Below are 144,179 nucleotides of genomic sequence, written 5' to 3'. Positions count from 1 at the left end.
TCAGACTGCTAACTGTGTAGAGAACTGTAAAGTTAGACCATTAAACTGTTTTTCGTCATCTGTGTCCTAAAATATAAAAACTATGTTACTACTGACATTAATGCTGTTTCTTTCGCTCACTGTGTCAGCGGCAGCTGCTGTAGAGTGAATAACGAACGGACAGCTACTTGACAGAGACAGCAAACTAGCTCGATGACATGTCCAAACACAAGTATAACACCGAATATATTAAATATATTGAACTAATGACTAAAGAGAAATCTGGACCCCGTAGCTGGACCAGTTGGGAACCACTGAGCTAATGTACCCGGCCCACCAGCAGTCACTGCTCACTGCTTTGGTTTTGTGCTAACGTTAGCTGCCGTTAGCTGCTGAACGAGAGGCTATAGCCACACAGAGGCTACTGTGCCCTGCTTTAGGGTGTGTGCACCGTGCAACTATCGACTGTTTGTGCCGCTGACTTGGCTGCTAAAGAGGGTCTGTCACAGCGCAGCAGCTCATGCTTTGGCTCAGAGGTCATGTATGTTACTGTGCTCCTGGGTTAGCTGCTACGGAGAGTGCAGGGCACCTCGTTTTCTGGCTAGGTGGTTTTTTATCCACCGCTCTCTCTCATCATCACCTCATAATTCACAGCAAAACTGAAGTGGCTCCAAACACCAGACCTGTAGGTTATTAGAGGATCTTCTCTCGGTAATGACGTTACTAACCGTCTTGCAATGAGCTAGCTTAGCGTAGCTGCCTCCCAGTGTGTCTTACTGGAGTAGACTGTTTTGGTTTGGGGGTGGGAGCATGGATATATTATGAGAACTGGGCACGGCATTGGCTGCGCGGCCCCCTCCATTCATATGAAAGCTGTTCAGTGGCACATGAAGCCAAAATGGTTCCAGCAATAGAGACTTAACAGCAGTTGAGCCGAACATCTAACTTCCGGTTTAGCCCTCCGCTAACTTGATTGGGGATAAAATGATTTCAACTCGCAGCTCCTTTAGGCTTTTGAATTGTTATCGGAGTGAATGGATCAAATCCTGATATTATAACTAGTCAAGTTGTGGGTGTTGTGGCGCTCAGAAGATGGATCCACTTATATACGTACGTCTATTTCCCACTGTAAGTCAATGGGAAAATGTATTATTGGGCCACAGGGCATCACGTAATGGACCTCAGAAACTGCAGTACCACTGTTTGGCCACTACGAAAATTGGCTTCAAAGCCTGGTGCACTTCGTCAAGGCCTCGGTGGGAGAGACTGACAGCATGTTGCCTGTTCCGGCGTGCCTCGTGGAGCGCAATGGTGCTGAGGACATATTAAAAACAGTTTAAGCTGTATATTTTATTTTCTAAATGTAATAGGATAGTTTACATCAGCATGATACGTGGCCGGTCACCATTATAGTTTACCAGGATTTGGTGGCTTCAGGGAAATGCGGCGGGACAAGAACAAAAGTTAAGGCGGTGAAAGTCCTAACAGGGCGGATGGGAGTGGTGTTGGATGGGTCCAACAAACACTGACTTTCACCCAGGAGAGCGGTGTTTGCTTCCTGTAAGATTATAAAGCCAAACCCTGTTTTTTTTCTGAAACCCAACCACGTGCACTAGCGGTTGAAGGAAAAAAAGCATCAAGTTGCAGTGATGTATCAACGTAGTGCGCTTATTTTGAAAACAGACAATGCATGTAACAGGAAGAACTTGACACGGCGTCCCAGAACGTCGTCAACCAACACACCCAGGGTACCTTGTACGTCGAATCTGGATGTGGAAGCTCCATGACCAAACGTTGATGTGTGACGAGGTCGGAGTGAGAAAGTGTTGTCCAACATATCGTTCAGTTTGTAATACGCGCCGAACCAAAAGCCTCGTACCCAAAGGTTCAACATGAATTTGTGTATTATTACACTCCTAATTTTTTCCTCTTAAAATTCAGAGTTAAATATAGCAAAGGCTTACAGGAAGCATATCACCCTCTCTATACCCCCCTCCTCCTTTTCACCACTTCAACATGCAACACACACTAACCCCCATTTGCTGGTAGAGTGCGAGCTTTGTGAGACTGGAGACTCTTTAATTTGCTCTCAAGACTGACCTCAATCATTAACCTCACATATTCCCATCAACAAGGGTCTTATCATAACCATGCCTCTTCCGCCAGTTAATTATTCATTTACTTCCTCTAATCATTTAAGTTCAATACTTCTGATTAAAGTCAAACTCGGCTCCTCCCTCAGGGAGAGAAGTAAAAGAGTTAAGTGTACCAAAGAGTTCCTCGATGCCTTATCAAACTGAGTGGTGCCATTTTGGAGCCGTGTGGCAGTGGAAGCCCATTCATAATTGAAGCCGAGACAGGCTTAATCTCGAGCCAGTGCCTCCCTGTGCAGCGCGCTCCCACCACCAACACAACTGGAGCTAGCAGCTCCTCTGTTGCTATGCAACTACAGCAAAGAAAGAGGGGGGAGAAAAGTGTGCATTCTCTAGATCTTTAGAGGGCATCATACCACTCAGTTACCGAGAGTGAGACTCAAAGGTAGCGATGACACGCTTCAGATAACGCAGCTTTATGGTCACATCTCACAGTTTGAGAAACAGCTGCTGCACAAGTGTCCAATCATCTTCCTCACAACTTTGTAAAGAAAAAGGTTATTAGTGGATTCAAACATGTTTTCATCAGTGTCACACAGGCCTTTAATTTCCCCTCAGTGAAATCCATCTCATGAAGTCAGTTGTGACATTGAGTCCTGGAGGAGGCATGCTGAAGTGGATTGATACACGGAGAGCTGCGTGTTCCCCGGTCTATATCATCCATATCCACAGAATGACCAGTGAGGCAAGTTTCCATGGAGACAGAAGTGGAGGTAACGTTCTCCTGTCAGCTCTCATTTACTGCAAAGCTTTATTGTTTTTGGAAATGTTCCCCCGCTCGTCAGGACAGGTGTATTTGTGATTAAACATACACAGCCTACGGACATGGTTCATCCAAAAATTCACTTACGTCTCCACCTTTATTGAATTATGTGTAAAATAGTTGCATGCTGTACAAAGTGATTGGATTGTGTGTGTGTGTTTGTGTGTGTCATGGAGCCAGGAAAACGAGAGCTTGTTTTCTGGAGTTCTGCTGTGTGGTGTGATCACACTCTTGTGGCGGTTAGATGTTACTACATTACATGTGTTAAAACAAAGGCACCAGATATTCCCACAGAGAACAATGTTACATTACAGAAATGTAGTTTCAACAGTAACAAACTTAATGGCATTTTAAAAAACTATAAAATTTAAAGATATTCTTTGAAGAAAGCATGTTTTGTATGTCAGATTATAATCTGCAAAGCTGTCATAAATAAAGTAAAATAAAAAGTACAACAACCCTTACAGAAGTTTTCAATTTTGATCATTGACAGTAGGCATGGGCCAAAAAGTTTTAACACTTGAAAAATGTAGCTCAAATGTTTCCACAACAAGTTAGTCAGCACAGAATTATTGATTAATGTGCGTTAGCAGAGAGAAAATTGGGTAAAATAAATAAATAAATAATTTTCTGTGGCACAGTTGTGAAAAGAATGGGGGCAATGTTTGAATTACGTAGACGAATGTATAAATTATTGTTACAAATATTTTTATTGTGAATCATCATTTTCAAAGACAAATCATGGCACTTAAAATAAAATAAATTGAAATAAAATAAAATAAAAGGAAAAACTAAAATTATTGTGATATTATTTTATTTTATTTTATTTTATATACTTTATTAATCCCCGAGGGGAAATTCTATTTTTTCGCTATGTTGTCAGTTATACACAGGATTAATAGTAACAATAATAATAATAATTATTATTATTAATAATAATAATAATATTTTTTTTATTATCTCTAGTATTGCTTACTTGCTTGTTTTCCATTTTTGAAAAGATATTTTTAAGATATTTATGTCTGTTTGTAAATAATAATAAGTATGCACTGTAAGTATAATAATAATAGCAATAATAATAATAATAATAATTATTATTATTATCATTATCATTTTTATTAGTAGTAGCTGTAGTATTGGTGGTGCTATTTTTTTTAATGCACAAATGTATTTTGTACTTTATTAATTTTTCTCCTGTTGCCTTTTTAAAATCTCTAGTATTGCTTGCTTGGAAATTAATATTCATTGCCCTTTTTTTTTTTTTTTTAGAAAATATATGTCTCTTTGTAAACTCAATAAAAAAAAAAATAAATACAAATGATAATAATGATAAGACAAAAGAGTATATTGTACCTTTTATGGAATTATTATTTTTCTTTCCTGGTCCTTTGCTTGTTTGGAAGCCAATACTTTTACTTTTTTTAAGATGTTTTTTTAAAATATACATGTCCGTTTGTAAACTGGTGGTCAGCATACACAGCTGTTTTTAATTTCAGTGCTAGGTGGGGTCCCTTTAAAATCCCTTAGAAGTTTTTTTCATACAAATTATGCATATTTTAGACCACAGTCCTTTATATTCAATCAAGCCTGATCTTAACTTCCTTTGTTATTCATTTGTGCATATGATAAAATAAAACAAAAGAAGAGTTGTGTTACAGCGCCCCCTTCTGCTCTCTGTCCTCATATTATGCAGCTCTCAGTCAGTTTGACCACCATCACTGAGCGTTACAGACTAATGAAGATGACATCCAGGTTTCCCTTTGGGTTTTTTATTTGTTTAACTGTTATGCAAATTAATAATCTCCTACTCCACATCAATATTATATTATTTACCTTTTGTGTGAGGAGCATGGTTCATGGAGTGTTGTGATTAATTCCTTATATGGGTCATAAAATTTACAGTTGGCCTAATTCAGTAAACAAGATCACTGAGCTCTATAATGCGACCTGAGCACATTTATTTACAGCCTTACCACATTCACACTACATTTCCCAGCAGCAGCAGCAGCAGCTGTACTGCTTGGTCATCATACGCCGCGCGAAATCTCGCGCGATGTGCGGTTTGACCCTGCCCTATGTCTCGCGCACTCGCAGCTCCATCGCTCAGTATATAAAGCAGGACAACGACGGAAGGAGGACGGCTGGGGACTCGCAGCCCGGGATTGTAAATAAGACCGCTAAAACTGTGTTTTATTTACAAAAGTAATGCCGGCTGTTTTAAAATATCGTTCCCAGTTGTTTTAAGTCGTTTTTCGTAATTTTTGGCTCTTATTTCTCGCCTATTGCCGTGTGGTTTTTACACTACGCGTATAATGGCGAGCTCGGCTAACTCGAACCCAGTGGTAAGGATCAATCTCTAAGGATTGTCAGCGGGGGAAAATGGGGGTAAAGATAATGGAAAGAGGCTGGCTTTTAATTTTATTTCAGTGAACTGAATCTGCTTTAACAAACACTACACTGTGGTATGAAATAAAATGAAGACTTGGTGGAGTCAATCGGCCATTTTAACCAGTTTTCGAAACTAGACTGTTCTCTCAGATAAAGCCAACTCGTAGGAGCAATGGCTAACGTTAGAGGGGCTGTGGAAATAGGTGAAAATGGCGTTAAAGTGTAGGGTCAGTGATGGGGGTTTTAAAGCTGGAAGTTATGGGCTGTTTGTCAGGTTGAAGCTCACATGAGTTGGCTCGTGATAGCGTCAGACGTGTAAAAATGGCTTGTAGCAAAGGAGGTTTGTGTTTGTGCTGTTGCTTTAGTCGAGTCAAATAACTGCTTGTGTCGATAAGAAAAACTGGTGAATATGAGCTAAATTGTTATTTTTGCATTATTTATAAGGTGTAAATGTTCGCAAAGCACCTCGCCACCATCCACTGCGTATATATAGAGCTTATTTTGTACAAATTAAAAGTCCTTAGCCGAAAACCGTCAACGTTGCTCAGCCTAACGCCTCATCATTGTCCACCATTCCACGACCAGAAGGCAGGTTAGCCCCAAACCGCCACCTTTACCCATCTCATAACAGCTCTGTCCCCCAGGCCACACTAGTTTAGTCAAAGCTGAGCACTCAAGACGAAATTACACCGAAAATATCCTCCACATTCCGCCACACATCGCTCAAGAGTACGGGGCGGTCGAGCGCGCAGTTTGCCGCTCCGTAAAATGGCTTCCACGTCTCCCCTCGCTCCGGTTCTGACCCTCCTCCTTTCTGCTGCCTGGTTTTATACAGCCATATTGGCTCTCTAATATAGACTGCCCGGGATGGGAAGGTGCTACTCGACGCTACGTCACCGGCTCTACATATAAACACCACACTGTGCTTTAAATAGTGGAGGAGCAGACAGGCCGAGGGGGAGGGAAGGCGAGACCGAGGTCCGTGCTGCGGACACTGGGGACAATGTGGTGCAGTGAGCGCAGTGCGGTGGCCTGTCGGGCTCCATTGTGTCGCTTGTTTCCGGTGCTGAAATGCGGCCGTTGTAGAGCTTTAAACGGGTTAGCTGTTGGTGTGTGCGCCGTGTATGCCACGGTATCCCGGGGGACACAACTGTTATACCGTGTTGGTTTCTCCCAGTGCTTCATATGGATTAGCCTAACAAGCACACTGTGACGTGCTCCCATTTAAGATAAATCCCGGGATTATGTCGCTTGGAACAGTTTCAGAGTTGAGCCATGTATTTATAACTGATATACACTAAATATTACCACTTTATACCAAGTTATGTATTTGGCAAGGCAATAAATAATTTATATCAGTGGTCTGTTAGACATGTAATGTTTTGCTGCTGCTGTAGCAGCTGTGAAGCATTATTGGATATGAATACCACACACCATATGGTTTATGTAAAAGTAATCCCCAAGTGGTAAACATTTATTATAACATATGTTTTCATTTTGTTTGTTCTTCCTTAGCAAACACTAATGAAAATGTCTCTTTTGCCTCCTCGCAGCCTAAACTATACAAGTCTGTGATTGAGGATGTGATCAGCGAGGTGCGAGAGCTGTTCCTGGACGAGGGAGTGGATGAGCAAGTGCTCCTCGAGCTGAAAACGGTAACTGTCCCCCAGCAGCATTGTTTCCTGTGTACAACCACAATAGGGGAAATGTCACTGGTGCAGAAGGATAGCGAGGTGTGCTTCCTCCTCCAGATGTAGCTGATTTGGAGCTTTTATTATGACTTACAAAATGTCAGCTTCTCGTTTGAGAATTTCCCCTCTACAGTATTGAAGTGAATATCTGAGAATGTGTGGGTGGAGTTGTGGATTGAAAAATAGTCTGTGTTTTATTGTGGATGCATTTGATCCACCAACCAGCACTTACTGAAGTCAGAAATCTTAATTTTTTAAACGGTTCACCTCTCGTTCCCACAGTCTTCCCTCACTAAAATAGCGCAGCTAATTAATGGAGGCTGGTAGTGGTGATGAGGTGACAAACTCCAAAATGTAAAGTTTTAATATAAATAAAGTTTATCTTCCTATTGATGCTGAATTGACAGGAATACTGTCGACATATGACTCCTTTTATTGTGTGTTTCTAGAGTTTTGTGTTTTTGAAGACAAGTAAAGAATCGTTAATATGTCAAAATTTTAAGGGGAGTTTGGTGTAACATTTTCCACCAGGAGCAGATTGGGAACTAATTATGTAAGGAATCTAATTGCAGTCTTGCAAATAGTGACCCTGCAAAATCTTAGGGTGCTTTCACACCTTACCTGTTTGGTTCGGGTCAGTCAAACTCAAGTTCAAGACCTCTAAGTGCAGTTCGTTTGGGCAGGTGTGAACCCACCAAAACAGCCGGACTGAGACCTTCTTGAAGAGGTGGTCTCGGTCCGGTTACAAACGAACTGTGGTGCGGTTCATTTGTGTTCCGACCTGGATTTAAACCAACTGCAGTCACATGACACATTGTTTGGGTTAAACATGAGCATGTTACAGTCCTGGAGGATTATTAATGTGCACCTCCTCCTGTACTGCCTTAATATGCACATTCAGCACATCCAATGCATCAAAACATTGTTTTCTAATTGGAGCCGCGCCTCGTTTTCAAACTGTATGGTTTGACTAAAATGAACAATGACAGCAATATAGTCCACGATGAGCAGCGCTAAAATCAACCTGTGTAGTTGTCCCTCCATTGTGACATTAGAAAGTGTCACATTTATCTACTCTTCTTCAATGTTTGCTTTACTTCCTGGATTTTTCTGACCAATCAAGAGCAGCTTTCTCCCACAAGGCATTTGATCTGGTCTGCTTGTAATTGCTGCTGTGAGAACACAAACCAACTCTAGGCAATTACACAACTTTGGAACAACATTAGTCCCTGATTCAGACCAAAGCAAGACAACTCTAGGTCTGAAAGCAGCCTTAGTGTGTGACTAAACTAAAGTTTTGCAAGAGTTGTCTAGTGTGTGTGGGCAGTAATGAAAGTGGCACATCACAAAAATATCACTCTTCTGTCTCCCTGATATTTCAGCTATGGGAAAACAAACTTTTGCAGTCCAAGGCAGTGGAGGGCTTCCACACTGAAGAGCAGGCAGCCCTGCAGGCCGCTCAGCAGCAGCAGCAGCAGCAGCAGCAGCAGGTACAGCAGCAGGTACAGCAGGTCCAACAAGTCCAGCAGGTGACTCAGCCAGCGCAGGCCCAGCAGGTCATCCTGCCCCCTCAGCAGCAGCAAGGTAGGTCAGCACTGTGGTGGTAAACAACAACAAGCAAAAAGAACACAAGAATTGTCTAAATCATGTACAGCTTTCCTACTGAAATTAAGGAGTTTTATTAATTTGCGTTCTTCTCAAATGGAAATATCCACTGAGCCATCAGCAAAAAATGACGATGTTGGTTACAGCGCTGATGCCCTCCCCTCCCTCGACTCCCACAGGCTGTTTGCTAACAGTGTAAGCACAGAGAATGAGGAAAGTTTGAAAGCCCAAACACAACAAACTGACATCAAAGAGCTTGTGGCAATGAAGGCTGACTGTTACGTCACCTCACGTCGTCTGTGTCTTGGCCAAAAAGTTGCACTTGAACGCGCTGCAAACGGCAAACTAGCATGTACACTCGGCACCTACGCGAGATGAAATAACTCCATAGCAGCAGGTGGCAGTAGTCTGTATTTGTCATTCAAAAAGGGCAACCAGAAGACGGTTATGACGGATTCAAGACGCTTGTCAGCCATTTAGTACATTAATACATCAGGTTATGTGGGAAAAGGGAGATAGTATTTCAAGTCAGTGTTCATACTTTTATTTTTCTGTTACATCATTTTCTTTTTAGGGTATTATCTTGGTACATATTATGACATAAACACGTCTCTCTCCGCAGCTCCCCAGCAGCAAGTCATTGTTCAGGATTCCAAGATTCTACAGCACATGAGTGCAACGGGGATGGTGAGTAGATAATGTGCATTTAATTATAGTTTCCTGCTTAATAGAGAACAGTAATGCAATGCAACAATCACTGATCTCCACTGTATACAGATTTACAGAGACTAGTTTACTTACCGAAGCACTCTCTCAGTGTAATATACTTTTATTGAGAGAAAGGGAGGATTTTTTTCCAAGCACATATTTCATAGCCAGCCAAGAAGAAGAAGAGGATCTTAATGTGTCTCTGCAGGCTGATTCCTCACAGCAGGTGCACTGGTGTAGTAGCAGACAGATGGAGGGGCAGGAGGATGTGAAAAGCAAGAGAGTAGAGGAGAGGAAGGACCTTTAGAGAGTTGTCTAGTAGCCTGGATTACAGTGGAGATAAAGCTGGGGATAATACATCCTCTTACATGCTCCTGTTGTGTCTCTCACACACTTTTTTCCCTTCATCAGTTTTAATTTCGCACAGTCGAGTGTCCACACTTCCCTCCCTTCTGTACTTCTTCTCTCAGCAACACTTCTGTTCAGCAAGCCATCTGTTGATGTCAAGGTTTGCATCTCTGCTGTATTAGTAAACTGTTTTTGTCTTAATTCTCAAACACAGTATTTAAGCTTCACTTGCACATTTCTAACCTTTCACCGTCAAACCTGGCAGGTGAAATGAATGAATGCAAATATGGAAAGGCTGCTTTTATCACAGCAGCCAAGGGAATATAAATATTAGCTCTTTGATTGGGAAGATGTTGTGCTCTATTTCAAAAATATTAAAGTCTCTCCAGAGGAATGTACTTAACACTAAAGTGTGTGTACGTGGTGTGTGTTTTAAAAGGCGCCTATAGAGCATTTACATCTTCACAACCTTAAAACTTTTTTAAAAGTCTTTTTTCCCCCCATGTTCTTGAACCCTAAACTCCTGCTGTTGGGTGCGTTCAGACAGAAGTTTTACTTGTTGTTTGTGTGTGTGAATGTGAGTGTGTACCTGACTGTTGTGTTTCAGTCACATGTGTGTGTGTTCTCCTTTCCTCCTCTAGAGTGCAGCAGCTACCGCAGCAACCCTTGCTTTGCCCACAGGGGTCGCCCCATACCAACAGCTCATCACCAGCCAAGGTGAAACACACACACACACACACACACATGTTTATTTGTGCATCAGTTTGTACAGATTAGTTGATAAATGCATCCACTCTCACAGCACTCACGTCACCTCTGTTTCCGTCCTCTCAGGTCAGATCCTGCAGGTGGTTCGTGCACCCAATGGGGCTCAGTACATCATCCAGCAGCCTCAGCAGCAGATCCTCCTGCAGCAGCAGATGCAGCCTGGTGGTGTGCAGGCACCGGTCATACAACAGGTATGCCCTGTTAGACAGGTAGGTGGAGAAGTTATGAGAACTGATTTTTGGTAATAAGTTGATGACAAAATTCTGAAAACATGGTGGTATTTGTTTTTTTGTAATAATGAACTTTATTCATAAAGGACTTTTCAACACTGTTACAAAGTGCTTTACGTGGTTGATCTCGTATTTTAAACAATGCAGGATTATGTTCAAGTAGATTGGATTTATTGTTTTGTTACCATAATACTTAATTAGGAATAAGAATCATGCATTTTCACTGGTATTAGTATCGACTACCAAATGTTTGGTATCGTGACATGCCTACAGGTACAAATATCTAATTTTGGTAAACAGAGGCAAGGCCTTTAGAATGTGCAACATGGCTGCATGTATCTTGTTTATCTGTGTTCTTCTAACAATCAGCATCTTATAGTGTAAAATAATTGACCTTCTGTGTCCAGTCAATCCATGACTAGTAAGCTGTGGGTCCTCTGGCGTTGAAGCAGTGGAAGAACCAGCCTCTGGAAACAAAAACTTGAAATTCAGGAAAAGAAATGCCATGAAAAAATTAATTCTGGAAAATCTGGACACTTCTGAACGTCATCTTTTCCCCCTTAAGTACCCATGAGCTTTATACCAGTGACTTCTTGAAATGAACCAGCAAAAGTAAAATAAAGTTAAAATCTATCACCATATGATGATCCAGACTCCTTTCCTGGGTCCAGACTTTGAGTTGACTGATTCTGGTTTGGCATCATGACATGAAACAGCAGTTCCAAGGTTAAAACAATTTAACGAATAACCAGTCGGCGCTATTTGCAGGACTAATGCAGTTGTCCAGCGTTGTCAAGAGGTGTGCTGGAGCTTATGAGGAGTAATAACAATCATGGTGGGAGCTATGGAGACGATACTGCCATCGGGGCTGTTCTAAATCGACATGTGTTCTCAACAGTGCCCGACATCGTAGATTTTTTCCCATTGCTCCGCTCCACTCTTTAAACTCGGCAAATCAGTTGTGTTGGCATGACAACGCATCAGTTTGGACTTACATTGTCGTTCGGTTCAGGTAGCTACATTGGTCACTAGTGACTGGTTAGAGTAAATCATATTCCCCTTCCTCACAGAAATCTGTTAGCGGACACAGTGTCAGACCGAAGACTGAAACGGGAATTTAACAAGTTGAAAATTCTGTCTGATATCAGGCAACCAGACTCCTTCTTTTCAGCAGAACTTACAGATATAAAAGTCAGTCGAGATTTTAAAGGAATAACTTTTGTGAAATTCCCTTCGAAGCCTCCAAAGACAATATGCTAATATTTATCCTCGACCTTGTGAGAGAATGTGAATTCTTCCTGTGTGCTGTCTGTGCAGGTCCTGGCTCCTCTGCAGGGAGGCCTGCCCCAGCAAACAGGAGTTATCATCCAGCCGCAGCAGATCGTCTTAGCTTCAGGAAACAAAGTCCAAGGCAATACACAGGTCAGCACTTCCTCAACTCCTTCATTACCCATTTAATTGCTCTTGTCTCAAAGTTTGCTCTGCTCTTAGGAGTTTGCTCCAATGCAAAGTTTCCACCACGTCTCTGCCTTCTTTGTTCTATCATAATATTGATTGGTATCAGTGTATTTTGGGCTGAAGTTCGCTGGGGGTGTTAATATGATCCCTAGAATACACAAAGAGAGACAGGAAGCTTGATTTACAGTTGTTTTTCCCCGTATCTATACGATATATTTATTCTGTTCTTTTAACTCTAAGCAGCTAATGAAACTAATGAGCCGACAATCACTGTTCCTCTTCTGTTTCTCCTTTCTTCCCGTTAGGTGATGCAGGCAGCAATGGCGCAGCAGCCTGGTCAGGCAGCAACAGCTCAGGTCCAGCAGGTTCAGCAGGCCCAGGGTGCAGCTGCGCCCCAGGCCCCACCACAGGCCCAGCAGCAAGCCCAGGCCCAACCCCAGCCTCAGGCACAGCAGCCTCCCATGATACTGCAGGCAGACGGCGCCGGAGACACCTCCTCAGAAGAGGACGAGGATGAGGAGGAGGAGTACGATGAGGATGATGAGGAGGAGAAGGACAAAGATGGGGGCGAGGATGGGCAGGTTGAAGAGGTGGGCACCAGAGGAAACTGAAGTAGTATGTAGTTAAATGGCAGCTGCACTGCAGCATAAGATGTTGTCAGGCTCAGCAGACACAATTCAAATCGCTTTTAGTGGATCAGTGTTTGAACAACAAAGTTAAACCAACAAAAACCAATATAATCTATCATATTTCTCCTGTTATTAAAAAAATAAACTATGTCTTACTATATAATATCATCTTTTCCCCAGATAACAAATATGGATCATTTACTTCTGTGTTTATGCTTTAATATAATCAATGGGACGTTCAGCTCACCACAGTCAGCCACTCTGAGAGTTTTAATGTAAAGAGAGAAGATAAGGTAAGATTGGGTAACTTTCTGATTTTGTTTCCTCGTCAGGAGCCACTGAACAGTGGGGATGATGTCAGTGATGAGGAGGACCAGGAGCTGTTTGATACAGAGAATGTAGTGGTGTGCCAGTACGACAAGGTAAGAAGTGAATACGGCACAACTTCACTCAATCAACCTGCATGTTGAAATATTTATTTTCCGTTTGGCGAGTATATCTCAGTAGACTATCCACCACGCTAGCGGGTAAATGTTTGTACTAAAATTGTCATATAATAAAGAAATGAGAGTCTCTGAAGCATTTTAGTGTCATTCAGGGGCGCACTGCTGTGCTGCTCTTAAGCTGCTTCTCTGCTGTCTGTGTGAGACACTCAGACACACATGTGCCTGTCACAACACTGCCGCAAAACTCACCGTCTTGGGTGCTTCTAGTTTTACGGCACTGTTTACCCAAGGGAACATCAGCTGATTGCCAAACTAGCTAGCGTTGCACCCATACTGATGAAGGTAATGAAATAAGTCCTCGCAGTTTGAACCAAGGCTGCAAACTCTTGATTGCCTCTCACAGTCACTGGCAGCACATTAGCTTTACTAATTCCATTCCTGCCTTTCACAATAAAAGCTCTGGTCACACACACTGCATCAGTGCTTACCAGGGTCAGCTTATTCACATGTTGAGGTAATTTTTTTTTTCAATATATGTAAATCGTTTTGATTTAAATTGCGCTCTGCCCTCTTCATTTGTATTTTGGAGCCAGAAGTGACCATATTTGGATGAGAGGGTGGCGCTAACCCTAAGACTAGCTGCTAGCTTGGTTAGCATTGTGCATATCCAGCTATGGTTAACTGTGAGAATGCTAATGCTAATTTTCGCCAGGTTTAAAACCATTAAAACAAAATGTACCTACCATAAAAACTGAATATCAGACTCCTCCATATTTGATTATAACCAAGGAGACAGTACAAACAAAAGCCACAGCATAACAGTTTCACTACACACAGAGATTTAGCTAAAACATTGCTGCGATGTCTGTTCAGTAAAACAGTTCTGTCAGATACAGTTTCACTGCAAAGGCTTCTGTTGACTGAAGGATGGGCAAGTGCCAAATTTCTCTTAAATAGTTTGTTTCACAGCAGTTTCCATATCCTGTTAAAGTGTGTAAGAACCTTTACTTTGAACATTAACGCTGTATCGGACTTGAGTGCAGTGTTGGATCACAAGTATCCTACAGCCCAAAGTATATCACAAAACTATTAAATGCTAACCGGGCCTTATTAAGATGTATCGGTCAACACTGGTTAATATGTGTGTGTGTGTCCCGCTGAGTCCTCTGTGTGCATGGGTTAAAGACATTAGAGACTTTGTCCACTTGTCCATCTGTCCTTGACGCCCACAACATTAATTTCCGTCTCTTTGCTCCCCAGATTCACAGAAGTAAGAACAAATGGAAATTCCACCTGAAGGACGGGATCATGAATCTGAACGGGAGAGACTATGTCTTCTCCAAAGCCATTGGGGATGCCGAATGGTGAAGTAGAAAAGAAAAAAAAAAAAAAACAGACAAAGCAACAGGAGCAGGAACTCTGTAACTCCTTCTATCCAGTTAACAGACACTTCAATATCCTTCCATATCCTGTGACTGGATTCATTTCAGGAAACTTCTGCCGAGTCTTTGAGAACTCTGACGAACCCAAAGGACTGTGAGGTACCGTACAACCAGGGTGTCGTCAGAAACACTCGACTAGCCTTGCAGGATGAGAAACCCACAGGGGGAAGGGAACGCCTGCGAACAGAGCGCTCTTTATCTTTTTTTGCTTCTTCCAGGCTTCTCTACGTTTTTCCTGAGAGAATTCACACACATTGGAAAGTAAGCATTTCACATCGTACAGGTGTAGTGGACCAGGGTGACCTGACCCGCCACAGGAGAGGTCAGAGGTCACTCATTATAACCCCGTAGATGAGAAACACGTTCATGATGCACTGTAGTCGGTTGACTGGATTGACTCGTGTCCACATTTAAGTCCAAACTTAGTGCCACCAGTCGGGATTGCTGCCTTTAGATCGGCCAGAATCAACTTTTGGCTTCTAATTTTTGTTCTTGGATCGTAATTCTGTCTCAATTCATGTTTATGAAAATGGTGCTCCAGAGTGTTTTATGTAGTTATCAACCTGTTATTGTTTTAAGCTTCTTTTTTTAAAAGAAAAAAAAAATGTGTTTGATGAAGGGTTCAGACAAAGAAGGCAAAATTACATTAATCCTAAAATAACTAATAGTCGTTTAAAGGCATTATTTTAATCTTCTATCAAGTGCTCAATCCAAAAAGTAGTTATTATTTTCCTCATCAGCTTCTCTGGAGCTTTCATTCCATGTTTATCCAAAAATACTTTACAAAAAAAAGGCAAGAACAGATCCAACACTGAATTCAAGAATTGTACAAAATGTCGAAAGTTTGTCCTGTTGGTGTAAATTCTTCGCTCTTATTTTAGTTCCCTGCAGCCGTCTGAAAATTTGCACTGTCAGTTTATCAATGTGTTGTGAATCAGTCAGTCGAGTTAATCAATAGCCACAGCGTGCTCTCTTCTGTCTACTGTGTGTGTGTGTGTGTGTGTGTGTGAGAAACAAAGTGTGAGACAGTGACTGACTGTACAGGCATGTGCTGAGTGTGTTCACTCTGTGTGTGTGTGTGTGTGTGTGTGTGTGTGTGTGCGTGTGTAGGTTGATTGATGTGTGTTGTCACTGCTTTTCTCTGGAAATGTGTTTATTTTTCTTGCACACCCCATAATCTCAAACTGTCACAGTTCAAATGGTAATTTTTTTTTTTTTTTTTTGGTGGGGACAGGGCGGTGTCCTTTATTTTATTTTATTTTTTTTATTTATTCCTGAAAGTTCACAAAATGTTCTATTTTTTGAAAAGGTTGGAAAGCCGCACCAAACTGTGCTCTTATAATCTAATAAGTGTTCCTTTATTTTTTTTTTCTTTGTCCGTTGGACTAAGCTACATAATGCTGTGCTCCAAATCATTTCGTCCACCATATGTTCTCCTGTGCTTTCATTTTAATCATGACTTTTAAATGAGAATATTTTCTATCGAAGTGAGTTTAACTCGGGGGGCCGTGTGTTTCTCTGCAGTTTGTTTTTAGTGCCCCTGTTGCAGCAATTTGAAATAAAGTACGTGTTTTTTGAGTGTTGTGTCAATTTGGTTGATGGTTGGTTCTAAAGGGTATGCTTTTAATGAAACCCCATTAACACCAAGGAAGCACTGATAAGGTGATTAATGTAGAACCAAGAAGTGAAGAATTAAAGTTTGTTCTTTTTAATGATCTAATGGGCATAAAAACCATTTTTTATTTCAATTTTTTTCCCCTACGGCCTAAAAACAGTTGCCCGCTTCCAAAATGATTAATGTTCACTGGTAACAAAGTCACTTTTTAATAGACACTGTTAATGGCCTGTCACCATCCTCAGATAACAAATATAATAAATGTGCCAACAGAAAGTTTTCCAACACATTTGGAGTGGAACACTGAAGAAAAATAAAGAAATCCCAGACTTTCAGGAATGCATTCAGTAGCTGTCCATGGTTATTAGTCATAATTTAACTGAAAAAATTCAGCCCATAGTTGCTTAATTTTATGTTCTTATCGTTGGATGTTGCGTGTGCCTTTTGAACATTATTTCAGTTTTCCGATATTAACAAAAGATAGATGAGCTTATGAAAAGGGTGTCTATTAAAAATGTATTCTCTGCTTTCTGGTTGTTTTGTCGTGTGTGTTCTAACTGCTGTTCAGATGATTAAGGAAATGTATTGTTAATATTATTCATTTAATTTTTTAAAAATTAAATCAAGTTTGGAACAAAACTCAGAAGGTTGTGCTTTGAGTGCAGTATCTTTCGCAAAGGAAAAGAAAATGTAAAAAAAAAATCCTAGCCTTAATTTTAAATGGGAGAATAACTGTTTCACTGTCAGTCCCTTTTTACAAGTTGTATAGTATTGAAGCACTGGCTATATTACCATGAAACACTGGTTTCATTATTCTTTTGTCAGATTTACCCACACAGCCCTAACAGATGAACTCCACCCCTTCATTAACATAACCCATCTGATATGCTATGTTTGCCGGAATTGCTTTTAAAGTGGATGTTCTCTATCAGTGTTAGTATAAAATTGGTTATTGTTTCTATAATCTTTTCACACAATGAACTGCTAATGTTAAAGTCTGGTCATGTTTGGAATTTTGCTGCCAAACCTGAAGAGGCAGGAACTGAACGTTTCAACCCTTTATCTGCTACTTTTAGCTTCAACTATCTGCCCATTACGTTAAGTTAACTGTAGCAATTTGTCCATTACTTTAAGCTCACCATTGTAACATTTTTTTTTATTTTTTAACAATTGCTTTAGCAATTTTAACCACTTGCTTTTAGCTCACTGTTTCAGCAGTTTATCCGTTACTTTTAACTACTGAGCTCAGATGGCATTTGTGAGGTTGTGTTTACAATACGGGAAGTCATGTACACAAACTCTTGAACTCTGAGCTCTCCGAAAATTTCTATTTACGAGGTCCTGAACACCACAACCAGGCTGTTCTCATGAACATGGTAAGCAGTCACCATTTTAGTCCATTACCTTTAGCTACCAGTTATAACAATTTGTCCATTACTTTAAGCTAACCATTATAACAGTTAGTCCATTGAGTTTAGCTAACTTTTTTAACAATTTGTCAATTACTGTACGTTTAGCCAACTATTGTAACAACTCGTCCATTATTTCAACCTAATTATTGTAACAATTACTTGTCCATTACATTTAGCTAACTGTAGCAGCCACATGTCCATAACATTTAGCCAACTGTTGTGACAGTTTGTCCATTAATTTTAGTTAAGTGTTGTAACAATTTGTCCATTACTTTAAGGTAACCATTGTAACAATTTGTCTATTACATGTAGCTAACTTTTGTAACAACTTGTCCATTACATTTAGCCAACTATTGTAACAGTTTGTCCGTTGAGTTTGGCCAACTATTGTAACAGTTTGTCCATTACATGTAGCTAACTTTTGTAACAATTTGTCCATTACATTTAGCCAACTATTGTAACAGTTTGTCCGTTGAGTTTGGCCAACTATTGTAACAGTTTGTCCATTACATGTAGCTAACTTTTGTAACAATTTGTCCATTACATTTAGCCAACTATTGTAACAATTTGTCCGTTGAGTTTAGCCAACTATTGTAACAACTTGTCCATTAAGTTTAGCTAACTGTTGCAGCAACTTGTCCACTACTTTTAGCTAGCTATTGGAACAACTTATCTGTTACTTTAGCATATTTAATCATTTTGCTTTTATCTGAGTGTCTAAATGATTTATCCATTGCTTGTAGCTTTTTATTTAAAACCATTTATCTGTCACCTTAGTTAACTGTTCACTTTTCTGTTTGTTTGCTATCTACATGTTTAAATGCAACATGCTATAGATCCAGTATGGGTATATATTCTTAAATAAAATATTAAATATTTGCTTTCAATTAGTTGAGATACTGTGAGATGTCCACATATCCAGGTAGCTGTAGAGTAGAGGGAGCCCTGGTTGGAAATCACTTCCTTACTTCATCTGATGCTACATGGATGTGTGAGTCCCAGAATCTGCCTCGGCCTGTTTTTAGTTCCACTTTTCTAACGGTGTAATCCAGTGTCTGGACGGCTGTCAGGATACGCATAGCATGGGCGTTCTCCCTGCCTTTCCTCTAATTCCTAACCAAACTGATACAATCCCTGTGTATTTCCTTGTGGGTAATTATGAGATAAAGGTGTGGTGCTGTCTGGGATTAAAGTTGAATCAGAAACTACTTGGAGATTTTTGCCCTTGATTGTAAATGGATTTGAGGCAAGCTGTCACTTCTACAGTATATCACGCCTCACAAAGACTTATTCAGTCCCAAACAGACCTAGTGGAGGAAGAATGTATCCCTGGCTGCTTATGATGAAGTGGGCCCTCTTGCTACTCCTGGGCACTCAGACGAAAGAGTCTGTGCTGCTGGCGAATGAGGCTTATAATGAGGCCCTGGAGATGTCTAGCTTAGACTCTGAGGCTTTCTCTGCTTACCACCTAACTGACGGTGACTGCCAATCAGCTGCATGGCAAAATAGAGTTTGTAGGCTTCAGTGGAATGCAGTAGCCAGGCCTGCTGGCTGTGGCATGTTGAGTTTACTGTGGTCTGTGAGGCACTTTGGGACAAAGAGCCTCTATCCATTTCTAATGGAGATTCCTCCTTTCCTGGTTTTCCTCCATTGTTGAATTCCATGTAGCTACTTGAGTTTCAGGATCCTGCATGCTGGCTCACTGTCACACTGTCATGACTTAATGGGACACAAATAGAACAGAGCCATTGTTAGTGTTATTAGTAACAACTGTGCTTTTCCTACCACGCTAGGTCAAAATGAGCATTTGAAGAGTTTCTTTCGCCAACTGTCTCATGAGGTAAATTTTAATCTTTGGGCCTGGGAAGGATGTCAATTCATTTCAAGTAAAGGCCAAAAAGCCCCAGTAAAGTTGCATTCTCATTAAAGTCTTGTGACTTTTATCAAATCAGGACTAAAGGTGGCAGTACGCTCCAACTGAAGTGCTTTAACGGTCAAACAGCATCTGAATCCTTCCCAGCACCTTTCCAACAACGGACAAGCAAGCCAATTTCACAGAGCGACTGAGCAGGTGAGTTACCTCTGTCACTTTTTGGATGTGCAAATGGCTGCATCTTTATTAACGCCTTTGTGGAAAGATGAAAGTGTTCGCAGAAATCCCTGCATTTCAACCATGACTGTATCTTGTCCTTGTCTTTCAAGTTAAATCATTCAGAACAACTGAGCACACTTTTTTTTTTTAAAAAAAAGATCAGACGGCAAGTCTTACGAATTAGTTTGTTCTGAGTAAATCCACCCTCAAAATCGTCACAAACAAGACTTGAGTCTGAGTCAAGTCCAGTCCGTGATATCTGAGTTCCCTCTGCTGATAAAAAGATGACGTGTGGGAAGCTGGATGGGACCGGTCAGTTCAGATATTGTGTTGCAAAGTATGCATGAATTAATATTTTATTTCTGTGCCTGGTAAGTAAATCTGCACAGTTTGTGCACCTCAGTTTCTTAAGGCCTTAGAGCACCTTTTGGCATCTATTAGGAGATCTTGAAGAAATTAAGTTGTAGCAAGAACAGTCATTTGTAAGGATCAGTACACAATAAATTAGCCCCATTAACCAACATCTGTAGTATGCTTAAGTAATTGAAATGGTTTATTTTTGACAAAGATCTTTAGCCAGGTGTTCCTCCTGTGCACATTTAATGAACAGTATGGTGTTCTGATTTAGTCATTTTGGTTGCATGCCATGCACTCCACCTGGGCAATGCAAATGAGTTTGTGGTGACCCAGAGAGAGAGATTCTTATTGTCCTGCAGGGATGAAGCTCCTCTGCACGACAGCTGGATTCCTTGCAATATCAAGCAACAATTGTGGAATCACACGATCACATGACAGTCCATCTTGTCAGGCTTCAAGTAATCTATGTCTTTGTACTGATTAGCATCCTGTGAGGAGCCACTGGCAGCTAGAGGCAGAGGCATGGTTTAGGTGTATGTGCCAACCACAGACTGTCTACAGATCGACAGCCCTTCTCCACTTCTTCCCACTGTACAAAAATGAAACCAAAATATCCTGGATATAGTCACTGCCATTTGACACTAGTGACGTCATTTGGAGCCCGAGTAGCGATCTCTGTATCGAGCTCCCACTAGGAGTACACAAATTGGTACACACAGCTGTCAGTCATGACTTCAAACCCCCTTTTTATTGCATCAAATAACTCATTAAAACCAAACTTATCAGAAAAACAAACACTCTCACATTAAGCAGCGTGATAAGAATGAGCTAAACTGACAGAAAACATCTTTGGGTTTGGCTCATGTCCCATCTGTCCCTGTCTGTTTCTTTGTGATTGTTTTGCCCCGTTTGTAGTTATTTTGTGTCTCTTCGCAGCTCATTTGAATCTTTTTGTGGTCATTTTGAGTCTTTTTCTGGTTGGTACTTGTTGATTTGAGTGACATTTTGCAAGTGTAGGGCCAGTTGCACCAACTGGTCTTTACTACGCCTGGTCGTAACTCCTAAGATGGTCTTTGTTAAGACCAGTCTTAAGGAGTGGACTTACGCCGGTTGCACCAACAGGGCTTACGCCTGGTCTTAGCTACGCTGGTTTTAGCTGTGCGCATCCATGTGAATGCCCCCGGAATGCCCCTCGTGGCCTGCCTAGAGGAGCGCAGTGACGTTAAATGATGCGCCGCTGAATCACCCCGTGTGCTTGACAGATGACAGTTGACAGCCCCTCTCATCCGTGTTGACAGTTTACTTACAGTTTAAGATTTGACGAAAACATGAAGGATCAACAAAAAACTTTACTGACACTGAAATTAGAAAATTAATCAAGCTATACAGCGAGCACAGAGACGTATCACAAATAAGAACAAACTGTCGGTATGGGCAGAGGTAACGGGCCACATCAATATGTGTTCAGACTCTGGCTGCCTTCATACAGAGGCTGACATGAGGAAGAAGTGGAAAGATCTCCTCAGCAAGGCAAAAAATACATCTCGTCCAAAAAAAATCATCCAACTGGTGGGGGTCCTCCCCGAAAACCTCAATTTACAGTGACATCATTGTTGACTCATTTGGGGAGGATTCCTCTGCCTGGTGGGAAGGCTGGTGGTAGTGCTGCGTTGCAGCCCAACACAAACTGTAAATCCGGTGACAGCTCTTCAATAAGTTCAAACAGATCTCTCCTACCGAACTGAAACCTCTCAATCAGCTCCTCGTCATTATATAGGCTATGTCCAATTGCTTCTGTCCCTAATTACCCTCTCCCGTCTAAATGCCTGCTCGTATACAGACAGTGGATGAGATGTGCCATAATCAAGTTGCGCTCTCTGCGCTCTAGAGCGCATGAGAGCAGCTTGATAATAACCTAACGCCTGCTCTTGACTAGGTGTAAGATTTACGCCCGGTCTTAGTGAGAAGAAGGCTTAAGCCCTGTTGGTGCAACCGGCGTAACTATTAGGTCGGACTTAGAACACCAAGTTACGACTGACTTAGCTTAAGACCAGGCTTAAGACCAGTTGGTGCAACCGGCCCCAGGACACTTTGGGCCCCTGGGCCTGTACCTGGTAGGCCCGCTCAGTAATCCCTCCATGGATCGACTGTATGTCACGGTGAAATGTTTGGTGACAGTAGAAAATATAAAACTCCTGTTCTAAATTTTATGGTTGATTGTAGAGACAATGTCAGAACAACAGGCGGACAAACGTTTTCACTGACTTCAACTCTGTGGTTCACTCTAGTAGTCATTCAAGAGTTTTCTGTGAGAGAGAGAAACTTGACTCTTCAAGAGGAGCGTCCATGCCTACTGGCCCATGGAATAACGTAAGGAATGACGTCATAAATGCAGGGATTTTATGTTCCCAGGAACAAGAGCTGGACGGATACTTGAGGACTCTGACCTCTTCCGAGCGGCCGAGGCTGTTCTAAATCTCCTGATAGAAACCTCAGTTTCTCTGTCCAGTCCATCTTATGAGTCTTTTCCCACTGTGTTTGAGTTTAGCAACATAATCTGGTGTTAGCGAGGTGCATCGTCGGGTCCTGCCCTGCTTATTTGAGGAACGGCTCGGCGATGGGTTTATTTGAAATACCGGCAGAGGAATGATCAGGCAGGCCTGAGAACCAGCTACGGGAAGAATGTCAAAATAAATCCGGTCCAAGTTTCGATGAGTTCGTTCGGCTCTTTCTGTCTGTTGGTTTCTCTGATATTTTGTGTGATGATCCTGATGGCTTTGAGAAAACACTTGACATTATCGTGAATCCTAAGTGTAGGTGTAGTTTTAGAGGGCAGGTATGTGACCACCCCCAGTCTCTTCATGTTCACCCATGCAAATGTGCAGTGATTTTGATTTTTATCAGACTTGACATGCGCACACTCCGCACAGTGACGGCTAACATTAACTGGCAGTGGAAGGGAGGAGGCCCCTCACAAACGCAGCCAGGCACATCATGCTCCAGCTCTGTGCGCTTAGCATTTGAAGGGTCCACACTGGATTGTTGTTAATGGGTGATTGGAGGAGATGGACACAAAGCTGTGGAAAACATTCAGCTGAAAATGATGTCCTGTTAGTCTGTTAGGAATTTACAGAGTGAGTCAAGTCTGGAACACAGCGAGCAGATGCCACTCTTAATATTTTCAACTTTGAAACTAGAAATCCTTCCAGGTTTGAGGTTTCAGCCATTTCAAACTCAAACTGATGCTTTGAGAACGCGTAAGAGTGATATAGAGTTGGTAATGTTGTGCTGTATATTTTCCATACTGAAACAAACTGTCCAGCAGTCTGATCAAATATCTTCACTTAGCAAGCGAAATTAAAAAAAAAGGTCTGAAATGATCCCTCTTTCCTGGAAGTCCTCCCTGTTCATCTCTATATTTCCTTGAAAAAATGTCACCCAGCAGATGAAATGCTAACCAGATGTTAAGCTGCCATTGGCAGAGAGTGTCCTTTAACTCATAATGGCTCAATATCGCACCAGTTAACAGCGGTGCAGTGCGCACGTGTCTCAGCTGTATTTGCTTTAAGCTCTCCCAGCGAAGGCAGAGCTATCTCTGCTGATTGTATAAGTCACTCATTTCCGTAAGAGGATGGAAAAATATCACGATCATGCTAGAACAACAACCATGACATTCCAGAGGAGAGACAGGGCTCTAACAGTATATATTTGTGATTATCATACCTGTGTGTAATTTGTAGAAAATTGCTAATAATCAAAATATGTCTCGTGTTTACTTTTGTAATTGGATCACACGCTCTCAGGAGACAAGGACAGACCTCTGCAAACTGTTTTGCTGGATCAGTGTGAAAAAAGTGAAAGAATATTTAGTTACATTAAAGAACTCACAAAAACACAAATATTTTATGAATTTAAGAAAGTGATACATCAATTAGGTGCAGGTATAAGACATAAAAGTACATTTTCTGAGTCCATTTGCACTGTAAAAACTCTGCTCTCCAACATCACAATCAAATAGTATACTATACCTGTCCATATTTACTTTTCAGTTTCAGGTTAACAGACAAAAAATGCCAACAATGTGTCCGGTTTTCATCCATAAATCATCAAACAATACTGTGTATTTACATTACATACAGAGGTATTGATAAGACAATAACAAATGCAGTGTTTTTACATTTTCATAAAGTAGATAAAGTTTCCACAGTGAACGGCACTGAGCCAGCAGGCTGTCCTTTAACTAAAAAACTAAGTATGAATAGAGCGCTTCAGAAAGGTCGTTTTATCACAGGAAAATTTAAAAAGAAAATCTGTTATTCTCTCTATTCTGTATTAATGCCAGACTGTGCAGAGATCATTTGAATTAAACTCTAACCTAAATTTAACATATGTAGATTTTTTTCATAGTTACGTATCTGTGTTTGAGTTTTTAATCTTTACTATTTTCCCTTAGAAAAATCTCTGTTCTTTTCTCTGTCCCTCCAAATACAAAGGACTATAAGTGAGATGAAGTCGGGCTCATATTTCAGTGACACTTGATATTCTCCAACAACTGGAACCATAAAATCATCACAGCCGAAATTGTGAAAACAGCTGAACTTGGCCTGAAAACTGAAGCAGATACAGAATCCTGGAGCTTTCTGTTAAATATCCAAACAGATCTGTCCACAAACACTTCAAGGCCTCTCCTCTCCCACCTGAACCTGTCTTGCTTTACTACCTCGAGCTGGTGTTTGGCTCACGTGTTCAGGCTCTGGCTCTCCTCAGGGTTTGTCTTCTGGCAGACTGCCTGAGGGTAGGTATGTCCGGAGCACTTCTTCAGGTGGATGGGCACCTCGTCCTGACCTCTGCTTCCACCTTTTCTAAACTTGTCCTTGTCTCTACGGACCTGAGATGTCCCGCTGCTGCCCTTTGACGAGACTGTCTGGCCTCTGAACAGCTGTGCTCGCTGCTGACAAAGGCCCACCTTACTGAGGAGGATAAATATGTCCCCCCTGAAGGCCTTAGTGAAGATAGCGTAGAGGAACGGGTTGGCACAGGAATTGAGTGGGTAGAAGAGAACCAATAAAATCTTGGAGTTGGAGACGGTGATGAGAGGCTGGTCCAACACGGCTGACATGGCGTAGAAGGAGATCGGCGCCATACACAGGAAGTCAGTAAAAATGAGGACAGCCATGCGCTTGGCAATGTTGGTATCCTTGGATCCAGAGCGGTAATGAGGGTTGTGCACTGCGCAGTAGATCTTGAAGTAGCAAGCACAGATAACAAGAAAGGCCAAGATGTTGAGCACCAGCACTGACAAGATGTAGACCTGAGCCACTGTGGACGTGGTGTCCATTGGAAGGCAGATGCTGACCTTCTGGTAACTGCTCACCCCAACCAGTGGGAGCAGAGCGAGGAGAAGGCAGAAGATCCAGCCACCGAGCATCACGGCTGCGGCATGGTGCAGACGAAGTTTACGATCCAGCCGCATAGCAAAAGTGATGGCGTACCACCTCTCCAGAGTGATCACCGTCAAGGTGTAGACAGACAGCTCACTCGCAAAGACTGTAAAAAACCCTGCCAGTCCACAGCCAGGGCCTGTCTGCCAGTCTATGGCGTGGTTGAAGTACTCAGCTCGTGTGTGGAGGTCTACAGAAGCAATGAGCAGCAGATAAATCCCCATGCACAGATCTGCAAAGGCCAGGTGACACATTAGGAAGCGGGAGACGGAGAGCTTGTAGTGGCTGGTGAGCAGCACCAGGAGCACCACCACGTTTCCCAGAACAGCCAGCAGACTCACAAACCACACAGACACTCGCAGGAAGCCAAAACCCATTATGTCCTCACAGGGATTGAACTCATCGGGCACTGGTGCACACGCCACCTCCTCTCCCTCCTCACACACCACATAATCGTATCGGCTCTCAAAGTCTTGGCTGGTGTCCTCCTGGGGGTTCTTGAGGGTCTCTCCGAAACCCACATCCTCATCTGGCTGGCCCCAGAAGTAGGCATGGTAGTGGAGGCTGCCATGAAAGTCACCTCTCCTCCAGTCTTGATGGGACTCTCTGTGGCTTCCATCATTTGGCTCCTGGTCTGGGATTGTTTCCATCACGCTGTCGCCTTGGAGGGAAGGCATACCGAGGGGCCCCACAGAGCGCTTGTGATGCTGGTCAGAGAAAGTCAGGTTACAGATGATGTACTCCCAGAAACTGAAAAACAACACACATGAATACAGAATGAGTCCATAAAGTAATACTGTAGTGCTATACTAGAAATTAAAAATACACAGACCTGGCTCACTCACACCAAGTGTCAAATCACATCATTTAAACCGTATATCCAGTTGAAGGAAAGTGATTCCTGTTTTTGGAGTCATTATTAGTCTGGCTCAACCTTCTTCCTACAATAACAGCAATGAGTGACGCTAATTATGGCAGCACTGTAAGAAGTTATAGGTAAACACGTCAGAGAGTTGATTCAATCCCTGCCAAGATCCACACCGTGCAAGTGCAGCTGCCCTGCTCACGAAAAACACAAGAGCATTCTATTGGACGCTGTTTGTCTTTCAAACACTACGGACACACTTCCCGTGATGCCTCCACTTGGCTTTTCCGACTCTCATAAGTACATACAACATGAGAAACTGACAGAAAGCTTACACTCGTTTCTTTTTGAGGTTTTTGAAGCCGCAGCAGTGACTGGGGTAGGTGAGGTTGGCGATGGTGAGGTGCTTGAAGGTCTTGATGGGCGGCAGTTTCTTGAGGGCCCAGGCATCGCGTGCCTTCAGCTCCCGTAGAGAATCCATACCTGTGGTCGGCAGGGAGGTGATCCTGGTTTGGGACACGTCTCTTAAAAGCAGAAAGGGAATGAAAGAATTTAAGAAGACACACTGGCTGCATGTTTGGTGGTGAAAGTAAATTGGAGGATGATGAAAGTAAATTGGAGGGGGTGCCCGAATTACCTCCAATACATTGGACCAATGTCCCATCACCATTTGGGACTCTTAAGGTATTTTCGTGATTTCACAAATAAATGCTATCTACCAGAAATGATAAAATGTTTGTCCAGGTCTAAAATCAATATTCAAATCCAATAAAAAGCGCAGTATTCACACACCAACAAAGCATATTAACATCTGAAGAAGGCTACTGCCAACTCCTATTAAAGCTGAAAACACCGGAGCTACTGTGGCACGCCAAATACCACCCCTAGCCCACACTGGACGTGTTGTACTGCAGCTCGTCAATAAACAACCATGCAAAGTTACTAATACTTTTATTGAAAGATCTGTACTTCCTCCAATTTTGCATTAGCTCAAAATCATCATCAATCAATCAACAATATCTCTTTGACCATTGTCTTTATGTTGACGGGATTGTGGGTTTAGCTTGGGATATTTCTCGACCTCAACAAGTCTTTCCTCATCCATTCTTCATCATGCATGAGACACAGCAACAGCTACAGAGTTCTCTTTATACATCCATGTTGAGGAGAGGAGTCGAGCTGCCATGGGAGCAGAGAAAAGAGCTGCTACAGGAGCTGGTATGTACAAGCAGAGAGCAAGCAAAGGGGGGAAATGCAATTAATTCCAAGGGTGGCAAAGCTGGAAATAGGACAGTGGTGTGAAGTGCCACAGGGTGGCACAACCAGGAGCGCGAATGTACATCTAGCCGCCACCGGTGGGGGGTTGTACATTGAAAATGATCAGTGATCAGTGATCAGATGAAGTCTGCACCAGAGGTGGGTGGCTAGGCCAAGAGGTGGCTGTGGGTCAGGAAGGTAGTACATCCACTAATCGGACGATCAGAGGTTCAATCCCCTGCTCCTCTAACACCCATGTCAAAGAATCGTTGGACAAGATACTGAACCCCAAGTTGCTCCCCATAGCTGTGCCATCAGTGTGTGAATGTTTAACTGGGTAGCAGGTGGCACCTTGTATGGTAGGGTGGACAGAAGTCAAATGTTAGATACCTTTACCTTTAAACGTTTGTGTGATCGACTGATGTACGGAGTGCTGAGGTTGACATTCCTGATAACATGCAGTTTTCTGCATACCTCCCCACCTTTTAAGAATGCTCTTACTGGAACAAATAATACTGTATACTATACTTTCTTTTGGCTAACTAAGAGAGCCAGCCAGTACCTTTCAAGGCTCTGGAACAAACTTGCTATCAGCGAATCTACAGAGGAACCAGACATGATGAGAGATCTCATAGATGGATTAAACAACACCCTCCATCTGTTTCCTAGAGTGAGCTCCTCACTCCTTCATCATCTTTAAACCATTACATGTGGTATTTCTCTCACTCAGCTGTCATGCAAAAGACAGCTCAACCTCATCGGGACAAAGACATGCAGGGGATTGACTCTCACCAACATCTCGTGCGATTGCACTATCAGGACATTCCTCTGCTCAGCACCGGACACAACCCCCTTTGAAGGGCCAAGCAGAGGGCAAGTTCTCTTTTGCTTTCTCTAGTTTCCTAACCCATTAAACCTCCAGCTCATCATATCTGCTCATTAATTTGATTAAATAGAAGAAACTCGAGCCAAACCATTTCATATTTGCTAAGAGCTCAGTTGTTCTTTTTTAGTCCCATTTGTTCTCCCCACTTCTCTGCCCTCTGCTCCTTTTTCCTCTCATGGGGCACATTGTGTAAGGCTGTAAAAAATATCTGAACAGACTCTGAGTGTCAGTCTGACTTTGTCATTCCCAGATGTTTAGCTCATGACCTCATGGAGGTGACCTCACTCAGGACATGTTCCTCAGTGGAACAGAGAAGGAAGACCTGCACACGAACCCCGTTTACCTCACCGGACACTTAATGTCTATAGATCAGACCCATGGCAGCAACCAGATAGCCGTGGTAAAAGGTTTTGGCGATTAAACACCTTTAACACTGAGACTCAGCTTTTAAAACCATGAGAGTGGCAAAAACGATGACAGTATCAGAGAAACAACGGAAGTCTCTCCCTCCCACACTCGCACACAATGTGTCTCAGGTTTCCTGGTCAAAGACGCAGCTGTGGAGCAATGATGTCTACTCTTTGATGATATGCTATCCTTTTCACAGACATGTCTCATCCTGTCTGCACATTATGAACCAGGAAACTGTTAAAATCTAACTTGACATGGTGTGAATAATTAAATTACCAAACTAAGTCTATTATTTATTGATATATACGCTTTCTAAATGGTTTTTCGTGTATGAATTTAAAATATATAATTAAAACAGTCATTCTCTTTCTTGCTGAGAATTAGATGATCAATATCACTTTCATGTCTGTAGGATAGACATGACGCTGTAGCAAGGAGATGGTTAGCGTATAGCACTTTTCCATACACGCGCTGGCTTGGCTTGACTCCGTTTGATTCGGCACGCTGGCCCAGTGCAGCAGGACTGGCATCTCCATACAACATCAGATTCATCTTTAACTGACAATAGTTTTCTGCCCAGCCCACTGGTGCTATTGTGGTCAACAATATTTTTCTCTCAGCACTGCACGAACATAAACCGGGTGCCTGTCTACTCTCAGGAGACTGAGAGTGTCTTACCTCTTGTTGCACCAGCCTGCACAGTCTTCTCGCTCCAAACAGCAGGGACAGCTTGTGTTTTATCATAGACCATGCACTTGCCATTATTTTTGTCTTTGGTCTTTTTGAGGCACGGTGACACTGATGAAGTATTTGCTGTTTAGCTGTGGAGGCTGTTTTATACATGTTGATTAAACTTCACTGAATGTTGACGCTGAGTAACAATGACGAAGCCCATTTGATGTGACTGCAGCCTGCTTGAAGGCAGTTTGTACACTTTAGCCCGACTCTGGGAATGGTCCGTTTCTTAGATTGGCAATGGAAAAGCCCCATTAGCTCATCATAATCACTTCAGTGTGAGACCATGTAACAGGAGCCACTGTAGCCAAAGGGTTAATAACGCTATCACAGTAAAACGTATAGTCTAGCAGGAGAAATAGGTTCCTGTGCCCCCACATGGCTTTTTTTTGTAACCTGGTTTTGGTGTCTAGTTAAGAACTTTTCTTCTTGCCAAGGTCAACTTATGGCCCATTGGCGGCCATCTTGAATTGATGTCCAAGCTAATGGTGAAAAACATAGACTTTTATAACACATCTTAGGCCCAAACTGACTCAGTAATGCGAGATCTACCTATTTATGACTATATTTTCACAATATTAACCACATTTTCTTGTGTGTTTGCGTCTAAGAGACATCTAGAGAAAGTTGGTCCAGTATTGAGCATAAGGTCTGCTGCCGTAAAACAGGCCACAGTGTAACTACTCGGCGCATTCGGCTACATCTATGTACATTAACTAAAAGTGTTTGTTTTTGTCACTGACAGGCTCAGATTGTTTTCAGAGTCTGATAACATTATAGAAATGATCCCTACAGAGATAGACGTTTTCGTCAAAGAGTAAGATCCTTTTTGTTTAACCAGAAACAGCCCTGAAATTGCTATTGTTAAACCCACCAGACTCCATTTAAATAAATAGTAATTTAAGTGTGTATAAAGCCAGCTTTTTTTGTTTGTTTGTTTTTACACCTAATGGGGTGAATCAGAAGTTTAATTGAACCAAACCTGAGCTGGTGATTGTTGGAACAGTGGAAAGATGAAGCAAGATGGCTTTTATGTCGTTTCTGTTGACTTTGAATGAAGTGTGTTTTATGTTGATAAACTTACTGTTTATTTAAATGGAGTCTGGTGTATTGGGCAATGGCGATTTTGGGGCTGTTTCTGGTTAAACAAAAAGAAACTTAATCATCAACAAAAAGGTCTATCTCTGTAGGGATCCTTTCCATAGTGTTGTAAGAGACCTACATTAACAGTCTGAGCCTGTCAGTGTCAAAAACAAACACATTTAGTGGATGTAAACAGACAATGTGAACAGAGTGGTAACACAGCAGCATGTTTGGTGGCGGCCGGCTGCAGCACTTTTTCTCAATACTGGGCCAATTTTAAAAACTGTTTTTCCCATCAGTCACTTAGACACAAAAGCATGGGAAATAGGGTCCAGGTTAAACAAATAAAGAAGCTAACATTACCTATCCTTACCTACTGGTCATACCAGACCAAGTAAGGCTGTTGCAGTAAAAATTATATTAAACTAAGCAGCAACTTTTAATTTGTTAAGAATATATGTTTTTTCTTCTTTCAAAAGTTACACAGTCTTGCTTAAAAGTAGGCTGCAGGTTGCTACAACTACAACTAAACACAAGTGCAAAAGACGAGGCCTTGTCCAAGTCTGTATAGAAAGGTTAAATCAAAGAACTACATCTCTTACTGTATGTGAGGTAAGAATTGAGTGTAATTGATGATGAGTTGATAAGAGTACTCACAGAAGCATGGGGCCGCTGACGGTGCCCGCGAAAGCCCTTTCATCCACCTTGGTGAGATACTTGTTCCTGTGCAGGTCTCTGAACAGGAAAGCACAAATTTAAGTTTAAGAGGAGAAAAGTTATCCTTCACGTTTCAATCAGACTGACAGAGGCGAGGCATGGCATAATATTTCCCCGAGCCTCATCACATTTGCACATTTCTCTGTTTATTTTCTCTCAATTCAGAAGTGAAACATGACAGGAAAAGCTCTCACTCACACTGTTGATTCAAATTAGACAGTATAAGACGTGATGGCGTTCTCCTTAAACACACTGCACCCTCGCTACACGTCTCCCCGAATCCCTTAAATCTAATAAGGATAATAGACCTGTGAGGGGTGTGTTTGTCTTGGTCGGGCTGTGCTGGGATCAGTTCTCCCCTCAGAGCAGATCAGCCGCCAACACAAACACCCACGAGCAAAGACTCACTAGTCGCGGACCACTGGCTTAATTAGGCTCTTAGAAGGACCTGGATGTGTGTAGGTGTAGTAAAAGAGGAGTGGGGCATTATATTAATATCATTAATACCTCATATCCTGAATATTCAGGACTCTGGATCAGCAGGTGACAAGAAGAAGAAGAAAGAAAACATGTTGCGGCAAAAGAGAAAAAGGAAGTGATGCTTACCTGTTCTGAAATAATTTATCCAACCGATGTTATTGAATATGTAAGTGTGAAATTGATTTCATCAAGTCAGACACAGATCCAGAGTCCAGCGTCACTCAGTGTATGGGAGAGGGGACTCTTAATGCAGACTTCCTGATACCCACTTTTGGAAACATATTTTCCCATGAGAACTCCAGCATGCTAATCAAGAGCTGGGATCAGGCCCTTTATGAGTACATATGAGACGGCCTGCAGAGACCCAGCTGTGATCCTGCTGCTTTTGTAGTGCAATTTGGGGTTAGGAAATACTCATGCCAGATGTCAGAATATGGTTTAATCCAGCCAAAATACTGAGCAACAACATTTTTGAGCAACGTAAGACCTTTAAATGGACTGATTCTGGTATTCTGGTATAGACCCTTTAACTGTTAGTAAACAGTATGATGTTTGTGGTGGGTGAGGCTTAGCTGGAGGCAAAACTATTCACCACAGACATTAGCTAGCACTAGCTAGCTAGTTCTGTTGGCTTGTTTCAGACAATGGAGGAAGATGATGCGAGTTGAGCGTTCAGAAATACACCTGAGTGTCGGAGGGCACTCTGAAACAAACTGGACCGTTCATAAATTCGTAGCGCTGTCTGAAAGTACCGTTGGGTTATCTGGACACTCTGTCTGTGGAGACGGAGCAAGAGAGCGTCGAGCGGAGTGAATGTGTGATTAACTTAACCGTTGGTTCATTCATAACGCATTGGGTTGGTTCATATATAACGCTCCGTTTTTTCCACCAACAGGGCTCTCATTTTAGTGTAGAGCGTCAGACTGAATTTACCAACGCACCATGTCAGGTCACTCACTCTCCGGGACCACCAGTGTTACTTGAATAAGTAAACACTGACCAACGGGACCAGACTGGCCGACCCGTATGCTCTCACTCGGTGGATGGATGATGTCACAGGAAGCCAATCTTACAAAGGAGGACGACAATTGTTTGTTTTGCTATGGAAGCTAACGTTAGCTAATGTGCTAAAAAGTTAGCGTTTCAGAGAAATCCAATATTCCTCTTAATCCCTCCTCAGTTTCTGATGAGGTGGACATGATAACCCTTAATACACATAACGTTATTCATCCCTACAACAGGAAATACTTTTTCCCTAACCTGATATGAAGAGTGTGCGCTGCACATGTGAGCATTTTTGATGATGGCCTCTGTCCAGTCCTTTGGTCTTATCACATTTAACCATCTTTGTTTTTGTTGACGGGCAGTGGCGGCTGGTTTTGAGCCATGACTCCTTCTATTCTGGCTCCCAATAACACAACAAGACAAACACATTTTAAGACTCCTATGTAGCCTACAGGCCTGTGCGGGAGAGGCAGCTTTACCTCCAGGTAATTAATTGGTGTCATTGTGACATTTGCCCAATTGTAACAGATCAAAAAATATGACTTCAGGTATACTACACAGGGACTGTGGGTTACTGTTTGTGAGCAGTATCGCCATTGAAAGCGAAAGCCAAGTCCAGCTTTTTCCGTGTCACATTTCACTTTGCTTGTTTGGAATTTTTCGGTGCTGCGTTAGTGATTTTCCTGACTTTCTCTTGGACTGCTTATAGTCTGGTACCTGGTATTTTGTAAAATGAAGGTCATGTGGACATTTTTTTTTTTTTTAACTGAGGGGGAAATATTATTTTCAGAAATATTTGTATACATGTACAGGTCCTGCAACAAAATAAAAACCCCTCCCCTCACCATTCCTTTTCCAAGTGTCTATAGGAGAACCTACGGTGACCTTCTGGTGCATTCGTGCCACCAAATCCAAGCTGCCAGTTCCACATAAAAATGTTAAAGGTTCTCTCTAAAGCCAGTGTTTGGTTTGTCACGCACACATTGCTCCTTTTAATAATGGGTTCATATGAAATACCTACACTTGATCGAGCTTGGTCCCATTGAAGGCGTGATGTTGTATTTCTCTGAAGCCGTTTCCATACAGCATCCTGGAACATCAAGAAAACAGCACTGATTAGAATTTGCCTCTTTCGGTTTAATAACCAAGCTACCGAATGAAAATATGTTCCATGTGTTGATGCCTCATCCCTTTCTGAGCAACAGTGACAGCGGTAAGTAGGACCTACTTATTTCACATTCTATGGTGAGGTTTCATCTGCAATCTTGAGGTTTTTAGCCTGACGTTCTCTGTAACATGCTGTTTTGTGGATTAAAATTGCAATCCCTCATCCCTCGCCCCCAAACCTCACCGCACACATGTGATTGCCTGCTGTGTACGAGTGTCTGTGTACTCGTTTTTGCTATCTTTGGGAGTTCAGAGCGAGGACATGTTTTTAAAGTGAGGTAACTTTGGCCAATCCACATGTCTTCTGGTGGCTATTTTAGGGTTTGGATTGGACTGAGGGATAAAAAAAACACCCACTGAGTATTAACTTCTGTGTCTATCTAGTTCACATTTCTCTTGTGCGTTTTGTAAAACATTGTGTGAGACAAAAATACATGCATGTAGGTGTAAGCCGTTGTTTTCTGTGCATTTACACACATGCATATATCATGCATGTGGTCCCTCCTACAGATATCTTACACTGTCAGCACGTTGCTGGTGATGCCGTGGAATGAGTTGGCTGGTATCTCAGTGATGTAGGGATGATCAACAATTTCCCTGCAAAGGAAGACACCAAACAGAGAGGAAATGAAGTGGTGTTGTGAATAAATACCCCTCACTGGAAAGTGGCACAGGGAGGAATGGAGTTGATGAGTGTTTTCTCAAGTATTATGTCTCCGAAGGAAAATTGTATTAGAGTAGAGACGGTGATGACACAGAGATGTGAAGACAAGAGTGTAGCTGCAGATTTCATGCAGACAGGCGGAAGGTTATAGATGGAAAGACAGATGCTTGACACACACACACAGAAAGTACAAACTCTGCTAATGGAACATTTTGTATACCAATAACACACAGTCACATGTATAAAGGGAAACGGTGTTGTTAGCATTCTTAGCATTTCTCAAAATTGAGACCACATTTCCCATAATCCCTACAATGTTGTGCTCCAAAGACAAACTGTTGTTTCTTGCTTCTCTTCCTTATATTCAATACAAGAGAGGATCAACATGTACGAGGCGATTTCATTCTTTATTTCTTGTGTCACTGTAAAAATTCTGAAGAATGTGGGAAAGTCCATCTGTCATTAAACAGTAGAGCTGTACCACATGTCGAACATTTGAAGCTTCTGTAGAGGTTTTGTCAAATGAAGCTTTGAATATGTGACTATATGTTATCCTCCTGAGCCCCGAGCTTTGGGTTCAGTAGGATCTCCATCTATTTTCATCCGCTTATCCAAGGCCGGGTCATGGGGGCAGTAGGTTGAGCAAAGCACCCCAGACGTCCCTCTCCCCAGCAACGCCTTCCAGCTCCTCCTGGGGGACCCCAAGGTGTTCCCAGGCCAGATGAGATATGTAATCCCTCCAGCATGTTCTGGGTCTGCCCCGGGGCCTCCTACCAGTGGGACGTGCCGAAAACACCTCCAGCAGGAGATGCCCAGGAGGATCCTGATCAGATGCTGAACCACCTCAACTGGCCCCTTTCGATGCGGAGGAGAAGCGGCTCTACTCCGAGCTCCCTCCGGATGTCTGAGCCCAGACGCCCTTCAGAGGAAACTCATTTTGGCCGCTTATATCTGCAATCTCATTCTTTCAGTCACTACCCAGAGCTCATGACCGTAGGTGAGGGTTGGGACGTAGATGGACCAGTAAATCGAAAGCTTTGCCTTCTGGCTCAGCTCCCTCTTCACCACGGTCCATCACAGCACCTGGGTCACTGCAGAAGCCGCACCAAACCACCGAACCATCTCATGCCTTGTTCTACCCTCACTCATGAACAAGACATCGAGATACTTGAACTCAGTAACTCTCCCCAACCCGGCTCAGTAGGATCTGATAAGTTAAAAAACTAAGCATTATGAACTGAATTATGTCTGCATATGGGGACATCAGGTTTATTTTAAATAGCCCCAACTGTGTAATAAAGTATGAAACTGATTATTTCAATGCCTAAACATTGTTATGCAAAAACTAAACTGTATTTGTATTTGGTCATTTTACAACCGTGTGAATTTTCCTTGCTCCATACTCAAAGCTAGGAATGTCCTTTTTGTTTGTAGGAACAGTGCGTCACACTGAATGGGCCTGTGTTGGCAGGAAACTCAGTGATGTCTCGGTAAATAACAATTGCTTTTCAGAACACTATCCCGACAGGGAACGCATTGCTGTCTCCATAAAAAGCAACCCCTTTTGTGGCACTATCTCCACTGGAAATACAGTGACAGAAAACCTGTTTGATGGCAATAAAGCTGCTGGAAACACAACAGCGACTCACTAAAAAACAACCGGTTTTGTTGTTTGTTGGTCTGCAGCTTGGCAGCCATTAACCAACCCCTCCATCTCTTGATAACAAAATCAGCTTATATACATATACTTCACTTTAGAAACGTTGATATGATATGTATTAGACGTACAAATGTAACATACTTATGGTTTGCAGAAACATACTGTGCTAACATTTTCTTCTAGTGATTGAGCTTTGTGCTCAAATTTAAAAGTTCCGGCAACTCACAGCATGAAGTTTATGTCACTAGAGTGGATGTTGCTCAGGTCGGGGAAGGAAGAAAGGCCAGTGTTGAAAATCCCCCTGAATAACAAGAGGATAGAAACAGTCAGGACATACAGCAGACACAACACAGACCACATAAGCTCCTTTAAAAAATAACAGTATATGATTTTCTCATTATTAATCCCCAGTGGGGGCGCGTCAAACGGTGTAGTGCAGAAGTAGATCTAAAGATCTGAGTTTAGTGGATGACATCATTTAATAATAACCAGCCTGTTAATTTCACAGCGTATTTATTAGTGACACATAATGGGACATAAAGGACTTTTAGGTGATCAGGCCAACTACGTGGAATTCTTCTTAAAGGTTTTGCATCTGCAGCCACTTTTCTGGAGCCAACCTGTTTAAACCACCTCTTTAAACTCAAGTGAAGCGTGACTCATTCTTGCCCAAACTGGTACACACGATGCTATGAATAGATCACGATGTCTAAATTATTACCAGACTGAAGCATTTTAAATATAGACACTCCATCTTTTTGGATCGCCATAATGTTGTCAATATGTGGAATTCAATGATAAAAACTGTTTGTGCATGAAAAATACTCACAGGTATTTTAGGTTTGGGAGATTTTTAAAGGCTTCTGGGTCGACGTAGGTCAGAGTTTTTGCATTACGAATCTCTCTGAAAGAAAAGAAAACCATTTATTGAAGATGAAAAACAAATGACAGAAGTGTGTGTGGTGGCCACTGTGAAAAGATTCGGACACACATTTAGAAACACACACTGCGAGGTCTTTAAAAGTTGCTGACAGAACAGGACAAGTTGCATGCCAGTGTGCAGAAGGAGGGAAACTCGGTGCAGACAGCAAGGGCCGGAAGTTGAGTCCAATTAGTGTTTCATTAGTGTGTTTACTCTGGTCCGCCCTGGGCTGGACCAAACACCTCTCTCTGCTGTCTGAGGCCATGTGGTGCTCCGTCCTGGCCCTCCTTCACACACCTGGCAAAACCACACTCGGCCCAGCAGACAGACGTGGTCAGGTCAATGGAAGTCATGGACTGGGAGAGGTTCATCTTCCCAGTGCTGCTGTATATCTGAGGATCAGCCAATATAACCATTACATATTCTGTCAGGCAGGCTGTAAAACTCCTGAGTGGCAGCAGATGAGCCAAAAAGACGAGGTGAAGAGTTTGAATCTTTGTCACAACTCTTTGAACTCAGTCATCCAGTGCTGTTGTCAACTCATTGCTTTTGCTTGGATTTTCTGTTGATAAAGTTTGTGTTTCTGTGTGCGGTGGGTGGTCTCTCCTCAGCCGTGGTGACTTTGGCTGATCGCTTTAACTAAGCAGCCTGAAATGGTTTGAGTTCAGCCTCACTAAAAAGCAGAATCAGGTTTGTGTGGCCAAGTTAAACGGCATCATTATCACACAGGAAAAAAGCCTGTCCTGCACAAAACAGGCTGTTCTCATGCACTGTTCGTACATATACCTACAAAAAGAAACACACAAATAACCACAATAACCAATGTAATTATGAGCCAGTAATTAGTGTTTATTCTCCAAATACTGCTATTACGTGACCAATGTGCTGACGGGAGTAAAAAGTATAAAGTCACAGGACATAGGAATTTCCCCCCGGAGACTGGTGTTTGGAACCGTGTGAAACCAGTGAACTTTAAGTTATTTTATGGTACATTTTCACCATGTCTCTTTTCCTAAACCTAACCAACATAATTTTATTTTCCTTAAAATGAACTGAGATATCTTTACGTTAAGTAAGTAACATCATTCGTAGGGCGCTGAGTCATTAGATATACGAACCGTTTAATTTGCATTTTCGTAAGATATCATAAGAAATGTCATATGGGGATACGTAGCAAAGAAAACTTTAAAGAGGTTGTTCAAATGCAAAAAAAGAAAAAGAATCAATTATTTTAAGATCTTCATTATATGACCATTACATTGAGTGTTGCTGTAAATGAGTTAGTATTGCCACTCCTGATTCCCGTGTCTTGAAGTCAAAGGGTTTTTGGTTGGATGCCTGAAATATGGTCTGTAGCCAAGTTTCCATCAGCCTGTTTGGATGCGCATCTAGAAGTATCGCATCGGAAAATTATGATGGAAACACCAAAATTTGAATTAAAATCCCCTGATGTGCACAAACTAAAATACGCTCGCTTTAGCCGGGTTTTGGTTGATTCGAAAAAATGTTGATTCGCAAAACGGGGAAAGGAAACATTTATGTTCGAATTAAGTCTGACGTAGAGCACCTCTCTCCATGGTGATATCCACACTCCGGGTCGGGAAGGCGGTAATGCATTTACAAGCTGGTTGCCAACTGCCAGAAAACGTAGAAGAAGAAGAATGCGAGACTTGTTATGTTTCCGGTTCTGCGGAAAACTTGCGTGAGTTCGTAGTTTTCACCAAAGTCCGTACATTTAATGGAAACACACAGGATTCGTATTTCTTTTAATGCGCATTTCCCAATGATTCAAATCACTTTTGGATGGAAACATAGCTAGTGGTTCACACAAGCTCAGGGGACTTCCATGTTTTGTTCTACAACATAAAATACGTCAGTAAATACCCCACCTCTGAATTTTGAAGCTTTTATGTATCTTAAAAAAGGCGCTGGGATGCTAACAAGTAGCTAAAAGTGATTTCTTTGCAGTCTCCCTGTGGTGACATTAAGTCATGCAGCTGTGATGTAGTTTGTTTATAGTGTTATGTTTGCTTTTTACTTTTTGCAATTGCATTTACACTTAAAGAATCATAAAAGAGGTTTTTAATTTGTGAGTATTTTGCCGGACAAAATGTAAGTATCATAAACGTTTGTTTGCCACAGAGTTTATTTTCCGCAGTAATCCAAAATGTAATGGGAAAATGCAAGAGGTTCAATGACAAGGGAACCAGGGCAACTTCATGTAAAAGTTCATGTAAAAATTAGGGATGTCCCAATCAGATGTCAAAGATCGGTATCAGGGGCCAATAAAGGTATTTTTTTACTGATCGGGATTGTCTACACTGAGCGATATGGAGCCAAATTCTATCCTTTGTTTTACATCAGCTGGTATTTTCACTCGCACAGTATTAATGCACAGCAACGCTCCACTGTTTGTCCCATCTGCGTCGAAACACTACATGCCTTAAATGAAAGCAAAACACACTATGATACTGTCTATGTTATGAACCAAAGTTATTAGCATTTGTTTCATTTCAGCTAAATGTGAGACAGCAGTGCAGAGCTGGACATAGCCACACCCATGACGTTGCAATGTAGTGGATGCGTTGAAACTTAACATTTCTTATTTTTCAACAACGTTGTGGTTAATGTGTGGTTAGGGTTAAGTCTAGTTCACATTACGATTTTCACCGTCATTTTGACGTCGCAGAGGATCTTGAGAGCCACCATGGGTCAGAGGTGAGTCGGCAGATAGTCTGCCATGGCGAGTCCTCGTGTGAACAAGCCTATGAGCAAGTCGCCCCCTCGTCTGTGACTCGCAGGAGGACGGAAGAGATGTGAGGAGGACAAGCCGCAGGGTTGCCAGGTCCAGTCGCTTCTTTTGGGCTTGTTTCCATAGCCCCGGTTGCTTGTTTCTCTCCCAAGATCTGGCAACACTGACAAGCTGGCAAGCAACAACAACAATGGCGGCGTCCACAGGATCACAGGGAGCGCGCTGTGTTTGGACCCAGGCCCTGGAGGCAGATCTGATTCAACACTGGGAAGAATATCCATGCCTTTACAATGTGTCGTCTCCAAGTTAAAAAACGTAGTTTGGTGATGTCAGCGTTATTTGGGGCTCTGTTGGCGAGGGCTCGGTGGAGAAATCTTATGGTGCGCACACACAGGTCGTAACACAGTTGGCGAGACTCCCAATGACAGAAACACACGTCACCAGGTATGAACACTCAAAAGATTACAATAGTCTCCGCAACGCAAAATCGGGATGAAAATCGTGTAACGTGAAATAGCATGTAATGAACTAGCCTAGCGTTATTTTTGTTTATTGGTTTATCTAATGGTCGGCAGCTTGGCAGGCATCTTGTGTAGGTGTCACACCATCCACCATGCCCTCCATCTCCAGATAACAAAGTCAGCTCATATACCACGTCACTTTACAAATGTTGATATGATCCATATGAAACATGCATATATATCATATTTGTGGTTTGTAGAAACACACCACACCAACATTTTCTTGTGGGCCCTATTTCAGACAGCAGGCTCAACAAACTCTGAGCCTAATCCCGATCTCTGAGTTGACTGAGTCTGAGCTGAGAAACTTGGGTCACTTCTGGCACCAAAAAGCAACATGGCAATGGCATAATGCCAAACTTGAGAACTGACCAAGAATGTAGAAACACCATATTATTTGCCAGTGGATTTATCTGTTTATATATATTCCCAGTAAAAAACAAGAATTCTTGACATCGGTGGTTCACGTGAGGGTGGCAGGATAAAAACTTCACCCAGCCCCCTCTGAATTCTCAGCTCCTCCGACTGCAGTCTCAGATCCACAGCTGCTGTCAGCCTGGAGCAGCCAACAGGAAGCAGAGCATTAATTTGTGTCTGACCCTGAAGGAAACCTGAGAGAGATGCCATTATCTGATGTATGGCACCACACCACACCAATCAGTGGCAAATAGACCCCGGAGATCCAAAACACACCCCCAGAACACTGATACAGCCCTCAGCGAGCGGTTTGAATTATTGTTTCTGTCTGCATTTAGATGTCTGGAATTCAGCAGCTAATAAGGAAAGACTAAAAGGCAGGATAATTAAGTTAAAAGTGACAGCCAAATGATACACGCACATGCACCAAGCCGTGTCAAATTAATTCCTGTAGCTGTTAATCATGAGTTACTGTCTCACACGGCTACACATGCCCACGTTGCATACAGGAATTGAGTGGAGACGAACTCACAAACAGCTGCGTTACAAAGATGCTGTAACTTGGAACAAATCATTCACATAGGCAGGAAGTCTTGTAGTAATATATGAAGTGCTAGGAGGTGTTCTGCTGGAAAGTGTGTGGTCCACCTGGAGACTGAGCCATAAATCTCTATCCTATAATTGAGAATAGAGTGCACCTTGCTAGACTTTTTCCCCTGAGCTGCTTCAGCGAGAGCTGGAGCATGAAGAAGACGAGGAGAGAAGCCAAATGCTGGCTGTTGTTGGGCCTCTCTGCTCTAACGTGCTTATTCCGACTGTCTGTTTAGACTGGGCTTGGTAGTAATGCTCCAGATAACAACTTACTTCATTGAATTGAATTGTTTCTCATCTAATTTACATGTTCCCACAACAATTTCTTGAATTGCGAGTGTGTCTGATGAGGAGCAGAAAGTGGTGTGCGGGGGAGAAAATAAGCTCCTAATGTGTTTCTTCCTTGCTTCCATTTGCTGCCGGCAAGGTTGAAAATTAAGCATTTTTCTCTCCAGAGAGCAAATAGAACAGCTTAATCAATAAGGATCGATAAAGAGCGTGCCATTTTCCTTTAGTTACTCACATGTGGGTGATTTTCCTCAGGCTGTGGAACGAGTGCCTCTCCAACCTCTGCAGCGTCATATCCACCGATATATATCTGAAAGAAACACACAGAGCTTACATCAAATATAGAGGACAAATTGTCTTTGTAATATCAAAATAATTACCTGTTTTTAAAACTGTCTACCTTAAGAATGAAGGTACTGTATACCAGGTGAAATATAAGATGTGTTTTTATAAATGAGTCTGAGTGTGTGGCTCTAAAACTGGCTCTAAAGCCTGCAACTCTTTCCTGAATTTATCACCCCTCCTCGCCTAAAGCCTCCAAAGTCATGGGTAATTTTACAGGTATGCGCCCCACATATACATTACCCAGTCATCAGTCACTCTGCTACCATTTGTTATTACTTGGTAACAAGTATGCTCTTTAAATAAACCAACTTAGCACTCGATAAACCTCAGAAATGACTAGAAACTAGAATTACTGCCTTGCATTTGTATGCCTCTGTGAACCAGTCAACTTGTAGTTACAGTATACACCCATGTCTGTGAAAACATGGACACTTCCCACACATCTTCACCCCGTAGACACCTAAGATTAGAGTCACTAATTCAGTATCTGACCAAATGTCTCCCCTTCTGTTCCCGAATTATGGCAAATAATGGAAGTTGACTTTTGACCTTTAGATAAAAAATCATCATTTTATCCAGTTAGTTAGTTAACTATGTGAAAATTTGTCATAAATAGCATATGAATTCTTGCGTTACACACAAAAACATGTTTTGTGAAGTCAAAGTGATCTTGACTTTTGACACTTTGACCACCATATTCTTATCCTTACGTCACTGTAAACATTTGTGCCAATCTTGAGGAAATTCCCTTAAGGCAGTCTTGAGATATTGCGTTCACGAAAATGAGACACGCAAGGTGACTTTGACTTTTAAACACCAAAATCTAATCAAGTCATTGTTGATTCCAAGTGGACATTTGGGCCAAATTTGAAGAAATTACATCAAGGCATTCTTGAGATATTTTGTTTTTGACAAAGAGACAGATGCAAGATCACAGTGACCTTGACCTTTAAACACAAAAATCTAAGCAGTTCATTGTTGAGTCCTAGTGGACGTGCCAAATTTGAGGAAGGTCCTTCAGGACGTTCTTGAGATATTGCATTTATGAGGGTGAGATGGACGCAATTTCACATTGACCTTGACCTTTGGCCACAAAAATGTAAGCATTTTACTGCTGAGTCCAAGTGGACATTTGAAGAAATTCGCTAAAGGCAATACTGTGTTTCTGAGAATGAGATGGACACCAGGTCAAAGTGACCTTGACCTTTGAACTGTGAGAACCAAAGTTCAGTCAGTTCAAGTCCAAGTGGACATTTTTGTTAAAGTTCTCTCAAGGCGTTTTAGAAAAAATGCATTCACGAGAATGAGATGGATGTATAGTCATAGTGACCTTAAGATGTTTGACTACCAAAATGAAATCAGTTCATTGTTGAGTCTGAGTTTGCGTCAAATTTAAAGATATTTCCTCAAGGTGCCCTTAAAATATCATATTAATGAGAATGGGACAGACAAGGTCACGGTGACCTTCACCTTTGATAACCAAAATCTAATCAGTCATTTTTAAGTGCAAGTGGATATTTGTGCCAGAGAGAAATTACCTCCAGGTGTTCTCAAAGTATTGCGTTTTTGAGAATGAGATGGATGTAAGGTCAAAGTGACCTTGACCTTTGACCACTAAAATTCAGTTCATCATTGAATCCAAGTGGACGTTTGTGTAAAGTCTGAAGAAATTTGAAATATTGCATTTAATGAAAATGAGACCGATAACCTGAAAACATAGTGCCTCTGGTCACAGCTATTGTCGGCACGGAAACATAAAATTTACTATAGTCATAATACGTTATACGTTATAAAACGTTATATGTTATACTTTATAAAACGTTATACGTTATACGTTATAAAACGTTATACGTTATACGTTATAAAACGTTCGATTCAATTGCCTTGAGATATAGTTATAGTAGGCACTTAATAAAACACATCTCAGTGTTCACAAACTAAAAGGGAGTTGAAGAATCTGACATTTTGTTGGTTTTCTATCATTTTATGTGGACAGTGAAACAGAATCAGTGGAAACACTGGCTGTGAGCACTTTGAGGCTTACAGTAAACCTCTCATCCACCTCCGTCTCCATTCAAGCATGACTTGGACGCAGACTGACGTCGGACTCGGCGGCTGGGGATCAAGGCTCAAGTGTATATTTTACCTCTACACAGAGACTTCACCTCTACTGGGAGTCTCGAATCACCACACACCCAAAACGCTCTGCTGGAATACCGAGCTGGTGTCCAAGCCCTGCTGCGGTCAAAGGACCAACATTCCTATTGATGGAAAGCATTAGCGCTTCCAGCTGTGATTAGGAGCCAGCGGTGATACTAAACAGAGAGCGTATCAGCTGCTTGAGTGGGAGACAGAAAGGAAAGGGGTGGGGAGTTTGGGACTGGGAGAGGTTCCCACTTTTGAAGCAGTTGAAAGGCAAACAGGTGGATGAGAGCAACTGTGGAGTGTTTATGTTTGAATAGCAGTTAATGAGAAGTGTTTGAGCCTTGAGCGGAATAATCCCACTGAATAAATTACCACTCACATCCTTGAGATGTTGACCATGTTGGCGAAGGCGTCCGCTGGCACGGATGTCAGGCGCGTCTCTAAAAGCAATCTGGTTGAAAAATAAAGAAGGAGATGTTAGCTGACACAAACACATTTGACTCTCTGTATCTTCTCATGGCTCTTCAACATTTTTAAAGGAAGTAGTAGATATTTTAGGAAATATTTATTCACTTTCTTGCCAAGATTTAAACAAGAAGACCACTCTCACATCTGTATAGGGGCTGGGTAAAAAAATATGATACAAGTACCAATACCAGTACCCTAAGGGTGCTTTCACACCTGCCCTGTTTTGTTAGGTTCAATTGAACTCACATTTGTTTGCCCCCTTAGCGTGGTTCGTTTGGGCAGGTGTGAACACAGCAATCACTCTCGGGTGTGCACCAAAACAATCAGACTGAGACCTTCTTGAAGAGGTGGTCTTGGTGCGGTTACAAACGAACTGACATTTAACTCGACAATACTCAAGATTTTCTTTGCAGTGAACATGATTCTGTTATCAGAAGTAAATTTCATATTCAGAATTGTCTTAAAAGTGTACAATAACTCCAGACAAGATGAGATCTAAAAGAGAAAGGCAGATAAAGGCTCGGCACTGATAACATTCAGAATCAGATGAAAGGTTTCTTTGAAGCACATGGTGAAACAGACCCCTTATTCTAAGAACATGGAAAGAAAACAAAGACTTAGATCTGCCTGGACCTGAGCTGGCAGCCAAATCAAACAATGTCTGGGTCTGTTTAGGACAATGTTTCAGAATGTAAGGTTAGGACTTACGTGTGGGAGGAACAGACTAAAACTGACCTCAACATTGTTCAGGATAAATTAGTACCCAATGTTACAGTTACGTTGTAAAACCAAGGGTTAAGGGATCCAATCCATATTCCTACATTTTACCCACATGTCAAACATTTTAGCTTGCTGCAAGTTTTTGCATAAAAGGAGAGGAAATTATTCAAGATTTCAAAAATCTAAGAATTTCAAAAATACTTGTCCTTTGTGAGTGGCACAGTGGTGCAGTGGTTAGCATTGTTGCCTCACAGCAAGAGGGTTCCTGGTTTGAACCCAGGGTGGGGGAGCCCCTCTGTGTGGAGTTTGCATGTTCTCCCTGTGTCAGTGCGGGTTTCCTCCAGGTACTCCAGCTTCCTCCCACAGTCCAAAGACATGCAGGTTAACCGGTGACTCTAAATTGGCCGTAGATGTAAATGTGAGCGTAAATGGTTGTGATAGTCTGACAACCTGTTCAAGGTGTACCCTGCCTTTTGCCCAGTGTCAGCTGAAGGAATACGCATCTGCTGCTGAGCCATGTAAGCAGCTCTGGTCCAATGACAATGGGAAAGGAGTCTATAGCTTATTTTTAGGGGGTTTTCCGGTGTTAAAAAACTTGCGTACATGCACCAGTTTGGGTTGAGAAGGGGTAAAAGTCAGCTCATTTAAATGTAATCAGAACTAAGTCACTTTAAAAATGTTTATATGATACATATGAAACATGCAAATGTGACGTGTCCAAGGTTTGCAGAAATGTACAATACCAACATTTCCTTCTGGCGACTGGACTGCCTGACAGCCGACCTCGTCTCATATCGACGCTCGGTCATGGACGATACGACGTGAAAGGTACCCTGGATGCGTTGGTTGTTGACGTTCTGGGACACTGTGTCAAGTTCTGCCTGTTACATGCATTGTGTTCTTTCAAAATACACCTCTGTTTTCACAAGAAATGTACTGCTCACATACAGTCTCTTTCAAAATAAAAGCACTATGTTGATACAACTGCCAGTTTAATTTTTTTTCCTTCAACAACAAAAGCAAGTGGTAAGGTTTAGGAAAAAAGAACAGGGTTTGGCTTTATAGTCTTAGGGGACACGAACAACGCTCTCTCAGGTGAAAGTCGGTGTTTGTTGGACTCATCAACCACCCTTCCCGCCAGCCCTACTCAGACTTTGCCACCCTAACCTTTGTTCTCGTCCCACCTCGTTCCCCCTGTCGCCGCTAGGCACTGTTAAACTATAACAGTGACGGGCCACGTATCATGCCCATGTTAAAGGACGGCTTTTTTTGTTGGAGTCTGATGCAGGTAGTCACTGCATTTCGACAACTTTGGAGTGAGACTGTGTTGGATAAGGACCTTCTGGACCTCCTACTAGGTGTAGCAAGTACCTTTTAACCTGTACCTATGAGGCTGAGAACCACTGATAACCACTGATAACACCCATTCAATTAAGTGATAACACTTGAACATTTGGCGTCATATTTAGTTGGTAAACGAGGGTGGTATCGATCATCTCGTATAACTGCACGCAACAGAATCAGATAAATGTATCTCCCAACATGTCTGACTTTAAGAGTACCTTGTTGGCATTTCCAGTCAAAATGTGTTTTTTGTTTCATGTGATCACGCTGCAGATTTTGTTGTGGTGCATTTAGAAATCACAACATCTTTGTAGAAGAAAGAGATGAAGATGATAGCCACATGTGTTGATGTCATGTTGTACGTCAGGGCCACCCTGCAGAGGGATGCACACCCAGAGTTTGTACCACTGCATCCTGTCTCAGCTGGTAACAACACATGCATCCATTTGGAAACAGGTATGAATAAGGGACTCAGCCAAAGCCACCATCTTCACGCACCTTTGGTTCATCAGGGGAACAATAGACTAATTCATAGACCGAGATCTGGCCCATGAGTCTGAATCACGCTCTCATGGGGGGGGGGGGTTGGTCAGTCAGTAGACACGGGAGCACAGCACCCTGCACACGCTTTGACAAACTCAAACAAACAAAGGGACACAGAGCAGACCCTGACACCAAACACCCCTGTCAGAACCGCACTGTTTCGCGCTGAAACCCAAATAACCAGCTCACATTTTCTCTCAGGAGCGCGTGGAGAAGACCAATGAGCCCATCTCGGAGGCCTGAGGAGAAAATTACTCCCCCAATTTGTCATTTTGGATAGAAACCCGAGAAAACAAACAGGTTGGGAATTGAGTTTGAAGTGGGGAGAAGCCACATAATTCCTAATATTGTCTGCGTTGGGCCGACAGCGTCGCTGTGTTTACTATGGGCTCTGTTTTATTTTGATGTGTAATGGTCTGTGGTGACTGGTGGAGAGGGCCACTTACATATTCTGCTGCACATTTCAACCTCCAGAGTGATTCAGTGTAAACACTTACCGCGTAGAAATTCTGTCTCTATAAAGATCCTTAATACAGAGTTACTTTTTATTTTATTTATCTCTGTTCTGATGGTGGTGGTTGTGCACAATGATTTTCCCTTCAAATTAGTTTTATTCTGGGGTTTATAAAAGATTACATTTGTTTTCTCATAAATATCTGGGGTAATTACTACAGAATGTGAAGTAATAGTAGGAAAATTTCCATCCCATGATCCTTCGGTACAAATTAATAGCTGGGAAACTGTCAGTATTTCCAGCAATCTCAGCTACAGCTCATCATGTTCGACGTCTCACTTCTTATTTTACAATTAATCCCAGTGCTCATCTGTAACCATTCAGGAAACAGCATCAGGACTTCACTCTACAGTCAGTTTTATTAGACGAGAGGTCGAGGGACGACGAGTATCTCGAGTTATCACATGTTTAAAGCCCAATCCAAAATTTCTGAGGTTTTTGAAAGACTGGAACTGCTGTGTTTTTCCCCCCCTTTCCCTTGAAGTCTTTTTTCCCCTCCTAATTATTCTCAAATGGAGCTCACCGGGTGTTTGAGAAATGTGCTGTAAAAGGTAAATATTGTATTTGAATGCATCGTCCAGACGTAGTCGGGAGTCACGCTACGCAGTCTTTTAAGCGTCTGTGCTTTCCTTTCCACCTCTCTAACTCCCAGTGACACATGGAGTAACCTGCACAACACACACACACACACACACTCTCAAAGGACTCCAAATTCTAAGTATCCACATATGTACACTCACACACAGACACGCACAGACGTCTGTTTTGCATTCACATTGTTTTGTGAATAGAACTTTTACACGTTCTCCTCCACAAAAGAATTTCTAACTAAACTATTATGTTAATAAAAGAATTAGTGCAAACAATGTTTGCCCGTAATGTGGCATTTTCAAAATGAGTGTATAAGTAAAGACGCCTTTTTCGTTGGTTTCAAACGCCGTAAGTCACTGCCCAAGCGCCGTATTTCAAAGACTTTGCAGTGAGACTGGGCTCACTGGGAGGGAACCAGAGGGTGGGCAGTACGCTTCTGCACCACCACCGTCCAGATATCAGCAGTAACTGTTGTATGAGCACAGTGCAGGGTGGCGGTGATTACCAAGCCGGTGGTATATGTGACGCGTTCGGAGTGAGAATGTGTTGCCCCAGTTATCACTGTTAGCTTTGTTAGCATTGCTTCTACACTGTTAACACTGTCAATGGCTAGCCTCACATGCACTAACTCGCACACGTGGTCAGACAATCTACCACAACAAAGAGCAGGCCAACTCAGAAGTTAGAGCCCCCCTGGTTCCTTTATCAAAAATCCAATGGGATTTTTCCGTTGGATTTTAGTTATTGTAGAAAATAAGCTCTGTGGCAAGCAAAAGTTATTATACTTACATGTTTTTTTCAGCAAGATAGTCTTCACAAATTAACTCCACTTTTATGATTTTTTACGCATACATGCAATCGCCAAGAGTAAATAGCCAATGTTTTGCTATTAATAATGGAAGCGTATTGCATTCACTTGGCAAATAAAAATCTGTTTTATTGAGTAATTTTGTTTCTGTTTTTTGTGGTATTTTATTTTTGTTTTTCAGGCTAATTTTTTTGTTTTTCTGAGTATTTTTTCTGAGTTAAGAGAGCAATAGAACAACAGACGCTTTCATTCCTTTCTTGAGAGCTCGATATAATGGAAGCAAACATGACCCGCTTGTTTAGTTTAATCCAGTTTTACTTTGTTTTGGGTTTGAGACACTGGGAGATACTCTTGTCTTTAAGTCATATAGATGGCGTTATCATTAGTTTGTCGACTTAATGCAGGCACCTTATCTCCCAGTGTAAAAAAATTACCACGAAAAACAGAAAAAATGACTCAATAAAACAGATTTTTTTTTTATTTGTCAAGTGAATGCAATATGCTTCCGTAATTAATGAACTACACCACGGCAGCATAACTTCAACATAGCAACCACAACAAGGCTGTAAAGCTGTGTTTGGCACAGTCGGCATGATAACGCAAAATCTCCACAAATAAAAGCACCATATTTATGATTTGCGCAGTTTAAACGCAATTGCAAGATGTAAAAAGTTAATGTTAGGCTATAAACAAATGACACCAAGGTTGCATGACTGTACGTTGCCACCACAGCGAGGTTATAAAGACGAGTCTCATTTAGCGACTTGTTAGCAATTGTCGTCATCGTAAAAGCTTAAAAATTTGTGGGGTATTTACTGATGTATTGTCCTATGACGCAGAACAAAACATGAAAGTCTCCTAAGCTTGAGTTAACCACAAACCTTGTTTCAAACATCCTTGAAAAGAAGCATCCTTGTTTCAAAAACCCACTTACTTCAGGACAAGAGAACCAGGAGCACTGAAATGCTAACTCATTGCCAGACTTAGGATTCATTTCTGCTGCACTCTATTATTCCACATCTTTAAACGGCAAATAGTTGTCAGCTAAGCTAACCGGTGTCATGCTTCATAAATAGGAGATGGTATTGATCTTGTCATGTTACTAAGGAAGCAGGTAATACTTCCTAAATGGTTTATTTTTTGTCATGCTATTTTAACCTGAAGTTTCAACAGGGACAAAACAAACACTATGACCATATAATAAAGATGGACGACATGACCACTCCATAAAAGTGAAGCCAAAACACCTGGATTACCCACCCGGTGGCTGGCTGCAGTATACCCCATAAACCTCGCCCCTTCCATGTTAGCGAAAGGGACATGAACCAAACTAAAAACTCAAAGTGCACAGCAAATAAAGTCTTCCCAAAGATGGTTCTGTCATTTTAGGTTGTTTTTATCACACTGCTTTAAGTTAAAGTATTGTTTTTCTGATAAGTTTTAGTTAGTTTTGATGGTGTAAAAAAGGGGTGTGACGTCATGATCGACAGCTTTTGAGTGCTCAAGATCAGTAGATCCCTTCTCCGCAGACTCTGGCTCCAAATTACATCACTAGCACAAGATGGCAGCAGCCATATCTGGGATCTTTTAGCTTCATTTTTGCACAGTGGGAGTAAGAAGAGAGGCGTCATCCATCTTTATAAACAGTCTATGGTTGAGACAGTCGCTGGGAACAACAAAGTTACCAAGTTACATTTGTACCCTGCCAAAACAAAGTCAAGCATCTATCTTTGTAAGCTACGTGCACACAGGATCCATCATTTCTACGCCTCCCTTTCATTGTATGTACACAGTTGTGCAGCGCTACGTGTTTTGAGAGATGGCGCGTCATGTTGGCCGCTCCTCATTTGCAGGCTACTTTATCCAAATCAGGGGCATCCAGCGCAACTTTCCAACTCTGCAAAAAACTTTAAAACTAACTGTTGATATAAAATGAAGATAGATTCAGCAGCTGCGTGGCTTATTTCTTACCTCAGATGTGTTTATCAGAACATTTCGGTTAACTATTTTTGTAGAATGAGAAAGTTTCCAAACGGGCAGCCATGGTGTTCTGGTTTTGATTCTAATCACTTATTGACACGCCCATCAAGCTTCCAATAATGGGACGTGGTGCAACCCCTCGTGTCCAAACACACCCCTGTGGACATGTACCGTTAGTACGTCTCAGCCTGGCCCTCCTGACCCTGGACAGGAGGGTCACTCAGTGTTTGTACAACAAAATCAAACTCCCTCACGCCTCATCTGCTAGAACATCCCAGTCAGTACACCGTCTATTTTGGGCTTATTTGGCAGATATTTTTATCAGGAGGGGTGACGATCCACTGCTTGGTGGCATGCATTCATGTCTCTATCCTCTTTGAGAGCTCTGGGTAAATGCTGGGCAGGAATGTGAGGAAATCGTAGGGGACATCGGGGCACATAGTCAAGAGAATTGGGGCAGTGATCGGGAGATAATGTTATGTGATGGGTGCTGTTGGAGGCGATGCAAAGTGGGGATTTGGGATTGGAATACAGAGGGATGTTCCAATAAACTGTAGGAAAGGAATGATGATTATCATAACAGCATGCAGTTTTAGATAAATGATCATCGCTGCGCCCTACATCAGTGCTTTTCAGGAATTTTGCACAAGAGAAACAGTGAGAACTGTTTTTTAAATTCTAGGACGAGACCATTTATTTTCACAACATCAGCAGAAGTTCACTTAATAAGATGTAACAGTACCATCTGATGTATCACTCAAGAATGCTAATTTAAATGGAAATAGCCTCTCTGAGTCTTCCCGTTCTGTGTTTTCACACATCCCTCTGAAGGGCATGTGTTTCCATCACTCAAGGCCATGGCAAACTGGTCGCTCTCTGTTGCATAATTTTTGCCCTGTACTTAAGCAATTTAGGAAGTGTAAAAGCCCCGCTACATTTTTCAGAGGTGACCCTGACATATTACATCATGTCGGCTCTCGGGATTCTTGACAGAGTCTTAGGGGTCTCGGATAACAAGACGACAGATTGCACACAAATCTGCTATTAGTTAGATCCATTTATTTTATTTTATTTTTTTGCCCACTGCTAATAAGACTCATAAACAACACAATGTTTCCTCAACAGCACATTAACAAGCTTTTAATGTTAGATTGGTCATCAGTGTGAGTGAAAGACGATAAAGCCTTGAAAACAACTTGCTGCTTTTCCTCCCTTCACACTGCAAATTTTGGATTTTGGGGCATTTGGAGGACAAAACAAGCAACTTTAAGATGCCATATCGAGCTCTTGGGGAGCACAATTTTCTGACTTTTGAAATTATTTGAAAAAATAATCAACAGAACATAACTAATGAAAGTAATCATCGGTTGCAGCCTGAGCTGGCAGTAATATTATACAGTCATTTAAATGTTACTGGAAAGACTTTTTGTTCTTGGAAAGGGGAGTGGGTGCATTGTGATTCCACTTCACTACATATAGTGTATATTTATATATATATATAAGCTGAATGAGCAGGTGTGTTTGTCACCTAAAGATTGTGTCCTGGTTGGTTCTTCCAGAGGTAGCAGAAGATTTTGTTAACTTTGTTTTCAACTATTTAGCGAGGAAGGTCAGTGAATGTATTTTGGCTGCTTTTATTTCTTCAGGTTAGATTTGGTCGTTAAGTTAAAGGTATTTTAGGTGGTTGTTTTGGCTCCAGCTCTCTCTATACTAGTGTGTCGGTATATAATTGCAGATAAATCAGATTGTTTGCACAGTTGGTTCATGTGGCTGCTCAGGACTTGGGGAAGATGGGGGCTTAGTTTATGTTATGTCTCAGTCACCCACGTAACATGGAAAATTTGATATAGTGAGTTTTAATCAGACACTGAAAATCATCTTTCTTATTTTGCACAGTTTCTCTCTGCAGTGTGAACATGCAACTTTCTGCACATTCCTGATTTCTTCTCTTTCTCTGTCACTGTCTGTCAATCCATCTACCCTTCCATCAACGTGTTAGGTATTACAGTTAAACTTTCAGTGACAACATAAGAGGTGAATTAAATCTGAGCAAACCGCAAATGTGCGTGAACTGTCCTGTGAATTTTATCCTTTCATTGGTATCATAACATCTTGTTAAAGGACTGCAGTTGAAAATTAGCCAGCTGGCTAACACTGGCACATTCACAGAAATGCGCATTGTCTTTATAAATAAGATAAAATAAATAAAAAATAGGCAGTTGAAGAGAAATTAACTTTATATTTAGGAAATGTAGGTTGTCTTTTAACCTCTTCAGTTACATACCTGCTTTATATTATATTATTTATAAGTAAAACATGGTGCAGATAAATTAATTACAGTCTTTACACATTTTTATTATTTACAACTTTAGTGTTTCTTTATATATTTTACACCAAATCAAGCATAAAAGTCACACTGCCAGCTTTAGAGCTTGTTAGTCACAGGCTTCATATAATAGAGTAAAAATAAGACCTTAAAAAGGAGTAACTACTTAACTTCACAGGCAGCCTCTGAGTCCCTGTGGGAACACTTTGAAGGAATATTCATGATATCATAATGATTTTTCCTCGGGGTTAAGAGCACTTTACATTCAAAACGCATGAAGCAAAAAAGCACAGCAGAATCTCTTTTACAGATGCGTTTTGACGCCTACTTACAGTGTCTCCGTGCTTGCTGGAAACCTGGGGAGAATATCAATGTCAAGGCAGGAGATGGTGTGAGTCTCCCACTCCATGCACTCGCACACAGCAGGGCAGGAGTCAGCAGCCTCCGACGCGCCGCTGATGGGCAGAGTGACGAGCGTCAACAGCGCGCATGTTATCACCTGCATGCTGAGCGCTGCTCCAAATATCCTGCACTCACTTCTCGACAGTCCTCTTGGTGTCCACGACAACAAGTGTTTGCATCAGTTTTTAAGCAGGCCAGTCTGGTGTGTGGTGAATAATCCTCAGGTGCAGAGTGTTGTGCTCAGTTTGTCTGCAGGGCCCCGGGAGTCTCTGTGAAGGTGGAGATGCTGTACGGACAGCTGCAGCTCTGTGGTGGGGTTGGAGGTGGTCTTCAACTTGAGGGGAGGGTGGACTTCTGAGGCACTCTTGTGTTGGACTCGAGAATATTTTCTCTCCTGGTCTTTTCCCCTTTGAGTCGTGTGTTTTTTGTAGTCTTTTCTTTACAGTAAAGTTTTGGTAAACTGTTTATTCCAGTGTATTTCTCTGAGGGACTGTTCTGTACTTGTCACAGGAGGGGGGTGGCTGAGGTGTGACTTTTTTTTTTTACCCTCCTCAAAGCTACAAATATTTTCCCTTGAGCCTCCCTGAGTGACTGGTGGAACATGCACGACCCTCCCTCCACCATAAATGAATTAGTAGATTTGAAAAACTTTTGAGGTTTGAAAATTGAAAAATTGAAGATAGTATTTTCGAGTTGAAATAAAGCCTTGGTTTTTCACTCTTGTCGTGCACGTTTTATTTTTGGCCAAACTTTAGATAAGATGTAGAATAAAGTGATTTTGATGAATTTGTTTTTTGTTTTGTTCAGCTGAGGTGTTCCGAGGACTGTTGGAAATGTGAAAATCCAATGAATGATCATTTTGGAGATTTATTTTATCTGATTCAAATTTTTTTTGATTTTGGTTAGGATGGTACATGACGATTCTACATGTCAACTGAGACATTCAGTCTTGACGAACAAAAATAAGAAAAGACAAGAGGGGGTACAGCACCAGTCTCAATCGGCCAAAAAAACAATCAAAATAATACAATTAAATTTGAATACATAAACACATTAAGATTAACAGTCATAATAATTTATATTAAAAGGGATATAAAAATAAAAACAAAAAAATAGGCAGGGCAAGACAAAACAAAAATCACACTTCCAGGCCCCCGGACAATGTAAAATAATTCCAAAAATATCCCCCCACATTGGTCCTTGAGCACAGTTACTCATCCTGGTTAGCATAGATTCATAAGAGGCAATTTTGGAGATTTATTAAGAAAACATGCCTTCCCTAATGCATATTTCCTTTAAAAATTGGCAGTAAAATTAATACAAAATACAACCCTTTACAGTTGTATGTCCCTCCCTTAAGCCACAATAAAAAACTTAAGTCCCTCCATTGCTTAAAAAATGTATCTGGCATGCTTCCCCTTTTTTCCCATCACCCCCTCCCCTCTCATAAGTCATGAACAGTCCCTAAGTTTATCTATGTCCTATGTATTATGTACTATAGTCAGTTAACATAAAGTGTCCATTTCCAGTGGTGAAGGAGACATTCAGATCCTTTAGTTAATTAATACTGCTGATATGACACCGTAAAAATATTCTTTTAAAAGTAAAAAATATTACTTGATTAAAAGTATGTAAAAGTGATTAAAAAAAAGTACAGTCAGGAAAATGAACTTAAAATATAAAAAGTAAAAATGCAGAAAATCTATTTAATCAATTAAATTAGTTAAAATAATACACAGATCCTCATATTTGAGAAGCTAAATGATTTTCAAAATAGTTGCCAGTCAGTTTCCTGTGAACTGGTCAATCACCTGACTGTTTCAGCTGCCCTTTGTGACTAGTGACTCAAGTTACCAAATTGTAGTGAAGTAAACAGTACAGTATTTCCTTCTGATGTGTAATGAAGTAGAGGTATAAAGTGGCTTAAGATTAAAATACTCAGGTAAAGTACAAGTACCTCAAATTTAAAGGTAAGTCCAGTACTTGAGTAAATGTACTCAGTTAGGGACTGTTAGTTACCTCTGAGGGGAGAGGGGGTGGCGCAATAAGAGGGAGGCATGTCAAGTTATGTTTTGTAGCACTGGGCAGGGATTTATGTTTTTTTTATTTTGACTTAAGGAGAGGCATAAAAATTATTTTACTGCCTATTCTTGAAGAAAACATGCCTTCCAAACCCATCTGTGCATGTTGTATTTAAAAATGACACCATTAAATTACACCATTTATCATAATCAGAAACTGAAAAAACAGAAATAATCGTTGGATTTTTATATTTACAACAGTCCCTGGGAACACTGTGCAACAAAAGCTCCTGTCAGAAAAACATGCGTAACCAAATCTGAGTCTAAAATATTAATATTTCATCAACTTTATTGTACATGTCTCAATTAAAAGTTGGCTGAAAAGAAATCATTTGCACTGAATAACCAGCATGCACAACAAGAGAGAAAAACCTTTTTCAACTTTTTTAACTTTCCAACATCAAGTGTTTTAAAATTTCAATAACTAATTTAAGGTGCAGGGAGGGTCATGCATTTTTTCACTAGTCGCTCAGGTAGGGTTTTGGAAAATTATCTGCAGCTTTGGGAAGGTAAAAATAAATAATGATAATTAAAAAACAAAGTCACACCCTAGCCACCCCTGTTAGTGATAAATAAGAAACATGCCCTTACATTCCACCACTGTCCATTTCAATATATGGGTATGTATATGAAGACAAATTTGGGGAGTGTTGCACTGTTGCACATTATAGTTAACGATCCTTTACTCACATTGAAAGACCAACATGTTTCAACATTAGACAGTCTTCACCAGGGTATAACATGTATTGGAGCAGGTGTATCAGAGGTCACAGTATTTTTAGCTTTGGGGAGGGTCAAAATAAAAAAATGAATAAAAGTAAATAAATAAAAGTTACACTCCAGCCAGCCCTCTCCTCTGACAAGTAAAGAACAGTGCCTTGCTTACCACCACTGTCCTCCTCTTACCTGTCTTGTAATCATATATTATTATTTTTCTTATCCATTTTGTCTTTTCTTTTACTGTTTACTTTTAACTGTTTTATTTTTCTTGTCCGATAAATAATTATCTTTTTTATTATATTTTTCTAAATTCTTTTTCTTTTCTTGTCTTGTCTTTTCTAACTGAAGGGCGGCAACACTGGCGCAAACGCAAACCTTTGGACAATGTAGTTCACAGCTAACGAATTCCCACACTGCTCCACGGTGGGCAGCATACATTTCCCGGAGTGCTTTGCGGCCGCTGAGGTCTGTTGTTTTCCTGCTCAGACGCGGCTAGTTCAAGTTGCCATAGCAGAGAGAAGCTGAGGACTGTTCTTCTGTTAGCTTTCAGCCTTTCTGCGACAAACCAACGGCTCTTTTCTAACGTATTCACAGCGGTAGGATTTATTCACGGTGTTTCCGCTGGATGTGTGCGGAGTTTTGTCGTTTTTACGGTAATGTCACACGGCTAAATTAGTTGGCTAACGGTGGGTTAGCTAGCTAACGGTCATAGTAGTTGCCACTTGTTGCTACCAGGAGGAGCATCACTTCAACAATGCTCAGCACTGTGACTGATGGAGAGGAGGGCAGTTTGAGCTGTAGCGTGTTGCTGGTCAGATAGCTTCCTGTCTCCACTGGTTGTTGAGGTAACAATGGTAAAGCTCCCATTTCCGCTCGCTATGACAAACATATCTATTGTTAATAACGTCCTAAACCAGCCCAGGTTGTTTGTTAAGCTGATTAACGTCACAGTTAACAGTTAACGTTTTCCGCAGACGGAGCTAGTGCTGGTCACTAATCGTCAGATTTGCCCAGTCAGCCGTTTTTCCTCTCTGTCACTGTAAACCCGCCCTGTCCCCAAACTATGAACACATCCAGTGAGTCGGACTCATACGACAGGACCCGGGGGCAGAGGCCTCGGGGGCGTGAAGCCCACCGCAGAGCTGCCCGGGACAGGGGCAGATCCAGTGATGGTCGAGCCGCAGACATCTCCGAGAAGATCAGCACACTGGCGAGCACCTTACAGGTACTCGTGAGACACAGACACCTGACATTATTTGAAACTAACTATATATTTTAATTCATAGTTTGGATAGATTCCTAAACTGTCAATAATTATTAACTGAAAGCTTCTTCTCTCTGGCAGGACACCAGCAGGAACTTGACCAAAGTAGACCGGATGCTGGGCCAGTACAGGGAGCACACAGATGACCAGGCTGAAGCCATGACACTGGTCAGACACCTGCTCTATCTATTATGATTTAATTATAATCTTATCACACACTGAGGGGATAGTTCAGGGGCTGTATTCACAAAGAGTTGCTCCTAGTGACGAAATTTTAAGTTCAGACTAGGACGCTGTAAAGATAAAAGTTATTCACAAAACATCTCAGACCTCTAAAGAGCTCCTGAGGTAAAAACTGTTCAGAGCAGAGAGGAGGACTTTTAAGAGGCTTCAGTGTTTCTTAATCAGAAGAGAAAATAGTGGAAACACAAAGAGGTCGGTGTAATATTCTCCAAACACTGGATGACAACCAATCACATCTGTTAAAAGAATGTGTCATACCTAGCAATGCGGTCAACCTCACCTCCTCACTAAGGTAAATGTTTCTGTCTGAGAACTTTCCTAAATCACTCCCAAGCTACGACTCCTTACTTTTAATTTTTAGGCTTAATTAGGAGCTCTCTGTGAGTGTTCTCAGAATGTTTGTGAATACGGCCCCAGATTTTTTGAAGTAGGGTTGAATGGGTTGTACTTATCCATAGACAGTATATTACATACAGTAGATGTCAGTTGACCCCCGGTTTGGAGAAGCAGGCTGGAGTCCAACATCGAAGCTAAGCAATCTACTGCTTTGGATGGGATAGCAACAAAATGTATTTTAGTCACCTAGAAAAAAAGTCAGACCTAAGAAGAAAAATATCAGTTTAAGTGTATGCTATGTTGAGAGTATTTTGACTGCTTTACCTTAACGTCAGACAGTGATTTTAATATCGAAAATTAAGCCATTATATTGCTCTCTCTTCAAAGCCAGACTCCATTGAGAAAAACAGTAATTTAATATTGCTGAACACAGGAGCTGCTGGTCTATCCCTGCCTCAATCAGTTATTTTTTTGGGCGTTATTGTTTTACTTTGGCGTCTAAAAGGGTTAGCACTGATTCGACAAAGTCACACAATAACACAAACTTTTTTTTTTTTTTTTTTACATAAATGATCTAGGTATTGATAGACCAGCAGCTCCTGTGATCAGCGAGATACAATTACTGTATTTGTTGATGGAGTCTGGTGGCTTTGACGAGAGCATAGAGGGGAACAGAAACCACTAATGGTTTCCTGGTCAGAATGGGCTGTCTCACAAGAAGTTAAGTGGTGAAAATATTCTTAATATAGCGTACACTTGCACTGATATTGATTTTTTTTTTAGGTGGCTAAAAAATATGTTTTGCTGCTGACTCCTCCACAGCAGTACATTGCTTAGCTTTGGTGTCAGACTCCAGCCTGCTTCTCCAAACTGGGGGCGTGCTGACTGGCATCTACTGTATCAGTGACGGACTCAGGATGTTTGAGGGGCAGGGGCGAAAAGGAAAAAAGGGCACCTACTGCATGACATGGGGCCCCATTGGTGAGCAAGAAGCTAGTGTGTCATGTATGGCGAAATAGGGAACATCGTCTTGTTTTGATCACTCAAGAGGGCAGCCAAAAGGGCACATCCGCTCATTGTCATCAGTCAAGAGGGCACTGATACGCGGCGTTTTCAACCGAGGCGGCACCCCCCCTCGAGTCCATCAGTGTACTGTATGTAATATACTGCCCATGGATAAGTACCTCATACAACCCCACTTAAATAAATCCGAACTATCCCTTTAAAGATGCAAATGATTTGACGTTGGTCTCTCCGTTGCACTCTGTGATGTCAGATTTGTTTCAGATGCATGTTGTGGTACCACAAAAACACTTGTACTGATACTTACTTACTTTACTTGAATAAAATTGGAGTTTTAGGAAACCATCGACAGAATGCCAGTAGTTGTGGGAATGCTGCAGCGGCAACTATATATACTATAAAACCAGTAACTAAACAGGTACTGGTTTTATGATAAACTGTGGTAAAAAACCCAGACGGTTAGTATTTCTGCTTCAGATTTTAATTATCACTGAAACCATGCTTGATTACGGCGATTTAAAGAACTCATGGTAACCACTAGCCTCGGGTCACCAGGCTCTTCACGTACGGCGAAGAGCCTGGTTTCCATTCACTCTGAATTTTGTCTGGATTCTGGTTCCGGTCTAGAGAGCAGATCTGGAATTCACCAAATTCACCAAAGTAAAAGTGTTCATCAAAGTAAAACTTTAAATTCTGGCGCACCATCGTCTCGTCGCATCCTCTTTAACCGTTTTGACAGGTGTAACATTATCAGGCAGCAACGCTGGCAATGCCATATTGTTGTTGTTGTGGTTGATAGAGCATGCTACATGGCAAGCATCACGCAGTTTTCCTCTCTCTTCCGCTCCCACCGCCCCAAACTTTATCGAAAAAATGCATTTACAAACTACAGGTATAATGTACAAAACTAGAATCAAGTGCCTATTAAATAAAACAGACAACTAAAATAGGCAATAACTTGTAATACAATTAAATACAATATTAGAAAAAGGTTAACTTAAGGGCTTGGGGCTTTTCTTGTAAATTATATTCTTTAAATTAAAAAGTTTCACCACATTTTCATTAGCTTAGTGCTTTTATTTTGATGTAAAGGCGCATCCATCGAATTCCGGATCCTGTCTTTCTCACCCTGGTTCCGGTTGCTTACCAAAACGACCACTAAACAGCCCCAGACTAGGTAACCACTGTCCATCATCAACCAAAGTTAGCAAAAGTCTCCCAGACGCAGGTGTAGCATGCAGTGTGCATTTTCAGTGCTGCTAATTTTATTTGTGGTATTCAATATAAACTTGGTAAAATGATTTTAGTGTGTATCTGTACTATTTTCAGCACATTAACAATACCATGATAATTTTGATTACTATAATCGTGACATGGAATAATCATACTGTGTCATCTCTAGTGGCAACACTGGCCTGTGTGAGGTGTTTTTGTTGGCATTTCATAAATCCACATCTTCAGTGTGCAACATTTCAAGGACAATAATAAACCAGTCTGAGTGTCTAGTTATGCTATTTATCTTTAAGTCCACTGTCTCATTGTTAATTCAGTCCTCATTTATTTTCACCAACTTTTTAAACTTTGTCTCCTTTATTTCTCCTTCTGCAGATCTTTTCAGGGATGTCATCATTTTTTTCTGGATATCTGTTCTATTTTTGCTTTCCAATGATGTTGAACAATTGTCTGTTTTCTGAGTTTTATGTCTGATGTTTTGTTCCTGCACCAGCTCAGGGAAAACCTGGAGGAGTCAATCAGTCAGCTGCAGACTCAGAGGTTGAGCAGATCCAATGGGGCTCGGAGCACTTCAGGTTCAGTCTCCACCCTTCACACCAGTGACCTGGAGGATTGCTCGGGATCAGGTATGGCGTGATAGAAAGGATTTTGGTGTCAGCTGTCTTCTCACTGCAGTCTTACTTCTGGATCATTTGCAACAAGATGAAACATAAAGGCGGATAACACAGAAATAACGTGCAAAAATGACTGTGAACATGAGAATAGCACCTTGAAAATATCCCACAGTGAGTTTGTGTTGTTTGCTTCTCTCTCCTGCTTTAACACTTCACAACATATGTGCATGTGTTATTTCAGATGGCCAGCGTTTCTTCCCTACATCACCGCTGAGGGACTATACAAGCACTCCAGGAAGGAGGAGGAGGTCTCAGTCTGCCGGTGTTCGCTTCAAGGATGCCAGCCTCTCGGGAGAAGATGTAAGGAACAGACACACCAACTACCAATCAGTGCCACTTGTTACTGTCATGTAGTGTCACAAAGTATCCACAAGAGGGCACACTGAGTCAACAACACAGAGATGAAATTTGTTATGCTAATCCTGAAGGGGCTTGATAAGATTTCATTTAAATATTGCTCATGTTATTATTTAGGCCTGCAGTGAGTTCACGAGTCCCTATTTATTTTTTCATGATGCTCTCCACAGTGGCAGCAGCACATGCATCTCTGTGAAGGAAATGAAAGTCGACTTGTTGCTTTACCTTTGTGTAATGTTCTGTATTCTGTGTCTGTCCAACACAGGTCCACGCTTTGCACCAGTCCTTGAGGGATCTGCGTTGTGACCAGCAAAGAATATCTCATGACCTGGATAGAGAAATCCTCAGGAGAAATAAGTATGTGAGGGGAGGGCCAAAGTCTGAATATCATAACAGAAAACTACTGTTTTTTGTTTACACACAGCACATAGTACACAACTGAATACACCAGTCATTGTTATTTATTATAAGACAAGGTGATTTTGAGGGTGCTTTCACACCTATCTTGTTTGGTTTGGTTAAAATGAGCTTATGGTTCATTTGGGCTGGTGTGAAAGCTGTCAATCAAACTCTGATGCAGACCAAACGACCAAACCCAGACCACTTGAAAATTTTGGTTGTAATTGGCTTCCGAGTGGACTCTGGTGCATGTCGTTTGTGGTGTGAAAGCAAAAGAACCAACCACAGGATTTTAGCCGGACTTCAGTAGATAAATACTAATAACTTATTTATGCTAATCATTTTGTTACCACGTTAACATGTATTTGCAGTGTGGTTATTTACTTTCCCTGATTAATAGGTCTGAAGTAGGGGCGGCTGATATATTGAGTATACTCGATGTATCACGGCTTGTTTCCCGAGGGATATAAAAAATGACTATATTGCTAACATCAAGTATGCATTGTTTTTTTAAGCCACCTGCATGAGGTTTCCTGTGACATTTCGGTTCTCCTGCTTGCTCCTAATGGCTGTCTTCCTTTTATACATACATACACACACTCACACGCACAAAGAGACTCACAAACATGATACATAAGACACACACTCCTACGCCCATGCAGATCAGTTTCTTCTGAGCTATGGTGTGTGAGCAGTTGATGCGTGTGTCTTACATGCAGGGCTCCACACCATTACTATTTAGTCACGTTTTGCGACCATGGAGCACCGCTGCAACTTGCAAATACTATTAATAATTGGGCTAAAGGGCAGTTTGTATGTTTCCAGCTTACAGTGAATAAACCATCATTTTTAATGGCGCTACATTTACAGTTTCACGTAATCAGATTGATGAGCAGACAAACAAGTGTTTTTGTACCTGCACAGCTTGGGGCTACAACTGTTAAGTCACATTTTGCAACCATGGAGCACCAGTGCGACTTGCAAATACTATATGAATACTATATGAATTGGAGAGCTGTTAGTTTGTGAACTAACACAGTGAATCCTCAAGTTTAAAGGTGCCGCAACAACAGTTTAACTTAATGCTGCCAACATCTGTTGAGCTGAAGCTTTAAATTCACAGCAAAAACATCAACTATTCCTCCCTGAGATGAGCCAGGTGCTTCAAAATAAAAGCACCAGTGGTTTCACTTTGATTTATTGTTATTATATTATGTCAAGTCAAGTCAAGTCAAGTTTATTTCTATAGCACATTAAAAACAACCTCTGTTGACCAAAGTGCTGTACAGGCAAGGAAGTTAAATACACAAATATAAATTAAATAAATATAAACATCCCTCTCTAAAAACACATGATAAAATAAAACAATAAAATGTAATAAAATCACCAATAAAACCTCATAAAACAAATCAAGATAAAATAAATAGTTCTAAAACCAAGATCTCATTATGGATTATGTATTATTGTATTATGGATTAGGGTTATTGTGTATCATGTAATATCATATAGCCTATTCTTTTTAAGTCATATCACGCAGCTCTGGTCCAAAGCTGCGAAAACTGCTGGGCTTATTTAATAAATCCATTAAAAAGTGAGAAACAGTGATCTCACAGTAATAAGCCCTGAGTCAATGTTGTACACGACGCCTCCTCTTCGTCTTGTCTCTACCTCTTGATCATTACTCATAGCATGGTCGATTTGCAGTTTAATAATAGCAATAGTACGTAAATCAGTTATTTCTCCGTGAGCTCTTTGTGACACAAAATAATATAAATGTTCACATCAGAAGCTTAAAGTGCTGCATAGACTTCTGTCAGTGACCACGTGGGTCCTGATGATGCAGGATGACAATCACCAGAACTGTCCGGTCAACGAGTTGCCTGTCCGTCTGTACAACTTTGTGTTTACTCTTGGTTTGTCCTTTAAAAGTCAGTGCGAACAGGAACTGGACCAAAACTAAAAAAAAAAAACCAATATACAATTTTGAACAGCAGGTAAAATGACAACAACTGGTGACAATAGACATGCACAGTTTATTCTCAGATATTTTTGTTTAATTGTCTTGAAGTCAGAAACGAAAACTAATGAGAACATGCTCTTTTTTAAAGGCATTTTGCACAATAATCACACAGATCAGTGTTTAAAGTAGAGATGGGAATCAAGAGCCAGCTCAAGTTGAGAACCAGTTACAGATTGGAATCTGAATCAAATGCTTCAGAATTTATCAATTCCTATTATTCATTTTTCTGACAGTTGTACATTGGAAAACAATTACGTCAAACTCGTGTCTCTGCTGCTGGAAACTTAAAACAAGAAGGTCCAAAGCATGGCTTCATTTCATGAACAACGAGAGCAACAGTGCTGCTTGTAATGTCTGTAGAATGACAGTTTCAAGTCAGGGTGGAAACAGCAGTGATATGCTGACACACCTTTCTACGCAACCTGGGCTTAAATTCTATGAATGCCATGTATTTGACACTCTACTCACGAGCGCTACTGCTTCCCAACCGAGCAGCACATCTGTCACTGAGGGTAAATATCCTCTGTTATAACATTAGCACCATGCAGACAGGCTTGGTAGGTTTCTCTTTGAGTGAGAACGCAGTTAAACAGCAGAGCTTTTGCACACCTGAGACACATGCATCACTTTTTTGCTGCTCTGTTTCTGCAGTGTTCAGACTCAGAGATAATAAAACAGTTGCACTGATGCACATGTTTTGTGGAGGTCATACTTTTTTCCCAACACAGAAAATTGATCAGGAGTCAATAAAGGAATCGATAAAGAACGCCAGGGAATCATGCAGTCTTGGTAGCCGAAGTTGTAAATTTCTCCCAGATTTTAAATCACATTCCTCTTGGAGCGTGTCCTATTATGAAGATTTTTGGTTTAGAAGCTTTTGTTGTTTTGTTGTTTTTGTTGAAGCTTTTGTCATTCCCTGTTCCCCAGCAAGTGCACTGGCCAATTTGACTTTATTCGCCAAACAGTGGAATCACCACTTCTGGGTCCATCATGTGATGTAGGCCCAGAAATACATTTTTTTTAATTACATTACATTAGGGTTACATTAGGAAAGAGACGTCCTTAAATCAGCGGATGAATTTTTAGAGCGTCACAGCCACCGCAAAAAGACTCGTTTCACTATCAGAATTTAATCTATTCCAATAGCATTTCAAAAGTCCAAGTTAGCAAAGCGCTAAATCAGAATTAGCTGGCTCAGCCAATGGAAGTTGGCAGCTCAGCCGATGAGGTCTCTTGTGTACTTGCTCTATGGGCCCAATGATGGGGCAGATCTAGGTAATTTTACATCCAGGAAGTCGAACACTTTTGGCTCCACGCGCCACTGAACAACTTTCAGTGGCCCTTCCTCTTAAGCTGTATCAAGTTCTCTTTCTACATCCATGGTCATCCCCCTGCGACAATAACGGTGCAGAGATGGGGAAGACCTGAAAAGGCCAACCAGACTAGAGCAGACTAGGCTTTTTCTTAGGTGGTTTTAAGAGACAGGTGCATAAACGGAGCATCTCAGACAGAGGGTGAATACAGGTGTTTGAGTGCAGACAGTTTGAGGAAAATAACGTTTTCTGAACATCCTCCTCCTCCTTTAAAGATCATTAAAATGAAACACTCCATGACCTTGGTTTCCACAGTCTGCATGTCCTTCAAAAAATGTTGAAGCATTTGGTTTGAATGTTTGAAGAAGGCTTTATGAATACAGTACGCACTGATTCAGTAATCCATACTAAATGCAAGGAGACTCTTCTGTGGTCTCTTCTTCAGGTCTGCCTTCAGATTTTCTTCATTATTTTCTACACTGACTTTGCCCTGACTGGGCTGGTATAGGATATTGATCTTTATTTTTCATATCCACTGTATATTAAAAATTTTTGCTTGCGCTTTGAAAACAAATGCACAGTTTTCAGGTTTTTGAGATCTCCTTGATGAGAAAGTGATAAAAGTGTCATTGGCAGCTTAAAGAGATGGTACTGGAAAGTCAAACGACAGCAGATCTTTCTCCCAACATGCATTAGAATTTGACATTTTCAGGTTATTAGAAAATCTCTCCTCCCTGGTGCTGCTGACCATACCGAATTGATCCACCACTATATTTCAACATCTGAAGCCGCATCATTATTTTTAGCGGTGTCAGATTATGCATTCACATTTTGATCAATGATGTCCTGGGAAAGGATTTTTCAAAAACGGCTGAGAACTGTGATGTGCGAATATTTTCAGTCTGCTGGATTTGTCTGTTTTTTATAGGTCTGATATCGACACCAGGCGAGCGATGGAGAGCCTCACAGAGCACATGACAACTAACCCAAGACAGGCCTCGGTGAGTCGTAGCAGTGCATTTCACAATCAACTTCAAGTGTGCTTTTAGCTTTGTGGACTTCCGAGGAAAAGTGGATGTATCTCGAATTTAAAGACATCACATCAGTTATTGATGAATAAAAGCTGTTGTATAAAGCATGCAGTATGCAAATATTTTACTTTTTGCACAGAAAACAGCTACAGACAAGTGATGTCGTCTTTTTTAAATGTAACTTCAGTGAAGTCTAACTTTAGTAAATATTCAGTGTAATTTCCAGGCACATGGCCCCTCACTGAACCCTCACTACTGTGACAAGTATGCTGCTTCAAATGACAGCAAACATGTTTAATATTTTTTATCTTGTCACGTCTGTGAACGTGAGGAGATAAAGGTATTAACTGTCTTTTACAGGTGGATGCGATGCTTCCTGATTAGACAGGGAATTCTTGCATTGTGAATGTCCTACTTCCAGATTTCTTTTTGTCACCCAGCCTTTTAATTTCCTGTTGTCTCATTTATCATATCCTGCTGCCATCCCCGCACCGGTGATGTTTGCATGACCTCAGGCGTCCTCCCGTCTCACTGTCTGCAGGTGTCGTCTCGTGTGGAGCGGCGTCTGCAGGAGCTGGAGAGAGAGATGCATACTGAGCAAAGCAGCGTGGCAAGGGAGAGAAGGCCCAATCAGCGGGTGGCCATGTCTGACGAGCTGCAGGAGGTGACACTTCTCCTCACCACTCAACTGCTGTTATCCTATCATCCCACACCTCCCGGTTGACACCCTCGTGTTCTCTCACATTCAGAAAGAACACTGAAAAATAATCAGAGACTTGATGGCACTTAACTCAATCAAGGCATGCAGACGGGACAAGACTGAACATAACACTTAAAGAATGACCTTCAACCACTAAATGATAGTTACGTTGAGTTTGTGAAGAAAACTTTTCTCACATGCCTTGACAGTGAACGAAGAATCAAAAAGCTGATGAATTAAAGTTGAAAGGGTCCATGGTTAACAACAGCAAAAACTAAACTTAGGCTGCTTTCAGCACTAGAGTCGTCTCCTTGACGACGCACCTGAGTGTGATTGCTGTGTTCACACCTGCCCAAACAAACCGCACTGAGGGGGCAAACAAACTTCGATTGAACCCAACCTAACAGGGCAGGTGTGAAAGCACTCTATATCATCCACTTATAAACTCAAAATATCTTTTTTTTTTCAGTCGTATCCTCAGCACTCCCCAGACAAACACTCTGACTTCGAACTGAACTGAAAGTGAAACCTATCTATGCTCTCTTCAAAGCCAGACTCCATTGACGAAAGCAGTAATTTTACCCTCATGAGCACGGAGCCCTGCTGCTCTACCACTGTCTTGCTTGTGTCATTGTGTGACTTTTGTAAATGTGAACTAACCCTTTAAAACAGTAGTTCCTAACTGGTGAGTCCAAAAGTGGGTCACAGATCCATTCAGAATGGACTGCAGGTGACTTGCACATGTGTCAGGTTTGTAAAAACACACTTTATTTTTAAGTACAGTAATTTTCCAGTGCAGAGCTTTCATTTTGAAGTGCTGTTTCCTGCTGTAGAGTGAGTGACTAACAGACAGCTACTTAACAGGACAGCAAACTAACTCAACAACATGGCCAAATTTAAGAATGACACTGAATATATAAAACTATGTGGACCTTGAACTAATGACTGAAAAGAAATCTGGACCAGTTCGGAACCACTGCTTTAAAACACCAAAGTCACACAATAATCCAAACAAACTAACTTATTGAGGCAGTGGTAGAGCAGCAGCTCCTGTGTTCAGCAAGGTGAATTTACTGTTTTGCCCATAGAGTCTGGCTTTGAAGAGATCATAGATGAGTTTCACTTTAATTTCAGTTTCCTGTCTGAAAGGGTGGTCTGTCTGGGAAGTACTGAGCATAGGACTGGATGAATAAGACTTGTATTATACTGCACAGTTTCTGTGAGAGTTTGTCAACAGATGTTTGATACAGTTTTGCCGCTGTTATATACATATATCTTTTATTGTAATTCCACATTCACAGTTAAATTCCAGAGTTCTCTGTTTTTGGATCCTTCATTCACCATGGAGGCATGTGAGAACAACAAAATTTTCCTCACAAATTGAATGTAACACAGCGTTGAGTAACTGATTTACAAACGGCCATTTTGTAGGTGAAGTATTCCTTAAATTTTAGCTTATTTATTTATTTTTAAGAGATAACACACATTCATTAACATCAAAAGACTAATTTTCATTAGCAGCTCCTGAGCAGGTTAATGTTACTCTAAAGAAACAAGCCACACAAAAGCAGAGAAAACAACATCAAAGCACATGTAAGAGCATAAAGCATGAAAGGAAACCTAGTTAAAGCATTTCCGAGCAGACATATATGAACACATATGAAAATCTGGACTTCACAGCACACACATGAAGGACACATGAAGCACACACACATAAAAGAATAAAGCACGCGAACAAAGCAACATCACATACGGCATGTTGACTTCAAACACTAGACACACACTGCCTGACAGAGTATGACAATAATATATTACATATCCTGTTGGCACTGGTGTTTTTGTTAAAACACTCAAATCAGTGTGATCCAGCCCTGGTATGCTTGGAAGGGAAAGGCTGATTGGCTTAAAGGGACAGTGCATATTTTTCCTCTTCTTATCTGTAGTGCTGTTTATTAATCTAGATTGTTCTGGTGTGAGTTGCCGAGTGTTGGAGATATCAGCTGTAGAGATGTCTGCCTTCTTTCCACTATAATGGAACTAGATGACACTCAGCTTGTGGAGCTCAGAGCACTGCAAAAAAACAAACGTGAAAAACTCAACAGCAGTGTTACTCAAGATAATCCACAGACCTTGTTGTGAGCAGTTTCATGAGAGGAACTATTTTCTTTCTGTCAAACTACACCTGCTAACTGTATCACTGCGCAGAGGGAAGTGTGTAGCTCAGCCAAGGAGGACGCCATTAATGTTTACATCTCGAGCACGGGCCTCTTGTCCCTGAGTAGATGCACTCTTCCTTCTGCGCGGTGATACAGTTAGGGAGTCTGGTTTGGTAGACAGAAAATAGTTCCTACATGAAAGTGCTCACAACAAGGTCTGTGGATTATCTTGAGTAAGCGGGTCATGATTTCTGTAAAGAGACATTGATGTTGTGGTGCAGTGGTTAGCATTGTCGCCTCACAGCACCCAGGTTTCCTCCAGGTGCTCCAGCTTCCTCCCACAGTCCAAAGACACGCAGGTTAATTGGTGACTCTAAACTGTCCGTAGGTGTGAATGTGAGCGTGAATGGTTGTCTGTCTCTATGTGTCAGCCCTGTGATAGTCTGGTGACCTGTCCAGGGTATACCCTGCCTCTCACCCAGTGTCAGCTGGGATAGGCTCCAGCTCCCCGCGACCTCCAACAGGATAAGCAGTTATGGAAAATGACTGAGGGATATTGCTGTTGAGTTTTTCAAATGTATTTTTTTGGCAAGCAGAGTGCCATCTAGTTTCATTATATCGGAGAGAAGGCAGACATCTCTACGACCGATATCTCCAATACATGGCGACTCACACCAAAACAATCTAGACTGACAGATAGCGCTACAGGTAAGAGGAAAACTTTGTATTTTTGATTTGCAGTGAACTATCTCTTTAATGAACGTTTCCTTGTTGTTCTGATGCCATCAGGTATAACAACAGCTTCGATGTACCTGCTCCTCCTGCAGTTCAAATTAACTTCCAACTAGTCAAACAATGTGTCATATAAGGGAGAATTATTGCATTGATCCGTATGATTTTAGAAACATATTTTAGTGCCCTGTTTAGCTGTAACAGTGAGAGTTTGTGAACAGGAAGTGGGCGCCATACTGTTTCCTGTATTGTTAAAACAGAGGCCCAAAAAACAGATTAAACGGCAAAACTAAGCAGCACTGATCAAATATAAGTCAAGATTGTGTTACTGAGTTGCATCACATCAAGTGTCAACCCACCAGCAGGAGCGTTTATTGGCGTGGCGTGGTGCGGTGCAGTGCATCCTCGTCGTTATAGGTTTTCTACCTCTTGAGCAAAAGTAAATGCCACAGCTCTTTTCATCTGTTTTCTCTCGTCTTGTAGCATCATTTTCAAAAGTATCTGCATCTTTCTCCTGCACAGACAGCTCAGTTTTATGAAAAGACCATCTCTCCTGCAGTGAAATACTTCTGTAAGAGAAGCAAGTCAGGAGGACTTTCTACCCACGTAGGGCCATTAGCAGCAATAAATGCTTGTTGGTTTTCTCTGAGTACTAAGACAGACCGCTGACATTTACACAGTTTATGAATGCTCAATTTAAGAAAAAAAATAATCGCAAGACAAGACACGGTGGTTTCAAACTCAAGGACAAAAAGGTTAAAATGCAAGCTTGATATGTTTAAAAAAATGAACGCTGAAACAGTCTGAAGTGATCTCAATTAAATGATGATTCCTCCCCTTTATAAAAAAGATGTCAACCAAACCACTAACGATAACTGGTGTGTCTAGTAATCTTTCACATGATTATAAACAGTTGTTCACGTGTCGTCCAGAGCATGCATGAAAAACATCTCTAATTTTTTAACACTTTCCATGTCACTGCGTCTTGAAGATTTTTTCCTCTAATGTACCGCAGTGCTCCTTGTTTGTTAAAGCAGCGCTCCCACTGTGTCACCTTTATGAGACTATAAAGCACACCTAGGCAATTACTCGGCTGCGGTGCAAATGGTGGCTAAGCAAGCAATTGCTGCTTTCCCGTATTTCACGCCAGTCATGTTTTTTCTTTTTTTCAGGCGTGCATTTGTCTCGAAGCATTAGTAGCTGTGAGAGCTCTGCCATTAGGTGCACTTTAGTGATGTTGACTCAAAGCTAGATGCACTCAATATATGCCCACAGTCACACATTATGTTGTATTATTGCTGTCTTACATTGCTGCTTCCCATTTAGCCACACAAATCATCCATATTATACAATCATCAAAATAATGTTCGTTCATTTCTGAAATAACTCAACCATTGATTTCCTAGTTACTGGTTTTGAGGGCAGCGTTTTGTCGAAGCTAATCAGTGTCTTGGCATCAGTCCTCTTTGCATCTCTCATCCCTGCTGCAGTTTATCAGCAGGCCACAGAGGGGCGCTGTGTAGCTGCATCCTGACTGATAACCTCTGTGAATTAGACATTTCAGCACACTATGTAATGATAGTAGCTTCCAATTCATTTGCATCCCTCTCCTCCGTAGTGCCCTAATGGGACACCAGCAGGGCCCAGGGCGATGGGAAATAATGCATTTGTCCAAAAATTAAGGGTAAATAAACAAGCATGAGGACATGAAGAGGAAAATAATCTCTTTTACTACTAAAGAGCAGGAGAGGAGGGAGAGCAGAGGGCACATTTATTCCCCACCGATGGGCCCGCTGTGATGTGAATCAAATAGATGATGAGTCACTTGGGTAGATGTTATTGCTAGCAGCCGGTAATTCATCATCACAGTCCGCTCACAATGAGTGGGATTGAGTGGGATCTAAGCTCTTGTACAAATCCACCATGATGCCAGTGTCATGTTCCAAGAAGACGAGATGGGGGATGCCATGATGCAATAGCACCTCTCGTGTTGCAGTGTTACACTACTCTTGTATGTTTGCTCTCATAATGATGCATGCTGCCATCTGTAAATTGTGTTTTGCAGACCTCAGGGAGACGTCAAGTTCAAGAGGAGGCCGTGACAGCCAGGCTACTGAGAGCAGACAGGGAGAAGACCAAGGTGAATTTATTTAGACCCAAATGAATGTTTTGTATTCAAAAAGTAAAGGTGTGGTAGATTATTATGAATTTACAAAGGTCTACCTTTTAAAAGTTCCTTTTTTTAATGCATAATTTTCCTGAATTGGCAGCTGTAGTGGTCGGGGCGTCAGACTGTGACCATTTAATTGTATTTTGCGACCATTTTTGGAGACAGTACTGTTAATTTTCATAATTAAGAGCACAAATGCAACTTGCAGATACGCCCTCATTATTACTGTTTTCTGAAATCTAGGTCCGTCTCCAACTCAGAATTATGTCAGTCGAATCAGATTTGGCTGTTCAATGCGAGCCTTCGACTGTTCATTCCTTTTTGAGAGTTTGAATGAGGTTTGTGGGACATTCAGGGTGACTACTAACTAACTACACTAACAACAGATAGATTGGAAATGAGCAATATTTTTTTGCTGACACTAGATATCAAACAAAAGCCAGACACTGTTATACTAAGTTGCTGTGAGCTGTGAATGTATCACTTCTAAGCAAAAGGCAGTAGATGACGTTATCTCGGGGTCTGACCGGGCAAAGTCCCTCTTTCTCTGGGCAGCTGCCTCTGTCTCACTCAGACTCACCCTGGCTCTGGGTCTGCAGCTGCCTCTAACAGAGAGCAGCATGAAAGCGGGAAGTGCTCACTCAACAACTTCATCTTGGGACCAAAACCTCCCCAGAAACACACCGCACACTGACTGAAAAAACACAAAACGGAAATAAACGACTGAGGGGTCTCCAACTGATGATGCGAATATTCAACTTTCAGGGAACAGCCCTGTTAAAATCTTCATTGTTTACTTTATGAACCACCAGGAGGGAGGAAGAATTGGTGTGTGTGTGTGTGTTGCTTTCCTACTTTACTCGTGGAGACTTCGCTCTGCCCTGCTTGTGTCTGTCTCCAACTTTTGTGTTGGCTGATTTGATCATGAAGATGCAAGTGACGATGCACTTGACCGCAGTTTTTTTCTCAGTCACCCAGGCTGGATCAAAACCTGTCCTCCTGCACTTCTCAGGTGGTCCAGATACAACTTCTAATGTCTCTACATCAAGCCAGCCGTCACTCGCATCCACATGGTCAAACCAGCCGAAATTGCTGAAATTGGATTGCCCCCATATTCAGACATTTATGGTTAAATACACATATGAAAATAAGAGTAATTGGATTATATTCACAAAAAGTAGGAAACGTGTTACCTGTGTTCGTTATAAATTTGGAAATCTCAATAAATGGCTTTATTATTTGGTTTTGGTGATTAATCTTGACAATGATTACATTTCATTTAAAGGTATACCCATTCTTGGAGCCCATCGGTATATACACTGCTCAAAAAAATAAAGGGAACACTTAAACAACACAATGTAACTCCAAGTCAATCACACTTCTGTGAAATCAAACTGTCCACTTAAGAAGCAACACTGATTGACAATCAATTTCACATGCTGTTGTGCAAATGGAATAGACAACAGGTGGAAATTATAGGCAATTAGCAAGACACCCCCAGTAAAGGAGTGGTTCTACAGGTGGTGACCACAGACCACTTCTCAGTTCCTATGCTTTCTGGCTGATGTTTTGGTCACTTTTGAATGCTGGCGGTGCTTTCACTCTAGTGGTAGCATGAGACGGAGTCTACAACCCACACAAGTGGCTCAGGTAGTGCAGGTCATCCAGGATGGCACATCAATGCGAGCTGTGGCAAGAAGGTTTGCTGTGTCTGTCAGCGTAGTGTCCAGAGCATGGAGGCGCTACCAGGAGACAGGCCAGTACATCAGGAGACGTGGAGGAGGCCGTAGGAGGGCAACAACCCAGCAGCAGGACCGCTACCTCTGCCTTTGTGCAAGGAGGAACAGGAGGAGCACTGCCAGAGCCCTGCAAAATGACCTCCAGTAGGCCACAAATGTGCATGTGTCTGCTCAAACGGTCAGAAACAGACTCCATGAGGGTGGTATGAGGGCCCGACGTCCACAGGTGGGGGTTGTGCTTACAGCCCAACACCGTGCAGGACGTTTGGCATTTGCCAGAGAACACCAAGATTGGCAAATTCGCCACTGGCGCCCTGTGCTCTTCACAGATGAAAGCAGGTTCACACTGAGCACATGTGACAGACGTGACAGAGTCTGGAGACGCCGTGGAGAACGTTCTGCTGCCTGCAACATCCTCCAGCATGACCAGTTTGGCAGTGGGTCAGTAATGGTGTGGGGTGGCATTTCTTTGGGGGGCCACACAGCCCTCCATGTGCTCGCCAGAGGTAGCCTGACTGCCATTAGGTACCGAGATGAGATCCTCAGACCCATTGTGAGACCATATGCTGGTGCGGTTGGCCCTGGGTTCCTCCTAATGCAAGACAATGCTAGACCTCATGTGGCTGGAGTGTGTCAGCAGTTCCTGCAAGATGAAGGCATTGATGCTATGGACTGGCCCGCCCGTTCCCCAGACCTGAATCCAATTGAGCACATCTGGGACATCATGTCTTGCTCCATCCACCAACGCCACGTTGCACCACAGACTGTCCAGGAGTTGGTGGATGCTTTAGTCCAGGTCTGGGAGGAGATCCCTCAGGAGACCATCCGCCACCTCATCAGGAGCATGCCCAGGCGTTGTAGGGAGGTCATACAGGCACGTGGAGGGCACACACACTACTGAGCCTCATTTTGACTTGTTTTAAGGACATTACATCAAAGTTGGATCAGCCTGTAGTGTGTTTTTCCACTTTAATTTTGTGTGTGACTCCAAATCCAGACCTCCATGGGTTAATAAATTTGATTTCCATTGATAATTTTTGTGTGATTTTGTTGTCAGCACATTCAACTATGTAAAGAACAAAGTATTTAATAAGAATTTTTCATTCATTCAGATCTGGGATGTGTTATTTTAGTGTTCCCTTTTATTTTTTTGAGCAGTGTATATATTATATATTCGCTATATTTGCATTTTTTCAGCACCGTGTCTTTTGATGTTTGCTGCTAATGGTCTGGCACCTTGTCGCTACTAGGGGTATAAATCACTAGGTTTATCAAAATAAAATATATCGATTCTTTGGACAATGATATGATATGTGCCGATATTAAAAGGTCTGCCATGATACATTGTTGATTCGATGTGATTTAGGGGCCTTAAGGTGAACGATATGAGACGATATGATATGATCATTTACCACAGAAGTTACAGAAGAAGCTGCTGCCCCTTTCTTTTTTACTTTTGCCCATAAAAGATAAATAACACATAAACAATATAAAGAATTGTAACCAGTTCAGTGCAGTAAAGTTTCTTTTAAATTGACTCCACTAACAAACATAACACAGCACATGGCATAAGTTCTTTTCATTTTAATCCAACCTATGATCTTTTTCCTAAAAAGTCAGGGTTAATTGGCTCAAAGCCCTGAAGACAAACTCCTCCCAACAACCACAAGATCATTTAACAAAAGCATCAAATTTGGCTCAACTATAACTGTCAAGGTTCATAGATAAAACTGTTGTTTTGTTGCCGGCCAGTTGTTATTAGCTTAAGAACATTTCTGCTGCATAAATAAGCCTAGTGGCTATCAGAGTTTTAACTAAGTTAACAAATTACATGTATTATTTATACTTTTTTGTACTCACTGTTGGTTAAAGTCACTGCGTCTCCTGACAAAGCAGCTCAGTTGAATGTACGTTTTGGGGCACCTGTTCTGTCAGTGTAAAATGATGTAGTCTGGAGCTCTGGTTGGTAGCATTCATATTTTGCTGAGGCATTTACTACATCAAAACTTTTCGGTGAAAATTGAATCGAGTCCCCTCATAATTGTGCCTGAACTCAAATTGGTATTCTAAATTTGTAGATTGTAGATTCTGCACACCTAATGATATACTGTAGTCAGTGCTCATTTACACTGTGCTCCTGCCACTTCCACATCAGCTTCCAAAACACTCCTTCATTATGTATTGTCCTGACGTTGTTATTGTTGTGCTCTCCTCAGGTGGAGCAGGAGCTGGAGAGAGCTAGAAGACTACTGGAGCAGTCTGAGGACAGCAGAGAGTCCCTTGTTCAACAGGTTTGTTTGTGTCTGTTTACCTGATTGTATATGCAGACGTACAGTAAACCTCAGGAGACAAAACAATAAACAGTGCAGCGTCTTCTAAGAGAGCTTCAGTGTGGTTGTGCCCACTGTCAGGCAGCCGGATGTCTTTCTCTGTCTCTGCTCACTCGGCTGATGATCGCCAGGTGGAGGACATGCGCAGTGAGCTGCTGAGGACGAGGAGGGAGAGGACCGAGCTTCAGAGGGCCCGGCTGGAGACTTCTCAGCCCATTGCTCAGCCACATGGCAACCACACCGACAGGGAGGAGGGGCAGCGAGGGTCAGGTACTGAATTTCAGTCTGGAGTCTGGGGGCGAAGGAACGGAGCATAAACAGGAAGACAGAGAGGATTTGGATGAAGGTTAAATGCACGGGTTAAAAGATTACTGTGCCAACTCTGTAACCTCAGAAATAGGAGATAAAATTGTGAGTAGCTTAGAGAAAAGTATTGGAAATCTTACCCATCAATGCTTTGTGGTTTTTTAGAATGGTATCGATTTTAGGGCATCAAGGGGCCTTAAAAGGCGGTGAACGTTTCAAAATGACAGATTCTGATAAGCTTGTGTAAAGTTCTTTATTAAACCAATATGAAATATGATTTTTCTGCAGATTTATATTATTTCACATTGATTGGATAAAAGACAGTCAAATGCTCGTGTATCAGCATGTTTGTTTATTGTGGAGAATCCTGATTCATTCACACCTCTCATCACTTCATTTATATTCAGCTGATGTCCACCAGCTGTCACGCTGCCTCAAGTGACCAAGAGAAGTGATTGACACGTGAGCCGTGCATATGAGTCCCTAATAGAGTGCTGTAGGTAAAGAGGTAGAATAAATCTCAGCGTGAGGTTAGAAAATAATTCAGAATTGACTCTGCTTAAAGGGGCGCTATCGTGCTAATTGTTAGGTTCATACTTTGTTCATATTTTGGGGTTAAACTCGAACATGTTCACATGCTTTAATGTTCAAAATACACTTTATTTTTCTCACACTGTCTCTGCTGGAACACCTGTATTCACCCTCTGTCTGAGTCGCTCTGTTTTCGTCCCTGTCTCTTTAAGACCAAAGCCTCTGATTGGTTAGCCTTTTCAGGTCTTCCCCATCTCTGCACTGTCATTGCCACAGGGGGATGACCATGGATGTATAAAGAGAACTTAATACAGCTTTGGAGGCGGAGCCCCGTTTATTCCAATGACAGTTGTTCAGTGGAGCCAAAAAAGTTTGACTCCCCAGGTGTAAAATTACCAGATCTTCTGCATCACTGGGCCCATAGAGCAAGTACAATAGAGACTTCGTTTACCGAGCGGCTAACTTCAGTCGGCTGAGCCAGCTACTTCTGGTTTAGCACTCTGCTAACTTGTATGGGGATGAAATAATTTCATCATGCAGGTCTTATAGACTTTTGAAATGTTATCACATTGAGTAGATTAAATTCTGATAGCAAATCATGTCATTCTGCACTAGTTGTAATGCTCAAAAGTCAAGTCACTCAAGTCTAGAGAAAAAAGTCTTTCTGGGCCCTATGGCATCACGTGACGGACCTGGAAGTGGTTGTGACACGGTTTGGCCGGCAATATCAATTTGGCTTTTAAGACCAGCGCACTTAGTGGGGACCAGGGAATGACTGCAGCACCTTTATCCACCCAGTCTGAAACGCTCTATTTTAGTGCCTGTCTCTTTAAGCCTCTTGCCCAAAAAACGTCCAATCTGCTCTGATTAGTCAGCATTTCCGAGTCTTCCATTTCCGCATCGTCATTGCAGCCGAGGAATGAATTTAACAGAGAATAGCGTCACTTTCTACTGTAAAAAATCACCAAGAAAAGCCCCTAAACCAAAATCTTCACAACCAGATATGTTTACTCAGGAATATTATCTGAATTTAGGGGGAAATAAACATCATCAGCAACCAATATTACATATTTCCTCGACATTAGCTTGTTGTATTTACTTGTAGCGATGTATGTAATGTACTTATAATGTACCTTGTCTCGAAAGTAGAAAACAAAATGTTGAAAATAGAGTATTCAGAACGTTCTGAAGTCTGAGGTTTTTGCTCACGGGGATCACTTTCACATGTTTACCACCACAAACTTTGTTTATTGTGGTTTTTAATAAGTGGTACAGTACTGTATGATATATTCACTGACATTATGTATATTAAGGACAAGACAAACAGAACATGTGGATAAAGAAACAAAACAACATACATATTGAAGAAGCAAAGCCCCAATAGTAAAATGAAAAAAAAAAACCAACAGCAAAAAAATCAGGCTATCAGATATGAATTTGTAAAAATTTAAAAGGAGAATTTGCAGGGCCGGCAAAGCTGTGTTTAAGTGAGCATGTCTAATGCTTCTTTTTCCTTTCTTTGGAACAGTGGGCAATTGGATTTTCTCTTATAATATGATTAAGAAAGGGATTCCATACTTTATAAACGGTCTTTGTGGAGCCCCTTAATGAGTATTCATTTTCTCTAATTTAAGAAGGTACAGTACATCTTCACTACGGCCACGTCTTATTTGAACGTCCTTTACTGTTACATTATACAGGGTGTCTGCAGGTCCTCAAAAAGTCTTCAGTTTTTATAGATATGAGGTCTTAAAGTCATTAAATAGTCTTTAACTGGAATATGTGAGGTCTTAATTTCCACAAATATCTAATTTTAAATCTAATTTAATTCATCTATCTACTTTCAGTAAAAATGAGTTGAGATCTTATGCATGAAATTCCATGTTTCTGATGTTACAAATCATTAAACCTACCACCATATCTAATACTATCTTTTTACTTTATTATTGCACTTACCTGTTGGCAACATGTAGATTAATCTAACTCACTCTAATAACCACATTCCTACATATATTTTACCCCTGCAAGGGATCATGGAAGGTCTATAAAAGCATTAGATTTAAGTGTATGTTTCCTGTAGAAACCCAGTTTATATAAATGACAGAAAATAAGGAAAAGCCTAACAGGTCCTCTTTAAATATTTATCTCATTCAAAATAAAAATGATGCCTGGGCTTTTTGCAGAAGATACACCACATGTCTTGTGTTCTCCAATCCATCAATCACCTCAAGTTCCTTGTCACTCTATGCTCTACTTTTCTTGTCTCCACATGTAGAAATCAATTCTAACAACACTTTGATTATGTGTCTGCATGTGTGCGTGCATGTGTTTATGTGTATAGATCGTTTGAGCCTGGAGAAAGAAGTGGCAGAGCTGCGAGCACAGCTGCGCACAGCCTCAGTCCTCAGTGAGGTTGAAGAACTGAAGAGGACTCTGGACCGCAAGGAGAAGGAGAGGGTCCAACTCAGCTTACAGGTGGAGGTGTGTGTGTGTGTGTGTCAGTGGGTATTTATATTAAACAATGAACTTTAAACCTTTCGTCTTGCCAGCACCCAGATCTCTCTGTTCATAGGCTGTTGCTTGAACTACAAATTATACTTCCACATTCTCCCAAACCTCAGATCAACTGATAAACCTTGACAGTGCTGATTAGTCATTGTCACTGTATTACTTAATACTCACCTAAAATGTTGTCAGAAACATATTTTAGTGAACTGTTTAGCTGTAATGTGAGATTGTTTGTGACCAGCTGGTTGCCATATTGTTTTCGTACGAGCTACCTGCATTATGTTGGCCACCAGCAGGAGCGTTCTTTGGTCCGGTGCGGTCCATTGTATTCTGGTAGTTGTAGGTTTTTTACCTTTTGGGCAAAAGTGAATGTCACAGCCCTTTTTCTGGTTTCACGTCATGTAGAAATGGTTTCAAAAGTAGTTGCAGTAGAGATGTCGATGCAGTCAACTAAGGCATTTATTTACTGATTGGGATCGGCTATCTTGAGCCTGGTCTGATCCCTACGTCAGCTGACACACTGGTGTTTTTTCTTGTGCAGCTGTCAATAACTGTCCTTGTGTGTGTAAAAGCAGGGCTGAGCCCCTCCCAGAGCGCAACACAACACGCCATAACTGAATGCAAAATGAAGTTTATTTATGTTGTTTACCTAATTCATGTGCACTTGTTTCATTTCAGCTCAGTGTGAGATAGTATCTTGCATTGTGCTTTTTGCTCATTATGGTGTTTCACTGCAGCCACGCATGACACCACAGCAAATGCAACAAATGTCCCACCAGCAAACAGCCAGTAAGAGTAATATATTAATGTAACCCGCACAAAAGATGCACAGATAACAAAAATAAAACCTCACACCTTAAGAGGTAACACACTGGAGAATACTCTCTTGAAGGGGTAGAGAAGGGATGGAGGGGTTTGTGATTTTATCCTACACTAACAGACAAACAAACAAAAAGAAACATTAAGGAACAGCTTGGATGCAGATGATTTTTTTCTTAATCTGTTGCAGAGCTATTCAGTTGTCAAGCATATACTTTGGGTTGGTTTTAAGAACTTTAAAGTATTTGATGTTTGCACTGTGCAGCTGTATTATCTAGGAAAATAAAATAGTATTGAATCAGGACTCTGTACTGACGGATACTCAATATTAAATGACTCTGATTGGAATCGGGGCCAAAAAACTTGATCAGAAAATCCCTAATTTGTAGATATGTATTTAAAGACCATCTCTCCAGCAGTGAAATACTCCTGTAAGCCCCATTCGCATGGTACTAGTATTACCGGGAGACTTCCAGTAATTGCTCATGCTGATGTCATCTGTGATCTCAGTCCAATGCAAATCTGTATGTCCGTAATTTGTAGAGTAAAAATTCCAGTGCAAATTACCTCCCATACTTCACCAACACGGACGTCATAAGATAATATTGATCTAGTGCGAACTGACATCTCTGATTTTGGGCCATATTCAGGTCTTTTGTTTTCTATGGAGGCTGTGTTGGAACTTATAATTGAAAGTTTTTACAGCATTTTGGTGCAGGAGGCTCAACTCACTACACAGCATGGAGACCCATTCACAAAAAGAGCAAGCTCAAATCTCAAAAGATGATGAGATAGATGACGTATGACAGTGTTTGGCAGAATCTGCTCTGTGTGTTTAACCTACATTTGAAAAAGAAAAATGGATGTTAACACTGTACGTCACTGTGAGCAGTGCTGTGTGAGTCTTTGTTGTGCAGAGTGGAGATACACGTGACTGTACGCATCATATCCACGGGGATACTGTCAGTAAATTCAGGTGAAATACAGACTTTGCTTATCCCATGCGAATGTGCAAAAACACAGACGTAGAGGGTGTAATTTCTAAATCACATGAGCTCCCTTGGTAATACCAGTCCCGTGCGATTACAGTTCCAGACAACTATCTGCCTGTCTTTGCTGTATACCCTAACGAATAAATACACTGAGGATTTCTCAGCTGGAGTGAAGGCGAACACAACAGGAGCATGCTTTTTGACTTTGCCTGTGTTGGCGTCTCCACCCTGAGCGGGGTTATTTCGGTTTGTCGGGTGCCTCTCATCCGTGGTCGCATCCTCCGCCAACTCGATGCCACTTGATCCTCTTAAAATCGTCAGATGAAGTGACAGTTGGAATAGGAGATCAGAAGTCAACCAGCAGTCATTTATCCGTCTCAAACTGGTACGATGTGTCACTTCCATCACTGTAACAAGATGTAAAAAAAACTGTAGGAGAAAAAAAACAAATTCCCTTGCTAAGCAGGGGTATTCAAGGCTATGGTGGGTATCAATAAAATGTTAGTAGGAATAGCTGCACTTAAAGCATTGGCACATTCCTCTAATCTCTGATGTTTCTTTCACCGAAAATGTGTTTAAACTCCCACGCTTCCCCTATCGCCGAGTAGGTGTTAAAAGATGAAGTGGGTGTTTGCATGTATCACCTGGGGCGTCTCTTATGGTTTTTATGTCTAGATCAAAATAGACGTTGGAAATGTTTCATTTTAACAGTAAATGAGCAAAACTGAAGTATAATGAGGAGAATAGGGTGGAAGATTCAATTTCTCAGTGACTGAATTTATACAGTCTAATAGGCCTATGACTAATCAGTCTATGACTAATTACTCCTAACTGGCAGTCTCATTCTGTATAAACACCTCAACGGCACCAGGCTAACCTTACTCGCCCTTTACTTAAGATCAAACTCTAAACTTCAAAGTGATTGTGATTTTCTCGTGGATATGAACTTAATCCAGTGCAACTCTGCTGTCAGACTACTTTTCAGACCAGCCGTGCAGATAATCCAATTGTAGGCAGCATGTAAACACAGTCTCAACCTTTCTGTTTTTGCCCTTTGTCCTCGTCTTTGCTCGCTGTTCCCGCCCTTAACTGTTGATCTTTTCTTAAAATCTCATACCTTTTTTCCTTTTTTTACTTCCCTCTGTCTTTTTTTCATTTTCTTTGCCTCAATTGCTCCAAACCTCTTCCTCTTCACTCCTGTGTCTCCCTTTCTCCTGCCTCTCTGTCCTTTTCCTCCCATTAGCAGTAGTAGTCGTCACACAAACACACACACACACTCTTGACCTTTCTCTGTTCTGTATTCCAGGAATTGTCATCAGACCTGGTGCGGCGGGAGCAACAGCAGCTACGAATGCTGGAACAGCTGAAGGAGATGCAGGTATTTTTATACTGGTTAGTGCGTCACACTAGCTTCTTTTACACCGCCTCTTCAAGGTGGGAATATTACACCATTATGCCACCTTACTGTGTTGTATATAAGGTACGATCGCAGAATGTGGGGACAGAGTTGTCTTAACTCAGAGTCGGGAACGGAGGTTGTGATAGCACGGACACGATGTCTGTATTAGAGGTTGACCGATGGTTATTTTTAATGGCCGAAATAATGATGATAATTTTGATTTGGAAAAAAAGTAGCTGTTAGCAGTTAGCAGCTAACTCAAAGAAGAAGAACAGTGGCTAAAATTTTCCACAAATAGGGAAAACAATTAGGCGTCTTACCCTCTGAGCAGAGGACGAGATCAGCCGCCATATAACAGGGACAGTAAATTATTGTTATTGCCAAGCCATGCTGTTGGTATTGTTTATAAAGTGCTGCAGACGTGTATATTATATGTCACAAAAGAGGCCCACAAAGTTGTGTTACATGTCACGCCTTTTTTGATTCCACAATGCCAGGATGCCGTCTAAAATTACACTCAGGACTGGAATGGAGTCATGAAGAACCTACTTCTTTGCTGCCCTGTAGTGTGACTTATGTGTAAAAAGGTCTACAGTAATTCATAGCAGATAGGTAATTTGCATCAAGGTCTCTAAACAAGGGTTGCTTGTTCTAGTGGCAGATTTAAATTGGAAGCATGCTGTGTGTAGCATCATACTCGGGGCCACAAGTTCATGAAATTACAACGTCAAGACACTGAGAACACTGCGGTAATAAGATCTTTCAGAATTAGGCCTGTTAGACATTTTAGGGAAAAAAAACAAAACAAAACACTGATTCAGATTCTAAAGAATGAACATACACTTTATTTATGAATTCACTCAGAGCCGAGGGCAGGCAGAGAGGAGGGAGACAGAGGCGTTACTCCAGGAGAGCACGAGGAGCAGAGATGAATTGAAGACCAGGGCCCAAGAGGCTGTGCGCCAGTGGAGGGCAAAGTGCAGGAGGCTGCAGAAGGAGCTGGAGGAGGAGAGGGCCCAGGCTCAATTCCATACCGACAAGGCCTCGCAGGTCAGTGGACGCAGATGCATTCATTACATGACTTTTGACACCACAGACTACAGTTGCAGCTGTGGCTAAGTAACTGCTGATCTTTGTAATGCTGGAAAAACGTACATCTTAGCAACTCGTTGAGTGGAGTGGACCCAGCTGCCCCAGGTCAAGGTATCACTAATGCAAGGAGTGGGATTGTAAAACTACATTTGAAGCCAGAAAAATAACCATTACTATGTCCTTTAAAGTAGGGCTGGGCAAAATATTAATATTATGTTGATATCGTAATATGAAACTAGATATCGTCTTAGATTTTAGATTTTGTAAGTCTTAATATTCTAGTCTTGTCTTTCTCTGGTATTAAAGGCTGCATTACAGTAAAGTAATGTCAAATCCTGAATTTACCTGACTGTTCTACACTACTGATGATTACATACTAAAAATCTAAAAATAGTCTGTGTCAGCACCAATAGCGAGTGCTACAATATGTGCACAACATCAATATCGAGGTATTTGGTCAAAAATATGGTGACATTTGATTTTCTCACCATGCACAGCCCCATTTTAAAGAGACAGTCCAGCCTTTTTACACATAACGATAAGTTTAATCATCTCAAGAGCACGACACAGCCTGTAAAAACAGTTCTAATAGTTTTCCAAAGTTTGGAAAAAGAAACCTGAAGCTGTCATCAGGGTTATTTCAGCTTGGCCTTGAGGCTCAAATAAGTTAACATTAAGTCTGTGTTACAATTTGGAGGTTCTAGGAGGCCTCTAGGAAGCAGGGGAGATCTAATAAATGGTGCTGTTGAGCTGCATTATGGGAAATGGAGGGTTTTGGGACTTTGACAGGTACAAGGGACTTACAGTTAAGATATCTCTGCCTTTGCTGCTTCAATTTTATGATTCCTCTTTCATCTTTCACTGGAGTGTCTCTTTAAAGCAACATTTTGCATCAAATTTTTTGGATCATGGTGCAAGAGCTGCGCCCACAGACAGATTTCTGTTTAAAGGGAGTCATTTTTCATCCTTCACAGGCTGTTAATTTTTACCACCAATGCAAAAACAGATTTTACTCGTATTATTTGCTTCAAATTTGCTCCAAAGTATGCACATTCAAAGTGGTGCGATGTGTATGTTTGGGGCTTTTATTGTGAAGGGCAAAACAGAAGGAGTGAGGTGATAATGTACTGCTGTTAATCATGTAGGAAGCAGTAAAGTTTTGGCCGTCTTGGTTAGGGCTACGGAGTCTCCATGTGACTTTTTTAAGCCTGACTTTTTTTAAGTTCCAACGTTAAGTCAGGGAAATCTTTTTATGATAGGTTGGGTTTATTAAAAGTTAAATCCACTCTGACACTAATCATACTGGCAAAGAAGTTGCAGGGTTCCTGGAAAAGCTGGTAAGTTAGACAAACTGTTTTCAAGGCCTGGAAATACTTTAAAATTAACAGAACGTTCTGGAAGAGTTTTGAATGTACATTGTTTTGGCTGTTGTTTAAAATGCGTTCATAAAAATGCCAAGACTTGTCAGGAATATCGAATTTGTGAGCAAAGATAGCAAGCGCCAACAGTTTGCTTAACCAGAAATGCCTGTGTGTTTATAGGCCCACCCATTTTAAAATACTTAAATTAAGTCATGGAAAATGGGTGAAATAATACTGAAACATTTTTAAAGAATTGGTTGGTAAAGTGTGTGGGAACCCTGAAGTTGCCATTTTCCTACTGAAAAAGTTTGTCCCATGGTGCAGAGAGCGTTGTGTATGAGGTATTTGGTGGTAAAGCCTCTGAGCAGCCTACATGGAACACTGTACAATAAAGAAACGTGTGCAGTTGGTAACAGACAAGCAAAACAGTTATTATTACTTTGCATTAGTTAGAGATGAAGAAGTGCTGTGTCTTTTCTCAGGATAGTCAGGATACCAATCAAAAGCTCTTAGTAGTCAGCTGCTGATTTTGTTCCTGTTGGCAATAGTCGTTCTGTTCAGCTTATCTTTGAACAAAGTGAAAGCCCTCAGTTGTTGCACAGAATCCAGCAAAAGTTTACCAGACTGTGGTAAATTTCACTGCAGCTTATTGACTAGGTATCAGTTGGCACTGGTGGGCAATTGCAGCCCAAATACATCAACTCCACTCATCAGCTCCCAGCAGCCCTGTCTCAAACGATCCGGATAGTGCTGCCACTGTTGCTGCTGCTGCTGCTGCTGCTGCTGCCGGCTGGGCTAACAGCTAGCCAGCTGGCAGCTCTGTCAACAACAACTGACTGTCTTTGTTGCATTTTCTGAGCAGTGGACTCTGGCTCGTGCGTACCTGCTTTGACTTTGACAGTGTGTTCTAAAATTTGAAGTAATCAATAATGTCCGGGCTGAAATGCATTTCTCAGCTCCAGTAGTGGAGTGATTTGTGGCGACGCCCAAGGCAGACAGAATAAAACAAAACTTATCTCAGCCCAACTCTCCCTGTAGTCCTGCAAACCATGGTGGAAGTGGGATTCACAGTGTATTGTCAAGTGCTGTGAACATTATGAACACACAACACCAAAAATGTACACTCTGTTGCTCAGATTTTAAATGTATTAGCACCTCTGTGTTTCTAAGCAATGATCCTCCCTCTTTTGTTGCATTGAAGTATAAAGGACATTCAAGTTTAAATCTCGTTTTAGAGAAAATAAATCAGCACCCTCCTATCACAGGGGAAATACACATGTTAAAATATTTATGAGTTTTTCCGGTCTAGTTCTTTCATGTTCTTTCATAGCAGAAATGGACTGGAAAATCAGCAAGCAGCACCTTCTGTACCTTTAATGATTGTAAAGAGGAGATATAAATAAATATCTCTTGCAATCCATATTGTATGCCACATGCAGTCCTCTTGTGATGATGAGAAGGAAACTGGACTACACACCAATACAAATTATACATGATGAGAAATGTTCTGCCGTTTTTATTGTGGCTTTTCAACCCAAACAAAACAAAATGGCTTGATATTTATGCATGCTTTTCTCTGTTCATTTTTATTCATACTTTATCTGTTGAGAAAAGAGGGTTTAGTATCAAAGTCAGATTAAACAGTTTAGTCAACAGAGGAAAATGATGGCTTTGTACATTTCTGTAAACCACAGATACGTTATATTTGTACGTTTCACGTGTATTATATAAACATTCTAAAATGACTATGCTCTGACTACAAGTTTATCAGCTGACTTTGTCACTGGAACATCAATACCAATTTTTAGCAACACATGGTGGCATTTCCAGCTGTGATTGTGCCACCAAAAGCGGGTGTTTTTTAGCGAGACATCTGCACCATTTCCAGCCATGATATCGCCACCAAAAGCAGGTGTTTTCTAGCGAGACATAGGTGACATTTTCAGCTGTTATTGTGCCACCAAAAGCAGCTTTTTCTTAGCGACACATTACTAGCATTACTAGCTGCGATTAAACCACTGAAAGCGTGTTATTTAGTGAGACAACAGTGGCATTTCCGGCCTTGATTGTGCCACCAAAAGCAGCTTTTTCTTAGCGAGACATTACTAGCATTACTAGCTGCGATTAAACCACTGAAAGCATGTTTTTTAGTGAGACAACAGTGGCATTTCCGGCCTTGATTGTGCCACCAAAAGCAGCTTTTTCTTAGCAAGACATTACTAGCATTACTAGCTGCGATTAAACCACTGAAAGCATGTTTTTTAGTGAGACAACAGTGACATTTCCGGCCTTGATTGTGCCACCAAAAGCAGCTATTTTTAGTGAGACATAGGTTGCATTACTAGCTGCGATTAAACCACTGAAAGCATGTTTTTTAGTGAGACAACAGTGACATTTCCGGCCTTGATTGTGCCACCAAAAGCAGCTATTTTTAGTGAGACATAGGTTGCATTTCCAGCAGCAGTTGTGCCACCAGAATCAGGTGTTTTTAGCAAGTCATGGGCAGCATTTCTAGCTGCGTTTGTGCCACTAAAAGCATGTTTTTTAGTGAGATGTTGGGTGTTTTTAAGGGAGACATGAGCGGCATCTCCAGCCATGATTATGCCACCAAAACTGGGTGTTTGTTAGTGAGACATTGGCGGCACTCCTAGCTGTTATTGTGCCACCAAAAGCGTTGTTTTAATCAAGTCATAGGTGGCATTCCTGACCTTAATTGTGCCACCAGAAGCGGGTGTTTTTTAGGGAGACAAAGGCAGCATTTTCAGCTTTGAGAGTGCCACCAGAAGTGGGTGGGGTTTTTTTGCAAGAAAGATGGCATTTCCAGCAGCAATTGTGCCATCAGAAGTGGGTATTTTTTGGGAGATATTGGCAGTATTTACAACTTTGATTGTGCCACCAAAAGCAGCCTTTTTTTTAGCGAGACATCAGCTGCATTTCCAGCGCGGATTGTGCCACCAAAAGTGGGTGATATAAGCCAAAACATGATCCTTTCCTAAGTGTAACCAAGTGTTTTTTGTGCCTAAACAAAACCACAGGTTAACTCCAGTGTTGTTGAAACATAAAGAAACTTCGAGTTTGAACATATCGGCTCCATAATGACATACAGATGTTACAAGTCTGCAGTTTGCACAAACATAAAATGCCAACATTTATGCTGGTGATTGGGAAGGGTTAAAACTCTTGAATAATGCACTCTGAATGAACTTAATAATAATATAACCAAACATGAAATCAAGCATTTTGAGTATCCTAACATGATATGTTACAGTGGTTGTGCTTAGTTGAATAATTAACGGCTGACAATTATTATTAGATTGAAAGTCACCTCCCATTGATTTACATTCCATTTGAACTGAGTGAGTCACCTCCAAACTCAGTCAGCAGCCTCGCGTCTCACACACACACACACACACACACACACAGACAGACAGACAGACAGACTCCCACCTGGCATACTCGACGTGACGCGAATTAATTACAAAATCATTTCTGCCCCCTTAATGAATTAGGGGAGAGAATCAAGTGCTCAATTAAATGATTAGGTTCTGAGCTACAGCAAAGTCTTTGCAAATTCCAGTCAAAGCCAGAGTATTAGAAGCAATCTGCCTTGAACAGACCTGACCATTGTCCCTTATCAGGGAGCTGAGTGCTAGCATTTTCCTATCAGTGCAAGAGCTGGTACTGCATATGTTTCTCTGCCTCTGTCTCTCTGTCACTCTTTCTCCTGCTCTCATCATTATTGTTAGAGCCCTTTTTTGTACACCATCTTCCGCCTCCTCTTCATTTGTCATTCTTCATTTCCCTTCTCCTCTCCTCTCCTCTCCTCCCTCTTCCCCGCTCTCTCTTTCTCTCTTTTGCTCCCGCTTTCTCTTCCTCCCTCCAGGCAGCCAGGGAAAAGGAGAGCTCTCAGGCCCAGCTGAAGGCGCTGAGCCAGCAGACTGAGGCGGCCCGCAGGGAGCTCGCTGAAATCCTAGGCCGCTTGGCCCAGCGCGAGGAAGAACTCCACCGCAAGGACGTGGAGCTGTCTGAGACCCGCCAGCGCCAGTTGTCACTGGAGCAGGAAATCCGGGAGGTACGGGGTCGAGCATCCAGAAAACGAAAATATCTTTCAAGTCACAAGGGACACAAAAAATTCAATGTTATTTATTTCACTTATAGGTCTGTAGACTGTGGGGCAACATTTAGTAAACTTCATCCTTCCTAACATTTGAATCAGGCTATCTACGGGTGTAGTTTATTGATTCGAGACCAGTTTAACTCACCTTTTAAAAATGACAGCAGTCAGCACAGAGGTTGAATCAAACAGTATCACACTACCACCATGAAGTACGCTGCTGGGTGTCATGTAATGATGACACCTTTGGTTGTCAGCGAGCATTGAAGTTATGCAGAGGTAGATGTAAATCAATTCTCTTTTGCAAAATGCTCGTTTAGTAGTTACAGTGACATTACACTAGGATTTTTGTACCAGGATTTCTCTCAGAAAGGTCGTTAGGCCAAGTAGAAAATATCTTTTCTAGGGGTTTAATGGTACACAAAATTTTAGCGCTGTACACAACTCAGAATTATGTCAGTCAAATCAGATTTGGCTGTTCAATACCAGTATTTGACTGTTTGTTCTTGCAGATGTTGTTATGTTTCCAACTGAGCCACCCCACTGTAACACTGTAAAAAACATCTTAAAATTACATTAGAAAAGAAATCCTGTGTACAAATCCCAATCAAACCACAGACACGGCTGAAATTTTGATTTAATTCTGTTGGCAGACTAATGTGTCATGATCAGTTTGAGGAGTTGTTAAAGTAAAGGCATAATTAAACCTCAGCCACAGAGTCATTAAGAGAGCTTTGATCAGATGCTAACAGATCCTAACCCTAGGTGAGGGAGGCCTCGGCTGCCCTGGAGGAGGAGACTCTGCGTCTGGCCACCATCCAGACAAGACTGAAGGAAGAGAACCAGAGGCTGGAAGAACAAGCTGACAGCCGAGCCCGTCGCTGTCAGAGAGACCAGGACACGCAGGCTGACCTCCAGGCCGCCCTAAAGCAGATGACCTCAGCCCATGCTCAGCTCGTCCAGCAGTTAGCTGAGGAGGAGAGCTCCAAGAAGAAGCTCCAGAAGGGCTCCATGGAGCTACATGCCAAGCTGACAGCAGTGCAGGAGGAGCGGGCTGCGCTGGGGCAGCAGCTGCAGCTCGAGAGAGAGGTGCATCAGAAAGAACTGGACAACACGAAGGCGATGATGGAGGAGAGCAGGACGAAGAAGTATCGTGAAGTGCAGGACATGCTAAAGCTCTGCCGGGAGGAGCGGGATGAATTACAGGCGCACCTGAAGGAGGTTAAGGTAAGGCCTTTTTATTAATATGCAAAAAATGTGCATCTTGGGAAATACACTTATTCATTTTTTTGCAGGATGATACCTGCTGTCATGTCTCTACAGTAAATGGGTAGCTAAAGCCAGCAGCTGGTTAGCTTAGCTTAGCTTAATTAAAAGACTGGAATCAGTTTGACTGTGTCCAAAGGTAACGAAGCTAGAAACTTCTTGTGTACAACTCTGCTCTGCTCAGTACGGCCGACTTTATAATGTGTAGCATGATTGATGTGGATATGCACAGGGTCTTTTTATGTGTCATGGCTCATGGGCTGCTTTCATCCTGTTTTATGTTGGTTAATTTGCAATCACACGCACCACTAACAGACTGAGAGAGACCTGCTGCTGCAGACAGCGCCATGATCCAACTTTTGGGAGGGGGCTACAATTGCAGCTCTCTCTGATACATGCAAAAACACTCACTGTGTACATTTAGAAGAACACAGGACATTAATTAACACTGGGATGTTGTTACCTGTGGACAGAGCCAGGCTAGGTATTTTCATCTGTTATGCTAAGCTAAGCTAACCGGCTGCTGGATGTGCCGACATAATTATCACACAGACATTAAAGGGATATCAATTAGGAATGTCACAATTAGGACATTTATTTTTCTTCCGGGTAATAAACTGGTGACAACACGTGTTCCTGATTACACCAGACATTTTACAGAAAAAGTTATTTGTCGATGACACTCTCGTATCTGTAGAGCGTTTATTTAGATCTTTCTCTCTGAACAGTACATTATTTCTTTTGGCCGCAACTCGGCTTCCTCTTCCTCTTCGTCTGCCTCTTCTCTTATGGAGTACGCTCTCCACCTGAGGATGACCGCTTCTTCCTTCATTATCCTCTTCTTTCTTCGACATTCAGGTTGTAGTCACCCTTGTAGCGCAGGTCTGTGAATGTTGCCTTGTGTATAAGGTCCAAGTTTTCTTCTGGCCGAGCTCACTGTGGTCACACCATCGACACTTCGGAGAGAAGTATTGATTGCGTGACCGCAGTTGGAGCTCCGTGCTGCGATTCTGCTGCTGCTGAACGAAGCAGATATTTTCAATTTGTAGTTAGAGCATCCATCATCTGACAAAGTATTGATTACATGCTCAGTATTTTACAAAATAGAGATTTTGAAGTTGATGAACGTGAGCACTCAAATTCAAATAGGTTTTATCTATCTTTTAAAAAAGCAAAATGATGATAGGGCCAGAGGGCAAGTAATGTAAGTGGTGTATGCCTGAACACTACGGAACACGGAGTAACACCATGTAACACTGCAGCAAGTCTAGTAGCAGTTAAACTCTTTGCAAAAAAATGTATTTCCAGTGTTGCTGTATGTTGAACTTTTCCTTTAAACGTACCGAAATGCAATTCTAAAAAGCAACACTGAGCTCTGGATTATGTATCAGATGTGACACACACTCGTAATTTGTCAAATCTTTTGAGCAGTCAAGGTCATAAGCCAACCACGGAGATTCTTTGTCCTTTTCACCTAGGCATGGATCACAGAGTGGCACACTCTAATTAACATTTAGAGTATCATTGGCACACACTTCACATTCAGCACAGGGTAACATGCCTCAGCCACTAAACATCTGGCTTATTTCCGACTCAGCGAGACACAGACAAAATCCTCATTTAGAGTAATTTTCTTCATTGGCCGGGGCTCTGTCCTCTGAGTGCGGGTGAATCGAGGATAGCTGAGCTCTTAATGGTGTGTGGTGCCCCGTGGATCCTCGTGGCCGTTCCAGAGCTCCAAGCGTGAATATTTAAAAACCCCCGATATCAGACCTCAGAAGTCTCATCAAGGCAGTGCTGGAGATAGGGGACTCCACTTGACTTACTCCCCGAGTGCCCTACCCGCCTCCCTCCCTTCGATATCTCCGATGATGAGCCCTCATGGGTACATTGTTTCTTAAGGGGCATGGTCCTCCCTGATATGGTTGAGTTTAGCCCATTAGCGGTGCTGAATGGCATTAATATCTGACATAGCTCATTGTAATGGTGTCATTTCTGAGCGCAGTAAGGACAAGGGCGTTTGCTGGAATGTTTTAAAGTACTAGCCTACGGGTGCTGCAGATGTCCCTAAGAAGCCCACCCAATATTCACACAGCATAGCCAGAGGCCTGTATTACAATTTTGATACAGTCAACTGTCAGAAAAAGCTTAAAATATTCTTATTTTCTTGTCCTTGTCCTCTCACTCTTGATTTCTCCTCCACTCTATCTTTCCTGTCGCTGTCTCTCTCTGTCTTAATCCCTCTCTTACTGCCTCCCTCCAGTTCTAATTTTGCATTTTCCATCTGTTTTTCCCTCTCCTCTCACTTCCAGCACTCCTGTTTTTTATTCATTTTTTCTTTGTTTGTGTCAGTCCCGTCACTCCCAGTCCTCAGTCACTTACGTGTAATTGTATCTTCAGCTGTGTGTGATAATGTAATAATTGTGGATAGAGAGCTTATGTCTGAGGCTGGATTTGCCTTTAAAGCTTCAGCTGGACTGAGACATGAACTAAGGACTTAGGGACATGATTTCAGAGTCTTGGCATTTACCCATTCTCTTGACCCATTATATGATGCTCTCTGTTTGTGGTGCACAGAATGTCATGTCAGACATGATTGTGAATTCACCCTGCACCTGTCAGACATGACTTTAGATCTTTTACAAGTTGTTTGGGTCCACTGGCAAATTTGGCATCCTGTACGTATGATCCAAGCATTTATATCAACTTTGAAAACTTATTTGCACTGTGTAAGTATTTTTTAGCGCTTGAAAATCACAGAAGTTGAAAACTGCAACCTGCTTCATGTTGATACACTTTTGCAGCAGATAAACCCCAAGTCGCTATTATCTCAAATTACTGCCTGTGTGTATCACGGCCTTTAACACACCCATTCTCTACCAGGCAGATGCAGCGTCAGACAAGGAGCTGTGTGGGGCGTTACGCATCAAGTTGGACAGGATGAAGGATGAGTGTGATAAGCTGGCAGCACAGCTGAGCACAAAAGACGAGGCACATGCACTCCTCCACAGAAAGTACCAGCTACTCAAACAGGAACTGGAAGACAAAGTAAGCCCTGCCTCCTTTGCCAGTAGTGACTAATATCGGAGGACGTGACACTTCCAATAAACGAGGAGTATGTGTTGTCATATCAGTGAAATACATCTATCCTCTGCAGGAGGAGGAAATATTTGTGTTTATTGTAATTAATCGTGACAAATGAAGTCCGAGGACATGTAAATAGTGAATGTGCAGACATCAGTACCATCAGGAGCTGCTGTAGTTCCAGTTTTAACAGAACCAGGCTCTTAACTGAGTATCGAGGTTTGACACTATAATTTTGACACCTTATTTGATACCATTTACATAGCATGAGGAGAAAAACACAAGCCATTTAGCTGAAAGATAAAGATAATCACGTAATGTTTCTCTAGTCTAGAAGATTCACACAGCAGTCAGAAAGATATTTGGGGTTTTTGGTTTGTTTGTCTTAGAAAAAAACACACCAAGCCAACTGTCAGCCGTCTGTCAGTGTCATACTGTCTGTGAGAATCTGTGGCCTTAGTTTTTGCAGTGTATCCCACACCGTTGGCAGTAGTCAGCACTTGTTGCTAGCTTTTTTGGCCAATTCATCATGTTTAAATTGGTGTTGGAGACGGTGAAGTCTGTCAGTGAATGAAATCTCTGATTGGCAGTTCAGTTTAGCGCACAAGAAAAAAATGCAAGCGAGGACAGCAAACAAACAACTAAAGTAAAGAGGGCACGAGATCGAGTTAAACGTGTTATATTGGGTAAGAATGTTTTCTTTAGCCATTGAGCTCTTTAGCCGAAACAGTTTGTAATTGTGTTATTGTTCGCTACCTCACGGAAAAAATGTGCTAACTGGCAAATTAGCGTCTTGAATGGAAAGTTATTGCCTCTAACTAGGCGCAGAACATGCCTGCTTGTTGCCTGTTGGCTGTGGTCTTTGCAGTTTGTCCAAGTGCAACTTTTTAGCCAAGACACAGGCAACGCGAGGGGATGCAACAGTTTAGCTTCTTTGCTACTAGTTCATTAACGTCCATTTGGTGTGTCTGGGCCTTCAAAGGGACCTGTTATGATTTTCCTTATTTTCCGTCATATCTATAGCCCCTTTTACACTGCCAGATTTTCTGCGAATGTTGGGCCGTTTTGCTGGCAAGCTGCAAGCGTTTATACACACAGAGGCAGTTTTGCAAGTTGATCTGTGGCGCCCAATTTTCTGCCTCATAGGGTAGTCATACTGAGTCAGACCGAGGCGGCCCTCCACCATGGGAGGGGCTGTTGATGACTTGTGGGAGGAGCTGTTGATGATGCCGCAGATGCGAGCCACTGGCGGTGGAGAAACAGGAAACAGCTGATACCAGGAATTAGCGAGCAGCTAGTAGCAAGAGGGAAACACAAACCTGACAGACACTGTAAAGATGAGCAACTGGGGAAACAAGGAATTGCGCGCCCTCCTTGCCCTTGCAAACGAAGAGGCCATTAACCGTCAGATGACAGGGACGGTGAAGAACGGGCCGATTTACAAGAGAATTGCCGCCTGACTACCGCCCCCTGACCAGCCGCGGCTTCCCTCCCACGTCAGTGTTTACGTCACACGCTGAGCTACACGTTTTGTTACTTGCTCACGCCCCCCATTGCCCCGAAAAAGGTGCATTCTGTAAACAAAAGTAGGTAGACGGCATTTTGCTGCACTCCCCAGTTTTGTTTTTATACTGCCAATGCTGAAAAAAGACTGATTGGGCTTTCCTGCAATTTTGCACAATTCCTATCTAAAAGGGCTTATGTTAAATAAGAGGGCCTGAAAAATCAGCCGTGACCCTACATGAACCCACACAGCTTCTGGCCAAGCCTGACCCAAGCCCAAACCACGGCAGCAGTTCTGGGCCTGATTGAAAGTTAAGGGCTAATATGTTTCTTTGCACCACCTCTACTTCTTGTCCTTATCTTAGTAGTCTGTCATCTTATGCACAACAGACTCTGCAGAACGGGCTGAGCCCCTTCAGTGCGTCAAGTGCGCAGGGTGATCCATGCACATCTCTCCCACTGAAGGACAGAAGGATGTACTGCCAACCAAGTCGCCTCGCAGCCTCTTTCTCGATGTCTTTCTCTCGTTTTCCGTCCCTCTCTTGCATGCGCACTCTCTCTCTCCCCCATTCTCTATTATTCCATTGTTAGATCATGTTCCCTCTCTCAGTCGCACAGTTGCAGTCCCTTCCTCTTTGTCTCTCTTTCCCCGATTCAGTCCATCACAACTCCTGCCATTTACGCATGAAAACTGCCAGTGTCAGAAAAAACAAACAAAAAACAGCTAAATTGGTGAGAACCTGACCTGATTCAAGCCCAGGGGCTATAATGACAAATTATAGCTTGATTGTCTGCCCGAGCCCCCGGTCAGGTTTGGGCAGAGAATTAAAGCTCTAGTTAAAGAGTCAGATGTTCATATTAAATGTGTCCAAAGTTCCAAATAATGAGGTAAACTCATGAAAGCACAAACCTCAGACTTCAGACCCTTCTGAACTTTGAACTCTGTTTTTAATGTTTGTCTTTTTTTTCTACTTTTTGACACAAACTGATGTCAGCTTGTGACGGATTTCTTTATATGGTCATCTGCTCCAAGCACGCTACTGCAAGTGTTTACATTATATACAATGCTACATGTAGCTACATGCTAACGTAAGGGAAGAAGCATTTACTGGTAATTCTTTACAGTAGATGGTGCCACTATTCTCTGTTACAGTCATTCCCCGGCAGAGATGCTGAGATTAAGACCCAGATACCCTAAATGATCAGAGCAGACTGGGCTGTTTCGGGAGGAGCTCTTACAACAGGTGCTAAAATGGAGTGTCAGAGTGTGAATATGTGTTTTTTAAGCATTGAAGTATGTAAACATGTTCTCATAGAAACCCAAGAAACAAGTCTGAATAAAAAAGAATAAGCATGATAGGTCTCCTTTAACAAATTTGCAGATCGTTATCTCCTTTGCTGGCTCAGATATAGCTGAAGCAGGAAACAGCAAAAGCATATTCAAACTTAAACCTACAAGGACACTGCTTTCTGTCACTCCCTCCTTCCTTCCTAGCATTAAGGATATCTGGTGAGGTCACATGATCAGACAAACATAATAATGGTTCGAAAGGTTAAGTGGTGCCAAATCAGCAGTATTTTTAGAGGGGTTTCATCAATATGTCCTCAGGTGTTTTACAACAGCAGATGAAGTATTGAGCCCTTACTCACTTCTCTGACAGGCCCCTGATAAGTTGTGTGGGGCTCTTTTGGGATCCATGTATTGATTTGAAATCGGGTGAATGGAGTAAAAGGGCTCTTATTAATGTAACATGGGTGGTTTATTATCCCAGAGACAGGGTAATGATCCACGGTCCCTGGGCAGCACTGATCTGTTGGTTCCTGTGCCTCGGACATATCGATCCACTGTGTCCTGGTAGGGATCCTGAAACTATTGACAGTGCAGGTCAGAGGAGGAAACTTAACCAGGTCTGTTTGTTTGAGAGGCTCTCAAAGGTCTGTCTGTTTTTCTCTAAGTGTCTTATTGAGTAAACTGTTCCAACTTCAGGAATTAATCTTGTATTAAGAAAGCCAGGATTTCTCTGCTCATCTACAGAACATCTGCTGTAATCAGTGTCCTTATACTGTTGTAAGATTCAAATGACCTGAACTGAAAAAACACCAGACAGCGATCGCTAATTTGAATCCATAATACCCAGCTCAGCTCTCTCCCATCCTCCACAGGTCAGGTCAGGTGAGCGGAGACGTGCTTCAGAGTCGGAGCTTGTTAAGCTGGAGGAGAAGGTGTTGCGGATGGAAGCAGAGCAGGAGGCAGTCCTTACCTCCATGGGCGAGGAACTAGATGCAGCTTGTCGCAGCCTTGCGAAGAACGGTGAAGACAAACTACAGGTATTTTATTCGATTACAATTTAATTCTGCATTGTTTTGTTTTGATTGTTGTGAACGTCTTTAAAACACACTCACAGATACTGATATGGCATCGGCTTGTTAATGAGCATGTTTGCAATCAATTGCCCCATTTACACACCCAGCACACACTGATCAACATGAACCTCCCACTGGAGTCGTCCAGTATTGGTCCAACATTGACTCAACGTTTAGCTCCGATGGTCCACCAGCTTCTGAGAAACAAGACCAGATCAAAACCTAATATTGAGCTTGATCATGAAATGCTTGAGGGCTTTTAATTTGAATCGAGGACTTTTACTTTAAAAAAGGAAGCTGTGGCTCGTACTCAGTCACAGACTTCAAGTTGGGGATGTACATCTCCACGTGTCAGGTGGAGGCTGCGCAGCCATCGGCCACCATCAGTGCCAAGTTCCCCCAATAACTGATCTCACATTCTGCTGTCCAGCCAAAAATATGTGGGTCTTTTTGTTTGCTACGAGCTATAACCAAGCTACAGTTACAGCTCGACTAGGCCGTTTAACTGGACTACTGTCCTTGTCCCAGTATACAAGCACGGGAGGGGAATCCATTTATTGACCCAAGTATGTTCGACTCCTCTACGATAGGTGGAGATATGCCCCCTTTCAGCTTGTTAGTATTGGACCTTTTTCCTGTTGACCTATTACGTCACAGACCAAACAATGGACAAACAAGTTAGCTTCGGTTAGCTAGCAGCTAACTGGTGTCATAGTGGACAACTTTATAGCTCTGTATGTTTCATCTGTACAAAAAGTCACAGCTCTGGAATCTGGATGTAGATTTCTCCATGTTGTTACCAGCTCTTCTTCTGTTACATGCTATTGGACTTCCGGGTCAAAGCCCGGGGTGGAAACTGTGGAGCATGCTCAGAGCGCCTCAGCCAGTTTGGGTCTGATTGACTGTGAACATGCAGGAGTCGCATTATCTTGGTGTGTTAGTCCGACTGGGAGAAACTCAGTTTAGTACAATTTCAGTTTGACTAACTTGTTTATATGTATTTTAAAAGTCCAGTTTGAGAGAAGTGTCTTGTCTGTTCATGCTGGGCAGGTAGCATGCATTAACTTTGTCTGGAAATATTTGCTGGTGATTGAAATGGCTGCCTGTAGTTGTACAGTATATGAGAAGGTTGGTGAGAGTCAGCTATTCTGCATCTGTGAGGTCCAGATAATCAAAACAGTGAAGCTGCACTGAGCCGCAGTTTGGTTACAACTCTCAGTGGGTTTGGTACTGTTAGCAGCTCTTTCACATTATGCAGTCATGATTCATTGCTAATATCAATATTTAACTCCATGTCTTTGCCGTAATTAAGCGTATTAGTGGGCAGTCTTTTGAGACAGTGAGATGAAGACATATTAGAGTAAAAACAAAAGAAAACTTCACTACTTTATCTGGTGTTGTGTTTGAGTTCTAACATACAAAGTGTGTAGTTGGAAGTTCATCACACCCAGCTAGTCTTGGCTTAAGTGTTAAAGTAAAAAATAATCCTTAAGATGATGATGCTGCAGCTGACAATTATTATTATTATCAGTTTGACTGCAGATAATGTTTTTTATTGATCATTTGGTCGATAAAAATCAGAAAAAGTAAAAAATTTCCCATCATAATTCTCTTCATTGATTTAAGAACCGTGAAACACCAAATTTGGGTATTTCTGCTGGAAAACTTACCTTAACAATAAATCAAATATCAGAACAGAACATCTGTCCATTTACTAATCTCTGCGGCTCTAGATCACATGCACGCACTCACTCTTCCTTATCAAGGCCTGCGTATTCTGCACATTCTGTATTGAACACTGATGACGGCTGTATGGTGGCTTCTACTGACTATAAAATTATTTCATCTTATTGAGTGAAATATGTTTGTTTTGGTAAAGAAGATGTAAGAAACCAGACAGATGTTGATGACAGGAAGATAAGTTTATGTATGAGTGTGTTTTGTATGTTTCTGTTTGCACAATCTGGTGAAATTACAGTGCTTTATTTAGATTTATAAGCGCGTGATGCTATTTTGTGGAGCTAAGCCATAAATCATTTCACAGATGTTTCTTTTTACTCACATGGAGTGGCATGTTTTCCTCCTCCTGTCCTCACAAAAATACATGTAACACAACGTTCTCTGCTACAGCAGTTATTGCATTCAGCTATGGCAGATATACTTTTTCAAGCAAAGTATGGTTAATTTTTGTCTATGTCCTGTATCTAGAGTCTGCACAACAAAAAAACAAGTGAATGTATAATACAGACATACTAAACAACCTCATGCACCAGAATCTGGTGGATGTTAATTATATACATGAAACAGTTAAGTCTTTCATGCACAGTAAAGTTTCTACAACTAAACGCTAATGTTTTACACATAATGACTAGTGGAAACACTCACTCTCTCCCATACGCTAATAAACACTTGGTGCACACACTTGCTCCCCTCCTACATGCTTGGAGGTAGTTTTCCTCTGCTGCACTGAGCTAATGAACCCAGCCAGCTCTTATCTGCTCATATGGATTTCCCAATCTGGTCCAGCAGTGCTGCAGCCAGACATGTGAGCCAACGCCTCGCCTCGTCTGTAATCTGTCATGTTGAAAAGAAGTCCAACTCGCTAGTGATTGGCCTAATGAGGGGGATCATTAACAGTTAAGGGCTGTATTAGGTTCCAGTTACCTCATGATACCCTTTTTCCTTCTCTTTACAGGCACTAAGGCCCAAAGTTGAAAGACAGAGTAGCGCTACATTGAAAGTTAAAGGGGACCTGTCATGCTTAGTTTTAGGTTCATACTTGTATTTTGGGTTTCTACTAGAACATGTTTACAGGCTTTAATGCTCAAAAAACACTGTTTTCTTCATACTGTCAGTGCTGGAGCATCTGTAATCACCCTCAGTCTAAAACGCTCCGTTTTTGCTCCTGTCTCTTTAAGCACTGTGCTGCTTTGCTAGCATCTTTGATAACCCAAATCCATCGGCACGGAAGCTAAGCAATGTACTGTTGTGGACAGGGCCACTGCAAAATGTATTTTAGTCTCCTAAAAAATCACTATCAGTGTAAGTGTATGTTATATTCGAATATTTGCTCTACTTTACCTTACTGATACTAATAAGGCTTTTATTTATAGGTTGCGATAGATCAGCAACTCCAGTGTTCTGCAAAGTAAAATTACTGTTTTTTTGTCAGGTGGCTTTGATATAAGACTTTAAAGGGAAATTTTGTTTCAAGTGACTAGTGACATAGAAATAATAGTTAGCATGTTAGCCGTTACCCTAGATACAGCCGTAGCGTCAGACCTGTTAAAACGTAAGTGAACAGGCAACCTTCAAGTGCAAAGTTAGTCCACTAAACAAGCTTTTTTTCCACAAAGACTGCCTCATATTGTTAGGATAAATGTCAGAGAACATATAGAAAACGACATGTAAATGTGTTGTCTTACCTTACCGGTGTGGTGCCATGTTTGTTTACCATCTAGTCACTTGAAACAAATTTAGGACGATAGGAGACGGGTTGAAATAAACCGAAATTTCCCTTTAATTTCCTGTTGAAAAAGGCTGTCTGATGGCAAGGTAACACAGCGAGAATATAGTGTATACTTAAACTAATATTGATTAATCAATTTTGGCAGAGTTTGCTCAGTGTCCTTTGTTTTTATGTATATGGTGTAAGGTTTTCTACCTCGAGGTTAGTCAATAAATATTGTGATTTAGTCTGTTGTAGTGTTCTTTGTTCTGACACAGAAAATGTTTTGGTATATACTCAGAACATTCTCCAGTGTCAGCTGTAACATCTTTACCAATTCACTGTCTATGAAGAACTTCCAGACTATACACTGGATGACGTCACAAATTTGAGATTCGATTTAGTTCTGCGATATGTGAGTTGAGGTGTTAATGTTTGCTAATATTTTTGGACTGTCTCAGATCATAAGAATAACATGTATGAATTTTTTGAAGATGGGTGTAATTCCCCTTCAATAACAACTAATTGCTAAGTCAACTTTACAGTAAACCATCAAGCTAATACACTAATTTTCATACAAGTCTAGAAGCTGCACTTCAAGATGTGTCTTTATGCCTTGATGCCGGTGTTTTTAGGTTGTCTGTCTGTCCATAGGTATGTACATACATATAAATGTACATCCCATTCTCGTGACAGCAATATCTCAAGAACACCTTAATTTGTTCAGATTTCTTCAAATTTAGCACTTGGACTCAACAATGAACTGATTAGATTTTGGTGGTCATAGGTTAAAGGCCAAGGTCACTGTAACCTTGTCTGTCTCATTATTGTGAACAATGAGGGAGTTTTTTCAAATTTGGCACAAACGTCCACATGGACGTAAGGATGAACTGACTAGATATTGGTAGCCAGAGGTCACTGTGACCTCCCGAAACATGTCTTTGGCCGTAATTCATACGCTAATTATGACAAAATATCACACAAATGACCGTGAGGGTAAAATGATGAAGTGATGACATTTTATATTCAAAAGGTCAAAGGTCAATTTCACTGTGGCATCATAACGTCACAAACATTTTTCTGGCCATATCTCAGAAACGGAAGGGGAGACATTTGGACAGATACTGAATTGGTGACGCTAATCTTGGGTGTCACCTTGAAACAGTGCTGATTGTATAGATCTTTTGTGCTGCTGTGGGAACAGGTGCGTGAAGTATTTGTGTTTTCACAGACATGGATGTAAATTGTAACTGCAACTTGACAGGTTCGCGGAGGCATACAACCACAAAGCTGTAATTTTAGTTTTTATCTTAAATGCTAAACCTTGTGGTGTACCTCATCTTGGTTACTACACTGTCCCTCTCTGTCTCACTTGTGACTTTCTGTCCACATTGTCTTTTCTTGTGGAGTCAGCTGGCTCAAACAAGTGAACAGCATGTAATGGCGAAATTTGAATCCAGCCTGGGACATTTGTCATTTTTTGTTCTTACAGTCTCAATCTTTCCTTCCTCCCGTCACTTTAAAGTGTTTAATGAAGAGAAATGCCACAGTGGTAATCTCTGTAAAAACATCTTACTTTGCCCTTTCCACTTGTTGTTAGTCTTTGACATCTGTGTCTTCTGCTTCCCTCTAAATTTTGCCATCTTTACCATTTTCTCAGCGGGAGGCGAAACAAACAAACTGTAACCAAAGACACACAGTCGCAGATTTACTCGCATTCTGAGAGAGACATACAAACCACGCAGTCACACATTTAAATTAGAGATAGAGGTGGCAGACACTTGGATTCCACGGCGGTGCTGCTGAGAAAATAGTGGCATTTCTTTCACTGCAACCCCACAGACAGCACTTTCAACTCCCAGCCTACTTGTTCAGTTTTTCAACAGTTTCACCTCCTTTTTGTCTGCCACTGCACAGAGCTGCCTTTGATGGTTCGGAAAAGAGTAAAGAGAGCGAGAGGCATAGAGGCATGTTTTATCCTCCCACGCAGTCACACGCTCTGCCATGCGGTTGTACACTCCCTGAGACGGGGACCTCTGCACAGCAGCACTCCACCGCCCCACTTTGAGCTGCCGTGGCAACAACTTGGGAAATTCGTTTCGCTTGGATCTGGTTTTGAATGACAGCTTGAAAAAGTTGCTTGACACCTCTGCAGTGACGATGTTGTTTGCCAAAGCACGGGACAGAAAGAGTCCAAAAAAATCCTGCTGGGTGCTTTCCATGTCTGTTGATCATGGGTAAACACCTTGCCACAAGGGTGTACTTGAAAAAAAAAACCAAACGGTTGTACTTTTTGTTGACTTTGTTCACGGCTGTGTGTGAGTTTGTTCATGTGAAGTTGTGTTTGTTATTTCTTCTGGCTTTTTTGTTTTCACCTGTGCAGCAGGTTGGGAGTTGTGGTTGTGCTCTGCCTCTGAGTGTTTGCAGGGTGGCAAGATGTCTGCTAAAAATGGATTTACACAAAACCCTTCTGGAAAGGTTGGTCATGGTGCAAAGATGCAGTTATTTATTTTTCATATACCATAGGAGAGTGTGACCTCCATCTAACAGGCATATACCTTTAAACAGATGGTCAGTTCACCACTTTGGTCCAGACTGAAGTATCAAATATTAAACATTAAAGTTGGTACAGACATTCATGGTTCCAACATGATGTATTGTTGGAAATTTTGGGGATCACCTTACTGTTCCTCTAGCGCCACCATGAGGTTGACATTTGTAATTCTGACTGAAATGTGTTGCTAACTATTAGATGGTTTGTCATGAAATTTGGTGCACACATTTTGTAATCCCTTGACTTTTATTCCAATACCTGCAAAACAAATCATCTTCAGTTTAAAGATAAGGGATAAATTAAGCTAAGTTCACATTACACGACTTTCAAAGTCATCAGATTGCTGTGGTGGTCACCCTGCACAGCTTGCTGACTTGAAATTGGGAAGTCGTGGTTTGGGCACTAAATGACTGACCGGCAACGGGGTCACACGCTGCAAGAGTTTTCACCAGGAGGAATCTCTGATTAGTATGTCACATGATGGGAGGGTCAAACCACAACCTGGGGTCGGTTAAGGGTGGGAATCACCAGAAGATCCATGATACGATATTATCATGATGCTTAAGTCACAATACAATATTATTGCTATTTTAAATATGTTGCGATATGCTGAGTATTGCGATAAGACATATCACTATTAGGGGTGGGTGATATGGCCCTAAAGTAATATCACAGTATTTCAGAGTATTTTTGCAATTACAATGTTCTTGACAATATGACATAATAGAGCTATCGCACATTCACATAAAAGTAGGTTTTTGTCAAGCCGGGAGTGTCACATAGGTTTACATTACCAAATATGACAAAATCACTTGACAACACCGACTCCCGTGTGCGCACGGCGAGAGGAGAGGGAGAGACACTGTGCTGCTGCCAGAGGAGCCGCTGAATGACTTCCCTCTGAGCGGTAAGTCGCTAAAAGAGTCTGAGAAGTAAAAGTTTCAGGACGCACTACTGAAGCTGCTCCTCTTTTTGGAACCACCGTGGAGTAGCTAATAAATTTGCTTTCAGCCATGCTTGTTGTCGCCCTTGGTAACAGTATGACGTCAGTATGTCAACAAGCTGAAATATCGTGAACTACAACCGAATTCCAAATGGAAAACCAGAACACTTAGGGTACCAAAATCTTTGTAAAGAAAACTATGTTGCTGTGCAGTGATTTGGCCTCTGATGGGCCTTCAGATTCACAGATCTCTTACTCAAACTGGATTACCATGAACCTATTTCACATCTCGTTGGTACTTGAAGCAATGCAGCTCCTTGTGTTGTTATAATGCCGGTCTACTCTCGCTGAGTGTCCACTTGGTCTTGTCTAAGCCATCAGGAAACACAGGAAAAGACAAACCCCCCGTTATTGGCTAAATCAGAGGATTTGGACTGCCACTTTAAGGTGACCTTGTGGTGCAGTGGCTGCATTTCATGCTCTTGTTTTCCTCTGAGTTTCCTGTCTGTATCGTCACTATCTAAAAATGATGACCTGCTACTCCAGTGTTTCTGAAACCTGGTGCAGTGGTTAAAGTCAACCCTAATGGCCCCTGAACAGACAGAAACCTGATTGGCTACATGAGGTGTCGATAATAAACTAAAACCTTTACAATTAGAACAGGCATATCTCATGTTCCACTTTACATACTGGCATACACATGTGTTCATCTCCTCATGTCAGACAGGCGGGTAATGATGCATTCAGGGGATTGTTAACCTTTGGGGGGGAAAAAAAAAATCCACATGTGAAGCTGGCTCATCTCAACAGCTGCATCGTGTTGGCGGAGGCGTACTCAGCTGAGTGCCATCTCGTTATGTGACTGTGTTTATCTGTGTATCTGAGTGTCCTTTTGTCTTAAGAGTGTGTTGTTGTGTGTGCGTGTGTGTGTGTATGTGTGTGTGTGTCAGCAGTCATTAGGAGTTGGCAGACAGTCAGTTTGTATTGCTGATGCTGACAGGCTTGTCTGGGAAGGATGGAACATACTCCCTGAGCTCATTTTTATGACACACACACAACCTCTGTGTGTAGGCGTGTGTGCATGCACAAGTGTAGTGTCATGTCATAGGCTGTTAAACACACACGCACCGCAATTTAAGTTGGCAGAAGGCCGTTCTTCACAAAAGTTCAGGGTTTGACAAGAGGCTGTTCCTTTGATTTGTATCCTGTTGTTTGTCTCCTCACATTTATAATCACTGTTTCTTTTACATTCTATAAATCCTCGGATGTTTCTTCATATATCTTTGTGTCTGTTTAGACAGTAGGGGTGTAACGGGTCTGAAGCCGAGACCGAAACCGCAGCACAAACGTCCATGGTACTCATGATGTGGTTCCATCTTCTGTGATGCGTTCCCCTTACCCTGCTAACACCATAACCACTGCAGCCCGCTGAGCTTTCATGTGGGTTCCTCCAGGATGTTGTGATAGCAACATTCATTCAAGCTCCAAGCTGGAGCATCTGGAGGAAACCCACGCTGACACAGGGAGAACATGCAAACTCTGCACAGAGGGGCTCCCCCACCCTGGGTTCGAACACCCAACCCTGGATTCGGCCTGGGAACTCGCTTGCTATGAGGCGACAATGCTAACCATGCTGCCATGATTGCAACAGTTAATTAAAATTCAGCCGATTCCTGTGAATTTTGCACGACCTTGCAATTTTGTCCAAACACTGCAACTTTACCACAAATTTGACAATTAAAACAGGTTAAATCTGATTTAATTGTCGATCTGCACGCAGCATGTTGATTAACTCAGCCCCTTCTTGACTATGTTACATCAAAGGAACGAAAAGGTAGCCTGCGATTAATGCAGGGTTTTTTTTTCCTTAATTGCATCATGATCAATGCGTTAACGCTGACAGCTCTATAGTTCGAGTAAATCCACCTCAATGTTCTTGTATGTGCTTTGATAAAACAAAGTATGAACAAGCGAGGAACCGAACTGTGGGTCTAAAGAATCGTTACACCCCTGTTAGACAACTTACTGTACATTCATATAATCCTAAAATCTCTTAGATCTGCACTTATTACCAGTGTGGGTCTTTTAAGGACAGAATATTTAGTAGTGCATGCTAACACAGGCGGCTCACATTTACATTAATCTCTGTTCTGTTTTAACAGGCAATCTCCCAGAAACCTGGATTAGTGAAAGACCCTCACCGCTGGCTGGCTGAGACAAAGGTATGATTATTACTCGCAGCTGTACTGTCTTCCTCACAGGGGATTTGTCTAAATGCCAATGATATAATCCAGAAAACACAAGATTAAGCATTGGACTGTGTTTCCATAATCATCATGCTCAGTCTCAGGCCTACACTGTATAGAAGATTAATGAAAAACAACAGCACAGAATATATGTAATCAATGTGATTTTGTCCATGCAGACTCAAAATAAAATGTACTCCCCACATATGGTTGTATTTTTGCTTGTTAAAACCAACATTTACCATGGCATAAAGTCTCAGGAAAAGATGATTTATTGTTGAGGAAACCACTTTCCATAGCAGAGCACTGATGTGTGCTGAGAGTCAGCAGTGATCATAATGAAACTGTGAAGTTCAGGGATTTGTGACAGAATGTCTTTCCATAATAATTATGAGGGCAAGGGCAACTGTAAATTACACTTCTCTTCAGTCATAGTGAACTGTTTCACTGACTCTCATTCTTCTAAAGCAGCTTCATGGTTAACATGATGTTGTGCGTTAGTGAGGCTCTCGTAATTGATGAAATGACGAGATGCAGTTTTTCTTTAATGTGTTGCCTTCTTGCTGTTGTCTTCCTGTCTTTTGCAATAATAGTTGCCACTTGGTCGCCTTCCAAGACGAATCAGTTCCCATTTACGATGCAGTGATGTACGGTACAAAAGAAACATGTAATTATGGCGGTGGCGGTGATGAATGACACTTTGCTTAAATGTGTTTGCACAATTCATAGTGTTTATCACCATAACGTATACCTCCTGTCAGATGTGCTTTCAGAGCACTCTGCATTTACAAGAATAAAACACCAGAGAGCAAGAGAGATAATTAGCTCCCTAGTTAGCAGTTTTTATGAAAGTAACATCTTGGTATGATTTACAGGCTTACAGAGCACAGTTAGAAGAGCCATTTAACCAATCACATTGTGTGGCTGTAACAACCCTGTGTATGAAACATTGTCAATTTATTTACATTCCCTGTTGCATTGACGGCGTGCTCAGCACTTTGTGACTGGGCTGCTGTATTTTCTCTGGACTTTAATCACACTCAGTTTGGCTGTGCTCTTTTCTGAGCTCGAGTTAAACACTAAAGTTAAAACGACTAAAATATGACAAACTATATTTTGTGTTCAGACAGAAGTCAAGAGAATTCTGAACTTGCAGCTTGAACTGGAGCAAAAAACCTTTTAAATAGAGGAGGAATAAAGATGGATTTTTTATGAAAGGATTTGGCTTTAAAGGGAAAACAGAATTCCCTCATCCTGTTCTTACATCAGACAGTTTTAGTGACTTAATTATGTTCCTTTGCATTGACTTCATTTTAGGCTTAACTGAAAAATCCAATTGAAGCGCAGCACTTTATGTGTAAGGAAAATACATTTATATCATAAGAAATGGGTCTGGAAATTGTCATGACCAAGTTCACCAGGGAAACAACATAAAACCAGATGGGACTGGTAAAAGAAAGTTTTTTATTTAACCAGGAACTTAGATTTTCACAAATACAAAGAGGCAAACTGCAGGGGAAGGAAGGGCCTGTGGGTGCTGTTCAAAATCAAAATAAATAAATTTAACCAAAGGAGGACTCTTGACAATAAAACACACCTACTGCTTTACCTACAAGTTAAAACACAAAACACTAAAACCTCACTACTCTAGCCAAGCGATGAGAACGAAAAACACTCAAGTTCAGCTCCCAGCGCATCTGAACAAGAACATTTGTAGTGTGTACAGTCTATGCCAGCAACTCAGCAGACTACCACTGTTTGTGTTTGTTTTTGGGTGAAGCAAACCAGGACTGTTTCTAGTAAAAGAGAAAGGATCATCATACTCCAAGGGTGCTTTCACACCTGCCCTGTTTGGTTGTGTGGTTCGTTCAGGCAGGTGTGAAAATAACAATCGCACTCTGGACCGAGACCCTCTTGAAGAGGTGGTCTCTGTCTGGTTCCAAAGGAACTCTGGTGCGGTTGGTTTGTGGTGAGAAGGTGTTCCGACCTGGATGTGAAGCAACTGCAGTCACATGACACATTGTTTGGGTTAAACATGAGCATGTTACAGTCCTGGAGGATTATTAATGTGCACCTCCTCCTGTACTGCCTTAATATGCACATTCAGCACATCCAATGCATCAAAACATTGTTTTCTAGTTGGAGCCGTGCCTCGTTTTCAAACTGTATGGTTTGACTAAAATGAACAATGACAGCAATATAGTCCACGATGAGCAGCGCTAAAATCAACCTGTGTAGTTGTCCCTCCATTGTGACATTAGAAAGTGTCACATTTATCTTGCAAGTGTACTCTTCTTCAATGTTTGCTTTACTTCCTGGATTTTTCCCACATGGAAATTCTGACCAATCAAGAGCAGCTTTCTCACACAAGGCATTTGATCTGGTCCGCTTGTAAATGCTGCCGTGAGAACATGAACCAACTCTAGGCAATTACACAACTTTGGAACAACATGAGTCCCTGATTCAGACCAAAGGAGACCACTCTAGGTCTGAAAGCACCCTTAAACTCACAACCTGAGCCTGTCAGTGCCAAAAACAAGCACTTTCAGTGGACGTTTATTGAGGGTGCGAACATGTCCTAAAATAGGGTCCAGGTTGAAAAATACCTGACTTACCCTCAAATAAATGCCTGAAAGTTACTTCAGAAAAACCCTTAACACATCTATTAGGCAATACACAATCAGAGAGACTCAGTGGTGAGCTGTTAAAGAGAAATCCCAGCTGCCACAACTGACAAAAACTGGCCAAGTATATAATGTCAGTCACTCAAATTGCATCTCCTGGATTGGAGAGCTAGACTTGGTGCCGCTTCAGTCAGACTCTTTAGATATCCATGCAGGTAGTGGAATGGGCAGTGCCCACCTGGAACCAATTTCGCACAGGGGACCACACATCCTACTTCAAAAAGGACACTAAAAGGGTTAGACACATGGGAGGGTGCCACCTCTGATCTTCCCTTCCCAGTACCCTAACATTTTGATAAAAACCTTTGCTGAAAGAACCAGTGAGCAACCTACTTCACCCCTTTGATTTTGTATTTATTTAACCAACCAGACCAAGATACGCTGGCTGTGTGAGGAGGTGCGGGAATGCAACACAAGAGAACAGCGCCTCAGGAAGCAGCAACAACAGACCAGGGATCAGTTGAAGGCCCTCAGGCAGAGTCGGGACTCAGAGCAGGAGGCTCTCCTGCAGCGTCTGGACCAACAGGAGAAGCTGCTGCACTCCGTCAGCACTGAAAAGAGAGGTATTAGAAAGATGCCATCATGTTGATTTCAGTCACACTTAGGAGGCATGTGAGCGTTTGAGTTGTGGGTACATTTGTGTGTGGTGTTTTTTAAGGATCAAATTGGCTGCAACATTCAGCAGTTTTAGGATTATCAGAGTCGCTCTTCTTTTTTCATCCAAGAGCCAATGAAATAAATTAATTGAGAAATGAGCTACTTTGGCTCTGAGCTGGTGCCTGCCTCCGTCTACAGTCTACTCTCTGTTGCCAACCTCAGTGTCCAGCCCTGATTGATCTGATTGGTTACACGTCACAAGTAATAGCTTATCAACACTGAAGACTGCTGTGCCACAGACAGGCCAAGAGACTGAGCTGCTGTGTGCCAAACTTAAGGCAGCAGATATTACTGTTGTTAAACATCACAGTCCTACACAAGCTGCAAAAGCACTCTGTGTTTCTGATGGTAACGTCCTGCTGTTAGTCTAATGATAATTACTGGATGATAATTCAGTTGTTTGAGTTTGAGAACTGCAAGTGGAGGCAGCACCTGGAAGTGCAATTAATGTGACGAGATCAGTTCATAAACACAGTCAATCACTGACAATACAGACCTTTCATACACTAGACATGTAACGCAGACTTCCCGGTGTACATTCAACCCATGATGGATCCAATTACATGAGGCAGTGTCACATTTGTCATCATTAAAGTCAGCTAGTCACTAGGCTAATTTATGCAATGTAAAATACCATAGAGTCATGCTAATAACGTTAGTATGTTGTATTTGTGGGGAAAACATGTTTAGCAAAAGACTGTTGTTTTTGTCTCTGAACCTTGTGGGTTATAATGGAGCCCAATTTTTACTTTTGTAACACTGATGCTATAAAGCCATGTTTTATTTATGTTTTAGGTGTGTTAAAGCCTCTGCACACTGAGTCTGTGTTATCCTTAGGCACAGAAACCTTGCACACTGATTCTGATGCGTTTCATTGTTCTGCTCGTTGTGAAAATTCGCAACACATGACAAAATGAAAAGACACATTCCCTCCTTTGCCTCTCTGCACTGGAGTTACCTATCTGACTGTCAACACTCCCTCCCTGACTTTCATTTGGCACCACAGCTGCATGAAGAGGCAGAGCTGTCCTCATCCACATCCTCCTCCTCTTCTTCATCATCCACCTGAATATTACTATCTGACCCGCTGAAAGAAGCTGTCTGAGTTTTAAAATGACTCTGCACCCTGTTCCTCTGTCTTGTCACGGCTGTGTCCCGCCGCCACATTTTCTTCACTGATTCTTGGTCAGTCGTCTTTAAAGGATCTGACAGATGCAAAATACGCAGAAAATCGAACGTGTTGTGAAAATTTTAAAGACAGACGAAAGTTTTGGACTCAGTGTCCAAATGTGATTGACACAAGGTGAAGTCGTATTTATTTTAGACGTGCAACAATTTTGGCCAGTGTGCAAAGGCCTTTAGTTGAATCAATGTTGAATCAATAAACTCCACCGGCAAGTAGCGTTTCTGAGATGCACTTGCAGAGAGTATAACACACCAACACCAGGCAAAGCAGGCTGCAGCACATGCAGCGAAGGTGGAAGAACAATGGCTCTTTTTTTGATAATTATTTTCATTACGTACCAGCCACAATTTTATAAACCTCTATTACTGGATATTTACAGAACTACCTTTTTCATAATTTGAATCACCTTGAACCAAACACAAAAAACAGCAGGAGTAACAACTATACCATTACAATAAAAAAAAAAAAGAAAACAACAAAAGGGGGTTAAATAAATAAATAGACAAACACACATAACCACCAGGCGAAACAGTCAAATTCAAATTACCAGGATATGCTGTAGTCAGCCCTTGTGTTGTTAATCAAGTGTAACCAAGTCCAGAGGGGTCCACCGTGTCCAAGACGGGTTGTCATATTTTAATAAACTTGAGTGGGTTAATTTTCCATATCTCTTTATACCAATCATCCAGTGCAGGGATGTCCTTAGAGATTCAAAATTTGAGAACAGTCCAAAAGTTCTCTTTTCCAACATGTAATTTAACATTAGGATGCTTAAAGACATTTAAACAATTTTTCTGTTGGAGCTGTGGAGTTTGTCTTATTCTGAAGTTTGACGCAAATGTACATCTAGCGGTTCCAAATCATCAGTGTACTACCGATTATGAATAGTCGGTATCGGAGTCTACCCTGGAAATCCAGAGTTTTCGCGAGAGCACAATTTGAATTTGCTCAGCGAGTCACTCTGGCAATCAGTAATGATGCGCATTACCCATGCCGTTGGAGCCGAGCTGCACCAATCACATCGGTGTATCTGATATAGGCAGGCCAGAGGCGAGCTAAACAGATGACGACAGCGATGCGACGACGAAGTCCAGAATCAGTCAGTAAACATTGCAAGGTGGCTACGGATGAACACCAGCTGTTTGAAACGGCTTTGGCCGCTACAATGAACGAGTTAGACTTGGCTTTTTCTCTAAAAGAGGAACAGAAGGGGCTCAAATCTTTCCTTTGCAAGAAGGACGTTTTTGCTGTTTTGCCGACCGGATACGGCAAAAGTCTAATCTACCAGTTAGCTCCGCTGGTAGCTAAACTCTGGATACGTCACCCCGTGTATTGTTCTGATTGGTCGTAGTGATATTTTCAAATGCATGCTTGGTGCCGCCCCTCGAGTTGGGCCATTTGCATTACTCACAGCCAGGCCCTAAATCTTTCTAGATTTGGGTCTGGATTTCCAGGCTAATTGGAGTCGGCCCTGAAAAAACATATCAGATACCCAGTGTTTCTTCCTCACTGGCACTGTCTTCATCATAGCAAAGCAGAGCCACACTATACAACAGCGATGCATCATGGGAGGCTAATTGGGCTGTGTGTTCTTTATTAGGCAGCTAACGCCTGATTACAAAGAAACATTAAAGAAATCCTTTCTGTTGTCCATGTCTGTTGAATTTACGATGTTGTAACGGCGTGCATGCTTCCCATAGCAGCTCTTAATGAAAATGTAGTTATGCTTTGACTGCCGGACCGATTTTGATCGAGACAAACGCTGACTTTCTGTTATTTTAATTTAATCACTCCATCATTAAAAGCAGTTAGTGATTAAATGTATGCATATTACTGAAGGGGTTTTGTCACTGAGAGGTTTGTGTGTTGTGTTGTAACGGATGCTTGTTAAAATGGCTGTCTGTGCCTGTTCCTCTGTATCTGATGCATTGTTTTTTCAACGGCGCACACTGGCCTGTCTGTTTATGATTACAAATGTTTGAGAAAGCATCTTAATGTGTGTAAACTTTGAGACTTCTGTAGAAAATGGACTTGTTTTTCCCGTCCCGAGTCCCATTTTTGACTGAATTTCTCCTAATGAGCTGTAACTGCCAGAGGAAGAACAACTTGTTTTTAGCGCTTCATCTGAACAATGCAGGGAAATGGGCCTAATTTGTGTTCCATTAACAGAGAGGAAGAGAGTTAAAAGACACAGTGAGACCAGAGAGAGAGGCAGAGTTAGATATGGACAGGGAGATGGAAGACAGAGACAATCAAGTGTCCATCATTACCTCCGCCAAGAAGTGGATGTTAGTTTGTTGGCTTGTCTGCTTGTCTGTTTTTCAGCAGGATTACAGAAAAACTTCTGGCCCAATTTTCATGAAACTTGGTGGAAGGGTGTGACGTTATGGAGTTCTTGTTACCGCGGTGACAAAGCAACGTTTCCATGCAGTTTGGAGTTTTGAGCGTTACTGTATAATTCTGTGGTTTATCAGTGAAGTGTCTGAACCACACTGACGACTGGATTATCTACTCACGATGGCGCTTGCTGATGTCAGTGGCCGATGTTTTTCTGTTGTTTCAAATCAGTTTTGTGCAAGTTGAAAAGCAGGGCTTGAAATAACTTACATCCAGTTGTCCCAGGAACAGTAGAAAAACAAAGTTCTTTCCGAGAATGCTGTTGGAACAAAAGGACACGGTAAACTCACTATCGACGCGTCATGGGACACACCCTATTGTTTCCCTGATGATGCTACATTGTGAACAACAACTCCAAGTTGAAATCAGCTGAAGGAGACCTAATTAACATTAGCTGTTAGCGGTTAGCGGTTAGAAGCTGGTGACTGGCACTAATTGCTAACGGAGGTTGCACTGAGTTGCATTATGATGCGTTCAAGCTCTCTCTTGTTGGTAAAAATGAGTACTGGACAAATTACAGTGTTCTCATGATATGTTTAAATGTAATCTTGTCAAATTCAGTTTTTTAAGAGAAAGTTGAATAAATACAGCTGTTTGAAGGAGAAATTTGATGTTGTCGCAGCAATATTTATTTGATTGTGTGTGGCTTTATTTGTGCTCTTTCAAAGCAATGAAGGGCTTTGAAAGAGCCCTGTAATGAAGGGCTGAATGACTTAAAATAGGTGCGGACGATGGCAGTCACCTCTCTGATAGCTCCACTAAATTTGTGCGAAATTTAAGCACTTATGTCTGTATTGAAAGTCTTGGTTGGACTTTTTGTCATAGGCTTTGGATGTTGGTGGCATTTGGCTGTGAGTCAGTCATCGAGATGAGTAAATCAATCCACCAGTTTGTAAACTCTCCTTCTGCCAACTTCTGCTAGCCAGGTCGAGGTTTTCAAACGTTAACATCAGTAAACATCAAGAAAAACATGGAGAAGATGGACACCTGCTGAATTAGTGTCCTGTTGGCCATAGTACAGGTGTTAGCAGTGAACTCAAGTTGAGCAGTCTTGTTGTTTTTAGGGGTTATTTTCCGGTCATAGTGCTGTGTAGTGTACTTCTGGGGATGTTTTGGTCCCCAGATTTTGCTGCAGTGTGAGTGCTCTTGGCTGTCATACTGCTCTTTGGTACAGGGAGCTGCAGGCACGCAGGCAAGCGGTACAGAGGCGGAGAGGTTTTAGGGCTGTGAGACAACATTATTGTCTCTCTTCTGCCGAGAAGTGGTGAATTTACAGCTCACGGCTACTTAATACGACACAGTCTCTGGCTTTTGTTTGATATCTTGTGTTGACAAAAAATGTTGAGACCTGTTGTTAGCACAGTTAGCTTGTTTTCTGTATTACGTGAAGGCTGCTGTCAAACTGAATGTCCTGCTGGGTCCCATTAAAACTTTAAAATTTGGATGGAAAAAAACCCAAATTGTCGAATATTCTTATTGAACAACCCAATCTGATTCATCTGGCATAATTCTGAGTCAGGTACAGCCCTATGTATAATTCCATTTAATCTAATTGGAATAAATCCAGACATACAGCATGTAGTGGTTGTGCTTGCAGATTTACGCATCATACAAGACTGGACTTTTGGCCCTGGATGCAGCCTGGGCGCTCAGAGTGCCCCTCTACTTTCACTCTGTTACTTGGCTACATTACACCATTCAGATAAGCCATCTGATGATGCAGCCTCATCTCCGGACCCCCTTTAGAAAAACAGTTCTCTCTTACTTTAGACCCAATCAGCTATTTGACAGAAGTAGTCTTGTCTTGTCTTGACTGCAGGCAGAAGCACTGATATGGTCTCTATGGTAATTAGACCTAAGAGTGTGTGCCACGGCAGCTACAAGATCTGGTTATCTGAATTGAAGGTGTGCGAATTAAGATTTTATCAGCTGTGCTTTGAGTATGGCTTCACAGTAATGTGGTTTGTCAGTGATTCTCTTGTACTATTACAGAGCAAAACAAGACTTACAAATCCCAACCATGCATGAATACGTACGTCATGATGAGCAGTTGTGACATGATGCATTTACAACAACAACTAACATTACCCGTCCACATCACAACTGATTCTTGTTTTTTTTCTGCCATTCATATTATCAAACGGGAAATTGTATTCTCACAAGATTTATTTTCCTTAAACCTACTTGTCTGCCCATCTCAGTAGATTAACTGTTAATGCCAGCACTCTGCAGAGCCCTCGTGTGATGTACAGTAATTGTCTCGCACTGAATTTATTACTGTCAGATTGCGGTTGCAGTCTGTGTACTTTCCTTTAGAGATTTCATCACTTGCTCACTATTGGCCTTTCCCTCTAAAACAAGACTGTAAAACTGCATGAGCAGATAACAGCAGTTATTATAGGACCTTCCCACAAGTTTGAGGTGAGATGTGACTGGGTGTGAGTCAGCAAAGAGAACACTTCTCTGCTCCACACTTCAAGGTGGATATTAAAAGGCCTGCCAGAAATCTGGCTAAGTGTTTGAGTCAAGTGTGTTGGCCAGTGTAGTCGTATGTATGTGTGTTAGTGTACATGCACTCTTACTTGAGGAGGTGGAGATTCAGTCATCCCCTGGTAATTGGATGTTGGACTTGTGCCCAGGTCAGACCAGAGTTGCAACTAGACGAGTTGAAACAGGCAAATACTTACAACGCTCCGTTCTGCAATGTTTTAAAAACCTGCCGGTTCACACCAGGTCACCACGATGAGACGGCGTATCATCTCTAGTCAACAACTCTCTGTACTTCTGATCTGTAACGTTGACAGGAAGTGACCACGATGAGACGGCGTATCATCTCTAGTCAACTCTCTGTACTTCTGTTCTGATTTGCAGCTTTTCAGACTTATTTTGTGGCTGAATATAATTTATAGCTTCTTAAAATCTGAATGAGGATAGTGATAGTGAGATACTGGCCGCAGTGATGAAACAAAACCAGCATCAGATGGACCGTATTCATAATCAATATGCCGCAATAATATAAATAACCATATAAAGATCCCGAGGTGTTCCCAGGCCCGATGAGATATGTAATCCCTCCAGTGTGTTCTGTCTCTGCACCGGGGCCTCCTACCAGTGGGACGTGCCTGAACACTTCCAGCAGGAGGCACCCAGGTGGCATCCTCATTAGATGCCCGTACCACCTCAACTGACCCCTTTTGACACGAAGGAGCAGCGGCTCTACTCCGAGCTCCCTCTGGATGTCTGAACTCCTACCCCTATCTCTAAGGCTGAGCCCAGATACACGACGGAGGAAACTCATTCGGCCGCTTGTATCCACGATCTCATCCTTTCAGTCACTAACCAGAGCTCATGACCATAGGTGGGGGATGGGACGTAGATGGACCAGTGAGTCGAAGGAAGTAACAGCGCTTAAAGTTTGCAACAGACTTTGGAGTCAGTGTTGAAGTCAGTGGGGCGAGAAAATCACACTATAACCCATCATAGGCCTTTGTTTTCACTATGCAGGAAACAGTACGGTGCCCACTTCCTGTTCACAAACTCTTGCCATTACAGTTACAGTTTCACTAGGAAACAGCGGGGAGATCTCTGCACTGGTTAGATGGAGGGAAGTTTATCACAGTTCATCTACACATACTATTCACATCGTTATAACAAAGTTGGTTAAAAACTGGTGAATTAACCTTTTAAAACAAAACACTGTTTCTCCAAAGTTGGCACAAGAAATATTATTTATCGGTCACTTAATACATTACGATTGTATTTCCTAATGATTCTAAAAAATAAAATGTTTTTAAACATTTCTTCTTCTTTCCATAATGTGTTTCCAGCATTTCATTAAAGCAGTACAAAGTTAATTCTGTCGGGCATAATGCCAAGCTGAGTAAACTTGAGTAAATATTGTGGCATTTGCTTAATAAGACTATTGCTTAATGAAATTATTATTCCTTTGAATAAACACCTCATTAAGCAAACAGCCAGTGATTGTAATTAAAAACAATTTGGTGTTGCAATCAACAACAAAACCCAAGCAGAGTTTGTCTTTCCTCCACCTGTTGGGGTGAAAATAATCCACAGGCAGCAAACTGTGTCTGAGACATACTGGGATGAGGATCGTTCATCACGTGACCAAACTACTGCTGTCTGTTTTCTCTCTGCTGTGCTCAGTTTACTTTTTAATACCTCACTGAGTGAAACTGAACTGGTCATTGTGGGATGTGCTGGTGGTGTGTGTCTGTCCCAGTTAAACAGATACTTCACTGGTTTTTAAGCAGTTTGGTATCTTAATGTGTAAAAGAACTTTGGCAACCTGCAAAACGCTTTCTGTGTGATCAGGCCCTTTCTCGCCTTAAGTGTCTTCAGAAACATGTCTTAACTCACTGTTAAAGGGATAGTGCACCCAAAAATGAAAATTCAGCCATTACCTACTCACCCATATGCCGAGGGAGGCTCAGGTGAAGTTTTAGAGTCCTCACATCCTTTGCGGAGATCCAAGGGGAGAGTGGGTAGCAGTACAACTCCACCTATTGCAGGCTGACGGCGCCCCAGATTAAAACGTCCAAAAAACACATAATTGAAGCCACAAAATATCTCCATACTGCTCGTCCGTAGTGATTCAAGTGTCCTGAAGCCCCGACATAAAAAGTTGTTTGGAAAAACGTCATTTAAACTCTGTTTTTAGCCTCATTATAGCCTGTAGCTCTCACTGCCTCTCTGTGGACTGCACTCACGTGTGCGCGCTTGCGCGAGACCGTGAAACAATGAGGCTAAAAACAGAGTCTCCCTCGGCATATGGGTGGGTACTATTGGCTATATTTTTTGCAGCCACCACTCCTTAGTAGCTGAATTTCTGGTATTAATTTAACTAAGATTAAATTGTCTGTGTTTATCAGGAGGGGATTAGCTCTCTTGTTGCTGATAGGTTCTTTGAGAGTACATAACAGCAACTTTACAACCATATGTTAAGGGATTAAAGTTCTCCGTCACCACAAGGATTTTCCATCATTTGGAGTTCATATATATTTAAACTTGTCGGCTGCATTATAGAACAGTAGTTGATGGTTTTGTGTGGAATGGTGCTGAAATCTTCAATCCTTTAAATATTGTGTTATTTGTTTAACAGGCTTCAAGTTTATGTTTTACAAATTACAGATGGGATATATGACTTGGCTGCTGCATGAAAAAAAAAATTGTCAAAAGATTATATTTTGCTTTAATCCCTGTAAAGGATCAGCTCCTTGACATATTTGTCTACAGGCTAAAAACAGTGAGAAAATAGTTTGCACTAAGAAATAAATGAGCATAAAAATGAACCTCCGAACCAACTAATACGACAAGTTTCAGAAGCTTGTCTCTATGTTTAATATTTAATAACAAATAACAGTTATTTTCAAGTGTTACTAAATCCTGGATGACAGCTTTCCTTTAATGGTTTTCTTTTGCATGGGGTAAAATAAAAAGTACACAGCACTTTATACAGATGGAGAATAAAGCCGACACATGCCCCAACTGAATGTCAGCACTCTGACACTGGGTCGGGGAATCTGCTGCCATCTCAACTCATCAACATGTTTCTTTCAGAGCTGCTGGAGAAGAGTCGCAGGAAGGAGGAAGAAATGAGGAGCCTTCAGGTGAGCAGTTTATGTCTTTATTAATCCTCATCTGTTTGTGTCTTCATTGTGTTTGTAAATCTGCACCCTAAACAGTAGATTCTTAATATCCAGCTGGCCTGATTTCAACCACGCTGCCAAAAAGAGACAGCTGGTACTATTTTTATTTATACACCACATTGCCTTCAGATTCTTTTTTGCATATCTGTTGGGGTGTTCTTCAGTAACTGCTGGGCTTCTGAGTTCTGTGATGCAACGCTGCAAACATTAGCACACAGCCGCGGGCCTGACAGACTCCTCGCAGCCTTGCTTGGACAAGTAGCTAATTACTGAAGACACGAGGCCTTGGAGTTTAAAAGCCACCAGAGACCTTGTCTCTGTCTTTCAGTACCGCAGCATCTACACTTGGCAGGCCACCAACTCACCTAGTCTGGATTGGACTGGCCCCCAGCGCCTCGCCGACCCTTTACTCGCCATTAAACAGCGAAAAACACACTCACTCACACACTAAAGTGTCTGCTAAGCGTTCGTTCTTTCCAAGCGTGTGTCTGTACCTCTGTAACCGTGTGTTTGTTGTGTGTTTGTTGGATTCTGGGGTCCCATCTGTGGCTGCATGATGGCACCTGCCAGAGCTCGCATGCAATTAATCAGCCTTCTCAGACCCAGCCGAGCTTTTAATTATGAAGGATGAGCAGAGAGAGATGTAGAGAGGAAAGACAGATAGAGTGAGGGACGTAGACGAGTTAAAAAAAAAAAAGAAAGTCGGAGGGTGGGCTGAGGAAAAGAAAGTACCCTTGTTACAAAGCATCAACATATTACAGGCAGAGGGGGAGCAGCAGCCGGTTGGCGGGGGGGAGCAGGTGTGTGTTTGAGTGGCAGATAAGAGGCATAGCATCGCTTATGCATCGTTAGAGAGGGAACATCAGTCAGGAGCTGCATGAGCGGCGAGAGCAGTTTGTCTTTGTGTGTTTGTGTGTGTCTCAGTGTGTGTGATAAGAAGCCTGTTGTGTGCTACACACTCTCCCTAGCCCTGGTGTTTCCTTCCCTTGTTACCTATTTGTTGGAATGCTCTATTCCTCTCTCCTGTCGCTATTCTCACAAACAAACAAACACTGGTTTCCTCTGTGCTAATCTCCCACTGTAAAGAGTTACCTGAACTCACCGTCTGGCTCATTGTGTCAGTTTTATCCTCACTTTGGTTTTGATTCACACTTTATTTTTCAATGCATATGAAGTAATGTTGCTGTGTTTGTGTGTGTTCACAGGATCGCGTTTTGGATCTGGAGATGGTAAGTTTATTTATCTTTATAATCAAAGTCATTATAGCAGGTAAATAGAACTGGTATGAAATACGTAGGGGTGTCACGATTCGATTTGACTTTTGATTTTTAAAGCTCCACTCCAGTGAATTTGGTATTTTTATATTTCACATTTTTCCTGACAAAATTGATTAGCCACACCGTTTGCAAAATATTTTTTGATTCCTTGTCTGCTTACGGCTGCTGACATCTTTCGCTGGTGATGTCATTTAGAGCCAGAGTCTGAGCAGTAGCAGTTTCTAGGGTATGGAGTGCCCACCCATATACCTGTCTGACCAAGCGCGAGCAGAGCCACTGATTGCGGAAGCACCGATTGGCACACGCAGCTGTCAGTCATGATGTCACACCTCCTTTTTATAGCATCTTCTTATTAAAACCTAACTCATCAGAAAAACAAACTTCAGTGTGAAAACATTATTTGACATGTACTTTGATTTTTTTGTTTGACCCCTGTGTCATCTGCTTGCATGGAGGGGGTGGGGTTTATGACATATACTGCAGCCAGCCACCAGGGGGCGAATGAGATGTTTTGGCTTCACTTCTGGGGAGCTGACGTGTCGTCCATCTTTATATACTATATATGATTGGAACTTTTCAAAGCGCTAGAAAATGATGCATTATAGTCGTATAAACACCGTAGTTCTCATGTCGTTCAAATGTTTTTGTTGAGGATTTTATACAGTTATGCCTACAAATAGCGTGATAAGTTACTCCTCACTGAAAAAAGACATTCATCATATCATTTATTTAATTGTTAAGTTATATTTAAAAAGTAATTAGTTGCTTTGAGTGAAGCACTTGAAAGTCCTCAAATTTAATTTTGTCTGTATGAACAATGTTCAATTTAGAATCTAAACCCTGACAGCCCCGGTATGTATATCCAGGTTTATAAAACTTAGAGTTATGAAATGCCCCCGAGTTATTAAATTAGAAGTGATGTTGACTCTCAGCCTGACTCAGAGCAGCTATGTAGGCATGTTCACCTCAGGCTGTGTTTGTCTAGCAACCCATAGAGGCTAACACAGGGTTAGAAATGATTGCTTTAGTCAAGGCTCAGAGCTCTGTTAATCATCATACATCTTGCTGACAGGGTTAAGAACAGAGCTGTACTGACAATACAGTATTGACCTCACCATCCGAGCCGTTAACGTCCACACTAACATCCTTATTCTGCTATTAGATCCCAGCCTGAAGTTACTTAGCACCACCGAGCGGTTATATCGACCTAAGCTGTTTTTACTCATAAATAAGTAAAGCTGTCTCACGCACGCCGTCCATCTATCACAATTATGTGGCACGCTTGGCCACTTCAACCTTAAATGAGCTGTCGTGAGAAAGAAGAGGAAATACCTCAAACCATGATCAAGTCAGATAATTTCTGCTTACTGCAACAACACAGCGGCAGCATGCATCGACTCATCCTCCACTCAGCCTGGGTGGTGGGGATGAACCAGCGAGTCTCAGCTGTTTGTCAGTGTGCCATTCAGTGTAGCAATCAGCGTGACGCCGTGTTAACAACCAGTTCTTTTGATGCTTAAATGCTCCATCTGAATGGGAATAGGAAGGCTATTGAAACGTACAGTGGAGGGATGAAAAGAATGGAGTACAGCCAGAGTAGTTAGTTAATCAAAGGTTGTGCTCAGTGTGTTGTCACAAAAGTCCTCAGTCAGCCTCTGAATGACCGGGCAGAGTGACTTCATATCTGTCGCCATGTAGGTTTGAAAGGGAAATATTATGAACTGCATTCACAAACATACCAGTTTAACACAGCAGAAAACAAACATCAATATTACCAGAGCTGTTCATGTTAAAGGAATACTACACTAAAAATACTGTCTCCAAGGTCCAACACTATCACAATATGCCTGGTTCAATTTATTTCTGTTTCACCTGCAGCATAGTCCACTTTTCCACATTAATCCATATCCTCAGTTTCCTGATGTCAGACAGAATCATCAACTCGTTATTGGGGGTGTAGCAACATGCGCATTTGTATTGAGCTATTCAGTACGAGGCTTTTGGTTTGGTACGCATTACAAACTGAACGATTCGTTGAACTATCCCAATATATAAAGCTAAAATATAATGTTCTCAGTATGGGTGGACGATATGGCCCTAAAATAACATCACCATATTTCAGGGTATTTTTGTGATAACGATATTCTCGACGATATGACTAATTAGTAAAAAATATATATTATTAATTTAAGAAAATTGAATTGCAACAAAATAAGTGATGTAGTTTCACAGTTTGCTTCACCTGGACCTTTATGCTCTGCCATTTCTCCTCTAATCATCACGCTGTAACCTGTGACAGGCTGTTATGATACCACAACTATCACACAGTCACATATATGGAGTTTTTCACGTAGGTTTACATTACTAAAGGTTTATGACAGAATCACTTGATGCACGGCGAGAGAGGAGAGGGAGAGACGCTGTGCTGCTGCCAGAGCAGCCTCCCTCTGAGCGGTAACTCGCTAAAAGAGGACGCCACAGTTTATTCCACACTACTGAAGCTGCTCCTCTTTTTGGAACCACTGCGGAATCAGTAATAATTTCACTTGTTGTTGCCGTGGGTAACAGTATGACGTCAATGTCAACAAGTCGAAATATTGTGAGTACCACGACATGAATTTTTCATATCATATTAAAAATTATACCGGTATTATCGTGAACGAGACGATATGGCACACCCCTCGTTCTCAGTGCAGTTGCGCTCAACAAGGCAGCCCAAAGACAGAACAAGCAACGTGCAAAGCAGAACGCTCAACTCCACGCTACGCTAAGCTTGCTCACTGCAATATGGTTAGTAACACCATTACCAGATCCTCCGATCACCTGCAGGTCTGGCGTTAGGAACCACAAAAAAAACAGTGTGTTCAATCTGCTATACATTAGGTGACATCAGTGGGAACCCTTCAGACATCAACACATTCACCTGACTTCACCCCTTGTGAGTGTTAGCAGGTTGAACTATAGACGAAAACAAGGAGCAACACAAGCTACAAACTAAAGTTAACCTCGCAGCTTTTAGGCAGCCAGTCCCAACTGATTCAGACAGAAAGGAAATCATCTCGGCAATTGGTAATGTTACATTTATAGCTGTGGATATGAGACTCGGCTCTGTTGTGGAAAACGCAGGCTACTAACATGCTTAATGTAATTGAGCCCCATTAAAATACTCCTCCATGAGCCCATTTCAACAAGACTGTGATTCCTGCTTTGCACAAAAAAAGTCCCAAATTATAATGTTAGTTTTAATATATTGGAATAAAAAAAGTTTTTTTTTTCTTCATTTCAGAAACAAAACTGTTTCTTTGTGTTTGTTTATAACTACAAAACTATATTTAATATTGTTTAAGGAGCTGTTTTTATTTTATATGCTGCTAAAAAGACACCCCAGAGGACGGGTTGCTCAGGTATAACTCCATCATTGTTCTAAAAAAAAAAATAAAAAAATCATACTGTCAAAACTCTACAGAGCAGATCCAAAATCCTCCGTAGCGAGACACTTTGAGGAGGCCAGACATCCAACTACTGCTCTCAGGTTCTGTGGCACTGATGTATTTAACTCTCGCCACAGACATACAGATCTGGAAACAAAACTCCTGCAGGGTGAAAGTAGAACACTGAATTTGTCCTGCTTTTTATAGACATCTGCGTGTACCAGCGTGGCCCCCTTTGGACCTGCTGTCGTATTTTGTCCTTTCTTTTTTATTATTCTGTGTGCAGTCATGTTTTGGTACGTTTATATATTTTTAATGCTCTGCTGTCATACATTGGTGTTTGAGGATGTTCGGAATAGTAAAATAGTCCTCAGAGATGACCTCATCTAATTAGTGACACCAGCTGATTGATTCATCACACCTGGTGGGAACCTGTCGCTGTCTGTGTCTGTATCTGCTCTGTGAAGCTCTCGTCAGGAGCGCTAATGATAGTCAAGGACTGAAAATGAAATGAAACACCTGTGGACCTTTATGTAGCTGTCCAGCTCAGCTGCATTGGTGTGCGAGTATCTCCTCTGCTGTGCGTATCATGTGAACTATTACATCACTACTCGTTACACTCTCATTTCTATTTTCAGTTTGACACTGAACTGATTAAATATCTGAACATATGAAATAATATATTTACAACTGTACCTGATCTGTGCTCAGTCTAAACACAGGTGTGTTGTGCACACGTGAATATTTATGATACAGTTGAAAAGGACAACATCAGTAAATATTTCACACTGTGTTTTGTCATGTGGGAGGACATAAATAATACATAACAGAGCAAACAGTATCAGCTGTGTTGCCTCTGTATTTGAGCAGTACATCCCAGATTATCTCTGCAAACACAAAGGCATCAGTAGTCGCCACAGAGCAGTTAGAGCCCACGGACAGCTGATCCAGCTGTGCAGCCGTCATCAGTAATCATCCCTTCAGGTGACCCTTGACTGGGAATGATTTCACTAAATGTGCGTTTCATCCATTATTCCTTCCTCGCTTCACTCTCTTTTATCTTTAAGGGAAACAGGGAGACAATTAAGGGAATTGGGATGCAGCCCCGGTATTTACCTGTGGACAACCCTACATTTGTTTTTAGTTTTAGTATTGTTGTGTTTTCTGCTTGTCCCTTACATGGTGATTTATGATTCAGGGAGTCTTGGGGGTTTTTTTTGTTTGTTTTTTCTTAGTTTTTAAAATGAGACTATCCTCCTCACTATCCTTCTTAAGAGTTCTTGTTCCAATAATCACTTCCAGATGCATTATTGAACATATTTTTTAGGATTTTAGCACAAACGTGGATTTTGTATTAATTTCTCAGTGAAAACAGTTCGTCATGTATTTGGTGTTGTAGATTTAAACAGCTGGGCTTAAATGGCTAAATGTGCCTGTCAGACAAACTAAGACACAAATATTGTCATGTAAATTAAATTATTTTATGTGTTATATATATGTGTGTGTGTGTGTGTGTGTGTGTGTGTGTGTGTGTGTGTTTTCCAGAACACACGAGTCGCCCTGGACCACCTGGAGTCGATTCCAGAGAAACAATGTCTGATGGAGAACTTTAAAGATTTGGAGGTGGGATTTTTTTTTAAAAACCTAAATACAGTGGTTACGAAGTTCTTCGCTAAACTTAATTTTTAATTACCAACACTGGATGCAGTACTAAAACATAAAAACATAAAGATGCATCAAATGAATACCCCGCAGATAATCACTAAGGAATTGTCTTGAACCGGCATTAGCTAGTGTGAAAGATAAGGCTGGATGATGTGGCAAAAATTAATTGATATTTTGATATTGGTCAATATTGAAATTTAGCACTATATATGATTTATTTTTTTTATTATCCTTTGTGTATTTTTTTTTTTTGTGTATTGTGACAGTGCTACCAGTTTGAAACCTTATTAGTTAAACTTTAGAATATAGTTTATATAAAAAAGAAGAAAGAATTTAACTGGTGGTCAGCAGGCGTCACCGCTACCCATGTGGAAGTGGTCAGGTGCATTTTTGGCCCTACTCCAGGAAAGGTCCATCCCTGGCGTGGCTCAGCATGTTAATACTGAGTAAATGCAAATTAGGGTGGCATGGTTAGATTCTGCGCCGCCAAAAATGCCAATGAAAAAGTGTATAAAATATGTTTCTGAAAACACTTGAGGTGAGAAATATGCAACGCAGTAACAGAATATTGATTCAGATTTGATCAGGGCTGCCTAGTTGGACAGTTTGACCTCAGTTCACAGAATGATTGACATGATTGACAGCTGCGGTAGAGTCTCCTCGACTTTGATTGGTTGTTTTCGTTCAGGTCCGGTGATGCCATGAGAAGCACAGCTAGGAGGCAGGGGGACATGATTTGTTTTCACAGATTATCTCTCATGAATGTCTGTGTAGTCATAGTGACAGTTTCAGCAAACATGAAAAAAATATATATATTTTTGATAAAGTGACCAACAGTATCTTTGTGGACAGTTGTGTCTTTTGTGACTGGTTCCAGTGACACAGCCTCCATTTTGTGCTAACAGGAGTCACAGCGACAGAGGGAGCAGGTAGAGCAGCGTTACACCAAATACAAAGAGATCGTCTGGGACCTGCAGCACCAGCTGGATGAGTCCAAACGCAGGATCCAGGAGTACAGAGTACGACACACACACACACACACACACACACACACGCAGTCCTGTACTCTAGAAAAATGAGCTTTATAATGCCGTACAGGAGCCTGTACTACCAAACAGCAACCCACACTTTTTTTCTATTTCAGTCCCTAATTGCGGTGCTTTGTTCAAACAGCGGCCGTTTGGATAAGGATAGCCTGACATTGAGAGCCATTTATGAGTCTAGCTCGCCCACACCGGTACCAGTGTGTGCACCGCACCTAATTTGCAACTTGTATGAATAAATGAATAATTTCACATGCTGGTAATGCATCACGGATGGACAGAGTGGGACAAGCTGGAGTAATGGCACAATTGTACACTCAGACAAAACCTGAATTTTACCAGTCTGTGTTAATTGCTACAGCCATCTTCTGTGCTATAAAGCAGTCAGGGGAGCCATCAAGACATCATTGTTGACAGCTGATTGCCATCAGCAGTTTGCAACCACCCCTCAACAGCCATACAGTCACTTTTTAAATGGTTTTAATCTGCCAGATTACCCCGTTGGTTTGCCAAATGACTCCCGTGTTGAATGATAAGTGGCGATTGCATTAGCTTAATAGCTGCTGCCCACCCGGGGTTTGTTTAAGGAAAACGGATGGATGGAGGGTCCTTACAAGACTTCCATCTTGATCAGAGTCAGCGATGCCAACAACAACAAACAGCGTCTACACTGAACCTAACAGCGGCTCTCTGCTTGAAACACAAGCTTCTAAAGCTGCGTTCAGACGGGATTATTTGTTGGCTCGGTTCTTGTCCTGTCATTACAGGACATCTGTAATGTTAATGATCTATAAACACAGGATAAAAGAAATCTGTAATATGTGTCAAACTTGAAGAGGCAGCAGTGACTTGGCAGGCCTTGCAACAGAATCACAGAATATTAAGAGATATCTGTTCAGGCTGGGACACTTGTGCCGCCGTGTTTACAGGCAAATAAATGTCTGTAAAAGAAGCTTTTATCATACACGGTTGCACACAGTGCATACAGGGACTCAAATCACTCACTTCCCAAACAGAATATTTTATCGTTGTGTGGAGCTCCTGGGATGTTGAAACAAGCATTTTGTGGGCAGCTGAATCTGGCCCACAACTCTCATTTAAAGGTGCTTTGAATGTGTCTTTGTGTCGCTGTGCTCTGTGAAGTCTGGTACTGTGAGACTCACCTTATACACAGATTTACTGCTGATTTCACATTGTGAAGTTTAGCCATGTTAGGGACGTAGTGATGCGGCACATCCTCAGTTAGTCTTTGGACCAACAGGCAGATGTAATATCTCACTAATTATTCCATGATCAGATCTGACTTAGTGTTTATGCTTTGCTGTTATCTTTTTTAGTGAAGCTAAGCCAAACTTTTGAGCTGGCAGCCATGTTCTAGGATGTAAACAAAAATGTCTCCTCTCACATTAAGGCGCGCTGTTGGAGGTTGTTTTACTTTACCAATAAATTAAAATCATCATGTTTATCTGTTAGATTGTGATGGATTCAGTCAGAGGCGGTTTATTTTCTCTGTGTTATGTAAACTATGTCGACTGTTATTGTTTCACTCACAGTGGTTGTTCATTATGATGTGTTATTGACTGTACTGTGATGTGAAGTGTGAATGCATATTTTATAATGTCACCATATAACTGTGTAGACTCCAGGAAGAATAGCTGCTGCAATTGAAAGCTAATGGGGGATTTTAATATACAAATAAAACCTGCTTTGTTGACAAACTGCGTAACAAATTGTGTGACGTTAAATTGATACTTCACCTACAAAATGACCACTTGTATGTCAGGTAGTCATGCCCTGTAGGGTTGGGTATTGTTTGGGATATTTTTTTCTGATACTGGTACTAAAACGATGATTTCAAAACAGCACCGGTGCCTGAACCGATGCTTTTGAAGCCCAAAACGACAGTCAGCGATGTCGAGTAACAGCTTTTGTTTTTATTGCAAAGGCAAATTTGAACTACAAGTTAAACAATATATAAATTCTCACAGCTTTAAGTATACTTAACTATATTGATATGAATATAAAACACCATTAGCAAATTCACATAACAAATTAACTTCACTCTCTTTGCTCTGGTCACGGCAGCCTCGCTGTCACACACAAGAGCTCTCTGTCTCTTTTCCTCTTTCGGCTGTGTGCGCTGTGCACACAGTCTGGCACCAAAGTTTGTGTTGTGATTCGGAATTTGTGAAGAAAACTCTGTTTGTCTCACATATCCATGGGAGACCACAAACATATTGATTTATTGATTCACTAAAGACCACATTTGACAACAACAAGACTTGTTTACAAAGTCTCACAGAACTCGTGCAGCATAATCCAAGTGTCATTTATCCAGTCGTGTGCTCAGTACTTCCCAAACACATTACAATAAGAAGTAACTGTTTAAACTCATCTTTGCTCTTTTCAAAGTCAGACTCAACACTAAAGTTTGTGTTTGGGAAGTACTGAGTGTACAACTGGATAAATGAGACTTGGATTTAACTGAAGCGACACCGAGGCTGAGAAATGAAGCCAAAAACTGCAGTGCCTCTAATGGCCACTTGAGGCTGACTCCAGAACGGTCAATCCCCATCGACCCCATGTGACAATGCCCAACGTTACAGCAGAAATAAACATGTTTACAGCCTGGTTTTGGTCTCTACAGCTAATTCATTCATGACAGCTGTCCAGGGGGTGAATTTTTTTACAACTCATTTACATTTCATCAAGGCTCAAAGTTACACACGTTTAAGGGCAGAGCTGCTTGATTGACAGGATGTCCGCGAGGTGTTGCTACCGGTTGCTCCACCCCTCATTCCTCCACAGCTCCAACCTCTCGTCCAAATATGGTTACTTCTGGCTCCAGAAAGCCATGATAGCGACAGCAGAAATGCCAAACTCAAGGCTTCAAACCCATGTATAACGTCACGTTCGCTACTTCCATTATTTATACAGTCTATATCCTCTTCGCCACTGCACAAATAGACCACTAACACCTGCTAAATCAATATGTTCGCCGTTTTCCAAGAAGGCATGCAAAGAAACACTTTTCTTTACAAATCTGTGGTAACACGGCATGACTAACTGATTTTAAAAATGCTCATTCTGTGTGTGAAGTGTCCCTGTAAGTCCAAGTACTAGGTCCTGGCAGAGGTGTGCAACTTTTGTGGACTGTGAAATGTTTACTGCAGTTCCTTCTGTCTTGTGACTGAATTAAAAAAACTTAAGTTAGGTACTGATAGGCAGAATGGAAATACACGTGTCTTATCAAACCCACAGTTCTTGGAAATGTGGATGATATCCCAGTCCTTCTGATTAGTCAGTGGGTGATTTGGGTTTAACAGTTAGTGTCCTCCTGTCTTTCAGGATGAGAAACTGGACGCCACCTCCAGGAGCCTGAGACTGGCTGCTCTTTCTTCCTCCATGAAAGGCCCCAGCACGTTCCTCAGCAGCTCACTGAGATCTGACACACTGTGTGAGTAACCCTGTGTTCTGACAGCTTATCTACGAGCTGTGTTGATGGTAGTCATGTTTTTCTGCATTTCTGCGTTGCCAGATAATTTAAAAACATACACCAGTATTTTAAAATGTCCTACAGCATCAGGAGTCTGCACAGTGATGGCGAGAATGTAAATCCAAGTAACTGCTGAATTGCACAGTTGAGCATATTATTACCAAGCTTAAGTTGTGATATACATAATTACACATGATGGATTTCAGTGTCAGTCTTAAAGCACTGTCACTTATCCATTGAGTATTTCAACATGGCACCCAGAGCTCAAACTTTCCATCAGTGCTCTGGAAGTGTGTCTGTCTGTCTCACTGCCAGTGGCTCATGGCCAAAATCACTTGTAGCATTTTGCTAAGCTGCTTACAGATATTTGGCACAGTGTGAGAGGAGTGTACTTTCTGTGGTTTTGTGCTTGTTTTACCGCCAAGAATTTTGGTGACCAAAACATATCTATGGCAATTTAACACTAGTGTTAATATACAAAACAATTATCACATGTATTCATGGCAAGATTGGCTGTAACTGATAGTGCCAATCATTTTCTACTGTACGCCTTCCAGAAGGAATAGATCCATTAACAGTTGAAGGAAATATAGTACTCCCACTTTTTCGGCTGTGACCTATGACAGAGTATGAGGACCATCACAGTTTTTACAAAAATAAATAAAGAAATAAATAGAAATAACAATACCAATAATAATAATAATAATAATAATAATAATAATAATAATAATAATGCAGAGCTGGGGAAAGGCTGGTGATTTTCTAAAATTATGTCGTATTTTTACAAGGAAAAAAATTTCTGACATTCAAGTAGAAAATTTATGGGGGAAAAAACCCTCACAAATTTAAGAGAAAATGCTCATATATTCCCTGGTATTATTAAGTCATACATTTGCATTAAAAACTAGGAAGCTCCTTTAGATTAAAGTCACACATTTACGAAAATAATGATGTTATAGTATGCCCTAAAAATGTTGTAAAAATGTATAGTTTAATTTGTCAAAGCCATAGTAATAGTGGTAAGTCATAGTAAAGTATGCAACAAAAATATAAAGAATTTGTTATATGTGTTTTATATAATTAAATGTGTTCGGGACCAATCAGTGAGGACACAGGGGTTGTTGACAGAAATTTGAGTTTATTTACCCCAAAAATGCATAAAACATGACAAACCAAGAACTGAACCACCAGGCCTAGAAAAGAGGTCAACACAAAATAACTATACTCAATATAACAACAAAACAACATGTTAACTGAACAAACTGACCTTACATTATGGTGGTTTAGCCATACCAAATAACACAAAGGGTAATCAAAATGGATAACAACTGCAACTAAATATGAAGTAAAAGTAACCATAATCGTCATTAATAAAAATTGTCATAGTATAGTATGACATTTTATAAAATAATTAAGTATGCCATAAACAATTCATAGTAAAGTATGATATAAAAATCATTAAAAGTTACAGGATAGTTTGCCATAAAAATGTCATTAAAAAAACTAGCATTGCACCTAGCACACTACACCAAAAAAATTGTAAAAAAGTGCCATAGTGCGATATGCCATTAGAAAAGTTAAAAACATGAAAAACAATGTATCGTCCAAAATCATGAAAAAATGTCATAGTATAGCATGTCGTCCAAAATCATGAAAAAGTGTCATAGTATAGCATGTCGTCCAAAATCCAAAATCATGAAAAAAAGTCATAGTATAGCATGTCATCTTGAATCATGAAAAAGTGTCATAGTATAGCATGTCGTCCAAAATCCAAAATCATGAAAAAAAGTCATAGTATAGCATGTCGTTCAAAATCATGAAAAAACGTCATAGTATAGCATGTCGTCCGAAATCCAAAATCATGAAAAATCGTCATAGTATAGCATGTCGTTCAAAATCATGAAAAAACGTTATAGTATAGCATGTCGTCCAAAATTATGAAAAAAGTCATAGTATAGCATGTCGTTCAAAATCCAAAATCATGAAAAAACGTCATAGTATAGCATGTCGTCCAAAATCCAAAATCATGAAAAATCGTCATAGTATAGTATGTCGTCTGAAATCCAAAATCATGAAAAAACGTCATAGTATAGTATGTCGTCTGAAATCCAAAATCATGAAAAATGAAATGAAATGCTAACTTAAGCCAAGTTGTTGCCACAAAAAAAAAAAACTAGAAATGTCTGTTAAGCCGGAAATCGGGCACCATGCCGGAGTACTTTAAGCCCTGAGTATGGTATGGCCTGAATAAAACCTATTATATCACGTCTTCCAAAATCATGAACAAACACCATAGAACAGCCTGACACGAAAGAACTGTGAAAAAACATAGTATTGTATGACATGACTTTTTTTTTTTTTATTGACAAACACCATAGTATACAATGACATTAAAATATAAAAACAACTATATAGTATAGAATGAAAAAAGTCAGCGTAGCAAGTTGTGTGAAATCTAACAGTCAATAGTTAAGTCAAAGTGGACATATGTTCTAAATGTTCAGAAATTTCCTCAAGGTGTTCCCGAGATATTTCTTTTCCACACTACATCACCTGACTTCCTGGTACAAACTAGAGGTGTTTTTCTTTCATTTAATTTCTGAGAATTCGTTTTTTTTTTTCCCTGTAAATTTAAAATTTTTATCTCAGAACTTAAGTCTATTGCTTGGCATATCACCCAGCTCCATATTTATTTTATTTTCAAACCTACGATGAGCTTCGTGCACCTTCATGGTAACTGAGTGACAGAAATGGAACATAACTGTTTTTCTTTCACCTCCCCCCCTCTGCCACAGCTCCTCACAAACGCCTGACCACTTCAGACTTGGATGACTCCCCAGTCAACGGGGCCAAACCCCTCACAGATTAGCTCAACCGCAAGTGACCCTTTATCTGTATCCGTCCAAACCCAAACACACGGTGCTTCCGGCTGATTCTACCTGCCTGCTGCTCATCCAGAACAAAGAAACAACCTGAGTGCACAGGGAGGCCCTGCTCTCAACACTAATCCTCCTCCACTACCTCAACCAGGCAATCACTGGAGGTGCTCAGGAGCAGAGGGGTGAGACTGTGACACTCACAGCAAACTTTGGAGGAGATTTAAGTTTGGACACTGGAGCAGAGGACGTACTGTAAAGTGTTTAAATGCTATTTATAACTTCAATTGAATGTATTTAACAATTTGTAAACCAAAAGTTTTACATTTCATGCCATCGTACCAACACTTTAACAGCTGTTAAATATTGTTTACTTTATGATCAGTCTGTGCTCAGATGAGTTGGTGTAATTCCCCAAACTAAACACTGGTGCCTTTTGAACAATGTGTAATTTTGTTTTTCTACAAACATACTGTTGTTTTCATCATGAAAATGTGACATCTGTATTTCTTAATGGCTTTATATTTTTTGTTTTTAATGCAGTATATATTTGAAAGCACAAATAGATGTCTATTTTTTATGAAATGTGAAGGAAGTATATGCACTATGAATAAATCCCCATACAGCCAAATGTCTGGTTTCATAAGCACACTTGATGTCCGCCTCATTTCAGACTCAAGTGTTTGCTTTGCAGCAGCTCAGAGATTCCAGATACTCCCACCGGACTATCTTTTATGCTTTTTTGCTAAAACCCTTCATTGGAGAGAACAACCTACAGCCACATGAGACAGAAAAGTCTTCTTTTAATTTACTGCTCAGCCTCAAAGACGTAAACACACTACCTGCCGGATAAACATTTCTCACAGTTGTACATAATCTTGTTGGAGCCGCATGTTTCTAAACTGTGCACAGTATAAATCTGACCAAAGTATGGAGCCCCAACACTGACTAAATGTAGTGAGAGGATATCAGTCAAAAGTATAACTGAATGTATCACATTATGTTCAGTTCAGTTATTAAAATGGAGTAGTTTATACTTCTCCGTTGAAGGGACAGTTCACCCCAATTAGACCACTAGAGATGTCTGCCTTCTCTCCAATACAATAAACTAGATGGCTCTCAGCTTTTAGTGTTTGAAGCACCAAAAAATACATTTGAGAAACTCATGACCTGGTTACTCAAGATAATGCACTATTTTCTTTCTACCGAACTACACCCACCAACTGTATTACTGCACAGAAGGAAGAGTGCATCTACTCATGGACAAGAGGCTCATGATAACATGAGATGCAAACATTTATGTCGTCCTCCTCGGTTGAGCCTTAACATTAGCTATTAGCTCTTCCTTCTGTGCAGTGATACAGTTGGCAGGTGTAGTTTGGTAGAAAGAAAATAGTCCCTACATGAAACTGCTCACAGCAAGGTCTGTGGATTATCTGCAGTAATTGGGTCATGATTTCTGGAAAGAGACATTGCTGTTGAGTTTTTCAAATGGAAGTTTTTGGCGTTCTGAGCACCACATAAGTGGATGCACCGCACACAGGATGGCTGAATTTCTTCTCCTTTTGATTTCATTTTCATTTGAAACGTTACTCAGCCCTCTTGTGTGAGGTGCATGGGGTGTAAAATCACCAGTTTCATCACAATGCGATACGTTATTTCCCGATATTACAAAGTCTGACACGATACAATTTTGATTCAATGCAATTCAGGGGCCTCCAATCAATATAAGACAATATCATATGTCGATGTGTCGGTTACAGAAGAAGCTGCTTTTTTGTGATGAAAGACAATAACACATAAATAATGTAAGTAATAGTAACTGCTTAAAAATGCAGTTAAATTGATTTTAAACTGACTCCACTGACACACATGAAAAAGCACATCTTCAGGGCTTTCTTTTAGAAAGAACTTTCTGGAAAAAAAATCTTTTAATTTGAACCCAAACCATCATTTTTTTCCTAAAATGTCAGGGCTATCTGGCCTAAAATATGGCTTAACAACAACATAATATTTCAAATTCAGCTCGGTAACTGTAGAGGTTCATGGAATTGTTTTGCTGGAACGTCCACTTATTTACTGTCGATCTGATGTTTCCTGCCATCACCTGCACCAGCTTATAAAGACAGACAGTGCTGTGCACAGGGCAGACTATTTTCTGGCCAGTATCACTCTGCCGTGCAGGCCCGCAAGACAGCACGCCAACAGAAGTCAATCAGACAGTTCATCACCACGCCGTGCAGGTGCGCAGGATAGCAACAGCTAACGAAAACTTCATCAGCTGTTTCCAACAGAGAACCAGTAGGCTATTATTAGTAAGGAAGAAGATGTACTAGCCCTATATATACCTACTACTAGAGCGCAAACACCGGCTCAGGCTCACGACACACCCTCGTCAGCTGCTGTAGGTAAACAGAGGAATACCAAAATGAACACCAACAGAAATCTGATTGATTTCTGTTGGTGTGCTGTCTTGCGGGCCTGCACGGCGGAGTGATACTGGCCAGAAAATAGTCCCAATTGATAGCAAGGTCTGACGTAATGTGGGGATGTTTTAAAATTACTGCAATAGTCTAACAAAACACATGCATACTTTTTTGTATCTTAAAACTTTTTGGTTACGTGCCCCGCTTAAATCTTCAGGACTACTTTTTCTCCGGTAAGCTACGGGCCATTTCTCAGAGCAGGAGGCTCATTGAGAGTAGTGACACCGTCACATCAGAGCTACAGATGGTCAGTGTTTCACACAACTTCATGTCCAAAAACCTGAACTATCACTTTAAGTCTGTTAATAGCCTGACATTAACTTTTTACTTCTGGTGATTACTCTTCAAAAATCATTAAAGTGAAGCTGTGAAGATTATCCTGCAGAACAAAATGTGTCATACATGTTTGTTTGCCACAGAGTTTATTTTCAGGAGTAATCTGAAAAAAATCTCATTGGCTTATTGTCAAAGGAACCAGAGGGATGTTAATTTCAGCGTTGGCCAATAAAATAAACCTCGTCCCCGCAGCACTCTATTGTGACGCTGTAATGGTTGATTACTCTCCAACAAAGGAAATTAATTTCATAGTACTTTTAAAAATGAAACAGACATACAAGTATGAATTTATGAAGCTAAACTTCCCAAAGAAAAAATGGTTCAAGTACCTTTACTAAATCCAAGCTTGTGGGGTTTCTGGAGCTTTGCGTGAGCCAGCTGTACAACACGAATCCTTTAAAAGCTCCTGCAGGTGTCTTTTGTACTGCAGCCTGTAATATTCAAAGAGAAGAAAAAAATTAATTGACAGCTAAGTAGTCTCTCTCCTTAATAAAAACCAAAGCTTATGTGAGTTTTGGCATTAACGTACCGTCTCATCCTCTGAAGGAACACCGCTGGTATCTCTTCAACATCAGTTTCACACAGAAAAAAGTCTTGTTTTCAGAGGAGGCAAAGTTTTTGTTCGACTTATTAACAAAGGCAAAAATAAGTGTTCCACATAGCCCGAGCGATTACAGGTCCAGACTGACAAAATGTGTCTGTGTTTTATGAAGCAGCATCCAGAGGAAAGCAAAGCTCAGCCAAGCTTAGAGCAAAAATGAGCTGCGAGGCCGTGCTAAGCCTTCGCTCAATCCCTGTTTCCCCTTTTAAATTCTGAGTACATTTGGAAAGCCGAGGTCCAGAGAAAATACTGAACAATTCTCAGAGCACACATTCCAGCACGGACTGACTGCACTTGTTTAGTGACTCCTTAAACATGCTGTAGATTTTACATTTATCTCTTGACTTGTGCTGGCTGCGTCTATCAGGGCTTTAGCACTAAACGCAGTCGGCTGGTGAGTCCACAGAGTCTTACAGATACCTGGAGACTATGACATTGAAGATATAGGATTGTTTTTGCTTTGTTGAGCAGTGAGTTTTGGAAATAATATTCATTCTCCCATAAGGGCGCAGACTTGTGCTCCAACTTAAATTTGAAGATAATGAGCAATCTCTGAGTTCTGCTTTTCGCCCCCTCATTCATCATAGTATTGATATCTTCACATTTGTCCAAATAAATCAAATTTGGCAAGTTCAGTCACACTCTCAGACAACCACGGCTCCCTGATATGCTTCTTTATACTGTAACTCCGTCCCCAGGAAAGTGTCTGCTTATCTAAGCTATATTAGGTTGCAAAACACATGCAAACTCATAGATCAGTCCTGCTGCTCCCAGCAGACTAGTTTCTCCATTTACATTCTGCCCCATCATTAGTCCAGCTTTACTCCACTTTGTCAGGTTGAGAGATGGTAATGAATAAATTCAGAGCTTCCCACTGGTTTGTGTTTATTTGTGTTTTCCCACAGAGGAGAAAAAATAAAAAGTTTATAATCTGCATTTGCACATGCATGAGAACCGTAACACACATCTGTCGGAGCTTGTCAGAATAAATCGCAGTATGACAGTCAAAATTATTTAAAATGTGCCAGAAGTATTCAGATCTATTCACAAGGACTCACAGAAGGCCTCTTTCCCTGTCTGCATGAATGCAGAGAGACTGAGAAATCAGGTCATTAGCAGGGTGATGCATGTTCAGAGCTGACAATCAACACACACAAACGGGCCAAAAACACAGTCATACACACCAACATTCCTCCTCAGCCCTCGACTACATGTGCAGTCACACAGCTGTGTGTGTGAGGCAGCTACAGGACACTGGAGATATTGCCTACCTTGTGCTTAGTTGTGCCTTCGGTGTCTCTCAGCTCAACTTTCCACCTTTGCCCCGCTGCTGTTCCTCAGGTGTGTCACATCAGCGGCTCATTACGAGTCAGATGGCTCCAACGTGATGACATCATCTGACCCTCCAATCTGTTCCTGCACATAGAGTAACACACCAAACATTAAGACCTGACACGTCACAGTATGCAGATACAAACAAAATCTCTGGAGTGTTTGCTGCTTTCAGTGTATTTAGTCATTTGTACAGTTTTAGTTGTTCAGTGTGTCCGTGCTATCAGACGTGCACTGCAGGAAGGAGTCCTAAAACTGGAAACCGAGTTGACATTTTTGCAAGGGGTGGGAATCACCAGAGGCCCCACGATACGATAGTATCACGATACATAAGTCACAATACAATATTATTGCACTGTTGTGATGTGCTGAGTATTGTGATGACATATATTGTAATACAATGTTATTTAATACCTTTTCCCCAAACTGCAAATTGTGTCCCTGAAGAAAAACTTTGTCCACATCTGTTTTCTCTTCAGTCTGTTTATCTAATGTCAGTCATTTTAATTGCAGCAAAATGTCTCTAGAGGACTGAAAAGGCAACTGATTTTATTATTCTAGTATTCTACCCCAGTTTAATTTTTGGTCACAATATTAATAATTTATATTATTAAATAACTGATATGTGGCTTTCTTGTATTGATACAATACTGCCACATAAAATATTGCGATACTGTGCTGCTTTGATTTTTCCCCCACCCCTAATTTTTGTATATCAATTGGATTTTGCGGATGGGTTTTTGGTTAGATGCCTGAAATAAAGTCTGTGTACGGTGTGCTCAAACCTAATGCAAAGCCAAATTTACATGCAAACGTTTGCATGCAGCGTCAATGCAAACACCAATACACCCCCACAACACTGTATTACGAAAGCCTATCACTGGCTACGGTTGCATGATGGCTTCTCATTCAGAATGAAATAAATCTGAACGAAATCATTCAGAATTAAAGTTTTTCCAGGTAGTTTACATGAGAAATATTCATTCCGAATGAGGGTTTACACGGGAGATCAGTTTTATCGCCTTTATTCGGGTCTGCGCAAGGTTTGGAGCAACGAAGGTTTCTGATTGGATAAGGGGCGGGGCGGATGTTACGTGTTTACGTGTACCGGAAGAAAACACTGTAGTCCTTGCTCTGGATAACAAGATGCTTGACGACGCCTTTCTTAGTGCCTTTTTCGGGCTTGTTTTGCTTATATTCTTGAAGCAGCAGTATGACAACAACCTTCTTTTGCTAATGCTTCGTCTGTTGAGGAGGAGAAGGGAGGTAGAAGGTCGAAAAAGGGAGATAGAAGACCGTGCTTTGGCGTATGGAAACAGATGAGAGTCCGACTGCTCTATCTCGGCCTGTTGCTATGCGCGCTATATACGTCATCGCGCCAGAAGGGCAAGGAAATGAGTATGCGCAGAAAGACCGGAATAAACTTAGAGAGGAATAAGCGTTTACATGGACACAAAATTCTTTCATTCAGAATGACAAACAGAATAAACCACCCCCCTTTAATCGGATTTAATTTTCAATCGGAATGGCCTTTCATTCTGAAAGTGAAATTAAACTGTCCATGTAAACGTACTGACAGTTGAGAAAGGCTTGAGATTCTTGTGACATCACCCAGAGTCAGAAATGGAGGACAAACCTCTTGTCACCATCTGTGGGCACTCGTCAGCCCTGCAAAGAGACAGAACAAAAAAAGGAGAGGGCTTGGAGAAAAGTGAGCGAAGCCATAGGGCTACATGGTCGAGTCTGAAAATATGTATTTCTTACTTATGTTAGATATCTTGTTAAGCTGCCTCTTAGCAAAATGTTCTGAGTAATTCAGGTTTTATTTTTAAAGGTAAAAACCGAAAGAGTGAAGCACTGAGCAGTAAACTGCTGCTGTGGATGAGGCGAAAAATAATCAAGCGTGTTACCGTCTTGGTTCGGCTGGTTTGGAGTGTTTTGCTAAGAGGTAACTCAACAAAACATCTTGTGCTTTTATCTCAGCTGGTGGTTTCACTTTACAACAAACCAGGTGAGTGCTAACGTTGATGTTAGCTGCCTTCCATAGTCAGTTAGCACAAGTGTTAGCACAAATACTCCTAGCTTCTCATTTGGTCAAAACAACTTTAAGACATGTCCATGCTTTGTTGTGCGACATAAATCAACAGTAAATGCCCACTCATGAACATTGAACCTTCTACAGTCACCTTTTCCACTGGCTGTTCAAGGCGGGAATATCACACAGTTATGACGCATATATAGAGTACGATCGCAGAATGGGGAACAGAGTGGTCTCGCCTTTAAGTCGCCACGGGAAGTAGTAACAGCGTCACAACTATGTCTGTATAAATTGTGAAAACGATGAGATTCAGGAGCTTAGGAATTCTCCAAGCAGAGGACGACAGCAGCTGCCATATAACAGAGACGGTAAATGATTACTGACACGTTTATGCCATTGTTACAGTTTAGAAAGCACTGACATGTATGTTGTATGTCACACTAGACCTGCCATGCTCTTGATTCCACAACACCAGCATGCTGTCTATAATCACAAACTGAGGCAGCATAATGCGGCCATTGGTAAGTTGTGTGCAAAAATGCAAAGGCGGCATGAAGAAGGGCCTTCGTAGCGACCCTATGGCGCGATCTCTGTGGAAAAAAAAAAAAAAAAGGTTTACAGGGCTTTTAACTTTTTTTAGTCTTTTTTCTTTATACTCTTTTATCCTTTATTATATTTTAATGCTCTGTTTAAACACTTTGAACTTCCCTTGTGTATAAAATGTACTATCCAAATAAAGCTGCCATGTGTTCTGTGCGTGTAAAAACAGTACTAACAAGGGGCATGCCAAACACGAAATCTTAGCGGTAACACTGAACTGACGCGATTGTGGTGTATTTCTTTGACAGCCTGATGTTAGGTTTTCACTTCTGGCGACTGCATTTACGCTTCAAAATCAAATAAGTGGTGTTAATTACTGAAGACTATCTTGATGAACAAAATGTTTAAGTATCATAAATGTTTGTTTGCCACAAAGCTTATTTTCTGCAATAATCCAAAGTCCACAGAGAAAATCCCGTTATAGATAACCGATGTGATGTCAACTTCTGGCTGGCCTGCAAAAACCGTCATTTCTGTACCGCTCTATACGATGGTTCAAGGATCTCCTTGGTGGAGATCATCCTTGGTGGTAGGGGTGGGAATCTCTTGGCACCTCACGATTCGATTCAATTCTGATTCCGAGGGCAACAATTTCGATTATAAAATGAGCCAGTAAGAAAATTTACACTAGATATTGAAAAACATTATTGCAATAAAGCTGGGAATACATATGCAGTGCATACAAACTGTATGACTTACTGTGGTTGAGATGACTACACTCCACCAGTCTCCTCTGGTCGATCCTCCTCATCCACAAATCTCAACGGGACTGTCCTGTCCCTTGTCGACCTCCTCGACATTTCTCCTCCAGTATTTACAAAACTATAACTGGCTATAACTATCTATGAACTATGAAAACATGAACTATTGCAAAAAAGACGAACAATGGCAATACTACGAGCTATGGTGAAAACATGACGAAAACACAGCAAAAAACACTTAAAAACACGACATAAAAAAACTTAAAAGCTCTCAAAAAACAACAAATACTATTATTTACAACACTAAATATTATTTACAAAGAAAATGCCACCAAAACTCCACTAAAACTCACCAAAACTCTGCTAAAACACCACTAAATCACTCCAACTTGCACTCTCCTCATCAGCTGTCACTCTCCTCCTGCTGTACTGACTTCCCTCCCCTCCTTCACAGGTAATGATGTCACTACCGTAATGTATCATATGTCCGCTTCTCAGCTTTCAGAATCCGTTGGAATTATATTGATAACGTGAATGGTCGATGAATTACGATAATTTGAAAAATAAATATAAAAATAAAATTAAAATCGATTATGAGTTTGATGCTCGCATCGTTCAAGACAGAATCTCGAGGCATCTAAAAATCGATGCATCGATGCATCTACTTGGTGGTGGTGTTGAATGTGTGTGACCTCCTCGATCTTTCACCAGTGAAGAAGTGACTCCTAGTCCATGACTTTGACTCATTTCTAGTTGACGCTGTCACCATCCCTGTGACAACTGAGCAACTCCATCAAGTGGGAAAGACTTTGGACACACCAAAGAAAAGGATCCAGTGTTGGGATTTTTTTTTTGTCAATCTAGGACATTGTTTCTGAGAATACACACGGCTGCTGAATTTCTTATTAAATGTAACTTTTCGATGGTGCCGGCACCATAAAAATAAAAATCCACTTTCCCCCATTGAATTGTGGTTGCAGGGGAAATATGTGATTAATATCTTAGAGTTGAGCAAATAAGCAACGCTCAGTGAAGGCCTAGAGGTGTACAGCGCCTACTCTAGTGTCATAGCTTATTGTTGCTTCCATGGGTCAGATTCAACATTAGTAAGAATAATTTAACTCTAGATTATTTTATCCACCTAGGCTGGGAGTTGAGATTATTCTTAAATCAGCACATCTTAAATTCACACAACATACACATCCAAATATAGAAACCCTTCCTCACATATACAGTGATTCCTAAAGTTAAGGCTCATTTAATATTACCTCACTAAAACGTCCATTAGTAAACACAGCAACCCCTTAGTGTTGCTTGTGCCTCTCACAGCCAATCAAACAGCGATGGGGTGTTTGCCACCGCTGCTTACTGTCGTTATAGTGCTGGCGTAAGCCTCTGCAGCAGCCACCGAGGCTGATTCCCATTAGAACAAACCTATTTGGCTTGCATTACAAACCCATTCAATCAGGCAGCCATGCTCTGCTTTTTCGTTTAAGCCCGGAGGCTGAGAGTGTATCCAGCCGCTGTCGTTCAATAAGTGAATGGGTTATTGCAGCTGAGTCTCCGTATCAACCTCATTTTCTCCCGGGCTTAGAGGAGGAAAAAAATACATGTTTTTTTGTGCAATTGTTGTGCAACAATTTGTATTTATAACCCATTTTGAAATAAGATGAAGTGCTGTTCACTGTGTTTGCTCATGGAATATGCAGCAGTCACGGGTGAGTGGGGCGATTTCCATGTTTGATGGCGGACAGGTGTGGAGGACCAGTCACTCAGCCTGCCAATCGCGTTGCCAGAATGACCTCTCCTGGCACTGCGAGTAGGAGGCTCATCACGTCCTTTATGCCACGCCTGAGTGTCATCTCTTGTGAGGACCTGTGCTAAATCGCATGGAGCAGCCCTGCATGGCCTCGCAGCAAACAGCCGGTGACTGTTACGACCCAGTTGTGAATTGACTTGAGTGACGTGACTGTAATAGTCATAGACTCAGTGTCATTAGTTTATTACTTATCGCTCACTGCATCACATGAATATGTGATAAGCCTGCATCAGGGTTCTGACTCTCAGGGCCCCAGGCAGAGTCTGGTCTAAATTTGTTTTTGTAATCCTCCTGTGTACATTTCTAATCAGCTTATTATACTTTTACCTCAGACTGCACTGACTCTGAAACAGGTCTGGATGAAAGCTGCAGAAAGCTGAAATGAAACTGCTTCTCTCTGCAGCTGCAGTGATATCAGTGACCAACTGGAACAGGCAAACTTGGAAAGCTTCGACAGATTTGAACAGCTGTGGGAAAATTATGGTGAAAACTGGTGGGCTATTTTGAATAGTGTAACATCATTATGGATGAAATGCCAAATTTCAATTGATTCATTTATATTTCATTTTAAGTTGTAAGTTTGTCAGTCAGTCGTCAGACATGAAAGTTTATATTAAATAATGGTGATATGGGACGGAGGGAGTATGAAAAAGGGCACTGGGGATGCACAATAATATCAACACTTCATCTGTACCAGCGGATATT

General features: G+C 41.5%; 3 protein-coding genes across 5 annotated transcripts; 2 read left to right on the top strand and 1 right to left on the bottom strand.

Moving 5' to 3' along the window:
- Positions 1–5,003: 5,003 nt before the first annotated feature.
- gtf2a1 (general transcription factor IIA, 1) lies at positions 5,004–16,328 on the top strand. 2 transcript variants are annotated; one of them, XM_049590174.1, is made up of 10 exons: positions 5,004–5,237; positions 6,837–6,938; positions 8,357–8,558; positions 9,202–9,266; positions 10,277–10,352; positions 10,470–10,594; positions 11,951–12,055; positions 12,397–12,681; positions 13,053–13,142; positions 14,427–16,328. In XM_049590174.1, the coding sequence occupies exons 1-10, from the start codon at positions 5,208–5,210 to the stop codon at positions 14,532–14,534; spliced, it is 1,188 nt and encodes a 395-aa protein (XP_049446131.1). In that variant the 5' UTR covers positions 5,004–5,207; the 3' UTR covers positions 14,535–16,328. The 2 variants fall into 2 exon arrangements, with proteins under 2 accessions (XP_049446131.1, XP_049446130.1); XM_049590173.1 differs by having other exon boundaries at positions 10,470–10,612.
- An 8,473-nt stretch (positions 16,329–24,801) lies between these two features.
- tshr (thyroid stimulating hormone receptor) lies at positions 24,802–54,235 on the bottom strand. The gene is made up of 10 exons (XM_049590123.1): positions 54,063–54,235; positions 44,816–44,887; positions 42,182–42,256; positions 37,285–37,359; positions 36,682–36,756; positions 34,651–34,728; positions 33,986–34,054; positions 31,420–31,497; positions 26,726–26,914; positions 24,802–26,275 (listed from the first exon to the last, which is right to left on the bottom strand). Exons 1-10 carry the CDS (start codon positions 54,233–54,235, stop codon positions 24,823–24,825), a joined length of 2,337 nt encoding a protein of 778 aa, XP_049446080.1. The 3' UTR covers positions 24,802–24,822.
- Positions 54,236–57,420: 3,185 nt separating this feature from the next.
- On the top strand, positions 57,421–134,408 carry LOC125897060 (centrosomal protein of 128 kDa). Of its 2 annotated transcripts, XM_049590104.1 has the most exons (25): positions 57,421–58,158; positions 58,279–58,365; positions 61,526–61,658; positions 61,888–62,006; positions 62,329–62,420; positions 66,724–66,796; positions 67,368–67,490; positions 72,480–72,554; positions 76,540–76,614; positions 76,785–76,923; positions 79,832–79,971; positions 83,116–83,187; positions 84,073–84,258; positions 89,545–89,733; positions 90,541–91,002; positions 93,925–94,089; positions 97,792–97,956; positions 107,100–107,159; positions 110,238–110,430; positions 119,685–119,734; positions 120,979–121,002; positions 126,027–126,104; positions 127,052–127,165; positions 130,538–130,646; positions 133,481–134,407. In XM_049590104.1, exons 1-25 carry the CDS (start codon positions 57,997–57,999, stop codon positions 133,552–133,554), a joined length of 3,159 nt encoding a protein of 1,052 aa, XP_049446061.1. In that variant the 5' UTR covers positions 57,421–57,996; the 3' UTR covers positions 133,555–134,407. The 2 variants fall into 2 exon arrangements, with proteins under 2 accessions (XP_049446061.1, XP_049446062.1); XM_049590105.1 differs by lacking the exon at positions 93,925–94,089 and having other exon boundaries at positions 133,481–134,408.
- Positions 134,409–144,179: the final 9,771 nt, after the last annotated feature.

This window comes from Epinephelus fuscoguttatus, linkage group LG11, assembly GCF_011397635.1.
Source record: "Epinephelus fuscoguttatus linkage group LG11, E.fuscoguttatus.final_Chr_v1".
NCBI lineage: Eukaryota > Metazoa > Chordata > Actinopteri > Perciformes > Serranidae > Epinephelus > Epinephelus fuscoguttatus.
The sequence above is the reverse complement of the archived record's forward strand: the minus strand, read 5'-3'. Positions and strand labels throughout refer to the sequence as shown.

What these genes read in the sequence shown, in the direction of transcription:
- gtf2a1 (XM_049590173.1), top strand. Translation starts at nt 5,208, where the DNA reads ATGGCGAGCTCGGCTAACTCGAACCCAGTG. An exon ending in TGCTCCTCGAGCTGAAAACG is followed by an intron (nt 6,939 to 8,356) that starts GTAACTGTCCCC and finishes CTGATATTTCAG; the next exon opens with CTATGGGAAAACAAACTTTT. An exon ending in AGGTATGCCCTGTTAGACAG is followed by an intron (nt 10,613 to 11,950) that starts GTAGGTGGAGAA and finishes CTGTCTGTGCAG; the next exon opens with GTCCTGGCTCCTCTGCAGGG.
- tshr (XM_049590123.1), bottom strand. Translation starts at nt 54,235, where the DNA reads ATGCAGGTGATAACATGCGCGCTGTTGACGCTCGTCACTCTGCCCATC. An exon ending in CTGAGGAAAATCACCCACAT is followed by an intron (nt 37,360 to 42,181) that starts GTGAGTAACTAA and finishes CTTTTCTTTCAG; the next exon opens with AGAGATTCGTAATGCAAAAA. An exon ending in GTCAGCGGCCCCATGCTTCT is followed by an intron (nt 26,915 to 31,419) that starts GTGAGTACTCTT and finishes TCTGCTTTTAAG; the next exon opens with AGACGTGTCCCAAACCAGGA.
- LOC125897060 (XM_049590104.1), top strand. Translation starts at nt 57,997, where the DNA reads ATGAACACATCCAGTGAGTCGGACTCATACGACAGGACCCGGGGGCAG. An exon ending in AGGCTGAAGCCATGACACTG is followed by an intron (nt 58,366 to 61,525) that starts GTCAGACACCTG and finishes TTCCTGCACCAG; the next exon opens with CTCAGGGAAAACCTGGAGGA. An exon ending in CCAGCCTCTCGGGAGAAGAT is followed by an intron (nt 62,007 to 62,328) that starts GTAAGGAACAGA and finishes TGTCCAACACAG; the next exon opens with GTCCACGCTTTGCACCAGTC.